The sequence below is a fragment of the Gorilla gorilla genome, chromosome 17, assembly GCF_029281585.2.
Source record: "Gorilla gorilla gorilla isolate KB3781 chromosome 17, NHGRI_mGorGor1-v2.1_pri, whole genome shotgun sequence".
In the NCBI taxonomy this organism is placed as follows: Eukaryota; Metazoa; Chordata; class Mammalia; order Primates; family Hominidae; genus Gorilla; species Gorilla gorilla.
This window is the reverse complement of record NC_073241.2, coordinates 59503874-59648052: the sequence shown is the minus strand read 5'-3', so window position 1 is coordinate 59648052 and position 144179 is coordinate 59503874. Positions and strand designations below refer to the sequence as shown.

Here is a 144179-nt window from a genome sequence, read left to right as displayed (position 1 = left end):
AGAGGTATTGAAATTACTTTGTCTTCCAGCAGAAAAATCACTACTGAAATATTTTCATAAATATATTTCAAAAATGGAGACTTACCTTGCACAATTTTGTAGACTATTTCTATTCATTAACATTATAATCTCAGCATCTCTCTAGGTCATTAAACATTCTTGAAAAAAATTATTTAAATATTTGTACCAGAGCCTCTCCTGCCCTCACTTCCCTGGCAGCTCCCAACTCCACTCATCTTTCCTAGGCAGGATACTCTCAAGGAGCTCCCACTATGGTGTTAAAAATTGCATTACAAACATTTTAATTTACGAATATTTAGTAGCCTGTTATGGGAAGCCTAGATGACATCCTTATTTGAAGTAATACACCTTCGAATGAATATATAAATTTTTGTTTACATGGCTGGTTATTTCTTTAGAATGGTGTTATTCAGATGGAACATATCGTTAAAGCTTTTGATACATATTACTAGAGTTCATAAAGTTTAGATAAATTCACATGCTTTTCAGAGTATACAACAACACCAGTCCCAAAGTATATTTGCCAATGCTGGGCATTATTATTTTTCCAGATATTTGCTAATTGATGGTTTTGAAATGTTACCTCATTGTTTTAATCATTATTTTTTATGTTATTAGTCAGTTTGCGTTATATATATATGTTATATATATAGGTTATATATATGTTATATGTGTGTGTGTGTATATATATATATGGTCCCTTTTAAATGCATGTGTATAAATGGTCTGTTTACTTTGTACGATTGCTTACTGGTTTGTTTCATTCTTGGTTTATAAGGGATTTTAAAAATATATTAAAAATATCACTGTGAATATAATATTTGACATAACCATTTTCTAGTTCTTCTTATTTAAATTTTATTTGTTGTTTACTCCGTTTTGTTTTTATTTATATTTTTATCTCCTATGCTTATTGTAGCCTTATTATATTTTTTACTCTAAAAGTAATAAATGTTCTTTGGAAAGCCTTGAGGAAAAAAACTCAAGAGTATAATAAGTAAAAATAAGTTTATTCAATCTTAATACAAAGAGAATAATATTGCTAACAGTTTAGTGCTTTACTGCCTTGGATATAAGCCACGAGTTCCAAGCTTGCCTGATCATAAGAAGTAATTAATATGTTCATTTAAAATTCATATTTCCAGACCTTTTTCCAGAATTTCTCATTAATAGTTTTGTGTGAAACCTCTCCATCTGTATTTCATATTATTTTATTTATTTTTTCATTTGTATTTTAAATGCCTAGCTATTCAGGGGATTCTTTTGAGGAGACACTAAGGAGAAAAAGATATAAAACTATACACAATCGGTCAATCTGATGGATGAAAAAATGTATTTTACTTTTTTGTAATTTTTAAATTATAATAAGGTTGTAAATCTTTAAAATATGTACTGTCAGAATTATTTCTTTGTAAATTACTTCTTCCTTTGTCTTTTTTAATTTTAGAAAGTTTGTTATTGGGTTATGAGAATTCACTAAGTGATAAGTGCAAATACTTATATTCTGATATATAAATATATTTGTAAGCATAATAAAATATTTACTGTTTAGTATATATATATTTGAAATGTATGTGTGATAATGTTTTTCCATATTATAAACTTTGTGTTTAAAACCATCTATTTTTTCTCTTAAAATTTTAATCTTTAATAATATTATTACAAGTTCTTATTTTCTAACTTCCCTCCTTCCACACTAAGTTAGATGAATATTAACTTTTAATTTTGTTTGTACCTTAAAAGTATTTCTGGGATTTATGTTTCTGCTGTGCTGTAGGTATATAATACAAAAATACTCCTTAGGAATTACATTTTTCCAACATGATTTTATTGTGTAGTCTATACTTTCCCACCTGTATCATATAATACACTTTTACACACATACACACACATAGTATATTAGGGCTTCCTATTATTACCTCATCATTCATCTGGTCTTGTCTCCGTGCCACATTTCTTTAATTTTTCTATCTTGATGCAGTCAAATCTATGACAGCAAGTTTGGCATTCCATTCTTCTTTTCCTTGATTTTAATTGTATTTTTTACTAATAATTTTCTCAAATTGGATTCACGATTTCGTAGGGTTATTTTAGAAGGAATTGTGTCTTTACAATATTGAGTTTCCTTTCAAAGACCACGATCTCTTCCTTTCTCCTGCAAACTTTGGATAAATTGTAAGACCGATGCACTTGAAAATAAATCCCAATTGCTTAATATGCTATGTTTTCTCCACAGAAATTGTCCTTCTGATAATCTATTCATCCACAAGAATTTGGGCAAAACCCAAAAGTGTCCTCAAGAAAGCAAAAATCAAGATTCGTTAGACAAGATTTTTTAAACAAACAAATCCAAGACCAGATACTTTCTAGTGTCTTTGATGACACACCCTTACAAACTAAAGAGCTGAGTCAGTATTGACTTCGTAACTCTGAAGACATTTTTCCAAGTCCCAAATAAACTGTAACTTTGATGACATCAGAACTCATGAAAAAATAATAAATAAATCAAAACCCTTCACCACCATGTTCTAAATGAAAGACGACATCTAACATGAATCTATAGGACCAAGACCAAAAACAAAATTAAAAAATTATGTCACGTCATGAAGTCAACACAGCCAGATTTGCCCCAGGCTATATATTAGATGGGTGCAAAAGTAATTGCAGTTAAAAGACATGTTTAAAAATAAAGGCATGAAAGAAAAAAAACAAGATTAAAGAAAAAGAAGTAACATCTAAAGAATTAAGGTTTAAAAATCGTGAAACTCACTGAAAAGAAATATCGATTGGCTACTCTTATCAAAATAATTCCAAAATTATTCACAGGGACAAGTATGCCTAGCTATGTGAAACTTTGAGGAACGGTGCAGTGGGGAGGAAATGCTAAGACTGCTATAGTTGATGGCCTTTCCAAACTTGGAGTTGACCTCCTCCATTGCAAAGCATGCAAGTGTTTCCAGGTTTTCTCACCTGGGAAACCTATGCCTGTCTTTTCTGAATCTCTGACAAGTTACCTCACAAATAGCATACTCCCTCTCTTATGCTAATCATGTACTTCTATTCCCTGCTCCTTTGAGAAGGCTTGATATATTGCCCTCAAAGAGTCCAGATCTTTGAGAATAGCATGTTTCCTATTCCCTTGAGAGCCTCAAACCTGATGAAATGAGAGAGTTCCCTGACTCCCCTTGCAGGACATGAAACAGGGGTGTGGCTCACCTGTTCAGTTGCTGCCACTGCTCAACCCCTGATGGGAGGGGGGGCACCTGCAGACCGGTAGGTGCACAAGCCAGGGCAGGTGATTTGGGCTCTGGCCCTGCGTTAGTGTCCAGGGGTGGGTACCTGTGGCCCCAGTGCTACAATGCTCTTTTAGCCTTGCTGTCCACAGATGGTTTGAGTGTTAACCAGCTCAATGGACTCTCTACCTTTTCACAAGGGCAGAGTGCCAGTGTGACAACTTTCTGTACCTCAAGCTCTTTCCCAGAGTCCTGGAAGAAGAATCTGGTCACACACGGGCTTGAAGGATGAATGTGGGGTTTTAACTGAGTGGTGATGGTGGCTCTCAGCCAGACGGATGGGGAGCTAGAAGGCAGATGGAGTGGGAAGATGATCTTCCCCTGGAGTTAGGCAATCCAAAGGCTGAACTCCCCTCCGACCACACCCAACTGAACTCTTCTGGCATTCAGATGTTCCCTCTCTTCTTTCTTTCTCTCAAGCTACCCTCTTCCACTGTTCATCTGCTTGTCTCCTTGTCTCCTCCTCTCCTTGTCTGCTCATCTTCTTGTCTGCCTTTGGAGCCTGGAGTTTGGGGTTTATATGGGTACAAGATGGGGCGTGGCGGGCCAAAAGGCAACATTTGGGGTGTGAAAACAGGAATGCCTGTCCCAATTTAGGACCACAGGTCCAGGGTGGGGCCTTTACTGGGAACCACCCTCTTCTATCCAGTATTTCTATCTCTTGTCCATATTGCTGGAACATATAGGATATTTCAACTCTCCAAACATGGGTAGATAAAAAAAGCTATTCATTTGTGATGAACCTATATGTTGAACAAATCATATGTGAGGATTACATAATTTAACAAGTAATGAGTGTATAGATTGGTATTTGAGAGGTAAATAAGTATTAGCTGTTAATATTCATATTGATGATGGAAAGATGTCTAAGAAAACAAGACAAATAAGCAAAAATAAATTTATAAGTGTGAATTGCTTAATTTTTTGGAAGCTTTCAATATTGGTATTTTACATGCTACCCCTTCAATTCTTTCTAATAAAACATAGTGAAGTCAGTTTTAATTAAGCTATATTATCATTTATGTCTCAGTGATAACCAAGAATGAATTGTATGTAATTATTCTATTAATCAACAGTGTGTTCACAGAAATTGATATTATATCTATAGATGTGTTTTGACTTGTTTTTCCTGTTTTTGTTACAAAGAAAATTAATAAATATGCTTCCAAAAGACCTGGAGTTCAAAGGTTATTTTACAAGCAAAACTTATAAATTAGTCTTTAAAACATAGCTTAATATTATAGAAACTCAAGAAAAACAAAATTTCCAAAGTAAACAGCATATAATCACATGTTAAATCTGACTCATAATTCAATTATTTTATTTTTTAGATATATTGTGCTGTTCATTTTCACAAAGTTTAATTACTAAGATGTTTAAAATAATTAATATAAAACCAGAAATTCTAAATTTAGGGTGGAATTTTCTAAATATTCCTCAGCGAGAAGCTGTTTCTCTTATTTCTGCTTTCTTTTTCTGTTAAATGAGAGATATTACAATATTTATATTTTGCTGACATGTAAATATCAATATAATAAGATGGAGACTATTGAGTTCACCAAATGTTAGAGATATTGTTGTATTCTCTCAAAAGCAATAGCTTGATAAGGGGCTTGGAATGAAAGGTAAGATCTCAAGGTAGAAGCCAAAAATGGAACAACTATCATATGATTTCTTTTCCTGTACTGTGCGTTAAAGTTTTGAAATGGTTATAAATATTCAAAATCGCTGTTTTTCTTGTTATTCTGCAGACTATCACAAGGCTTGCTATCTTCCTTCCTCCAGGTTCAAAATCATAAGGCTTTTTTTTTGTTCCACCATCAAAAATAACTCCTTCCATCAGTCATTCATTCTCTAACACATTATCCTACTTTATATTTCTTTCTTGTACTTATCATTATCTAAAACCATACACTGCATTCACTTGTTCATTCAGTATTTCACGTGCTAGTGTATAATCTCTATTATTTTTCTTCTTCATTTCTGAATTCCCTGTGCATCCAATAGTGATTGCGAGCACAGATTTTAGAGTCAAATAGCCTGGGTTTGAAACAAGTGCCACAACTTAAAGCCATGCAAATACATTTGATGCCCCAGTTTCTAATTTTTAAAATGAAGATTATAATGCCCATGTCTCACAGGCTTATGTTGATGACTACGTGACATCCTGAAATAGTACTTGACGCTTTTTAGCACTATATAAATGGTTTGCAATTATTTTATTTCCCTCTCTTCCATCTTTCTTCCTCCTCCTTTTTTCCTCTTTTCCCTTCCTGTGTCTCTTGTCCCTTCATTTCTTCCATAAAACAGATTTACATATGTTCTGCTTTTATTTTCCCATTGGGCCCATGTTTCCTATCGGCAAGGATTTCTAAGCTTCACCTTTCCTTATGAAGTAAAAGTCAGTGATCATTAAACCAACCGCCACATACTCCTAAAATCCATTCTCTGATTTTTAAAATTTTCCACAAGTTGTTTAAATAATATTGTTCATGGAATATTATAAAATCTTGAAATTTTAACACAAAGTTGTTTCAGTACATTTTAGATGTATCCATTGGTATCTAGATATCACAGCATTATGTCATCTATGTTCATCAAGAATATTAGCCTGTAATTTTCTTTTCTTGTAATGTCCTTGTTTCGCTTTGACATCAGTGTAATACCGGCCTTGAAAAATGAATTTGGAAGTATTCCTTGTACTTCAGTTTTTTGAAGAGTTTGAGGATTCTTGATATTCAACATTATTTAAGAATAGAAAAATAACTCATCTTTATCAATTAGAACTTTTAGAAAAGTGTTTCTTTAAACTCAAATTTCCATTTCAATTCTTCCACACAATTTTATTATAATGTAATACATTTTATGCTTGAATTTGTTTATTTTTTACTCTACCAAACTTCTTTATAACAATATGTTTATACATTGAAATCATTTCATGGTCTATGTCCTAAAATTTGTTCTGAATTGAGTTTTCATTATAGTGTTTATTAGCATACAACAGATCAAAACAATAGGATATGTTACAAAATTTTATGAGTAATAACTAAACGTAAAATTTCAGAATTAGACCTCCTAATAAGATGTAAGAGGTGTATTTTTCTCCTAACTGGTTGAATTATTTGAAGATGAACATTTTTCAATGCATGAATGAGAAATGATTCAGCATCAGTTCTATTCTTGTTTTTTCCTTTTGAATGTGTAAGCACTGAGAAAATTTGTTCACATTAACAAATAGATAGGATTGGATGGAATTTTATTATAGAAGTATAACTTAATTATTTGAATTCAAGCCAAGTTATGTGCCAAAAATCATAATAATGTATCATCAAGAATTGCCTTTAATGATTTATCACCTGACAGCCAGATTAGATTTTACTTCTATTTCTTTGTTTCCAGGTAATTTTTAATTGCTTGTTGAAGTATTGTTGCTTTGGCTCCTTTGATATCCTTCTAGGATAATTCCAATATCTTATCTGTATGAGTGTTGGCTTGTCAACCATCTTTTCTCATTTATGTTCTAATGTTCTTGTTTTATGCTATGAACAGTGATTTTTTTCCATTAATCCTGGACATTTTGAATATCATACTATGAGACTGTGTTCTACCATTCTTTTCTTTTGCAAAAAGTTCCTAATTTGAAGTATAGCATGAGAATCAGGTGAGCATATATGTTCACATCACTGACTCACAGTGCCTTGTTGCAAAAGAGTGTCTTGGAATTTCAGCCACTCCCTCTTTCCCAGAAGAGGCTGGAAATAGATTTGCAGCAACTAATTCCTTGCAAGGGTGGGTGTAAGATAAGGTCCCACTTGACAACAAGCAAAGGTTAGCACGAGGGGATCTTGTTGTTTTCTTGTCATTTGTTGCAGCAGGGTCGGGAGGAAGCTCAGCTCCCTGCTGGGTTCTGCTGACACCAGGGAAGGAGAAAGAAGAATCAAAGTGCCAACCAGTTTCACCTCCTACCACCACCTCTGCCTGTTTGATGCCAGGTGGAGGTGGAAGTGGAGCTCCCTATTGGCCCTTATGGACATCATAGGTGGCAGAGCATGGAGCGCAGTGCATGTTAGCCCTGACATACTTCTTTGTTCAGTCTTATTAACGCCAAATGGAGCTGGAGGCTGAAATCCTCACAGCCCCTGGCTGACATAAGGAAAAGGGTAAAGAATATTGGTGACTAGCTCCACCTTGTACCATTTCATCAAATTTTGTTGCCTCTGCTGCTGGACTCCACTGATACTATCCTGGCATGAGAATCTGAGCAGCAGCTTCTTCTGCTTGATGAAGGATGGAAGGTCAGTTCCCTGCTGAGCCCCTCTGCCCTCAGTAGGGTGGGATGCAGTGGGGGTGGAAAATCAACTCTCTGCACTGCCCTGCTGTAATAGTAGTTGTGGTGGTGGTTTTTTTTCCATTTATGGAGTAAGTTGAGTATTACTAAAACGTTTTTCTATTGTTATGCCATCCTTTTCCTTTTCCTTTTCCTTTTCCTTTTTCCTGGCTAGAGAAACAAGCTTTCCTGAGAGGTTTTATTGACTGTGCCGGTTTGTTGCTCCAGGCTGGAAGCTTCTGTGGAGCTCTGTCCAGAGTATATGGGAGGCAATACGGAAACCCACAGACCTCTCCACAGTGTAGATACACAGATCCCAAGCACTTTGGACAGCCCCCTTCTTTCCACCTTCCCGAGTCTTCCTAGGCCTGTTTGTTGTATTATTTCCAGAGATTTTTTAGTTATAATTGTGAGGTCCTGGAAGGACGGGAGCTACTCCATCTTGGTGAATTCAGAAGTCTCCTTCCTTCAATTTTTGGAAAGCAAGAAATTGGAAACCACTTAATTTGCCAGAATTATGTTATCCAGCTATTAGATTCAGTTTCTCAATTCTAGGAAAGTGCATTTAAAATTGTTTAACAAGCCTTCTTAAATGATTTTTAATTTTGTATGTTATTCTTTCACTTAAAGCCAACATCTTTAACTCAATAAAATAATTTTTGATAATACATTTTAATCTTACTATATTTTTAATATAAATCTTCAAAAGCTTGGGAGGATTTTGAAGATTTAAGTTTATGAATTTTTGATTGGCATTCATAATTACAATGATCACTTTGATACTCTGGATAATTTTATGTCACAGGACAATGCTTCATAAGGTAAGTAATAATGTTTTGTTGGTGGGAGGCCTTCTTCTAAGGCAGTACATTTTATGAATTACTATATTATCAATGAGTGCCTGGGGAATTTGGGTCTTCCTTCAAAACTGTGGGTGTATGTCTGTTGAAAATTTTTGGAACATCCTTAGGAATATGCAGACTGGTTCAAAGATCACAAGTACAGGTAAATAAATACTCCTTGACTCTTTTCATATTTAGGAATCAATTTCTTTCCCTCTGACCACCTTTGCCTACTATTTTGGGAGGGAAATATCAGCTTTCTGCATTGGTATCTTAGTTGTTTGACTTGGGCCCCTGTCATAGTCTGTCAAATGCAGTGAGCTCAAGTTCACTTTTTTGGGGGGTGTATCTTATGCTAGCATAGGAGACTCTTGGGTTTAAGAGAATTCCTCCAAGGTAACCTGTGTTCCTGGTAACCTTACTGCTTTCCTACTAACGTTAGTAAAGTTGTTTCATTCCCCTAATTTTATCTGTTTCTCCAAAAATGAAATATCCACTATTTTCATTCCTAAATGGAAAACATAAGGTTACACATTTGTATGCTTACGTTAGGAGAAGTTAGGAGAAGAATTTCAGATGTTACTGAGTAATTTGAACAGCTTCTGTGTGAGTTGCGGCTGGGGTTTATGGCGTAATCCTCTTTTTTCAAAAATTGCCCTTTCAATTATTTAGGTTTAGGCATTAGACTATGCCCCTTTAATGCCTTTAAATGCCTTCCACTACATTTAATCTGCTATTATAGATAGAATAATTTCTGATCCAGTTTCATATATTGTTTTATCTATATGTCATATTTATTGGATTTTTATTATTCATTTTTCTTTCTCATGTCTGAAATGGAATGTCCATTCAGATCAGTTTGTAAAATTACTACTCCTTTAGCCGAAAAAAATACTTTGTAAAAGCAAGTGAGTGAAATAATCAGGTAATAAATATATTTAAGAAAGTGGTACTATGCTTTTACCAATTGAGCCATTCTAGTATCCCGTGACCTAGAGACCTCATCTCGTGCATATATTTATTTCTGAGGGCTGCCACACATAACCTACTTATGTTGGTAGCATTTTTTTGTCCCCTATGCCAGGCTAAGAAAAAAAAAAGCAAAGAATTCACCATACTCAATTTCCACCACTACAGCTTTGTTTTTCATCAAGAGTTTCTATAAACTTAATTATGTGAATAAAAGTTATATGAATGGAAGAGCATAGTGCATTACATTAAATATGTAGCATATGTGTAAAATCTAGATTACTTGTGATCACAGACATCAAAAAGATTTTTTTTTTCTAATTTGTGACTGTTAGATTGAAAAAAATTTAGGTCCTATTTTTTTTTTGAAAATTTTACTCTATTTCCCTGATTGAAAAAAAGATAAAGTAACAAACTGTTTCTCCACGTAGACTGATAGGAGTATGTTATCTCTGAAAACAATTAACAAAAATCTGAAGGCCCACGTGACCTTAAGCACTCTTCCTTCTCCCTTCTTTTGGGTGAATTTCAGGAAAATTTTCTGAAAAAATAAACTTTTTAATTAATGTCTTTGATAACAAAGACATTCTTTTTTCTCGACAAAATTAGTTCTTACCATTAATATTTATTTCAACATAATGAAAAACACCAACTTGTAAAGTTTAAAATCACACCTTCAGAAACAAACATCATGAGTTATAAATCTTTAAGCCTTTAAGTTCAAGGAATGTGTGAACATTTGAAAAGTTGATCAAAATATACACAGAGTCTTCCTTGAAGAAAAATAAATAAATCAGAAAAAAAAATTTAACTAAATCTTTAATGTTGAAATCTATTCTAAGAAACAAATAGAAGTATTTCAAAAGATCCAGGAAATATAAGCAAAATAAGGGATTCACAAACATGATATAGGATTTCAGATGGAAAACAAAAAAATAAATAAATAAATAAGAAAACATCTACGCTTTTCCTAGTTGGATAATCTGAAGCCTTCTATACACGCTGCTTAAAATGTATATATGTTGACTATAATAGTGTCTTTTGGTTTGACTCTGAATGAATGGGAGCTATGGTTGAATTTGAAGAGAGGAGTAATGTGATCTGATGTATGATTTGTCAAGTTAAAACAAACCTCGACTTAGATAGGAGAGACTTTATTGGAAAAGATTAGCATAATAAGGGAAAGGAGAATATTGAATTAGGAGGAGAAAAAGCCAAAGGTCTGGGAGAAGGGAGTTTTCCTTTCTTGCCATGTGAACAGCTACTCTGTTGCTTCCAGCTGCTGCATCATTGCGTGTTATATGTGTATCCACCACATATAACTTATCCATTGTCCCCCAATTGGCCAAGACACATATTTTATCCAGATTGGTCATGATTTACAAACAGTACAGATAATCATTAATGAAGCAAAGAATAAAAATTTAGGGGATCTGTGTCTGTCTTTGTCAAAGAGTAACAAGGACGGCATCTATGAGTCTTATGTGGAGTCCTGTGAAGAAGGGTGGTGCTCTGCAGTATGCTGTTTCCTGGAACACAAAAATGTGGGTGATTAGTTAAGACCTCTCTGTGTTTCTGTGCTGCAGGGCTCAGGTGAAGTTCAGCATTATCATTTTTATAAAGATCACTGGTGGCTGGTGTGGTGACAGTAGACTCTTAGGAGCAAGGTAGAATGAAGAAGGCTAGTTGAAACTGACTCAAGAGTCCCATAGACAATTGTTTTGGGATGAACATAGAAATGAACCCTTCTGCTGTTAAAGTTTGAACCTTACATTTGTTTTAACTAAGTTGCTTCCTCAGGAAATTACCTTCAGGCCGCTCACAAAAAGTATCAGTTGGGCACGATGGCTCATGCCTGTAATCCCAGCATTTTGGGAGGCCAAGGTAGGGAGATCACTTGAGGCTAGGATTTCAAGACCAGCCTGGCCAAAATGGTGAAACCCCATCACTACTAAAAATACAAAAATAAGCCGGGTGTGGTGATGCATGCCTGTAATCCCAGCTACTCAGGAGGCTGAGGCATGAGAATCTCTTGAACCCAGAGTGATTGAGGTTGCTACTTGAATTCAGAGTGACCGGAGGTTGAAGTGAGCCGAGATCAGGCACCTGCACTCCAGCCCGGGTGACAGAGCACGACTCTGCCTCGACAAACAAACGAACAAAAAAGTGTCAAAGAACTGAAACCAGATCACCACATCAGATGCTGGACCCCTCATTCACCGTGATTGCTTCCTTTCCCCCGGCAAGTCCTGTTTTTTAATACATTCTTACATTTCTAACCTGCTATACAAATCCCTGGTTTTAGTCAGTCAGGGAGATGTATTTGAAACTGAGCTCCCATCTCCTTGGCTGCAGCACCGAATTAAAGCCTTCTTCCTTGGCATTACTTGTTGTCTCAGTGACTGGCTTTCTGTGTGGAAAGCCGCAGGACCTTAGACCAAACCCCTGGTGTTTTGGTAACATAGTTAAGAGCTTATCACAGGAATGATGCCTGCTTGAATCTAGTAGGTGGTAAGATTTCATATATATTTTGAAGTATCACTGTCAATATTATCCATGTTCCCAAGTGAACAGCTACTCTGTTGCTTCTAACTGCTGCATTATTGTGTGTTATGTGTGCATCCACTAATATTATGTGTGCAACCACAGGTATGTTATGTGTGTAACCACAGTACCAGGATTGAACCCTCAGATTGGATCCAGTTTGAATCACTGTTTTTACTATTATTGGATCTCTGTTTTAATACTCTACTATGATGATAAATTGAAGGACAGTTAATCTGTCAGTATCCTTCCTACCTTCCTTCTATTACATATAAAAAGATTGACTGCAAATGGTTTAAAGTTGAATTCTCTGTTTAGGGTTCATAATGCAGATATTATATTTTGATTAGGACATCGATATACTTTTGATATCACCTTAGTAGGTAGTAACATTTGCCATTTTGAAGAAATAGAGGAATCTGATTAATACTAGCACATCGTAAAATTAATTTTGTGAGAAGTTATATCTGAGATAATATGCATCACAGCAATTTATAAATTCCCAAAGCATTAGATAAATTACAGTTTACCGAGCTGGAGATCCTTGGCGAGAGAAATGATGAGCCAGGATTGGAACTAGATTTTACAGAGTTGAACTGGCAGGTTGCATCTCTCAGAACTCTGTTTTGTTTTGTTTTCACTTTTGTTTTACTCTTTTCCTCATTCTCCCTGCTTTTCTGTAAGAAAATGCAATGATTCACATCTGACTGGAGCAGCAAATATTTCACTGGTGACTTGAGAAAACCTTGACTATACCAATCTCTAGCAGAAAAAAATGAAAGATGCTTTGACGTTTGTTATCTTTTCAGTTAATTGCATAATTTGCTCTCTTAGCTGCCAAGAAAAAACAGAAAACCAAAAACCAAAAAGACAAACAAACAAAAACCAAAGGGTCCCTTCATCACTCCCAGGCAAAACCATTTTTTAACTTCTGCTAACAATAAAACATCACAATATGAAATTTGTTTTATCTTATTTCATTTCCAAGTGTTAGTTTCTCTCAAACCATTCATTACTTGTTCTTCTGCTTAAAATTGAGAGTTTTCAAATATTTTGGCAAACTGAACCCTGAGATGCTGTGAAATAATGACACTTGGAAAAAGATAAAGGTGGCAGATGGTTTCATGCACACAATAAAACAAAGATTCCATAATACATTCTAAGAGTCACTTTACTATCCTATGGTCCCTCTGACATACAGTCACAATTCTTTTCTTCCTCAGTCCTAACATTGATTAACAAGATTCTCTTTAATTTGGAAAATTAATCTAACAAATTAATGATATTCATGAATAATGTATCAATAGTAATTCTCAAAGAGTTAATTGTGGCATAGACTCTTTAGGTACAACATATGGTATCAAGCGGAGAACTTAAACAAAGTTACCTTAGCCATTGTATAATATAGTCTTCACGCTGATTGATATGGTTTGGCTGTGTCACCAACCAAATCTCATCTTGAATTGTAGTTCCCATAATCCCCATGTGTTGTGGGAAGGACCTGGTGGGAGGTAATTGAATCATGGGGACGGTTACCTCCATGAGGTTCTCGTGATAGTGAGTGAATTCTCATGAGATCTGTTGGTTTTATAAGGGTTTTCCCCTTTTGCTTGGCACTTCTCCTTCCTGCCATCATGTGAAGAAGGACATATTTGCTTCCCCTTCCACCATGATTGTAAGTTTCTTGAGGCCTCCCCAGCCATACACAAATGTGGGTCAATTAAACCTGTTTCTTTTAAAAATTGCTCGGTCTTAGGTAAATCATTATTAGCAGAGTGAGAATGAACTAATACAGTAAATTGGTACTGCAGAGAGTGGTGTGCTGCTATAAGGATACCAAAAGATGTGGAAGAGATTTTAGAACTGGGTAACAGGGAGGGGGTTGGAACAGTTGGAAGGGCTTAGAAGAAGACAGGAAAATGTGGGAATGTTTTCAACTTCCTAGAGACTTGGAGGGCTCAAAAGACAGGAAGATGTGGGAAAGTTTGGAACTTCCTAGAGACTTGTTGAATGGCTTTGACCAACATAGTGATATAGACAGTGAAGTCCGGGCTGAGGTGGTCTCAGATAGAGATGAGGAACTTTTTGGGAATTGGAATAAAAGTGACTCTTGCTATGTTTTGCCAAAGAGACTGGTGGCAATTTGTCCCTGCCCTAGAGATCTGTGGAAGTTTGAACTTGAGAGATGATTTAGAGTATCTGTTGGAAGAAATTTCTAAGCAGCAAAGCACTCAAGATGTGACTTGGGTGCTTTTAAAAGCATCCAGTTTTCTGTTTTCACAAATATATGGTTTGGAATTGGAACTTATGTTTAAAAGGGAAGCAAAGCACAAAAGTTTGGAAAATTTGCAGCCTGATGATGCAATATAAAAGAAAAGAAGGACGTATTTGTTTCCCTTCTGCCATGATTGTAAGTTTCCTGAGTCCTCCCCAGTGCTGTGGAACTATGAGTCAATTAAACCTCTTTCCTCTATAAATTACCTAGTTTCAGGCAGTTATTTATAGCAGCATGAGAATAAACTAATTCACTGATAATAGGAAAAGGATTCCTTACAAAAGGCAGATAGACCTTTGCATAACTAACCTAAGAATAATCCCAATTTACTAACCCCATCTACTCTCCATAAGAAAGAAAAAACTCATGCTATGGTGGTGCCAGCAGGTATTAATGTACCATTGAAGAAAATTTCTCTTTACTTTCAGAAAATTGATGAACTTTGGATATTTGTGAAACACCTGAATTTTATTAAAAAGTAAATTGTTTTATTGGCATATTTACATATTCTGCTTTACTTGTTATGATGATAGTTAAATATGAGCAATTGTAATTATCATGTATTGGCAAATGAAATAATAAAATATTATTTTCTCTTAGAAAACAAATTATATTATTAAAAATTCACAAGATGATTTGCAATGTGCTATGATGGATTGGTTGTATGGAAAATACACCATCTACTTACATAAATGGGGTAAAAGTAGTGGAAAGAAAGAAAGGGGATTTTCAGTCCCTGCTGTTATTTTATTTCATCTTATGTCTTTTTGGGGGGAAGTTGGTGGTACTATACATTTATGGTCTAGAAGTTGACATAATTTTAACTTTGGAAAATAAGTTTGACATCAAATGATAATATAAATATTCTCAGTATAATCTTTTCAAAATTTTTTTGTTACAGAAAGTTTAGGGTATACCTAATAAAAATAAAAAGTTATAAGTTATGTTGAGTTTACTATAAAAAACTACATTTGTGTCTGTTGAAGGAATTAGACATCTAATTCTAAAATATAGCATTTTAGAGTAGATAATTATAATTTTATAATTTTATTATAATTTAACATTTTATTGAATTTTTGAGAAAAATTAAATACTTTTAGCATATAGCTGTTCAACATAAATAGGTAAATGAAAAAAAGATACCCAGTTTACTTATGAAGTGTTACTTATATTTTGTGTTTTTCAAACTTTATTGTTTTTTATGATCTTTATTTTCAACTGAAATGATTATTTTAAAAGCAACTCTGAAAAAAAGCATATATATCTTAGACTCTCTTTGTCCACAGATTTTTACTGATTCTTTTTGGTTATTGCCCTATACCATCCCATTACACAGTCCTATTTTTTCCACAGTTGCTCTTCATTTTTCCACTCTAATACTCTCCATCCATTTATACTCCTTTCCTTTACCCCTCCCCCAAGAAACACATACCTCTCATGCTGTTGGGTCCCTTTTGCATTTTCATACCATAAAAAGACTACCAGCTAGGCTTCTCCCTTTTATTCCAATCTCAGCTTAAACGTCACTTCCTCAAAGTGACTTTCTTTGACTGTCCACTCTACATTAGCTCTCCAGATCTCTACTACATTATCATATTTTATTTTCTCCACTGGACTTATTAGAATTTGAAACTGTTTTGTTTGTATTTATTTAGACTGTAAGATTTATGAGATCATTTTTAACTCATAAAAGAATAGCTTTAATGCATGATAGTAAATTAATAAATATTTTGGTATTAAGAATATGAGCTGTCATGGTTCAGATACCAAGCCCACTGGTGATACAAGTTAAATAGCATTCTTTTCTGTTGAATGATGTGATTAAATATGTAAACTAATAAATTCTCTTTAGGCTACTTCAGCATCTTGGTGCATTTCTCTGTGGGTACTTATTTTTATCTGTTTCCTTTCAAGATAGTATTTGAGTCAATTTTCTTTTAACTATAAGTGTAAGAACTTCTCACTCTCAGGAGAAAATATTTGGAAGTTCTTCAAAACAGTTGCTCCACCATTTGGGAAAAATAACTGAAGTTAAGCAGGATATGAAGTGGAAACTTTGTAAGTTTCTCTTCAGTTCATTCCACTGCAATTCAATTCTAAGCAGCCCCAGAGCTATTATGCGTTTTAGAATTGCAGGCAAAGCATGTCTTCTCTGGACATTCTTTTGAATGTGGTTGCAAAGTTATGTGCAGAATAGTACACTACAAGGAAGAAACACATAATGTACAATGATTTCATTTATGCTTCTGCTCTGAATTTAATGTTAGCCGTGTATTTCTCTAAGTAGTGTATTTATGATATAGACATTTGATGTCTATAGATGACCAAAGCATTGCATGAGGTACTGCAGTAATTATGGAAATGATTGGCATCATGTTTCAACCTTCCTAGGGTTCTCATTCTCACTGGCATGTGTAGAGGCAGCACTTAATTTGGCTAACTATTGGTTACTTTACATGTCCTGCTATACAGATAGTTATACTTGAAAATGGATGGCTTGGGATATACATCCAAACAGGAAAGAAAATCTGTCAAGGAGAATAGATCACCAGAAAGTCATAATGAAAAAAAGATTTATTTATAGTGGCAATTATTACCTTTATTAATATATATCATTTAAAACATTTAATTTTATTAGGAGAAAAATTATATATGTTCTTTATAGAAAATTAGTGATTAAATACATTTTTAAGTAAGTCACAAACAATAGAACAATGGTAATTGTTAATTTTTGTGTATGTTTTCTTGTGAACAAATTATGTCTAATAAGTGATGTTGTGTATGCAGAGATTTTTTTAAAATATATAAAGGTAATTCAAATACATGCACAAAATAAAATGTCAAAAGTAGAGAAAACATCAAAATCTCCCTCTATATTTCTTATTGCCTCCTTGGGGTATAATCACACTTAAGTGTGAATGTATTATCTTCATAACTTTAAAAGATTATAAGTTATTGTTTTTGTGTATGATTGTATATGTGCGTGAATTTAAAACAATGTACCTCATAGAACTCCAAATAACTATAATGCTAAGGATCTCAGTTACTGCCCTCTGAAAACCATCTTTTAATTTTACCTAACATGCTTCCCGTGGCATAATCCCAGTCAATGACTTAGAATGCCCAGGATGCTAAAACAGACTCCTTATCAGGGGACGTGGAACTTCTCTGACAACCAGTTTTGGCTCCAAGACTCTATCTTCACTGAACTTCTTTATCTGGGATTCGTACGCCTAATCCTCCCTACCTCACTTCTTTATTAAGGATTGGATTGCTCTGCGCTCTGATGGAGTGAGGGCTGTATTTCTGGTGTAGTGCACTAATACTGGAGACTCACTGCCATCATCCTGACACATTTGTAGTGCGAAGGTTCTATCCTGGGAGAGGCAAGTCGAGAAGGCTAGAGGCTACAGAACCCGTCTCAGCAGTCACTCCTATGACAAGGGTGTCACTCAGAGAGAAGCATGCTATTATCTCTGCCCCCGCTGCAGACTCTTGATTCAGATTTCTTCGTGTGTGCAAATGGAAAGAGATATAATAAAACAAAGATCTCTGAAGCCCTTCTCAAAGAAATTCACTTCATTATACAGTGTGGAGTAAGTTCAAGATTAAGGCAACTGTCAATAACAATAGAGAATTTGGTGGAAAGAAATGAGAGGAGACTGGTAGTTTTATTGTGATATACCAAACCACGGGCAGCTAGTTTACCTAAGTGAATCAGGAAAGAGACAGCTCAAGAGCGCCCTCCTGGTGTCAAAGCAAACCGGAAACTCAAATCTCAAATGCTATCTATATAAAGGAGCCCACATTTAATTAGAGCAGGCTGTGGAGTAAATTGTGCCTGAGGGCACACTTGAAAAAAAAATTAAATGGGCCAGCAATTAATGGAGCTTAATTGTATGTGTTGTCAAGGAAAGAGGTAGAGTCCTATTCGTCAGAGTCTTCACACTGAGGAGAAATAGACTTAACTAAAATAATCTAGCCTTTCACGAAACGTATAAACATGCACATAACAATAACAAGCTTAGGGTGGAGGAAGAACCTGGAGTTACTACACTATATTATCTAAAATTTCTAGTTTTCAACAAAAATTTGTAAGAAATACAAAGAAACGAAAAATATGACCTATACATAAGGAAAAAAAAATAAAAGGTAAAGGAAGCTGCTTATGAGAGTGACTAAATACTAAATATGCTCAAAATACTAAAATAAAATATTCTAAAAGACAAAACTATGACGACAATGTCACATCAGGAAAGCATTAAACAATAGGAGTTATTGAAAAGAATCAAATTGAATTTCTGAAGTTTAAATGTATAACAAGTGAAATAAAAAATACGCTAGAGGAGCTGAATTGAAAGAGGACATATTAGCAAATTGAACATTTATAGAGATCATGCAATCAAAAGAATAGAAAATAAAAACGATGAAGAAAAATGAACAGTGCCTAAGAGAAATGGGGGACAAGTTTAAGTGCATAAAGAAATGCATAACTGGAGTACAGAAAGATGGGAAAGAGATAAAGAAGCAAAAAGATTTTTGAAAAAACAATGGCTGAAAACTTCTCATATATAATAAAAAACATTAATCTACACATCCAAGAGTCTTATCACACTCCACGCTGGATAACATAAATAGATGTACACAAAGACATATCATAGTGAAAATGTGTAAAACCAAAGACAAATCTTGAGAGCCTTAAGATAAAAGTGACTCATTACTTAAAACACCAATAAGATTAACAGTGACAATTCACAAGAAACAGTATAAAAGTTATAGAAGAACAAATAAAAATGAGACATAAATAATCCCCATGTAATATGGCAGATGCTGACTCCACTATGTTAATAATAATAATAAATATGAATAGATTAAGTAGTCCATTAAAAATGTATGCATTTTTAGACTGGATATAAAAACAAAACCCAGTTATATATTTTTCTACAGGAGACATATTTTAGATTCAAATATATAAATAGATTAAAATTAAAAGGATAGAAAAAAGTTGTCACAAAGAGAAAATATAAGACTGAAGTGGTTATACTCATATCAGACAAAATAGACTTTAGAACAAAGAATGTTACTGGAAGTAAAGAGGGACATTTTATAATAATAAAAGTGTCAGCCCATCAGGAAAATATGACAAGCTTAAACATATGCATCCAACAAGTAAGGACCAAATCCATGAAGCAAAACTTGCAGAAGTAAGAGGAAAAATGTATAATTCAATAATGATAGTTAGAAGACTGAAGACCTCATATATTTGTGGAATGAGTAGACAGAAGAACAAGGAGGGAAAAAAGATTTGGACAGTACTATAGACCAATTTAGATCCAACAGGTCTCTATAGAACAGTCTACCTAACAACAGCAGACTAGACATCTTCTCAAGATTACACGAAACATTCTCCTAGATAGACTATATACTATACTACATTAATTAGTCTCAGAAAGTTTAAAATACGTAAACATCACATAGTCTGTTCTCTAACATGTAATGAAATCAGAAAGCAATAACAGAAATAATTTTGGAACACTTAAAAATATGTAGAAATGTTAAAAAATCCTAAATGAAAAATAGATCAAAAGAAATAATATGCAAGTAGTTAGAAAAAAATGAGATAAAAGGGAATAAATGCACAATATAGTAAAACTTATAAGATAACAATAGAGCAATGCTTAGAGGAAAATTTAGGTCTATAAATAACTATATTAAAAATATACATTTCAAATTAATATCTTTTCACCTTAAGACAGTGAGAAAAAAAGATCAAATAAATTCCAACATAATACAGAAAGAAAAAACTTAAAATATGGCAAAAATTAGTAAAATAGAAAAATATTAGAGATATAAATGAAACCAAAAATAGATTCTTTGTAGAGATCAACAAAATTGACAAAGCTTTAGCTAGACTGAGCAAAAAAATACAAAAAGAAGGATTCAAATTACTAAAATTAGAAATGAAAGATAGGACATCACTACCAGCCCTACAGAAAAGGTTTAAAAAAGATTATAAAGTAATGCTATGACAATTATGTGCCAATACATTAGTCAACTTAGCCAAAATGAACAAACTCCTATAAAGACAAAAACTACTAAAACTGACTAAAGAAGAAATGGAAAATCCAGTAAAGAGACTGAATTAGTAGAAAACAAACAAAAACTCCTCAGGCATTCATGATCTCACTGGTGGATTCTACCAACATTTAACAAAAATTAATAGCAATTCTTCATATGGTCTTCCACAAAATAGAAGATAGTGTTTCTCAACTCATTCTATTAGGCTAGTTTTACTCTAATATCCCCTAAGATTAGGAATAAGAAAAGAATATTTTCACCACATCTATTCTATACTTAGGTTCTAGCCAGAACAATTAGGCAAGCAAATGAAATACAAGCTATCAGGACTGGAAATTAAAAAGTAAAAATATCTGTATTTACAGACTACATGAATTTATGTATGGAAAATCTTAAAGAATCCACTAAAAAAATCAAAGCTATTAAGTTCAGGCTGGGTATGGTGGCTCATGCCTGTAATCCCAACACTTTTGGAGGCCAAGGTGGGTAGATCATATGATCAGGAGTTTGAGACCACCCTGGCCAACATGGTGAAACCCCGTCTCAACTAAAAATACAAAAAAATAGCCGGGTGTGGTGGCACATGCCTGTAATCCCAGCTACTTGGGAGGCTGAGACACAAGAATTGCTTGAACCCAGGAGGCAGAGGTTGCAGTAAGCCGAGATTGTGCCACTGCACTCCAGCCTGGGCGACAGAGCAAGACTCCATCTCAAAAAAAATTTTAAAATAAAAAATAAAATAAACAAGTTCAGAATTAGTGAAGGATATAAGTTTAATTTATAGTAATCAATTATTTTCCTATGCGTTTTCAATGAGGAATCTAAAAATGAAATAAGAAAATCTTTTTCCACTTACAATTGCACCAAAAATAATAAACACTTACGAATAAAATTCACAAGACAGGTACAAAACTTATACTCTGAAAACAACAATATATTGTTGAAAGCAATTAAAAAAGATATAAAGAAATAAAAAACCATTCTCTATGAACTGAAAGACTTACTATTGTAAATATGACAATAGTCTTTGAATTGTTCTATATATTAAACAAATCATTCTGAAAATCCCAGCTGGCTTCTTTGTAGACATGACAAGCTGATTCTAAAATTTAAATGTAAACTTATGGGACACTGAATAATCAAAACAATTTTGTAAAGAACAAAGTCATAGGAATCACACTTCCTGATTTCAAACTTATTATAAAGCCAGTGCAATCAATATGACATGGCACTGGCATAAAGGTAGACACAAATCAAAGGAATAGAATTGTGAGTTCAAAACTATCCCTCACATTTATGGGAAATTGATTTTCAACAAGATTGCCAATATATTTGGATGAAGAAAGAATAGTCTTTTCAACAAAGATGCTGAGACAACTATATACCTGCCAGCAAAAAAAAAGAAGTTGTACCCATATCTTCTACCGTATACAAAAGTTAACACAAAATGACTCAGAGAACTAGATGTAAGAGTGAAAATATACAATTTATTAGAAGAAAACATCTTAGAAAGGCAAAACCTTATGACCTTATATGTGGCCATAGTTTCTTAAGCATGATACCAGAAGAACAAGCAACAAAAGAAACAGAATAAATAAATGGTATGTATTCAAAATTTAAAACATTGTGTTTCAACGGACACTTAAGAACGTGACCAAAGCCCACACAATAAGAGAATATCTTTGCAAATCATACGTTTGAAAAGGGAGTTGTATCTCAAATATATGAAGGATTCTCACAATTCAATAATTCAGAAAGCCAATAAAATGATCTTTTTAAAAATCACCAAAAGATCTAAGTGACATTTCTTCCAAGAAAATATGCAAATATCTAATAAGTACATAAAAACACTCATCATTAGGTACTAGCAAAAGGCAAATGAAAACCACAATCAGATAGCACTTTATACCCACTTTTATGGCTACAAGTAAAAAGACAGATAATAAATAATGTTGGAGCGGATATGGAAGAATCAATATCCCCACATGCTGCTAGTGGGAATGTAAAGTGATGTATAATCACTTTGGAAAACAGTCTGACAGTTACTGAGAAAAGTTAAACATACAAGGACTATTGGACCCAGCAATTCTACTCTTAGAGGCATGTGTTTACCTGTGTGTGTGTATGTGTGTGTCTGTGTGTGTAGTGTGTATATAAATACATACATAGATATATCTAAAGAAATGAAACATATATCTACAAAATAACTTGTACACCATAATAACCAAAAGCTAGAAACACCCCAGATGTCCATCAACTGATGAATGGATAAACTGATGAATAGATATATTTCATACAACGGAATATTATTCAGTAAAAAAAAGAAATGAGTACTGATACTACTACATAGATGAACTTGGAAAACTATTTTAAGCAACAGAAGCCAGTTATATATTGGCAAATCTGTAGAAACAGAAAGAGATTAGTGGTTTCCTCTACTTGAGTGAATGAAGGTAGAAGATAGCTAAATTGTATCAGGTTTCTTTTTGGGATTATAATGATCTAAAACTGATAATGGTGATGATTGCATAACTGTGAATATACTAAGTACCACTGAACTGCACTCTTTAAATGGATGAATTGTATGGTGTATAAATTATATCTCAATAAAATTGTTGCTTTTCCTCCTTGAAGAGGCAGACACTAAGATGGGATTCCATTGTAGGGATTTTATTAGGAGAAGTGTCTGTGTGAGACAGAAATTAGGGGAAGCTGGAAAAATCCGGAAGAGCAGTCAATATCTTATAAAACAAAAAGTAGGCAAGTGGAAAAAAGCCTAGAATACTAAAGGAAGCAGAAGCCTGTGGAGGAGTAAGGCAGTGAGAACCAACCTCATTTCTGCCAGTTATGAGCAGTTTCATGAATTTGAGGTAACATGTACCCCTAAAAGAGGGGAACTGAGTGAATAACTAGTAGCTGGTTAAAAGCTTTACATTAGATAACAAGATATCTTCTCTCAACTTAAATCTGGGTCACTTGTTCTCTTTTATTCTAACAGAAGTTGGGAGGTTTATTCTAAATGTAACAGAGCAGCTTAACTTCAAAATGCATTTTAAACTTTTTTTTTTCGTTTCTCTTGGGTGTCAAGATATAACCTTGAGGCAAACTGCAGAAGCGTTTTCCCTTAGCCTTAAAATAGACTCTACATCTCTCCCTTTCTCACTGTGTATACTCCCTTCACATTTATCTAACTGTACGCCAGTCTGGGTACTCTTAGAAGTTCCAGGGGCTACTCTTTAGACAGACAGACCAAGTCTAGAGACCCAGCTGCAAAGTTCCAGAGATTACTTCAAGGCGGCTAATTAACCTGGCCATTATTGCAATGGCATCATCCTGAAGACAAAGTGGACTGCAACCACTTACTTTGGATAGGAATCGGCTGCTTCCCCTTTACTAGTTTTGGTTAATAAATTCACTTTCTTTCTCCCAGACCTCACTCTTGTTAATTGAACTCTGCAAGTGGTGAGCATCTGGACCAGCATTCAGTTACATAAAGCGATTAAAATACAAAATCTGAGCACCAGGAGACATAATTCTGGAGGTACTTTACTACTAAATGGAGGGGTACTTTACTACTAAAACCAGACAAATTAACTAAGAGTTTACGTATTTTAAAAATAAGGCCCATCACTCTTTGTTCAACCCTTCAACTTTTTTCTCAGAATAACATATAGGCATAGTTATTCTATTGTTCCCTGGGAAGATAATTAAAGCTTTCCCCTACCCCTCTTACTAGGGAGACTGGCCACCATAACTAAATGCCTCCTCCAGCTAAATTCCTGGATTTTCTACCTAGTTATACTACAATTAAGTTCAGCAAAATTGATACTCCCCCCATTACATGCATATAGCCCTTCAAATCAACTTGTCTTACTCTTAAACAAAAGTGACTTTTAATGACCATCAGACATTTGAGGAAGTCTTCTATTAGGAAAAATAGATACTAATAAATATATAGAGGAAAATCAAATATAGAATGCAGGATTCAGAAGAAAAACTGATGACAACCAGCAACACAATATTAACCTACTATGATAGTGTTAATCAAATAGGAGAATCAGATATTGCAGCCTTGAAAGGAAAAGAATATGTTGTATAAAACATTAAAATCAAGGAAAAAGAAGGTGATCTTGGAAACTAACAGAAAAGCCAGGAGGGGTAGCTCACGCCTGTAATCCCGGCACTTTGGGAGGCCGAGGCAGGTGGATCACTTGGTGTCAGGAGTCCGAGACCAGCCTGGCCAACACAGTGACACCCCGTCTCTACTGAAAATGCAAAAGTTAGCCCAGCATGGTGGAGGGCCCCTGTAATCCCAGCTACTCAGGAGGCTGAGACAGAAGAATAGCTTGAATCTGGGAGGCGGAGGTTGCAGTGAGCTGAGATTGTGCTACTGCACTTCAGCCTGGGTGACAGAGCAAAACTGCCTTTCAAAAAAAAAAAAAAAAGAAAGAAAAACAATAGAAACAACACATTCAATAAATTCATTAAAAGATTTGGAAATTTAAATTGAGGGATTTTCCCAAAAAGTAAAACTAAAAGCCAAATCCATGAAAATACTTCAAAAACTACAAAAAAAATAAAAACAATTGAGCTAGAAGACTCGAGAGCTAATAATACAAACTTTAGAAAGAGAGAACAACAGAAAACAGAGGGAAACAGATTCTCAAATAAATGACTTTAAAAATCAAAATTGCTACAATTGGAGGAAATAAAAATTTCTTTTGAAAGGTCCCGGAGATTACACCCGGGCACATTATAATAAATTTCAGAACACCAGGGACAAAATGGATATTAGGAAGCTTTATCAAAGAAATGTTGCACTGGACACCTGTTAAAATCTGCGAGAAAGACTTTATTCAAGATAGTTGTAGTAGGAGTCAAGACTATTGCAACTGGAGGGGAGAGACTGACCTCAACTCCACTGAAACAAAATGTAAAGAGGCTTTTTTTCTTTTCTTTTATTTATTCATTTATTCATTTAGTTTTTTTGAAGCAGAGTCTTGCTCTGTCACCCAGGCTGGGGTGCAGGAGTGCCATCATGGTTCACCGCAGCCTTGACCTCCTGGGTTCAAGTGATCCTCTCACCTCAGCCTTTCAGGTAGCTAGGACTACAGGCGTATGCCAGTGTGCCACCATGCCCAGCTTTTTTTTTTTTTTTTTTTTTTTTTGTAGAGATGGTGTCTCAGCATGTTACCTAGGCTGGTTTGAAACTCCTGGGCTCAAGCAATCCTCCTGCCTCGGCCTCCCAAAGTACTGGGATTACAGGCGTGAGCCACCATGACCAGCCTCTAAGGATTTCTAATTATGGGGTGAGCTAATGGAAATGAACTGAAGGACTTAGTGGGAGTGGGTTTAGGTTGTGATTAGGCTATCTCTGTTTGTAAATTGACACTCATGAGTTAAACTCCTGTCTTCCCACTGTGACTGGGAGATAGAGGTGCTATCTCCTTCAATAATTAAATGTCAAAGGGATGGCTCCTACCTGTGTTCTTGAAAAAGGTATTTCTGAGTTTTAGAAGATTTATATCACAAAGGAACAGAGAAATAATTTAAAATTGCAATTTTTTTTTTTTAAGACAGAGTTTGGCTCTTGTTGCCCAGGCTGGAGTGCAATGTTGCGATTTCCACTCACCACAACCTCTGCCTCCCGGGTTCAAGCGATTCTCCTGCCTCAGCCTCCCAAGTAGCTGGGATTACAGGCATGCACCACTACGCACGGCTAATTTTGTATTTTTAGTAGAGATGGGGTTTCACCGTATTGATCAGGCTGGTCTCAAACTCCTGACCTGAGGTGATCCGCCCACTTCCGCCTCCCAAAGTGCTGGGATTACGGGTGTAAGCCATTGCGCCCAGGCAAATTGCAATTTTTCTGAAGTAAATACTCTAAGAAGAAGAAGATTAGAGGTCTATAATCAGGAATAAACCTGCCTAACATTGAGTCAAGCTGACTGGAACATTAAAGCCTTCTTGGTCAGCTTTCAAAGTGAAAGATAAGTTGGGAACTCATGTCTAGAGATCAAAATGAATGTTGATTTTTAGTGACAGCTAGAAGACAATAAAGCAACACCTTCATTCTCAGAACAAATTTATTTTTAACGTTTGATTACGTATCAAGCCACAGTATCAATAAAGTTTGATAAAGAATACAAAAATCAGACATACAGTGTCTCAAAAAAGCTTACCATCTATAGGAATCAACTAGGTAATATGAGCCACAAATAAAAAAATAAGAAAAGAAAAAAAAAAGAAAACAGAAAAAGAGTAAGACATGGCATTTAGGAATTTGGAGCACACCAAAAAGGCAAATAAATTCCAAAATTTAACTCTGCACGAGGGAATTACCAAGGAACAAAGACTCCAGAAAATATGTTTCTGAGGAGAAACTAAAATGGAAAATATCTGAAGTATTCAAAAGGCTTTCAGGGAAGTTTTCAGTTCTGCTGAAGACTTTGGAAGTAGTGGGCAATCCATCCATGGATAGCTAAAATAATGTAATTAGGTACAACTAAACCCCAAAGAATATTAAAAGATATTTATGATAGAAATACATCTTTATATAGTACATGGATTTACTGTGAACAAAAATTACATTGTAAACACTAATATTGCTTTATTAAAAATGGCAACATAAAAAGTGGTTAAAAGAACAGATTTCTTAGTTTCCAACTAGGAAGTCATTTGATTTCTGGTAAAAAAATGTTTTTAAATGTCTTTAGATTATATTACTGATGGATATGAACATAATTGCCTATGGACAACATCTGAGAATTGGAGGAAAGGATATAAGCTTATTATTTTATAACAATACAAATATATTACTAATATTAATACTATTACTGATTATTACCAGACACAATTATTATGCTAATTATTATTACCATATATCATTAGCAGTAGTAGTGAAAACCTTATAATACCACTTGCTTTTTAAAATAGTACATATTATCTTTTAAATAAAACAATTCTAAAAATCTATCTTAAGGAAATAAGCAAACATACATGTATGCAAAGATATATTTATAAGAATCTTTACTGAAGCATGGATTTAACAGTGAATAGGAAATAATGTAAATCTCAACAGGATTGACCCATGAAAATATAATTATATATAATGGAATATGCTAAAATTATTAAAATAACATTGTAGAATAAAGTTTAATGTCATAAAAATGTTTATTATATATTGTTAAGTGACTATAAAAGAGACTGTAAAACAGCATGATTTCAATAGTAGTAGTTAACATTTGTTGACTACTTCCACTATTTCTTTTTATGTGTGAGGCACTGTATTATATGCTACACATGGATTTTTCTCATTTGTTCTCCATAATAGCCCCATGAAATAAAAAATGCTAATAAAGTTAAGAGGCTTTAAACAAGGGTATAAAGTATGTGTCATAATGCTTCTGTGCTTTTAAAAATCAATGAAATTAAAATATACAAGCATATGTGTGTATGTTTGTGTGTACACACAGACACAGGTATTAGTGGTTATCTCTGATTGAAGAGTGATAGTGATTTTATTCTTCTTGTTGATTTGTATTTTTTAATCTTCTACAAAATATATGATATGTTTGATAAGAAAAAATCAAGTAAAAGATTTTTTTCAAATATAAAATATTTATTAAGCCACTGTTGTGGGCCAGATACTGTGCTTGGTTTGGGGGAAAAATATTACAATACTGTTTCTGCCCCTTTATAAATAAAATTTATAAAATATAATTTTTTAAAAACAATTTATTGATTACCTGCACTATCATGTGGAGTTCTGAGGTTGATGATATCATTATATGACAGTTTATAATTTTCAAATATCATAGTATATTTTCATGACAGCTGGAAGCTAGTAAACTTTTATTTAGTATGAAGAAATAAATAGGATGCAGAGTTTTTTGTAAAGCAACTCATAAACAAATTTGCAGGGTTAACTTAAAATCCTTGCTGAGATATACAATTTCAATTTCATCTTTAATCTCCTTAATTAAGTCACTGCAATATTAAAGATATTTGAACTGTACTTAGGCACCAAAAAAGGAGACAAAACACATAACATACTTTGCTGGTTGAATGGAAAGCCTTTGAAGTTTTAGACCGTTAATGTTTGCTATTTTAAGATTTTAGTTTTCTTACTTGGTTGTCTCCTTCATTCAACAAATACTAATTCAGCAGTTATTATGTCCCTGATACATTTTTAGTGATGGGGATAGAGCTTCGAATAATGGTAAAGTGTCTGCCACCGTGAAACTTCTGTTCTGATGAGAGGGGACAGATTGAGAAGGGCAGGCAGACATACACATACACAGGTGTGGTGTTATGAGATATATATACATATATATGTGTATATATACACATACATATACCCACATATATATATATATGCACGTATCCCATATGTATATATACACATATCTGATACATACATATATGTGTGTGTGCATATATATATATATATACATATATATGAAAGAACAGGTAAGCAAATTAATATAAGTAAAATTTATATATTTATATATACACATATATGTATCTATACATATATTTATGTTTATATATATACACATATATATGTATGTATCTGAGATATACAATTACAATATAGCATATACGTGGGGTTTCTCCTACAGTTCCTGGCTTATGACTCCCATAGCTCTTGTTACAATCTTTTCTTGTAACTTTGGGTATGTTAGGCCTCAGGAGCAGGCCTCAGGAAACAGAGTCTCTCTGCCCTCTTCCCCTCTTTCACCTGTCCCAAGGCACAGGTGATCTTCTTCTATCTTTCTGATTGTGGAAGTTAGGACCCTCCCCAGAGAACATTCTTCCCTGTACCCTGGGGAAAGGAATGCTGACATCATGAAGCTTCCATAAAGACCCAAGAGGACTGAGTTTGAGGAGCTTTCAGAGAGCTGAACACGTGGAGGTCAACAGGACGGTGAACAAGAGCTCATCCATATGCCAGGAGGATGGCACATGCTAACTCCACATGAACAGAAGCTCCTGTGTTCCGGAAAGATAGCCCTATGTATCTTTCCATCTGGCTGCTTATTTTTATCCTTTAACATATCCTTTATAATAAGTGGATAAATGTAAATAAATGTTTCCCAGAGTCCTGTGAGCCACTCTAGAAAATTAATTGAACCCAAAAAGGAAATCATAGGAACCCTAACTTGACTCTTGTCAGTCAGAACTTCCACAGGCCTGGACTTGTGACTTAGGGGAAGAAGGAGTCAGTCCTGGGGACAGAGTCCTCAATTTGTGAGATCTGACACTGTCTTTGGATAGATAGTGTCAGAATTGGAGGACACCCAGTTAGTGTGTGCTGCTCGTTGTGGGGAAACAACCCCAAACTTTTGGTCATGGGAATCTTCTGTGTTGGTGATTATTGTTACATTTGTGTGAGAATAGAGAAAAAACATGGTTTCAGAGTTTTCTTGAAAGAATAGATAGGCAAACTAATTTTATTTCTTTTCATTAGCAATAATCACTAGTGTCTTAGTCAAAAATATCCGCTAAATGTATTTTCTCTTGTATTCCATGAATTCCTTTATTGCATTAAAGCTCATCACAATCTAATTCATACCTTTGTTATTTCATAACCAGTCCTCCTACCTATTGACACCCTTGTAAATTAATCTTTTGCATGTACCACTGGTAACTGATATTTCTACAGCAGTATTTTTCACACTACAGACATACATCATGAAATAAATGTAGTGAAGGCAAACCAACATTTTTGTAATGAAATGGGAGAGAAAGGGAAAAGAACAGAAGAGAAAACACCAGAGTGCTAGTGACAATATTTCCCAAAATAGTTTTTCATAGGAATAAATAAGTGAATAGAGTTTAATGTAAAATATATTTGTTACTGAAGATCATGGTCACAATGTATGAAAGCCACACTACACTCCTAAATTATAATGCTTACCATGTTAACAATATTATCAATATCCTCAAAAGCACACTGTAACATATTTTCTGCTTAATTAAATATCAATTCCTGTCACCGACTTGAAGTAAACTCCCTATTGACCTGTAACCTTAGATATATTTTTCTCCTCACGTTCTCTCTCTCTCGCTCATATCTATCTAATCAAACCACATGTTGCTTCATGCTTAATCTTTATGAAGAATACTATTTTCCATATGTCCTCTGTCAAAAGGTTCTTCATTTTGCAGGATATAGTTCAAAGCCATTTCTTTAAGAAATACAGTTTTTATCCAAAGTAAGAGCTCCCATTTTTCTTAATTACATAATTACTTTAGTAACATTCTTCAAAATGTGTTTTTATAGGGAAGAGGTAAATTGTTTTGTATTTCTTGCAGTGCCAGCATAATTACTTTCTTACAGTTTTTGCTCAATACATTAAATTCATTGAAGTCGAGTTGAATAGAGATGCCAGATTTTTTTGAATTGAGGATCAATCACAGAAATAAACACTTGCCCAAGTACAAGAATGAGAATCTGTAGGAATTTTCCTTTTATATAGCAATGAAACTTAAGAGTTTCATGTCATTTTATTGTTGGTCTGTGCCTAGCCCATAGTAAATATTCAATAAATGCCGTATCTCGATAGAATTTGCAGTGCTCAAAAAGTCTACTACCGTGAACTACTTGAATATTTCTAACTTTCTAAATGAACAATGTGTGTGGAAATAAAAAACATGGCAGAGGGCTTTTGATTCTTAGGTTGTTGTGATTATAATGTGTTTTCTGTGTCCCATTGTGTCATCAGGTGGAAAACTAACTGATTATCCTGGCTTTCCTGCAACATTCCATATTAAATTTTCTTATTATTTTTACTTTATTATTTATTTGTTTATTCATTTATTTATTTGAGACGGAGTCTTGCTCTGTCGCCCAGGCTGGAGTACAGTGGCGTGATCTCGGCTCACCACAACCTCCGCTTCCCGGGTTCAAGTGATTCTCCTGCCTCAGCCTCCTGAGTAGCTGGGATTACAGGCATGCGCCATGACGCCCAGCTAAGTTTTGTACTTTTTTATTAGAGACAGGGTTTCGCCATGTTGACCAGGCTGTTCTCTAACTCCTGACCTCAGGTGATCCACCTTCCTCAGCCTCCCAAAGTGTTGGGATTGCAGGCATGAGCCACCGCGCCCGGCCTATTTTTTTTTCTTTTTTCTTTTTCTTTCTTTTTTTTTTTTTTTTTTGAGACAGAGTCTCGTTCTGTAGCCCAGGCTGGAGTGCAGTGGCATGATCTCTGTTCACTGCAACCTCCACCTCCCAGGTTCAAGCGATTCTCCTGCCTCAGCCTCCTGAGTAGCTGGGAGTACAGGCAAGCGCCACCACTTCCATCTAATTTTTGTATTTTTAGTAGAGACGGGGTTTCATCATGTTGGCCAGGCTGGTCTCAAACTCCTGACCTCAAGTGATTCACTCACCTCAGCTCCCAAAGTACTGGGATTACAGGCATAAGCCACTGTGCCCGGCCTAAATTATTGTTTTTAAAATTTTTGGTTTACTAACTACAAAATGAATTTCTGTAAATAGAGAAAAATAGGTAAACTTGAATGATTCTAAACAATATTTGTTTACTTTATTCATTTTTGAATTAATCATAGTGGAAAATGTGAATGAACGATAACCAGAAATTTTAATATTTATTTTCCACATCTTTCTGCAGCTTTTTTTACAAGTGGGATTTCTAACTGTGTTGTACTAGAAACCACATTCCATAAAGTGATGTTACACTTTAACGATGGTAACACATGCCCAAGCAGAAGCATGTAAAAACAATGGCACTAAGTATATTAAGCACAATTGATAGTTTGGCATATATGACCACACCACAGCAGATGTGTAGCATAAAACAACACAGAATTAGCTCTCAACAATTCATTTTAATGCCAAGAGATTGACACAGGATTTTTCTCAGTCACTTTGCCACCTGAGGACCTCTGCGGCTGGTGACGTTCCTGCCTAGGCCGTTGCTTGGTCCTGGGCCTGCTGCAGGAGGCGTCCCGTCCACTCAGCTCACTAAGCCATATCTGGCTTGCACACTGGCCCAGATGCTGTGGCTGCAGCAACTGTGCACTCAGCCCCTGGTGGATGGGGGTGTGTGAGTGAGCAGGTGCAGGGTCCAGCCAGCCATTCAAGCACTGGCACAGAATCAGGCTCTATACGGGGCTTGCAGCTGGACAAAGCATATCACAAGCCACTCCCGTGGTGGACTCCAGCCTCTAGACAAGGCAACATGGTGGCACCCAGACAGGGGTCCCCATGATCCCGAAGCCCCAGAGGGGATATTACAGTGTGCTAATTAGCTCTTTTAGTCCTGCCTTCGGTGACGGGTTAACAGCTCTGCCAGCCTCTGCCTCATTCTGGCCCATGGCTCCAGGACTGGCTTGACCCCACCGCTGCTTCTCATTGCATGGGGTGGCTGCCCTCCACTGGTGGCTGCCCTCCACTGGTGGCAGGCAGAGGGCCACAGTTGTTACAGCTTTTGGTGTACCCACATTCAGTGGGTCCCAAGTTCTCATTCCACATCCAAGAAGAATGAGATCGCACTGACAATTGAAGAGTGAGGAGGGTGGAGAATAATTTTATTGGGCAACAAAACAGCTCTCAGCAGAGAGGAGACGTGAAGGTGGTCCCGCAGGGTGGATTCTCTCCCAGTGTGGCTGGGTCCAGGGATTGTAAGGGCTCAGAATGGGGGAGTGCTTGCTGATTGGTTTGTGAGTATAGGGAAAACATCAGAACAAAGGCACCACTCAAAGGTGGGCACAACAGTGTAAAAAACCAACTAGGGAAGAATAGGCATATGTAAAATAGGTGAAGGGTGGGGATTAATCAGAGGAAAGTGTGCCAAACGGGAAGACAGGTTCTCAGTCTGCTCTGTGGATTTGACTTGCAGTTGGCTTTCAGGCTTTCAACTGTCTTTGGCTTCAAGGTAGGGTTTCACTGGGGACCCGGCCCCTGTCTGCCTAGGATCTGCCTGCCTTCTGCCACTATCAAGATTAGCTGCTTGTTCTGTCTTACAATTCTCACAGAGAAATATTAAGGCCTGCTAAAACAGAGCAGTTATATTTTTGGTATCCTGGATCAGAAATAATGGTAAACTAGAAATCTCCTCTCCCTGTCAAATACGCTCAAATGCCCTCACATAGTTACATTACCAGTCATGATGTGAGAAAGAACTACAGGAAAGTTTTCAGTTTAACAGTGGGGAATTTTGATATTATAAGTGATTAAGTTAATTAAAAATGAAAAGCAATGCTCTAAAGTTATGTGATTCTAATGCAGCATAATGTGTGAAATATGGTTAAGTAGAAAAGGATACACATTATTAATTGATGCAAAGGTAGATTATGCGTGAACATATAATGAAGCATGAACAAGCATGAGAAGGGACTCTGAATACCTAAACAAATGTCATAATTATCGATAACTCTTTCCATGCTAAAATACCGCTGATTCAACTGACTCCTTATGTTTTTATAAGTCTTGGGAAACTGAGGAGTCCAGTTTTGTCTATTTCATTAGGTTGAGCAGTAGGACAGAGAATATTTTACTGCTATTTTAGGGAAAAAAACATTTTGAGTCAAAGGTGATGGCATAGAGAATACTGCTGACTAACCCTCTAATTCAAAAATAAGTGGCCAAGTGTAGAATTGAATAGGATGTGGTTAATGGATTGAAGGAGTAGGATAGGTGGTAGACAAGATGAAAAACAAAATGAAAATGTTGAACCACACGGAATTTTGCACCTTAATGCTTTCTCAATTTTCTTGTTTAGGAAAGTATGGATGAAAATAAAGTATTTAAATTAGGGCAATTATTTTATTGGGAGCTAATGTCCTCACATTAATAGTAGATTAATGTCCTCACATATAATAGTAGATGTATTCTGCTGAAATTATGAAAGTAGATAAGTTCTGCTGCACAAAAAGACAGGATTAAAATATTAATTGATCTTTTTAATAATTACAATTATTTTAGATAATAAAAATAATAAAATTAAAATAAAATGTGTTCATAAAATTAATAACACTACATATTCAATAAGATCCTAAATATTTATTATAAATACTATAAAGTAATACACAAATATATTTAAGGTGGCAATGGGAAATTTTTATTTCACTTGTACTGCTTGCTTTATTTTTTAAATTTTTAAATAATAATTATGCATCCCTTTTACAATATGAAGAAAGCAAACAATATGTAAGAGGAATCTGTAAAAGTGATTCAGTCATCAATGTTGTGGAAATTTTCTGGCTTTGCTTATTCTGCTTTTGTTTCCTTTTTCTGAAATGTCAAGACAATATGTAGATATTTCTGGTAACTTTTTTATTATTTCATAGGCCAGTCAACTAGGAAACACATGTATAGTAATCGTTCTCTACTTTGTGCAGAACAGTGATGTGTTTTCTATTTTGTGGGGAACCATTTAATTTTAGGCTTAAAGCGAGAGTGAGAATTCAAATGCAAGTGATATTCAGATGTGATTAGTACTATAATAGCTTTAAGCTGTGGCATAATTTTCGGGTCATGCTTGTGAGCCCCTACCTTTTGTGCAGTGGGAAAATATAACTTTATTCTCTTCTGTTCACTTTAAAATGCTTCAATCACTATGTTCTCTTTAAGTTACTCTGTTTTTGCCAGGGTGAATCAGATAAGAGAATCGGTAACCCCCCACCCCCCGGCTCTTTCACATCCACTCCCCACATGTCATTCTGCTGAACCAGGGTGAGGTGGGGCTATGAGATCATGTGGCTCCTTGGTCTCTTCTACCCTTTTCACCCATATATCTGTTCTTTGGTCACTGATTTCCTCTTTGGCCTTTATGTCCAAGTTACCTCATGGTAGAATTTAAGATCTAATCTTGTTTCCTCTGACCGGCTAGTGGGAGAATCTCAAGTTTACGGCTTCCTTTTTTGCAACCATGCTGCTCCACCAGGTTCTGTGGGAAATGGCTGCTTGCTTGAATCCTCGGCTGATGGAAGGATGGCTTAAAATTAGATCTTCTTTTAGCGCTGTCTGCCCCTGGAATGCTTAAACATATATGAATGTTTTTAAAGATCATCTTCATTGATGTGTTATTCAGAACACGTTAATATTTTCCAATATATCACCCCATTTCACAAGTAGTGTTGACATTACTATTAAGCATAAACATGAAATGCCTATGAGACTAAAATGAATAATACTGTTGGCATTTGGAAGATACAAAACCTCTAGTGCTGTGCTTGATCTTGGAGGAAAATATTTGGTTGATGCAAATGTAATGGTTTTTGCCATGGTGCAGTTAACGTTTGCACCAGCCTAATACATCTGGATTCTGCTTTCACTTGGCTGTATAAATACTTTCTGCATCAGCCTCCCTACAAGAAGCATTTCTGTTTAACTCACTAAAAATATTATTTGAAACATGTGAACACAAAGAAGAAGATAGCAACGTCTTTTGAAGATATAATTTCAAAGGTACCCAGTGAAATTTTATTTCTTCTAGCTGTGATTATTGCTTTGAAATTTAAAATAACAGATCATGAATTTCCCACTTTATATTCCTGAATTCACATTTACATCAGATTAGGTCAGTTTGTGTCTTCCTGAATAGCCACATGGCAACATTTTACTAGGTACACAAACCTTATTCTCTCATTGTCATTCTTTGGCTAGACTCTTGATGTTCATTGCAACACACACGATTGCCACAGCTCTCTGGGTTTTTTTCTGACTCTAATTTTGCTGTTCTTCATGACTCATTATCTAGCAGTCACCACAACAATAAGAGTTATTGAACTTTCACTCTATGCAAAACCATGTCCTATACAATGAACAGGAGAGGAGTACAATGGAATAAAATACTTGCTCCCTGCTGTCAGTGACATTGCAATCTAATGGGGTTTAAAAATCTCTAGTGTCTAGTGTTTAGCCTGGTGCCATATCAGTTTCTGTTTTAGTATCAAACATATCAGAAAATCACTAAAACACATTTTACTACAGAGTAAAATTTGCTTTAAAGAAGGTCAATTTTTGGCATCATTCTTGGTTATTGAGTCCGAAAGATGTTCTTAAAACTTTCATGGATATTGAGGTTAATGCTATGTAATAATAATTTTAATGTATTTAAATAGCATTTTACATTTAAAAACACATGTTTATAAGTATATGCTTTATATAATGCTCTATATGTTAAAAGTATATAATATATACAAACATAGACACTTTATTCTCACAGCAAAATAGTTGATGCTATAGTAGTTTTATGTTGAGAAAATCTAACCTCATGGTAGAACTATGTTACTGTGTAATGGAAATAATGTTGGATATATAATTAGAATTTATACCTAGTACCTTTTGTTCCCGTTGTTGGCTTTTTCAGATTACTCCTTTATTAGTGATGCTTTCATTTAAGAGGATTGAAGTAAAAAACTAAAGAATTGGTGACCTACTAAGTAGCTATGTATGTCTCTTACTTGGGAGTTTTTTATTTAGGATATTGTAACTATCACACTTCTATGTACTGTGATCTGAACCAGACTTAATGTGAAAATATTTATTGAGTGTCTACTCTGTGCCAAGCACTATTCTCACTTTGAGATGTCAGATTATTGAAGTTTTCTCATTAAGTGGAAAAGGAAGACAAACACACAATTATATATATATAGTGTACATAAGGTTATATACACATACATAACCTTATATATAATATATAATTATATATAATCATATTATATATAATCATATGTGTGTGTATGTGTATGTACATATATACACACACATACCCACACATACATATATATGCAATTTTACATATATGTAAAATACGTATACTAAATTACATATAATTTCAATAATTACGTATAAATTTATATAATTACATATAAATTCAATAAATTACATATATACGTGTAAAATCCCAAGTGTTTTGAGAGTCACAAACCTCACATGCCAGGTTTTATGGGAGTGTAGAAGGATATTCAAAATAGCCAAATTGTTCAGAAAAGACTTTCCTTTAAAAAGGTCCTAGATTGACAGCTATACATTGAATAGAATTTAACAAGCCCAATGAGGAACAAGAGCATATCAGGCAGAGGTAACAGCATGTAGGGGATGGAGAGACATGATGAGTGGTGAAGCTGGGAAGTATGCAGAAGTCTGCCTATATGGCATTGTAGGATTTTGGCCAATATCCGTAAATCCTTTATCCTGCAAGGTCTTGAAGATAGAAACCTTTATCCTAGGGATATTTATAATCAAGATCTTAAAATTAATATGTCAATCAGCATATTGGAATTGCAAATAGACAACTAGGAAAGGCTTACTGAAATTTATTATTGGAAATATTATATACGTTTTTAGCCAGCACTAGAGATTAGCAATTGGCACCTTCAATTTCAGCTGGGACTAGAAGAAAGGGTTTTATGCAAAAAGTGGGGCTTGAGATAGATTTCTTTGTGAATAATTAATTGTTGAACAGAGGAGGGTAAGACAGGGCCTTCCACTCAGGACGGACAACAACCTTTACTCAAAGATTATTTTTGCTGAGACATTTATGGAAAGTCAGGTTGCTTCAATCAAAGAATGAGCTGGCATAGACTAGTGAAAAAACTCTTAAATTTAGGGGGAGGAATACAAACCTAGCTTCATTACTATTGCAGAATTATGTTAAGTTTTATAAGTGAACAGTCATCAAGAAAATGCGTTAAGAAAATCAGTCTGTGAAAATTTACAGAATGAAATGTAGTAGAAAGAATAACACAGATTTGTACTATGTTGACAGCAATAGGAAAGGAAAGTGAAGGGTAATTTCAAAACTTACTACAAAGTATGACTTTATAATATTTCACAAATTTGCATACATTCTTAATCTTTACCAATTGCCTCTACAGATACATTTATTTGTAAAACTTTTAAGTCTTGTTGAAAAGTCACAAAGCCTAAAAGGCTATGCTTATCAACCCATAAATAAAAAAATATACTACATTTACTATGCAGAGTTTCATTATTATCAAAATAAAATGTAACGATTAGGCTAGAGAGTTCATAAACACAGTCATGTGCCACATAATGATGTTTTGATCAATAGTGACTACTATATATGATGGTGGTCCCATAAGATTATAATATTGTGTTGTTACTGTACCTTATCTACGTTTAGACATGTTTAGATACACAAATACTTACAACTGTGTGACAATTGCCTAGAGTATTTAGTCCAGTAACATGCTATACAGGTTTATAGCCTAGGGGTAATAGGCTATACCATACAGCCTACAGGTGGGTAGAAGCCTATACCATCTAGGTTGGTGTAAGTACACCCTATGATGTTTGCACAATGATGAAATTGCCTAACAACACATTTCTCAGAACATATCCCTGTTGTTAAACAACACATGACGGTATCTAAGTAATACAAAGTTAAAATATGAATTTTAAAATAGAACTTATTGTGGTGTAATTTTAACTTCTATTCTTATGTGACGATGCTCCAATCACTTGTGGGGAAAGTTAGAAATAAACCATAATCCTAAATCTAACTAGCTGTACTAAAAATGTAGGAAGCCAATTTAGATAATTCCTATTCGAAACAATAATTCCTCCTAAAAATGTAACATCCCAAAGATTATAATGATGAGTAAATATTAAATCCTTGAACAGAAAACTAAAAAATACTGTAGCTATTAGAATGTCTTTAGTATCTTGGTACATGAAGAGAATTAATACAAAACATAGACTTGCAAAATTTGTGGGGTTTTTTTTTTCTTTTTTTGAGAAGGAGTGTCACTCTATTACCCCGGCTGGAGTGCAGTGGCATGGTCTCGGCTTACTGCAATCTCCGCCTCCCGAGTTCAAGCGATTCTCCCGCCTCAGCCTGTACCTGAGACTACAGGCACCTGCCATCACACCCAACTAATTTTTGTATTTTTAGTAGAGACGGGGTTTCACTATGTTGGCCAGGCTGGACTCGAATTCCTGATCTCCTGATCTGCCTAGCTCAGCCTCCCAAAGTGCTGGGATTACAGGTGTGAGCCACCGTACCTGGCCATATATGGTATATTTTATACTACGGAAAACAAAAACAAAGGATGATTAAATCTAATTTTCTTAACCATTCAGTGTATTGTACATTATTCGTAACTGTTTTATTAAATCTTTGGCATTTCCTGTGTAGAGTATTTTAAAAAGTTAAATTGTACAAAATACATTGTATCTGTTACTTACACAGAAATAATTGTAAAAATTCAACAAAAGTATACATTTACATCAAGATCCGGAATTATTTTATTTAGGAAACAAACCATGCTGTCTTTTTTAAAGAATTATAGTTTTTATTTAATATGGAATTATAGACTTTATTCAATTGATAAAAATGTGATCTTAGCTAATTAGAACATAACATGTAGAGCTGTATGTAGACATGGGTTATTTCCTAAGCCTTGAAGGACTTAAAATTAGCTTAACAACATGCTGACAAGAATCTCCAATTATTTAATATCAAATCTTTATAATTAAAAAAACCATCATTGCTCTAGTAGCCTGAAGCTCTTACTCACTGGCATTCAATCTTGAAAAGATAAAGGGTGTCCAGTTGAGTTATTCCTTGGTTTAACAATTTCTGTAGCATTTTAGAATGCCCTCTGATCGTTATAGTTCATATCCTTGCAGAGATCAAAATCTATCCAGAGAACACCTTTGCAGTTCTCTTCTTCCCATGGGGTAATTTCAAACGGCTTGTCTTTAGGCTTGAAGTGTTTTTTCCCCCTAACATTAAGAAATAATTTTTTTTAGAAGCAAGAAAAATGAGTTCACTTTTTAGCAGCAATCTTTTATTCTCTAACACACTGACAAGTTATGACCATTATTCGTTTTTTCAGGAGGAGATACTCTTGAAGATTGTATTTATTATTCATATATATTTTTTCAAATGCTGGAGTGACATTTTAATTTATTGACTCTGAAATCCTGGGTATCAAGCTACAAAGTATTTTTTTTTCTGATGTTATTAGGAACTTAACCCTTTCTTTGTACTGTATAACTACTTTCCTGACATGTTAGAAAAAATATCCTTTAAAAATAAAACACCTTACATTATTTTATTATGACACAAAGATATAGATTACTTTATAAAGGAAAAAACGAGTATGTGTAAAAGGGGCATATGTATTAGATAATTCTTAAAGAAAATTCAATCAGTTGAACTCTCATTAAACTGCAGTCAGGACACTGGGTTTTTCTAGATTAATCTAGTCTCCTTTTTATCATGTAATATAGCTATCTCATTACCTATGTGTTCTACTTTTAGATAGGAGTAAATTAGCATTATGTTGTTATTACCTAGGATCAAACTATTTTAAATATTATTTCATTAGCTATTAGATTAAACCGAAATCTGTCTATTAGGAAGTTGTTGGTAGACTTATAATTATTTCATCAATACATTTTACTTCAAATTTGCATGCCTTAACTAGGCTTCTAAATATAATCTGTAAGAATTATTTAGATGTGTATTTTCCGATCATTAATCATAATTACATCTTCTATTTTGATAAGCATGAACCATATTTACATGGTTTATGTGAGACATGATCAGCTTATACATAAGTCGTCTCAGTGGCATTATCACAGGATGCTTAGGGTGTTGCTTCACCAGCCAGAAACCTCTGTGTCTGGTGGCACCTTCTGCCTGAGTATTGCTCGTGTCCACTGGACTCATTCCACACACTTGGCCAGGAAGCCTGCGCTCAGCTCACACTACTGGCCTGGATCCCACACCTGTCAAAGGTGAGCCAGGTGCGAAGTGGTGAAGGATGTGTGGGCGAGCAAGAGTGGGGTCCAGCCACTGCTTACAGCCAGACACGCTGGCTGTGACAGGGTGGGCAGCTTCAGGCACAGGCACAGGTGCTGACTCCCTGTGAGGCTGTGGCTAAATCAGATATAGCGCACATGGCTTCCACTGTGGGCATCCGCCTGTGGATGAGGGAACACAGTGGTGCCTGGAAGCTTGGAGATGCCAGGAACTGCAGAGCCCCAAAGAGGGTGTCACAGCCCTGGCTCAAGGAGTCCCTAGGTCTGGGATCCCGGAAGGGCCACAACAATTCTCTTCTTCTCTGGGCTCCCAGAGCGGCCACAGCTCTTCTCTTCTGGTTGACTGCTAGGTGGCGAGCGGGGTCGAAGGCAGGGCATGTGTTTCAGCCCTGTTCGTGTTACAGCTCTTTCAGTCCCACCATTTGACAGGTCCCGAGATCTTGTCCTACATCCAGGAAGAATCTCCTATGTGGACAACTGGAGGGTAAACAAGGAGGAGAGGAGCTTCGTCGAGTGACAACAGCTTTCAGGACCCCTACAGTGGGTAGCTCCTTCCTGCAGCTGGTAGTCCTGATGTCAGTCCTGACATCAGTTCTGGGTTATTATGGGATCAGAAAGAAAGAAGTGTGTGCTGATCGGTTTGTGGGCAACTGTGGGCAGGCCCAGAAGAAGCATCATACCTTCTCACTGTGGGCCGCAGACTCCACCAAGAACTGGCAGCTTGGACCCCAGGCTTCAGGCCATCCCTGGCTTGAAGATGGGGTTTCATTGAGAACCCGCCCATTTCCACCCAGGAGCCTGTCTGCCTCCTGCCGCCATCAACATGCCATCCATCGCGGATCCAGGTTGTTTGTGTCAAGGGGCGCCTGCACTGAGCTGCCCTAAACCTCGCCTTGGCCTCCCTCCCATGCTCGTCATTACCCAAAGTCTGGAGGGGGCCATGGTGACAGGGGGCTGGCATGTCAGTGTCACCCTGAGGTCGCGCACACCCGACTGGGTTGCAAGAGCACCCGGCCGTGGACACAACTTTGCTCTGCCCTAGAGCAGGCAGAGGCCAGGGAACTAGAGCAGGCATTTCCAAGCCTGCGGGGGAAGAGGGGCTTCCCGGGCTCCCAAGAGCACAGGAATGCCTGGGTCTGGAGCCTCAGCTGGTCAGCTACAGCTGCGCCCAGGAGTGTGGGGCTCCTGCCTCACCAACTCGATAAGAGGCGGGGTTCCCACCTGTTCCCGGCGCCCACAGTCTCCAAGGAACCTGTCCTGGCTACACCTTCCCTACTGCAGCATCTTCGCAGTGGCCACTGCAGACAGGCTGCTGCGGCCATTAACATTACGTCAGAAACAAATCATTGATATGAACGCTTTCCAAGAGTCCACAATGCGTTGGTTTTGGTTTCTCCTAGGAGACTATGTGCCCTCACACGTTCTTAGTTAAGAGCTAATCTGAAATAGAAAGCAAGATAGGCCAAATTTGGGGGTTCATAAAAAGTATTTACATAAAATTTGGCAATAATTATTAATAGCATGTTTCAATATATTGAGTACACTAGAGTAATATTTGGGTAAAGTTGTATTAGTGTCTATGCCTGATTCAAAAGTGGGGATCTACCTACCATCACTGGATTGATAATTTTTAATGAAAAACTTGCAGATAAAGAAAATGCCAAAAAAAAATGGGTGACAGAAAAATAGCCAATGGATTTTTACTTATTCTCATTGCTTCTGTTCGTTTGTTTGTTTTTGTATAATGAGCTAAAGAAAGTAATTGAGAACAGAGCTGGGAGATTGAGAGAATAAAAAAACTTAGAGATTTTACCAAGTCATAAATAAGATTATCAGTGATATTTCCTCATATCTTATTGTCAATAAGATTCTAAATGGCACACTAATAGAAAATAAATTTGCATCTGTTTAAAAAATGACTTAAACATTACATTGTTTAAAAGAAATAAATCCATTTCAGTTATAAAAAGACCCATTTAGTGCTATTGAGAATCCTCTAATAGACCCTTCATTTAAGAGTAGAGAATCCCTCCTCAAATATAAATTTTTCTCAGACAGAAGTTGGGAGGAGTATTTTTAAAAAGTAGAAATAGAGTCCACCATTCAGAAGACAGAAACTCTGGATAACTTAATTTTTCTGATGAAGTAACTGACATAGAATAGAAAATGATTTAAGCCTCTTAGAGTGTATTCTATTCCTAAAAAGACAAAGTAAATTTTAAAGATCTTATTGAAACATTAATGGAATGGAGATGTCCTAGTAATTTTATAGCAAGAAGTTTTACCTATTTAAAAGACATGCTTGAAACCTTTCAACAATCCCCATTTTGCTCAGAGCAAATGCCGAAGTACATCCAAAGGCCTACGGAGCCTTATACAATTTGGGCCCTATCACTTCTAAGACTACATCTCCTAGTATTTGTCCCTTCAAGTCATGTGACTTCAAGCCCACATGGTCTTCTTGTTATTGAATATACCCAACCTGCTGCTGTGTAGGCCTTTTATTTTGTTCATTTGGACTGCCTTGAATATGCAACTATTCCCTTGGCTCATTCGCTATATCCTTTAAACTTTGCACAAATCACTGAGGCCTGCCCTGACACAATCCATCCCCTCACCTTGATAGGAGTCTGTATTTCTTTACTACATGTCCTGTCTTATATAATGTGCACTTCGTATTCATTATGTTTTTGTTTTATACTCTGCTGTGTTAAAACATTGTTTACTATTTGACTTATCTGATTATGGTGTCAGCTCTATGAAGGCAGGGCTTTGTGCCTTTTTGTTAATAATAATAATATTATTATTTATTATTATTATTTAGAGATAGGGTCTTGCTCTTTCACCCTGGCACTCTGGCACGGTGGCATAATCATAGCTCACTGCAGCCTCAAACTCCTGGGCTCAAGTAACCTTCTCACCTAGGCCCCCAAAGTAGGACTACAAATGTGTGCCACCACATCCAACTATTTTTAATTTTTTAAATTTTTAATATTTATTTTTTTAAAAACCTTTTGTAGAGACGAGGCCTCACTCTGTTGCCCAGGCTGTTCTTGAACTCCTGGGATCAAGTGATCCTCCCAAAGTGTTGAGATTATAGCCATGTGCCACTGTGCCTGGCCTCCCTTTTATCATTTTTAACTGCTATATCCCAAGCACTTAAGACAGTGCCCAGCACATATTAGGTACTTCATAGATATTTGCTGAGTAAATTATAACACAAATTATGTATTTAAAAGAGAGTCTCACAATGATTTCAAATGAAGGTTTAGCAGTCTTCTGATTCCAATGGAGTTGTTTTGTCCTTCCTTAGGAGAACTGATAATTCTGTCCTCCTTCACACTTTGGCACACCACAAAAAAGGCAGTGAATAGAGTGATCTTCCTACAGACTTTCATGATGACCTATACTTCTGCCTCTCCTAGTTACTCAACACACCAAGAATGCTCACTGAAAGGCAAAGCTTAATCCACCCAGTTAAGATACCCTTGAACTTGTCATTCTGACCTTATTTCAAGTCAGGCCCAGACTCCTTGATTTAACACTTCAGCCCAAGATGGAGTTTTCAGTATTTTCTTTCCCCAGAATTATGACCTATTCTCTCTGTCCTGGATGAAGTAGAATCTCTATTGCCTTCTCTGTGTTTTATAAAATGCCTAAAAACAAATAAATTAGTGGACACACAAAGAAAATCTGATCCCAGAGTACACTTTCATGTCCTACTGACTTTCTCCTCTCTTTTCTCTTGGAAAAGCCAAGAAATCCATACATTTCTGAGACACAGCTTTTCCACTAAGCAATAAACAGCATTTGCAGGAGAGACTGAAATAAAAAACCTAATATTTTTTATCAAAGCACACTTTTATTCATGCCAAGTTAATGTACGGTGACTATTTTGTGGACATATACTTAATAATTGAATGTATAAATGTTCCACATACAAACATTCAATGGAAGAACAAGTTGAAAAGAGCTTACAAGCAATATTAGAAACCTACCAGCTGTTTCACTGGTAAAGAGCCCCTTTATACCTTACATTTTTATTTTACAGTTCAACATTTACACATGTGTTTTCGTATAAGTTTATTATTTCAGACAAAACAAACAAGTGGGAACTTTTCTTTTTCCAAAAGTAGAGAAATAGAGTGATAATCATCCTTGAAACAAGATCTGTTTTTAAAGTCTGTGATATGTTCTCTTTACCTTGTTGTACCCACACAGGCACTATAAACTTCATTTATGGATACAATTCTGACTGTTTGTATTACAAGAAAGTATGAATAGAAAATAAGGCAGCAAATGGTGGATTTTTTTCTCCTTGTGGAGCTTCAGAGTGTAGTTAGTAGTAAGAATAATCTGAGTTGATAGGAATGATATGGCAGAGTATTCCTAACGTGTCCAGTTTTTCAAGCATAAATGGTCTTTTAGACATTCTATCACTTTTAAAACATTTGCTTTGACCCTGCAGCTCCAGGTGTACGAATCTATTCTAAATCCATTTATGGAACACATAGACATACACACAAAAACAGACACACACACACACACATATTCATTAGGTGTTAGCTTTTCTATTAGTTTTTCTATTTAGTTCTCTGTTCCTCATGTAAAAGTCAATATAGGAGAGAGGAGTTTCTGATGCATTCTCTGAACCAAATGTAAACATACTCACTGTGCTGCTCTGGTAGGTAGGGATATTTAATATGCCTCTAGCCCTCTGAGAATAAGAAATCTCCTAAGGTGCTGATATGGCTTGGCTGTGTTCCCACCCAAATCTCATCTTGAATAGTAACTCCCACAATTCTCATGTGTAGTGGAAGGAACCCGATGGGAGGGGATTGGATCATGGGGGTGGGCCTTTCCTGCACTGTTCTTGTGATAGTGAATGATTCTCATGAGAACTGATGGTTTTAAAAATGGGAGTTTCCCTGCGCAAGCTCTCTCTTACCTACCGCCATCCGTGTAACATGTGACTTGCTCCTCCTTGCCTTCTGCCATGATTGTGAGGCTTCCTCAGCCACGTGGAATTTTAAGTCCATTAAACCTCAAGTTCTTCCCAGTCTGAAGTACATCTTTATTAGCAGCATGAAAACAGACTAATACAGTAAATTGGTACCAGCAGAGTGAGGCTTTGCAGAAAAGATACCCGGAAATGTGGAAGCGACTTTGGAACTGGGTAACAGGCAGAAGTTTGAATAGTTTGGAGGGCTCAGAAGAAGACAGGAAAATGTGGGAGAGTTTGGAACTCCCTAGAGACTTTTTGAATGGCTTTGACCAAAATGCTGATAATGATATGGACAATGACATCCAGGTTAAGGTGGTCTCAGATGGAGATGAGAAAGTTGTTGGGAACTGGAGCAAAGGTGACTCTTGCTATGCTTTAACAAAGAGATTAGCGACATTTTGCCCCTGCCCTAGAGATCTGTGGATTCTTGAACTTGAGAGAGATAATTTAGGATATCTGGTAGAAGAAATTTCTAAGCAGCAAAGCATTCAAGATGTGACTTGGATACTGTTAAAAACATTCAGTTTTATAAGGGAAGCAGAGCATAAAAGTTAAGAAAATTTGCAGCCTGACAACGTGATAGAAAAGAAAATCCCATTTTCTGAAGAAATTCAAAATGGCTGCAGAAATTTGCATAAGTAATGATGATCTGGATGTTAACCCCCAAGACAATTGAAAAAACGTCTTCAGGGCAGTTCAGAGGTCTTCATGGCAGCCCCTCCAATCACAGACCCTGAGGCCTAGGAGGAAAAAATGGTTTTGTGGGCCAGGCCCAGGGTCCCCATGCTGTGTGCAGTCTAGGAACTTGCTGCCCTGCATCCCAGCTGCTCCAGCCACGACTAAAAGGGGCCAAGGTACAGGTCAGGCAGTGGCTTCAGAAGGCACAAGCCCCAGACCTTAGTAGCTTCCACATGGTGTTGAGCCTGCAGGTGTACAGAAGTCAAGAATCAAGGTTTGGGAACCTCAGCCTAGATTTCAGAGGATGTATGGAATGCCTAGATGTTCAGGCAGAAGTTTGCTGAAGGGGTGGGGCCCTCATAGAGAGCCTCCACTAGGGCAGTGCAGAAGGAAAATGTGGGGTCAGTGCCCCCATATAAAATTACCACTGGGGCACCGCCTAGTGGAGCTTTGAGAAGAGGGCCACCATCCCCCAGACCCCAGAAAGGTAGATCCACCCACAGCTTGCACTCTGGGCCTGGAAAAGCAGCAGGCACTCAATGCCAGCTCATGAAAAGAGCCTGGAGGAAGGTTATATTCTGCAAAGCCACAGGGATGGAGCTTCCCAAGACCATGGGAACCCACCTCTTGCATCAGCATGACCTGGATGTGAGACATGGAGTCAAAGGAGATCACTTTTGAGCTTTAAGATTTGACTGCTCTGCTGGATTTTGGACTTGCATGGGACCTGTAGCCCCTTTGTCTGAGCCAATTTCTCCCATTTAGAATGGTTGTACTTACCTAATGCCTGTACCCAAGTTGTATCATGGAAGTAACTAACTTGCTTTTGATTTTACAGGCTCATAGCTGAAAGGGACTTGCCTTATTTCAGATGATACATTGGACTGTGGACCTTTGAGTTAATGCTGAAATGAGTTAAGACCCTGGGGGACTGTTGGGAAGACATGATTAGTTTTGATATGTGAGGACATGAAATTTGGGATGGGTCAAAGTGTGGTTGATATGGTTTGGATGTGTCGCCACCCAAATCTCATCTTAAATTGTAACTCCCACAATTCCCACATGTCATGGGAGGAAACTCGTAGGAGGTGATTGAATTATGGGGTGGGTCTTTCCTTGAGCTGTTTTCATGATAGTGACTGAGTTTCATGAGAGCTGATGGTTTTAAAATGGGAATTTCCTTGCACAAACTCTCTCTTGCCTGCTGCCAACCATGTAAGATGTGACTTGCTCCTCCTTGCCTTCCACCATGGTTGTGAGGCCTCCCCCACAATGTGGAACTGTAAGTCTATTAAACCTCTTTTCTTCCCAGTCTTGAGTATGTCTTTATCAGCAGCATGAACAAAGACTAATACAGATGCATGTCATAGTTTGTGTTCTACAGTATGTATCTTTTAGTGAGGAGCAATAAGATATAAGTGTTAAAACATGTATAATTTACTAAAATGATAGAAATAGAAAATAGGAAGTTACTGGGTAGAAGAAAATGAAGAAAAAGAAAAATTGCTCATTCAAAAAGAAGTCAGGAAAAAAGAAAAAAGAAGTAGAGTGTAGTAAATATAAATTCCAAAATAAAATGTCAATAATAACTCCTAACATAACTCCTAAAATTAATATTACAGACCAGTCTGGACAACAAAGTGAGATCTTGACTCTAGAAAATTTTTAAAAATTAGCTAGCTGTGGAGGCATCTGCCTGTAGTCCTAGCTACTCAGGAGGCTTAGGTGAGAGGATAGTGGATAGCTTGAGCCTGGAAGGTCGAGCCTGCAGTGAGCCATGATCACACCACTGCACTCCAGCCTGGGTGAAAGAGCAAAACCCAGTCTAGAAAAAAAAAAAAACATGTATATATAAAAAATATACATAAATATATATATATGTGTGTGTGTGTGTGTGTGTGTGTGTGTGTGTGTGTGTGTGTGTTCGTGTGTGTGATATACCTCTCTAATTAGGAAAAAAGACTCTAAATTCAGCTATTATGCTGAATACAAGTAATAAAACTAGTTAAGTAACACAAAGTTTAAAGAATAAATTTTAAAAGATACGTTTATTAAATGTGAAGAAATTAGAGGGTAGCCAGATGTTGGAATTTGATAGCATTCAAATTAAATCTATTAAAATATAAAATTGATTGAAATATGGTATGTAAAACAAAATTATTTCCTGTATATGTATGTGGTTTTAACATACACACACCTACCTTGTGAATGTGTGATATCTATAAAACATGAATGGGAAAGATAGGCATCAAATTATGATAGTGCTTGTCTCTGAGGAAGGAGAGTTGGGGATTGAATTGCAAAGGAGAAATACCAGGAATTTTAATTCTGATAAATTACATTGACAAATTACTTATATTTATTAGTTTTGGCAGATTGGTAAATGGTTATATGGAAGCTATTCTGAGTAAATTTCTGTTTCCAACTTATCAAAATAAACAAAAATTCATACCCTCCTTCATGATGAGGCTGATCCTCTTATGTCCCCTCACTCTCTGCAGTGCCTTAATATAATCTCAGGAACCAGTGGAAGTCAGAGTGATCTATTTACTCAATTCACTCCTGTATGTCCTTCAAAATGGTTCTCTGGAATCGTTTGTTTTAGGATGAATTTCTGAGGCCCTGTATTACTTTTCACTTTTTTATGAAACGACCAAAAACCCAATTCAAATGCCTTAAACAAAGAAATCAGAAGGTGGGAGAAGAATATATTGGTTCATAAAACTGAGTAACTGGAGCATCCAGGTTGAATCTAGCCTTAGGCAAATCTGCATTCAGAGTTAGAATAAGGTCATAGGACTGTTTCTTTTGATTTCTTTGCTTTACTTTTCACTCTATTGACTTAATTTTTAAATGTCTCCACTTAACATCATAAATGTTTGAATTAACCTGATATCTTCTAAGCTTCAATCACAAAAGAAAGAGCAAGGGAGCTGTCAGATGCCCAGCAAAATTCTTACAGGAATGAACTATAACTAGGGTTGGGGACAGGAAAGCCCAGCTAGCCTGCGTCAGTAAGGCCTAACTACAGGGAAAGGCTGAAGCTACTATTTTCAAGACTTTGCCTAAGCTAGTTCTTGAAGTACTGCTTTCTTCACTCTGGTAACAGTCTCCCATGACAATTCATGCACCATCATAAATAACTTACACATAAAACCTTGGCTCAAGGTTGGCTTTTTCATAACCATACTTGAGACAGGTTGTATTAATTTACACACAATTATAAAGCCTTGTATCTGGAGCAAGAGTGAGGTCAGTAGACCTAAACCCCATGGTGGAGTATGCATAGGGTTTTCTCTCAAGCAAAACTTGAAGTTTTGTTTTAACAGATTTTTTGTAGCTTGTAAGAATTAAAGAAAGAGGAAAGAGACACAAAAAGTGGCTTGACAGTTAAAGACAGGTTTATTTTAGAGAATAAACATGAGAGGGGCTTCTGGCCAAGTTAGGTCAGGGGCACTGTCTCTTACAGACTAAGTTTTTAAGGATTTAGGGTGGGAGAATTTATCAGAGGCTTGGACTGCTTCTGTTTCTTTGTTGTGCTTATCTGGGAGTGAGAGTTGTATGTCTGTTCCCATACATCTTTCTACAGCTGCAGACATACCCACCGAGTCTGCTTTTAGTTTCCCTATCTTGGTGCACCTGAATATAAGCGCACCTTCCTAATAAAGGAATGTGCTTATTAAGGCCCACTTTTACTGGGGCCCATGTATGAGGGTGAAGTGTGGAAGTTACCCAAGAGACTCCCCCTCGGCTCCCCATGTCCAAGCTGTCTGATCTGTGTTCTACTGTCTGCTCTTTCTGGCTCCTTGTTGTTAAAAGAGAAGTAATTTTCTTGAAATGCATGAGGCTAGAATAGAAGCTGGAACTTGTCTGAAAGCTGGTGTTTGTCTGAAATACTGGTGCTCCTGCTCTGTCATAGCTTTATAGTAAGCTTTGAAATTGAGTCTTGTGAATTCTCCACCTTTGCTCTGATTCATAATTGTTTTGGCTCTTTGGTTCCTTAACCTAAATACAAATTTTGTATACAGGAATATTGAAAACTTTTGCAAACTGCTATTGAATCTTCCTACTCAGCTAAACTTATGTATTAATTCTATACTTTAAATCTAAAATCCTTACCATAGTTTAAAAGGTTTACCCAAGCTCTACAAATAATTTTTTATTCTCTCTCTTAAGCAAATAATTCTTTCAGCCCACAAATGTTCCAAGCTTTTTCTCCTCCAAGTGGTTTTATCTGTTGTTACTTCTCCCTGAAACTTTTCTGTCATCCCTCTAACACCGTCACCTAGTTAACTACTACTAAACCTTGGGCTTCACTTCTTCAAGATGGCATCCCCTGACTTTCTCACTCCTAGATAAACCTTCTCATTATTGCCATCCAACTGTTAGAAGGAAATGCAGAGTCCTTGGTTCTTAGTCATACTTGCAGAAAGAATTCAGCCAAGAGAATAATTAGTACTGTAAGCAAAAGGTTTAATAAGAAGATAATGGTACACTCCAAGAGAGGGCTGACCCTGCTGGGAGCAGTAGCAGTAGCAGTAGCCATATTTATTTAAAGAGACAGTACACTCTGGAAGGTAAGGGACAGTGGGCTGCTGAAAGAATGAGCCGGAAGCAGCCCCAAGAGTTCTGCACTGGGTTTTTATGATGTTGGATTTTTTTTCATGAAGCTGCTGCCTGTGTCATAAGTCTCCACCTTTTTTATTTGTCTAGTTTTACCACGTCTGCCTCAAGTCCCTGCCTTTTTCCCCACCTAGTTCCCCCCGGGCTTATTACACTCTCCCTTACATTAATAATAGGTGCTGTACAAACACTTAACAATTTTCCACTATAACAACCTGATATTTAGCTATTTTACTTCCTCTTGCTCTCAAATATATAATGATGCTGAATTGGTTGGTGTGCATGCGTGGGCCCAATGTTGGACACAAATTCTACCTAATGGCTGCATTACTCATTACCACCATGCCAGGAAGGTCGTATAGTGGTCAAATCTATATTTATTGCACCTGCGTGGCTCTTAGGAGTTTCTCCTTTGCCCTCTTTCCCTCCTTATAAGCATGTAGCTCACTACATTCTGACAGATTAACTGCAGAGTGAACAATGACTGAGCATGTTAGGAATCATTTCTCTCTGCATAGGTATTTCCTTTCCTCTCTGCTCATAACTTGCATCCATGTTTTGGGTGGTCTCTGGGATGTGAGATTTTCCAGACCTGTCTTTTCTTAGGGGCTCCTCCTCCTGCTCATGTCTAGCTCTCTGCCTACTCTAAGACAACTACCATGTTTATAACACTTATTGTAATTGTAATTATGTATATTCAATATCCATTTACTCACTAGGCTAATTTCATTGAGGCAGAGAGTAAATCTATATTGTTTATTCCTGACTCCCAGTACCTAATAGAGTGAGAAGCTAAGTTTTGCACATCTATTTTAGATGGTCTTTATGTATTTCTTGAATAGTTAAATGAATAATATGAAAACAAATAATCTATATACAAATTACTGCATATGTTAAATTCTGGATCATCAAAAATATATTTCTTATTCTAAATGTAAAAGTCTGGGGTGTCAGGCTAATAGCAACCTAAATAATCACTACCATTATGGATACCAGTACAACTTTGCCAAATACTATTTATTGAGTACGTTACATATAATAGGCATTTATAATGGATACATTATAAATACAAATACTTTATGATTTTCCATTACAACAACCTGATATTTAGCTATTTTAGCTCCTCTAGCTCTCAAATATGGAATGATGCCCACATTTTAAAAATTTCGAGGTAATTTTCTGAATTTCACAAATGAGAGAAATCCACCTCACAAGTAAAGTAAATCATTTATGTAGCATATACAGACTAAAACATCCACAGACATGAGTTTAAGGCAGTTCCACTGTATTCAACAATTATTTATTGTTTACCTGATAGGCACTAATCGTTACATATTGTACAAATAAATAAAACATAATACTTCTTTTCCCAATTGAGGATGTGTACCAATGAATATGTCAATGATTCTAAGGTAAATCAAACAATGAAATGAAGAACAATACAGGCATAAAATGTTTTGAGGCTTTGGAGAGAGAAAGATCAGTTCCGAAGTCTTTTAGGAGGAAATGAGATTCAAAGAGATCCTTAATTGGCGAAGAAAGAAAAATATCTGCAAACCATCATGTAAAACAAAGAACCAACATAATAATATAAATAAGTTTGAAGCCTTCATTATGTTACACTTTAAAAATTAAATAATATGAACTAAAGCTTCTACTGTTTTGTGCTTCAAAAAGGTAAAAACTCAAACTTCATGAGTCTTTCTTTCTTTAGATTAGTACTTACTGTATTTATAACTCTAAACATTGCCTTTGTATTTCCCAGAAAATGCAATCAAAATAAATATTTCTACTTATTTTGAAATATTGTCATATATCTCCATCTTTATATTTAATATGCCTTAAATGTTACAGTTTCACCATTGGATGGCAATATTGCTTGTTATTTTCTCTTCAGTATTCTAATAAACTTTTAGCTAGTGAAGAAATATATATGTGGTTGAAAAATTAAGATTTGCTATTCAACTTCATTTATTTATTTGTGTTATTTTATTTAATATTAGTATATCACAGTAAAAACATGCACAAAATGATGCCAACTCCACATTGTTGAAATGGTCTCAGTCAAGAACTCAGTAGGTTTAACATTCTTCTTTCTACATGAAAGGAGAGGTTACCTTATATTGAGCCTGAAACTATTCTTAATTTGCTATTTTGACTAAATAAATTGTGCACCAGCCTTCTCAAAGGCAAAAATCCCCATTATTAAGGACCATATGAAAAGAGGTCCATGGTCATTGGTTGTGACTCATTAGAATCTCAATTCCCTGAAAATCACTTTTGCTCAGTAAATATTGTTAAAATATTTGAATTGCTAGGGATAAATTTCAAAGAAGAAACGTTTTAATGGGTGACTTCAGTAACTGCAACTTATGTTCTGATTGGTTGATCACCTCCTTTCTGTTTACTTGTCTTAGAAGTGGTCCAGCCCTAGATAACAATGCAAATGCTAAGGTATTTAACAAAGGAAAGGGTAATTTTCATAGCAAATGATGGTAACCTTCAGTTCTTACAGAAAGGAAGACTAAGAATTGTTACAAAATTATACAATATATCAGATGTTAATAAGACCATTTTTAATCAATTCATTAAGAGTTATTGGATTATTGTAGAAAATTTTTATCTTGCCCACAGTCCATGGCAAAAACATATTCCTAGTATGCATTTCCATTAATGAATTATAAATAACTGAATTTCATTGTGACTCCCAGAGATGGATTAATTACAAACTGCATAAAGATGTTTATCTATATAAAGATTACTTTACTCAAACTAATATCAATTACTTTCTCCATTTACTAATGTACCATGAATATTCAATATGTCTAATCTTTTTAAATAAATTGGGCAGATTTGTACAAACTATACCTTTGAAAATTAAATATTGAAACTAAGGTCATTTTCTAAGTAGATAAATCATCTAACTTCCTGACATGTTTATAATTTAGTTTTATTTATAGAAGTGTACCATAAAGTCGTGCATTTTAATAAATATAAGACTAACCTATTGTTATTTTCTATTATGCTTTCTATTATGCTTACTAAAATTAGTTTCATTATGTTAGGAATACACATCATTTTTCATGTGGGAATACTATTTCAAAACCGATCAGACGTGCATTTGGTAAATTTGGATTTGAGCATCTTTTATGACTGCATTTGATGAGTCTACCTGCAATGACTGCCATAGTAATATTAAGGGTGTGTTATATACAACTTCACCATTTTCTCTAATATCTAATAAAAGGACTTACTATTTACTATTCACAAATGATTTTTAACCATTTTCTCTTTTTCCCGGAGAATACTCACCGGCGGCACTTGCGGCTGCAGCATTTACCCTGAGATGACTTTGCCACACAATATCTCATTTTATTATTATTTTCACATTGCTCGAGTATATCAACTTTGGAAACAAAAGACATCATTCAATTTATAGCATTCTGTTTTTAGTAGTGGTGTTACCGTTTATGAAATATAGTGATTCTTGATGGCTGAAAATGTCAAATCCTAGAAAACAGCGTTCTTATGCATGATGTTAACATCATTCTACAACAGTTGTTGGTCGAAACTTCATTTGATGGATCTGAATTTTCCAAAATAGGTAATTCTTATGATTCAGACGATTTTGATGTTAGTTCTGTCTAGAAATAACTCCAAGAACAATTTTAGTATTTTATTTTCATATTGAATATCAGTCAGATTTGCTTCATCCTCAAAGAGCATGTTTATACAAATTAAATAATCACTTGCAGCAAGCTGCACTTTTTTTTTTCTACATGGGAAATGGATTAAAGGATCTTAATTTGTGATAACGTTAGATATATTTCTGAAAAATGTCCATATGGAAATAAGTTGCTTAGTTATATTTACATACTTTGGAGCATCAATATCTATAGTAATTGGTGAATACTCCAAATACATATTCAAGACAAATGAGGAATCCATATTGCTTCAATGGTCCCAGAGTCAGACATTCTAGAGTATTCATGGGTTTGTCCTCAAAGAGTAAAACATCTTATTACAAGTTGAGCCCATTTTCTAGGAGACAGTTTTCATAAAATTAGAGATAATCATTTTACATAAAAATGTCATATTTGTTGTATTTTAGAAACACAGCCTTTGCCTTTTACATAAACACATAGAATTTTAAAGATTTGCATTTTTTAATACTGACAATTTAAGAGGAAACCATCCTAATTTTACCATTGGCCCCATGTTGTCACCCATTTCTCCCTACTGAAACATATTATTTTAATTCTCTTTTATTTCCAATTATGAAATCAAATAATCAGTGTTTCTAAAATTGACTGATAATGTACTACCTCCGTATATCATCTATTTTGATAAGTAATATACTCATTTTTAGTAAAATGATTAAAATCCTAAATATAAAAATCCAGTCATTTTCAAGTACATAGCTTTTTCAGTCTGCCAAAACTATAGGCAGACTTCTATGAAAACTGAGTCATGCAATAAAGGCTAAAGTTAAAATATTACATATTTTATAAATCTCAGATTATTCAGTACATGGCAAATAACTTTCATGGGTAAATACAATGAGAACAGTGAACTTCATAAATAGAGTATTCATTTATTTAAGAAATAGTCGTACTTTCGGATACCATTTGACAAATGGCACTGGAGTTCCTTCAACCCTTATTTTCATATCTATGACCTGAAAGTAACAATTGAAACAGTAAGCGTAGCCTGCTTTTATAAGTAGGAAGAATACTTAGAATTGTATGCAGAGATCCATGCTGTCTTTTGAATTGAATCTAATTCAAGGAAATAATTATTAGATACATAGCCATGGTAAGGCAGTAAGCAGAGTTTCTATTTGCCCTCTGTGAATTGTATTGACCTGAAATGTTCTCTTGTTCTTTTTGAGTTGTTATGACCTTCCTTGCACCATGCTGCCTGTGCCTCATTTCAATGAAAATGTACAAGTTGACTACCTAATGTCAATTATAATGAAAGAGGATTTTGAGTGTTAGCTATTTATGGCTCAGGAAACTATCTGCAAACACAATTAAACACTTCATTTAAAACTTTATATCAATTATTAAAACCAACAGAATCGCTATGGTAACAACATACCACACAGAATCAAACATTCCCAAATGACTTTGTTAGGATTCTTTGAATCATGAATAAATGAATAAAAAGAGATGACAGGGCTATTTGAAATGTTTAAACTTTGCAAAACTGAAATCTTTTTACCTGCTTGGTGATTAGATATAAATAAATCAACTTACAGCCCTGATCAAATGTCTTCATCTAGAAGGCATTCACATTTAGTTGCTAAACCTTACCATACAAATTTCAGGGGAAAGTAATTATAGAAGCAATTTCAATTTAAAGCCACACAGGGAAATAATTAGGGGTAATAATAAGCATGGCCTCTGAACAAAGACATAGAAAATAGATTCTGTATATTATTTAAATGAAAAAGTTTAAAAAGAAAAATAGCAGTGGATATGGCTTTTAGGTTAGAATCAGGAAAACCACAGTATTAATAGAGCATCTATTTCTAAGTACATATCACTCACACAACTATGTATCCAAGATTGTGCTTTGGTGGTGTCTAGAGATAGGTTTCAAATATGATATAGATACACATAAATAGGTTACAAATACCTTTTCATATATTGTGCTAAATATTAGCTTTGGTCTGATAGCTTCCATCCTCTGATAATCACATTTCAAGGACTGTCTTTTGGCTCTCAGTTTAAGTTTTCAGGACTTAGGTGTTCAAAGGGGAAAGAGGAGTGGGAGTAGAAAGAGGATAAAAGAAAAGGAATAGTAGTAAAGACAGTGCAAGATAATATTACGGTTATTTGGACCAAGAGAAGCAGTATATCAGAATGCTTAAGACATCACCTTAGTAACTAGAATTTAAGATTCAGATCCTAAATTCACAGTTTACAGGAAGTATAACTTTAGTACATTATATAAGTATTTTAATTTTTAATTTGGAAGATAACATCCAATTAAAACCAAATTTTATGTTTAATTTGCTAGAGTAATAATAGAGAGATTATACTTACAGTACTTTAAAGAGTGTTTAGTATGTACTTGATAAATTTTTAAGGATGATGATGGTTATTACTATTTAAAATTCTTTAAAATCATCTATTCTAAACCAATCTTCCTTTCCATTCCCATTTTCCATTTCTCCCTGCCACTGCTTATTATGATCCAATAATTCTGTACAACCGAGAGATTCCTGAGTCTATTTGCAATATTCTCTCTCTCTCTCATGTTCCTATCTATCTTTCTTAGTTTTGAAGAAATACTAGAGGAATCAAATACTAAAGGAAACTCCAAGAGAGTTAGAAATTTATAGGTCAATGTTCCCTGTTAATATCCTTAGTTAAAAGAAAATAATGTATAGCAAAAGTAGCCCAAGTACATGGGTAGAATGGGTATAGACTAACTGCCCTGCCCACACTATCTGGAAATGCTCAAGACAGCGTGTGCATAAGTTCAGTAAGCACACTGGCGTGCAGCCCCTCCCGAGCGCTAGCCGGCCCCTGCACACTCAGACAGCCCATCCCAAGATAGGGATCAAAGGAAGAGAAAGGTAAACCCCGAAACCAGCCAATGTATAAAAATCCCAAGTTAAAGGCTGGATGGAGCACTTGACCTCTCTAGTCTCCTGCTTGGCCCTCTTCCAAGTGTACTCTGCTGTTTTTGTTTGTTTGTTTTTCCAATAAACCTTTACCTTTGCCTTAAATCTACTTCTGCCTGGGCTGAATTCTTTCCTCTGACGAGGCAAGAAGCAAAGTTGCTATGGATCACTGCGACTGACTGCCAGTTCCGACCCATCACTGGTAACACTGGTGCCTCCTTACCATTAACAATTTGATCTTGGGCAGTATCTAAGAAATAAAGAAAGCCAACTACTTTACAGAGGTATCTCATTTTCCTGAAAACTTACCCAAGCAGAAAACCTATGTCTGAATTCATCTATCTGTGTTGCCTTTCTTGCTCATAACAAAACAGAAACGGTGTGGATAAGGTGATTGAAAATTCATGGTCCAGAATCTTAATTAATTCATCTATATATTTTTAGGAAATGTGTATTCTCCAAATTTTCCTGTGAATACAATGTTACGGAAAAGTGCTAATTCCAGTGTCATGACTTTTGACCTCACCTTCAAGCAAAAGATTTTGCCATCTCCTATAGTGTTCATTCCCCAAATATCTATTGATCTTTCAGCCTGTCCTATTATTAAATCTAGTCCTACTGTGCACTACTCAGTGAGTATCCATTGGATACCTGTTACAACTGAGAATTAGGAGGGTTGAAGTGCAGAAGCTTCTTATAGGCAGTGGATGAAGTAATTTTCTTTTCTTTGTATGTGTTATATGTTCATTGGGAGATATCAGTTCTGTGATTTTGGTGTCCAAATATCTTTCAAATATTTTAAATGAAACTATTTTTTCAGTTTTTACTTATATGTTATTTGTTTCATGCAGGTTTTAACTGTATGTTCCACAGAAACTGAGCAAGAAAACAAACAAAAACAGTAAGATTATGTATGAACCAAGCTTTACCCAGCATTACTACTCTTTTCTCCTGGAATGTATTGAATTATTTTTATTGAGGTGAGATAATCATGATTAACCCTTTTTCCCCCTTGGAATAACTTTTGTCTCAGAAGGTGATTTCCCCTATTAAAAATAGTCTTATAGCAGACTTCTCCCACCTGTTTCCCAGATATTCTCTGGCATATCAGAAATTGATTTATCTGTAAATTGGTAGCCTGTTACAATTCTGTCTCCCCCAGTAAAGATTATCATTACCAAGAAAGCCAGTTCAGACATTTTCAACATTCTTTTAACCTCTCCTACCTCTTTCCATGCAATAATCCAGCCTCCCTTATAGCTCACAGAGACCACAAGCCTTCAAATGAACACTCGCACGTGACCTGCCACTCTGCCTTTACATTTTCACACAGTGTCACATATAATCTTGCCTCACAATAAAAGAGATGTCTTGCATTCTGTCAAAGATGAACACTTTAAATTTTTCTCAGGACTCCATTGATTTCTAATGCTTTGAGAGCCACAGACAAATTGCACCATTATCTTGTATCTTCGACTATCCCCTTTCTACTGGTTCATTTCAAACAGCATTTAATCGTCAAGTCCTTTCTTAAAGATAGTACATCTCCAAACAAAAACACTTATTTTCCTATTGTCTTATTCTCTTTTTTATGTTGAATCCTCTTGAAAGAATCATCTCTACATGATGTGTCCAAATTCACATTGCTCCTTCACTTTCAAGCTATAACAATTTAGGTTTCCTCATGACATTTTCCATAGCAATTACTCTAAAGAACATCACAAACAGGTCACCTTTTTGTCAAATCCAATGGACAATTTTTAAAAATTCCTCGCCGTACAAGTCTCTATAACATTTACCCATAATGCCTTTCTCTCCAAAATTACCCTTATTTGGTTTCCATGGCATCATCCACTTTGGATTTTCTTCTTTGTGCTCCATCACCAATTGTATTATTTTTTTCTTCCATACAACAGGTAAATGTTTAAGTTCCTCTGATGTTTGATATACGGTCTCTTGTTTGTTATGCATTCTGCTTTAATAATGTCAGTTATTCTCCTCACAGCAATTACTTATTAAAATAGTGATGGCTCACAGATATCTCTGATTCTTTTCTTTGAAGTTCAGATTTGTTACTTTCAACTTCTTAACAAGAATTTCAATTAAAACGAAACATATCTTAAACTGGGCTTAATCCAGATACTTACTGAATACATACAATAAATGCCATAGTCGTACTTCAAATTTGAGGCCAAATGTGGTGGCTCATGCCTGTAATTCCAACACTTTTAAGGCCAAAGTGGGAGGATGGCCAGAGGCCAGGAGTTCAAGACTAGCCTGGACAACATAGTGAGACATGGTTTCTACAAAAAATTAAATTAGCCAGGCATGGTGGCACATGCCTGTTGTCCCAGCTACTCAGGAGGCTGAGGTGGTTAGGATCACTTGAGCCTAGGAGTTCAAGGTTGCAGAGAGATATAATTGTGCCACTGCACTGCAGCCTGGGAAAGAGCTAGACCCTGTCTCTACAAATAATAATAATAATAGTCTATAAATAATAAATAAATGAATTTGTGATAAGTACCTTAACTATGTTCCTCCACAGCACTCTTAATATCAGAGGCATACAACTGTGTGCAAGCCAATACTTGGAAATTCCCCTTGATTTCTTTCTCTGCCTTACATTTATCCAATTTAATTTTTAGTCTTATCACCTCTGAAGTATAAATATATTGATATCTACTTTTTTTATTTTTATATATGCTGTGGTTACCTTATTCAAGGTCACCTTCATCTTCTGACTATAATATATCTCATAACTTGACTATGTGTCATCAATCCAGTCCCAATCTAAGCTATTCTCCACAGTGAAGCTCAAATTATCTTTCTATAAGGTATGTTTTTCTGAAATTATCTAAATGTATGAACTTGTCAAGTTTGATTATGTGTTCCCTTACCTTTAAAATTCACATACTTGTTCTATCAATTTTATTGAGTTCTTGTGAGGGTTAATTGAGATAGTTCACACAAAGCACTTAGTACCAGGCCAAGCACAGTGGCTCATGCCTGTACTCCCAGCTACTTGGGAGGCTGTGGCAGGAGGATCACTTGAGCCCTGGAGTTCCTGGCTGCAGTGAGCTGTGATCACACCACTATACTACAGCCTGGGCAACAGAACAAGACCCTGTTCTCAAATAAATAAATAAATAAATAAATAAATAAAAGGCACTTAATACCCAATTTCTGGTACATAAAAATGACTTTTAAAAGTTAGAAATTATCAATATCATCATTATCAACATGATGATCCAATTTTCCTGAAAACCTTTTAAAGACTGTTGATGCCAGAAAAAAAATTAAAAAAATTAAAATAGTTTATAATACCCTTCATAATTTGTCACTGCTATACTTTCATTCAATTCTCAGTCATGCTATTTATGCCTCCACATATTCCTGCTCATTCTTTCCTGCCTTTGGACTTTCCTTATCAGTAGAATATTTCTCCATGCACTTTTGTCTTTAGAGCAATCAGGTAGGGGCTATACTGAACATAGGGAAGGAGGTTCACATGCTATATAACCAAAATTAACAAGGATTCATTGCAGTATTTTTTGTGGAAATGTATCCACTTTACCTAGGTTTTCACAATTTTAGCATTTATACATTCTTAATATTTTTGTATTATTTTGGTAATACTGTCTTTATAAATATTTCTCCTTTTTTATTGATTCTGTATTTTTCTACTTTCTCGCCTTTTAGCCTTTGGTCAGTCTTGCTGGAGTCTTTTTCAAACTAATCAGTCTTCTCATAGAACCAGCTATTTGGTCTATTATACTCTTTATCAATGTTTTTAAATCCATTTTGCTAATTTCTATTTTAGAGTTTTAATTACCTTATTCCTCTTTATATGCATTTTGCAATAAAAATGAACAGTGTAAAACAGTTGTTCACTGTTTTATCTCCAGTTCTTAGACTCATCCCTGGCGAATATTAGGCTCCCAACCAATATTTGTTTAACTAATGGATGAAGGTAAAAATTTACACATTAGCTTCTTTATGAAGTTATTATTATTATTATTATTATTGCCCATCCAAAACTGATTTCTGTGCCCTTGTTACCTTTTCTGAATGTGGTCCATGCTACTAAAAGCACATTACAACTTGTCTAACTCCCCAACAGACATTAAGAAACTGAGAGAAGGTACTGCATCTTCTTCAACACTTTTGTCTAAGCACCTAGCCAGGTACTTAGCATTTAGTAGGAAATCTAACAAATGGTTATGGGGTAAAAGAAATGTATTCTTACAAACTTTGCAATGTAAAGTGAATCTCTTTATTCTATACCTACTAAGGTCATCAAATTTCCTGATTATCATAATAGTGTTTGCCAATCCTTCACATGCACGTGACATTCTATCTCTGAATGATAATAAAACCTGTCTTCAAATATATGTTTTTATTTGTGTCACTTTCAAAAAAATGGGAGGCTTGTCCTGTAAATAACTGTTATCCACAATTTTGTCTAATAATATCTCTAATGTAGTTATGTATCACATTGGGAGTTAATAGATCATCCTGACTTTCCAGAATATTTTTTAAAAACATGATTTTACAATAAATTTATCTCTATCAGTAGTCAATGGCTTTTAATGATTTTATGTTTATAATTATCCTCAACTTTCATGATTTATAACATCATTCATGTTACCAATCCTCCTTCAATACTTTAAGAGGCCCCCTTTTGTTTGATATGGCCCATTATAATAGGCTGACTGCATAACAAAGTAAGTTTTCAGTAAATTATTTCACTTTTCTTTCTTTCTTTCTCTTTCTTTCTTTTTTTTTTTTTTTCTTTATCTCACTCTATCACCGAGGCTGGACTGTGGTGGTATAAACACGGCTCACTGTAGCCTCGACCTCCTGGGCTTAAGTGATCCCTCTTACCTCAGCCCCCAGAGTAGCTGGGATTACAGGTGCCTGCCACCATGCCTGGCTAATTTTTGTAATATGTATGTATTTATTTATTTATTGTTTTCATAGCGATGAGATTTCACCTTGTTGCCCAGGCTGGCCTCAAACTCCTGAGCCCAAGCGATCCATCCACCTCGGCTTACCAGAGTGCTGGGATTACAGGCGTGAGCCACTACGTCTGACTTACTTCACTTTTCTCAGTCTCAGGTTTTTTACCTTTAAATTATTAAGAAGTTAAGTAAATAAATAAATAAAATGAATACTTGCCTGATAGAATTGACATGAGGATTAATGTATAATTATTTACATTAATGTAAGCAATGAGATTACCTATACTAACTCATAATGCTAAGTGATGATAATGTAAGGAAAGTTTCCGCTGAATATCAGAAATTCCTGTTTCTCTAGTGAGGAGGAGTATTCAAAATTGTACCCAGTATAAAGTGCAAAGATATCAATATTCTAGAAGGCTAAAATAATGGGTCCTGTTTCTCCTACCTGATAGTTTTTCATTGTTCATCACTTAAGTGATCTTTTTTGTTGAAGTATCATGTTAGGCCACTATCTTGAGAAACCAATCTGGCCTGATTTCCTTGCTGTCAACTAAGAGTTCAGAGCCCCAGTTCAAAGATGTGTCATCTCATTTACACTGGACCACTTACATTCTCCTCAAGAGACCTGTAGTGATAATTTCATGAATCTTTAAAACCCCTGATCCCATTATAGAATGTAATTTCTCTCATAAAATTCAGTAAAACATGAAGCTCCTGAGTGACCCCTTTGGATTCTTAATGATTTTATGAATGCATTACTAAAATAATTTAGAAGGCTAAATGACTCATTCCACACATCAGTGTGAGTAATTCAAATAGGTGCTTTAGCAAAATTCCAAACTGCAAAGTCATAGACCTTACAACTCTATTCCACTTACTGCTAAATACATCTCCTGAACTATATCACTACCTTCACCTCATAAATTTTGTAAACCTGATGATTCCACACCAACTTTCTCAGATCTTTCATTACATTGACTGCTTCCTGAATACATGCCACTGTTTACAGTTCTTTACCGGAAAAATTCATTTATCAATCTTTATAGGATTTGTGTGTGTGTGTGTGTGCGCCTCTAAGCATTTTGATTAAATAATATTTTTTGTTTTGTTATCAATAATAGTCTTTAATTCATGGATATTTTGCTTATTTTTCTGATGAATGGAAAGTTTTTGTCACTTTTCTAAACAATATTCAATTTTGCTTTCATAGACATCATGGTAAAAACTAACATTTAAAGTTAAGGAGTACCTTGACTTTTATGCATCTCCGCACACCCCCCCCCTTTTATTAAGAATTGAGATGAGAGAAGCTATACAGCCTAACTTTGCTTATCTAAAAAATATGGATATCTTATGTGATGGCCAGGAGGATTAAAAAGAGTAAAATATATTAACACTTGTTACAGAAAATGTACTCAATAAATATTAATTTTCATCACATTTTCTTCTAATCCCATAGCTTTACTTCATGCTCTCTTATGTGATGAATGGGACGTTAGATAAGATGAGCAATGCGTTTTTACATATTTTCTATTATCTTTTTCTACATAAAATAATAAATATTTTCCTACATTCACTTCTTATGTTGAACATTTAAGATGGTATTTTCTTCCCAATTTGTTTTTATTGCTGGCAAATCTTATTTTTTAAAAAGCTATATTATTCCATACTGTCATTGCTATTTCTTTGATCATTACCATTTAATAACAGGCATGATTTCTATTTGTGGAAAATCCACTATTTGACTTTGGATACAGCTTTGTTTCTTCATAATTTTTAATGTCTTTTAGAATTATTGGGCTAATTCATTAAAGAAGGTATTTTATTTCCAGTTTCTTTGACATATGTGGAGATAAGGACATAAGAGATGTCATATAGCTACAATAACAGGGAAGATGTAGGCTCCCATAAAGAGTCCCTTTATAGTCATTCACTAGCCACAAGTAATGCTAAATATGCTATTTCAAAAAACAATACGTTGAAACAAAACAATTCATAATTGATTTACAGTTAGCCACAACTTAAATTTTTATAAATTTACAAGGTCCCTGTCAATATTCAAATCTTGGAGTAAGCAAATCTTACACATGTTCCTGATGAAGATACAGAGTTAGCATCTTTTAAATAATCTCTTCCTACTACTCTGTCCTTTGACTTATATATGTACTCATTCCACAGTGCATATAGAAAAGGTAGAGAGGTCTTTATGTTCCCTTCATTTCTTGTTCCTTAATTGTTTTTATTTGCATTATTATTTTTAGTTCTCTCAATACAGACATTAAATCTTTTGTTCTTTAAATAATACTCTGCTTTTCAATTTTCCATTTACTTTTCAGATTTTTCTAATATCATGATCAGCACTCTTCCTTAAATATTTCAGTTGTTTTATTAAGCCTTCTTTTGCTTTCCTCATTATGGAAAGATAAGCATGATTTATAAGCACAGGAAGAGGTAGTCATACCATCTGTACTAGTCAGAATTCTTCAGAGAATTAAAAGCAGTGGGATATATCTCTATCATCTATCTATCTATCTATCTAAATTTACTTTAAAGCATTGGCTTGCTGGATTACAGAGGCTGAGAAATCCCAAGATCTGCAGATGGTAAGCTGGAGACCCAAGAGAGCCAATGGTGTAGTTCTAGACCAAGAACAAAGGCCTGAGAACCAGGAGAGACAGTGGTGTAAGTTCCAGTCTGAAAGTTTGGAGGCTCAAGACCCAAGAAGAGCCAATATTTCAGCTTGAATCCAAAGGCAGGAAAATACCAGTGTGCCAACTCAAAGCAGTTAGGCAGGAGGGGTTCCTTCTTGCTCAAAGGAAGGCTAGCCTTTTTATTCTATTCAGGCCATGAACTGATTGGAGGAAGGCCTCCCACTTCAGGGAAGGCAATCTTCTTTACTCAGTCTACCCACTCAAATGTTAATCTCATCCAAAGCATTCTCACAGATATACCCAGAATAGAGTTTTACCAAATCCCTGGGCACCCACATCCCAGAATACTTGACATATAAAATTAACTATCATACCATCTCTTTTTTTTCATATTGTTGGAGAGACATTTTAAATGTTTTTCAGTTATGTGGAAAGCAAAACAAGTTATTAAGGCAATATATTGTTTTTAGGCTCTGCATAGCCAATAAGTAAAATAATGGCAGCCTTCCTGGAGATGCACTTGTTTTTTTAGAGCTTTAATAATATCTAAGCATTTTCTCAATGTGGCTATAGAAAGAATCAATCAAAAATCATTACAGAAGAAAATTTAATTACTTTCTAGGATTAAAATTTTAATCATGAGTATTCAATTAACTGTTAATATTAAGATTTACTCTTCAGATTTTTATGCAAATGTGTCCTAATACACAGACTGAGACTGAAGATAAAGAGGTTCATAAAAAATATTTTTTAATCCTTCACTGAATCAGTGATAATTTACTTTGAGGAACATTTTGTGCTTATGACATGGAAAGTGAAAATAGTTCCACTCTTGCCTGATCTATTGGAATAAATTTTGTTAATACAGAATGTGACTATATAGGATAACTTGGGGACTACCTTTAGGCAAAACTGGAATTGATTCAATATTTTAGATAAAAAAAATAAAAGCAAACACAGTAGAGTTTGATATTTTTTTTGCCACTCTTTAAAAAGTTGAAAGGATAATGTATTTTATCTAATTTAACTTTCTTAACTTTATAGATGAAAAATCTGAGGCCAAAAGAATTATATATGTGAGAGACCAGAATATGCCACCTCAAAATATGAAGGACTGTTGAGTTGAAGACAATTAAAAAGCAGCAGATACAGGAATGCTCTCTGACCTCCTCTATTTGTCTAAAAGCGAAATGTAGATTTTCAAAGACAAAAGGGATCCTGGCGTTCCCTCCTCCCTGCTACTTACAGGGAAAACAGAGATTAACCACTAAAGACAACTTTAGACACATATCTTCTGGAGGTGGTACCAGAGGCACCTGACTTAACAAGTTTCACCTAATAGTCTTTACCTGCCATTTATTTGCCTTCCCACAAGTTGCAGCCTCTAGAGACTAAAAGTTCTTTTACTGTGTCTTCTCAATTCTCTAAAAATTTACTGTTCTTTCTTGAATATGCTTTATAAACTGGAACTCAAAGCCACAACTTTGAGAAACACTCATTTCCTGCACGTCATTCATGTATATGTAAAATACACATGCTAATTTTTTTCTCTTGTTAATCTGTCTTTTGTTACCGGGGTTCTTTCCAACTAAGAACCAATGACTGGGGAGGCAGGGTTTTGAAGAAAAATTATTCTTCTTCTACACATGACTGTCAGTAAAAGGTCAAGAAAAAGATGTTTCTGCTCGAAAACTGTACCACTACACTATTCAACATCACCTATGGAAGAAATGAGCACCAGATCACAGATCAGGTGACTGAGTTTTACTTCCAAATTCAGTCACCTGGTCTGTGATGTTGACCAAGTTAGACTTCATGCTTTTGATTCTTCTTCTTTAAAATGAGGTTGTTAAAATACATGATCTCTGTGGTACCTTTCAACTTTAACAGACGGGAATGGAGGTAAGAAAATACATATAAAAGAAAATACAAAGAGCTTTACGTTGGCAAATGACAGTGTTGTATGAACAACTTACTTTAAATCTCTTCCCCAGATATTTCTTAACATAAAAAGATAACGTATTAAGCATTTTATTTACCTATATGATACATGTTAATAGCAATATTTCAAGTATTCTCAATTAAAACTTCAAATCAGCAATATATTTTTGCAAATCAAATTATAAAATAAAGTTTTAAATTAAATTTAATTTCCTAAAATCTGGTATTTTTATTAGTTATATTTAGTTTTCCTCTGAAATTTGAAATGTCTGAATTTTTTGGCTAATAATTTAATGTCATATTCTGTTGGGGTTTATTAAAAAGAAAAAAAATCCTCTTAAGAACTCTAGAAAAATGTTTTCCAAAATTTAGTTATTTTACTTATACAAATATTAAGTCTGCAATTCTACCAAAAAGGCAATGAATTGAAAACAAAGATTGGAATATATACTGGGAAATTAGTTCATGGCATGGTATAGTGTCAAATTATGAATGAAAACATGGATGAACAGTAAATTTTTGTGACTAAACTAGAAGCTAGTAGACTTTTTTTTCAGTTAGGCACATATTTAAAATAGCGTGGAACTGCATTCTGGTTGTACGACGTGTGTAATACAGGGAATTCTTAAAATTAAAATCTACTTTTAACCACTATTTTCTTTGCTGCTTATAAAATATTTTTATATTCTTTCATTGATATTATGTTACATAGTTATAGTGAGAAATATTGGGTCATGCAGGCTGATCCCTCATGAATAGGTTGGTGCTCTCCCCACAGGAATGAGTGGTAATGAGTTCACGTGAAACCTGGTTTTTTAAAAGTATGTAGCACCTCTCTACTCTCTCTTGCTCTCTCATGCCATGTGACATGCTGCCGCCCTGCCCCCTGACCCCCCACCTCCGTCTACCCTCCACCATGAGAATAAGCTACTAGAGGCCTCACCAGAAGCCAAGCAGATGCTGGTACCATACTTACACGGCCTGCAAAACCATGAGCCAAATAAACCTCATTTGTTTGTAAATTGCCCAGTCTCAGGTATTCCTTTGTAGTAACACAAAACAAATTAATACACATAGTATACTTGCATACACATGCATGCACACACACAAGATTTCACCTTTTTAAAATGTGTTTGCCGTAATTAATTTAGATAATTTCATTATGTTAAACTGGTAAGTCTACTTGGAAATCGAAACAAAATATGAATTTATGGTAACATTTCTAAAGAAAATCTCATCTTAATACATTACTTACTATGGTCAATTTCATAGTGTCTTTTTCAATAGAAATAGCCTGGATAATTTCCAAGATAATCCACGTTTTTATTCCATGCTATCCTAAAATAAAGTCTTAGGCAAGGGTTAAGAGCTAATATCTTATTTTGAGATAAAATCCCAGCCAGCAAAAGTGAGGGAAAAGGAAAGGAAGAACAGAGGATGGAAAGTAATGCAAGGTGACATGTTACTGGCCACTCCTTCACACGCAGCTGTATAACAGGTGCCATCACTTAATAGGAAGCCACAGGACATATCTGGACAAGCAGTTGAGAGAAAATGTCCCAGAGTATTGCACATAAGGGAAAAAAGATAAAGTTTTATTGTTCTGTCTACTCTTTCTTACTGGTCAGAGTAAGACCAGTAAGACATTCTCAAAGAATTAATGGCTTTTTGATTCAGAGTTGCTTTCTTGGGCCTTTTCTCCTTTGTCAGCTTCTTTAAAAATCCCATGCTGCTCCAAGTTGTTGGGATGTTTGAATATCTGGAAGTGATAAGAGATGACAGAAAGTCAAGGTATATGACTAGAGCAGCAGCCACCAAGGTTGAGTTCCTAGTCTCCCTAGGAAGTGACTGGTCACTCAAGGTGGTAGAATTAAGAGCATCACTTTGGGGAGAAGTAGCTACAGATGCAGCTAGGGCAGATCAAGTTGTTAATGGTCTGGAATTTGTGGAGGCACACATTTGTCCAAGCAATCTATAATAGCTCCTTAAACGTTTTACATGCTTTAGTTGTATCATATGTACTGTTGCATACTGATTGGTATCTAACCTTTTTAGATGGTATTTTAATACATATAAGCAGTGGAGCCGTACTAACCTAAACACATCATGGATTTGGATATTTTTTTCCTTTTAAAGACCACATTATAAACTGAAAAGTGGCAAATATAAATATTCTGAATAATTGGTGGCACATTTAAAAACATCCATTGCCTTTTGCTGTGATCAGTTCTGTTACTGGTATTATTTTCCCTCTGTAACAGCAAAACCTGTAGTATGCAAAGATTTTTAAATGTTCCCAGCTCATCAGACTAACAACACCATTTAATTTATCGAATTGCCTTGGAAAATGTTGAGCTGCAGTAACTGATTGTATAATATGCAAAAATCTTACTATATCACCAACTTCCACAACTGAGTGTTATTTATGTTTCTAAAAATATAATTTCAGTGAATTATTACATTTTTTCATAGTTTACTCCTTTTGATTTTTTCCTCCTAAGTGTAAAATGTGTTAGTCCTTTGGTATAATTGTATTGAGGGAAGCTAATTATTTTCTATTATCGTTGAATGGGTAGAGAAGATAACTCCAAAATAGACATAGAGAAACTTATTCCAAAGATTTATAGAGACAGAAATATGAAGTGTTCACAGTTTGCAAGTGGAAGCACTCTCATAAATTGCCTCAGGAAAACCAAGATCAAACTGACACCAACAAGCCTGGATCACGAAGACCTCTGTATTGCTACAGAAAGAATCAATGTCATGAAACAGTTTTTACATACCTTATTGCATTAAATTAATTTTATCTGTAAATTTCCTTCATGTATGCTAGTTTCTAAGATTTTTTTCCAATTATTATCCTCAAAATGTAATATTGTAATACATACTTTTTTCAAAATTATAATATGTGAAGATATCCTAAAACTTTGACCTATACTTCTGTTTTGGTAAAAAACTCAAATTACATTGCAGAAAGAATAGTGTCATATGAAAATAAGAATTAGATTCCTAGGTATTGTGATGCTTATTGAGTTAAGCAAATAAATGCATCTCATATAGAAGTTTCAATAAAACTTGGTATCCCTGAGACTTTATTAAAATTTTATATTGCAACATGCCTTTCAATGGTTTTTTTAGGTTTACATTTTAAATATTTGCTGATAAAATATGCACTGCATATAAAATTTTAGGTTCTTAATTTAAATTATTGAATACTATTGAATACTTTTGCAATTTATGGCCTAAAAACAAATTTTATTTAAAATGTTTAGGCTTTAGAAATAGTATAATTTACTAATTTTTAAAAAATGTATATTTTACACTATTGATAATGTTGGCTTTGCAATTCATTATTGAAATTACCAAGCTGGGTGTTGAAAAATTGGTTAAATATGGACATGGATATTTGAACTCCTTCATGAGAAAAGGTTTCTTGACCAAAATCAGCAAGCTTTGATTTTTTTGTTTGTAGTCATATAAACATGTGTTAAATGCATGAATGGTTAGGAACATTTTACTTCTTCACCTCTCTTTAACAAGTATTTGCCTGTTCTAGACATTGCGTGCACGTGGAGAAGTAAATACATGAATGAGATTATAGTCCTTGCCCTCAAGGGGTTTTCAGTCTTGCCCTATTATCTTTATGGCTATGTCACGGATTAGTGAGTAACTTTGACTAATCTTAAGAATTCAATGTATGGACACAGAATAAAGTAAACTAATTGTATGTGTCATCGAAATTATCATTTCAACCAATTGGTACCTTTAAGAAACTGAGCACCTAAAAGTTAAACAGTATAGATTTATGAGACATTTCTAAAATGTCAACATTCTATTGACTATTCAAATCAAAGCTGATTGCCAAGTTTTATATGGACTCTGAGAGATATCCAAGTCAACACATTGTTATAGTTAACACTGCTTTGTAAATAGCTATTGTTTTGTTATAGTAGCCATATATAATTAGAATCAAATGAATACTTTATCTAGTTTTGTGTCTTTGTGTAAAATCTATTAACATTACATATGTATACCAAGTAAATACACACAAATATAATTTGAAGAACAATGTCTAAGATATCTACAGTGTTTTACACCTTAATTTTTCTTAAGTTTCAATTTTAGGATACTCTGTAATTTAATAATAAAAAAATTCATTTATTCTTGGTGTTTTTATAGAATGAAATGCTACATCATTATTGTCCCCTATATTTCATGTTGAAAGGTGATTTCCAGTGTTGGAAGTGGGGCCTGATGGGGAATGTTTGGGTCATCAGGGAAGATCCTTCATAAATGGCTTGGTGCCCTCCCCATGGTAATGAGTTATGAGGAGATCTGTTTATAAAAAGAGTCTGGGACCTCCCCCTTCTCTTTCTCTCTCTCTCTCCCCATGTGACATGCATGCTCCCCCTTTGCCTTCCACCATGATGAAGCTTCCTGAAGTCTCATCAGAAGGGGATTCTGGTGCCATGTTTCCTGTATAGCCTGCAAAATCATGAACCTAACCCTTTTCTTAATAAATTACCCAGTTTTCGGTATTTCTTTATAGCAATGCAAAATGGACTAACACACCGTGTCAACCTAATTCAGTTTCAATAACCTGTTAAGACAACTCTGGCGTTTTAAAAATTGTTTTCTCTTATAAGCACCAGTTCTACCTAGAAATACTATGCATGGATTAACATAATGGCAAGGAAACTTTAAATAAGCTAATGTCTAAGAGAATTATTTGTCAAAGTGATTAGATGAATTTCTACCACAAAAGCCACATATGGATAATGATCAGGGCAAGAGATTAGGCTGGATTTCTGGATAATCTGATTAAGATTCCTGGGAGCAAACATTACAAACATTTAAATGTAAGATGGACCAGAGTTCAGGAGATAAACTGTATTAGGATTGAGGACAAAAGATCCTAAGGTAGAGTGAGAACTAAATCAAACGAGTTTCTGTGAATTTTACAACAAGTGAAGATGGCTTTTAAAAAGAGAGCATTTTTTGGGGATCTGGAATAAAAATATTTCCAACCCATTTTTAAACCTAAAGATCTTTGTCTCTAACAGGCATGTGACTGAGTATGCTGATGTTGATTCTCATTCCATTCTGCAATCGGGTTAGTTTAATTAACAAAGTAAGTGTGTTTTTGCTTAATCCATAAATAAACGGAGTTTCTCAAATTCCTAGTTTCTGTGTGTGTGTGTTTTAATAGGTTGATACACATTTTGTTATCAGACCTAGTAGAAGGTCAGTATTTTTGATCTAGGAATTGATGAGGATCCTGATAAGATGATTCACTGCTCTGCGTGGCTGGCTTTCTCTATTGATCATCTTCGTCCTCTCCTTCACAATCTCTTTTTGCTTCGGAGCTCTGTCTGTGCCACATCATTCTCTTATATCTTGTTATTTGCAACATTAATTTCTGACATGGTGATTTATATACATTTTATATATTAATATATACAGCAGAGGATCTCAGAGATTTTTTAAAAAATTTAACAGTTTATAGGATAATATTTTTTGTTTACTTCTTCCCAGTTCAACATTTAAAAACAGCAGGCATTATAGCATTTCTAGGTCATGACTATGAGAAAGGTTTCCATTAAGTACAATGTGTTATTTAATTTCTAATTTTTTTCCTTGCAAGATTTTCAACATGATAGTTTTTAAGTTTGCCTTTTCCTCCACATGTCTATGAGAAACATCTTAGATAAATTGTAGTTGTAACTATTTTACCTTTCTATTTTTACTTCTGAAGGATGTGAAAGTTGAGGACACATCAGGAGTAAAATAAGTGAAGAAAGGAAAAAGTATAGGTTTTAAGACAGCATCTGGTTCAGAAGAGGAACTAGATTAGAAAGGAAAGTAAGGAAATTTCCTGTTTTCTCCTTTGCAAATTAATTATAACCTTGGTTACATATAGGAAATTATGCCTTCAACACCCTAATATTTTAGCTCATTTTATTAACTGAATTGTATATTGTTATTTAAAATATTAAAGTTTCATATATAAAAATGTATAACTTCAATGTGATGAAACCCGTCTCTATTAAAAATACAAAAAATAGACAGGTGTGGTGGTGCACGCCTGTAATCCCATTAGAAATCTCTATTCTTTATTAAAAATACAAAAATTAGCCAGGCATGGTGGTGCACACCATAATCAGGAGGCTGAGGCAGGAGAATTGCTTGAACCCGGGAGGTGGAGGTTGCAGTGAGTAGAGACTGCACCACTGCACTCCAGCTTGGGCAACAGAGTGAGACTCCATCTCAATAAAAAACAAACAAACAAAAAAAGTAACTTCAATAAAGCCCCATATCTATGTATATCTAACTCATCAAAATAACACCAAAATACCAGTTCAGCATCAAAAATGATATAAAGCAATGTATATTTTACTGAAATATCAAGGAGAGTAAATTTGTAATAGTTCTTAGAATTTAAGGAAAAATGTCTTCTGCTCCCTTCTATTTCTTTTAATTTTTATTTTTTATTATTTTTAAAATTTTAGTGACAGATTCTAGCTCTGTTACTCAAGCTGGAGTGCAGTGCTGTATCACAGCTCAATGCATCCTCAAACCCCTGGGCTCAAGCAGCCCTCCCACTTAGCATCTTGTGTAGGTAGGACTACAGGAGTGAGCCTCCCCGGCAGGCCAAATTTTTTAAAAAGACTTTTTGTAGAGACAGGGTCTTGCTAAGCTGCTCAGGCTGGTCTAGAACTCCTGGGCTCAAATAATCCTCTTGCCTCAGCCTCCCACAGTGCTGGGATTACAGGTGTGAGTCACTGTGTCTGGCCCCTCATCTCCATTTCAATCCTTATCAAATCATTCACAGATCTGACCAAGAAAATTATCTTACCTCTCTCCCCAAATATTTGTGGCTTAACTCTTTGTCCCACAGATCAACTTAAATCACGCTGCTTTATACAGTTGTCCTCTTCCTCTTCCGTTTTGATTTGTGATTGCAAGCTGCACCCAACACGTGCTGGAGGAGGAATGGTTATAGGAGTTACTAAATCTGAGTATTTCTACCCTTCATAAGAGTCTTAGTCATACTGATATACTTAATAATAGTTTGCCCTTCTGTATATCCTCTCTGTGTGTATATCCTCTCTGAATTTAGAATTTCTGGCGGTTTGGGGTTCATAAAAAATATCAATGGCACAGCCTATTGAGCCTCACATAGCTGGTGACCTTTCTCTACCTTCAAAGTGTGTTTTTTTTTTATCATTTTATTTTCATAACAATTTCTAAACATGATTCTCCATCCATTTCTTCAGGCAATGGAAAAATAAGTATCCAAATTTTTCCAGGATTTTTTTTCTTTTTAACCACAGCATATTCTAAAGATTTTAAATTTCAAATAGCACAGTAAGGGCCCAGCCTACAAGATTTTAATGTCCAACATCATTTTTCACATTGTCCAGAAAGACTAGTTTCTTAAGAAACAAGGTATACATGTTAAAATTTATTTTAAATCTTCATATCACTATGGACTTTCTAGGCTTTTTTCAACAACTGAAACCAAGAGGTATATTTGGTTCTCAGAGAAATGCATCCAATCACATTTTTCACACTAGTTCAACAATTATAGTGTTGATCTCAGAGTGATTTCCATCAATGTCTTTTAATTGTGTATTATTCTGAAACCAACATAATTGATGTTCTCTCAGTCAGCTAAAAACTAATACATTATAACAAACAACTCCAAAACTCAGTAGCACACAGCATACACATTTATATCCCACCTGCATGTCTGTGGCTGAGGAATGGCTGATCTAAGTTGGCTTCTAGTTAACTTGGTCCATAGCTGCTCCACATGTCTTTCATTCTTCTGGAATCACAGGCTACCGTGGAATCTTCTTCCTATGGTGATTGCAAAAGCCCTAGAAAGCACAGAGCATGTTCACTGTCTTGGGCGTGGTGGCTCACACCTGTAATCCCAGCAATTTGGGAGGTCAAGGTGGGCAGATCGCCTGAGGTCACGAGTTTGAGACCGGCCTGGCCAACATGGTGAAACCCCGTCTCTACTAAAAATACAAAAATTAGCAGGGCATGGTGGCAGGGGCCTGTAATCCCAGCTACTCGGAAGGCTGAGGCAGGAGAATTGCCTGAACCTGGGAAGTGGAGGTTGCAGTGAGCCAGGATCCCACCATTGCACTCCAGCCTGGGACACAAGAGCGAGACTTTGTCTCAAAAAACATAAATAAATAAAAATTAAAATAAAAAAAAAGTTCACTGTCTCCTGGGGCCTTGACTTTAACAAGCACTTATGTGGCAGAACAAGTCAATGAGCTTAAACACACACACACACAACAACAACAACAACAACAACAACAAACAAACAAGCCCTTCTATGGTGAGAGGTGGGAAAAATGAATTATTGCTGAATAATAGTCCAAATTTTACCATGTCCAGTAAAATTACATTCCTTTAGATTTTAATTCTAACAGTGGCAATTTAGCTTCAAGATATCAAATTATAGCCTCCAAAATGTAAACTATATTCAAGTAGGAAGCTTCTGGCTACAAGTAATAGAATCTTTCATTCATATTGATTTAACAATAAAGAAATATTTAGGAAATGCAGAGGTACCACTGATGTTAAAGCTGGTTATTGAGCACCCAGGAGAATGCTCCACATCCCTGATTCTTTTCAATTACTTGTCTGTTATTTACTGTGCTCTCTTCATCCCCAGATTTGTAGCCATATGAGTACCTTTATTTCAGAATTCACAAGACTTGACAATAAAGAGGAAGAGGAAAGAACCACAACTTTTTACATTGGTCTCTATTAGCAGCTATAAAACTTTCTCCGTGAAAATCCAGTACATTTTCATTGATATCTTTTAGGCTGAGAATGGGTTACGTATCCATTTCTGAGTCATTCACCTGGGAATGAGCTTATCTTTAAATCAATTGGTTCCATCTGTGGAGCTGGCAGAGCTGGCAGTAAAGTTAATTTCCTCAGATTCACCCAATTTTGCTGGGGGTGGTTGGGTGGGGAGCAGATGAGTGGGACACTAACTAGATCCATAGCAGAATTTTGTAAGAAAGAAAGGAAAACAGGTATGGAGCATCAGCCAACGGTATGCCCCAGACTTCTAAAATGTTCAGTGTTCATTTTTCTTCTAGTCTTATCTAAAGCCAGGATTGTATTTTTAAAACATGATTTAAATAGCCAACTAATTATTAACCTTCCTTAGAGCTCCCATCAAATCCCAAAGAAGAGTAGTATTCACGTACATTCTGAAAGCCTTTTTTAGAGCATTCTTCATCAATCTCTCTTACTGAAAATATTAACAACATGGTTGACCCAAGAAATCTCACTCCATGCCAAACTCACTAAAATGCTCTCCTAGATCACCCTTCCCCATCATCTTTTTCCTCCTTACATGTCCTCTCATCATATATACATATATAAAATATGTATATAAAACATATAGATAATTATCGGACTGACATCAATTTTTCTGTCTCTAATAATCCAGATTTTACTCAATAAACAAAACTTAAAAACTGATCCAGGATCTTTTTATGTAATCCTGACTGGAGTGTAGCAGCATGATCGTAGCTCATTGCAGCCTCAAAGTCCTGGGATCAATGGATCCTCTCTTCTTGGCCTACCAAGTAGCTGGTACCACAGGCAGGCACCACCATACCGGGCTAATATTTCTTTATTATTTTTTAAAAAACAGAGTCTCACTATACTGCCCAAGCTGCTTTCAAATGCTTGGCCTCAACCTATCCTCCCACCTTGGCCTTGCAAAGTGCTGGGATTACAGATGTGAGCCACTGTGCGTGGCCAGTAGGTGTTAAATTTCTATGTAATTCTGGCAGAGTGGCTGTGGCCAAGAAATAACAAATGTTAAAGGATTTTAAAGTATGGTTTTTGTCTAAAGTATTTATTATATTTTCATGATTACCGAAAGAATGGGTTTTCTGAAAAAATACAAAAATAAGTTTTTTATACCCATAATCTAACTGCCCAAAGAAAATCATAATAGAAAAATGTGTATATATACATCATAGACATACACATATGCATTTGTGTATATATATAAAACTATATATATCTGCAGTTTTTACAATTATAAATAAAGATATAGCTACAAGTGTAATTTATACACACATTTTCAAAATACGCATTATAAATTAACATAATAGTATATGCAATATATTGTCAACTGCTTTTGTCATTAAGCAATTATAAATATTTTTCAATGCTATTAAATTTTTCTAAAACTTTATTTAGGCTGGTAATTTATTATTACAATGACAATTTAGACATCCATTATACTTTATAAAACCTACAGCTTGGCCGGGCGCGGAGGCTCACGCCTGTAATCCCAGCACTTTGGTAGGCCGAGGCTGGCGGATCACGAGGTCAGGAAATCGAGACCACCCTGGCTAAAATGGTGAAACCCCGTCTCCACTAAAAATACAAAAAAATTAGCCAGGAGTGGTGGCGGGTGCCTTTGGTCCCAGCTACTCTACTCGGGAGGCTGAGGCAGGAGAATGGCGTGAACGCGGGAGGCGGAGCTTGTAGTGAGCCGAGACCACGCCACTGCACTCCAGCACTCCAGCCTGGGTGACAGAGACTCCGTCTCAAAAACAAACAAACAAAAAAAAACCAACCAAACAAAAAAAACCTAAAGCTTAACCTATCACCTACAGCCTACCCTATAAAACCTATAACCAAATCCTACTATTGGATGCACGCACAAATGTACTAGAGTGAAATAATTACTTGAATATGAATAAAGCATTATTTGTTTAAGAGAATTTCTTAAATGTTAATTGCTGGAAGGACATTTTAAAAATTCACACAATATGTCACAAATGACCCTCAAAGACTATCAAGTCTTTTACCATACTTTTGGGGTAGCAGTGTGCAACTGTCACTACCCTTTGACAAGGATATATGTGGTCATCTTTTAAAAAACCATGTATTCTGGCCAAAGAGAAATAAATTATATTGATGAAGTTTTCATTTTTTCTACTATTTTTTCTAAAGTGTTTTTATTCCATAAATTGCCTGTTTGTGTTACTTGTGTACATAAATTTTTGTTTGCCTGTAACAGGTTATATATATATGTGTATATATATATATATATATATAACTGACATACTGTCATCCATTTATAATATTTCTACTTCAGTTTTGTCATTGGTGTTTCTAAAATGTTTAAGTTGTCATACTTATTAATCTTTTTCCATATAGTTAGTTCCTTTGAAATATCTCTCATTAAAAGAGATCTCTCAAAGCCAACACAGGCGGTGAATACTGGTATCATCTTCTAATTCTTTTATTATTTATTCTTAAAATATTATTTAACTCATCTAGAAGTTAGTAGTGTACGTGTACATGTGTATTTAAATAGCTGTAAGGACTTGATTTTGATTCAAATGTTTGACTCATTTTCCTAGCACCATCTTTCTCATTGATTAGAGGGTCTGAATATCTGGCTTTCTTTTGATAGGTCTGCCTATTCTTTTGTAAGTATCAATTCATTTCTTTGAAACTTTACATTTTATAGTAACACCTGATAACGCAGTAACTCCTAATTTTCTTATTGTTCAAAATGTACTTACATTTCAACTGTTTTTTGGCCAAGATTTAAATTATATTTGATGTGAATTAAATGTATCGAATATTTGGGGGAAGTTAATCACAATATGCATTCATAAAACTATTCTTTTAAATGTCTTACTGACTCACTTCTGAATTAAGCAAAAAACAATTTTTTTGAAAAAAGAAAGAACAAAAAGCAAAACAATACCCATGAAGGGAAAAATAACCTTTACTTCCCATACTATGCATTTTCCCTAGATCATTTTATCCAGCTTCATGGTTATGATTGCAATTTATATGCTAAGCTTCTGAAATGAATATTTCAAATTCAGACTCCTCATGTTAGCTTATTAAATAAACACTATGTTCGATCTCCAAATATCGTACAAAGTGCTTTATGTACTTTATGTGGGTTATCTCATTGAGGTTAGAGACCAACTCCTTAAGGGTTTTACAGCCACTATTCATATTTTACAGGTGAGGAAACTACAGACAAAAGTGATTAAAGAATCTGTCTTAGGTCACACACTGCAAAGGGAGTTAAGAATTAAACTCGGCCGGATGGGTGAGTTAAGAATTAAACTCGGCCGGATGCGGTGGCTCAGCCTGTAATCCCAGCACCTTGGGAGGCTGACGTGGGTGGATCACATAAGGTCAGGAGTTTGAGTCTAGCCTGACCAATACGGTGAAACCCTGTCTCTACTAAAAATATGAAAATCAGCCGGGTGTGGTGGTGGGCGCCTGTAGTCCCAGATACTCGAGAGGCTGTGGCAGGAGAATGGCGTGAACCTCTCAGTGAGCCGAGATCGCGCCACTGCGCTCCAGCTTGGGCAATACAGCGAGACTCCGTCTCAAATAAATAAATAAATAAATAAAAATAAAAAAGAGAATTGCTTGAACCCAGGAGGTGGAGGTTGCAGTGAGCTGAGATTGATCCACTGCACTCCAGCCTGGGTGACAGAGTGAGATTCCATCTCCTAAAAAAAAAAAAAAAAAAAAAAAAAAAAAGAATTAAGCTCTACTCATATCTTTTTTGTTTGTTTGCTTCTACTATTATATCTATGTTCCTAATAATTAAACTACTACATTTCCAAATGTTTGTAGCTATATCATAGTCTTCTATTGGCACATCAAACACAGCATGCAAAAAGTGTATTGGTAATCTTTGCCCTTAATAAATTTTTCCCTATAATTTTTCTTATTTTTGATTTGGTGTTACTGTGACATCCCAAGTCACCTAAGATAAAGGTACGCAAGTAATTCTTGCCACTTGCTATTCCTTCCCTCCTTATATTGATTCAGTGACAAATCTTGTCAATAGTAAAAATTGTTTCTTTTTTTCTCAAACTAAACCTCATTTATTTTATGTACTATTATTATTATTATTATTATTCATTCAGGTGTTCAAGTGTTCCTCATCATAGGGGTCCTTCCGAAATAAGCAAATTATCCTACTGGAATTTCTTATATTTATTTTGGAAGCTTTAAAATTGGTTGAATTAGTTGCTTTCATTTTTTTTGATCCTCTTGTAACTAGATTCAGAACTGTGCCTATGGAAAAATCCAATGTGTTTTTACTTAGATGGAAATGAGATATTATTAAAATAATGTTCCTCAATATAGGAGTCTTTCTGGAATAAGCAATTATCCTACTGCAATTTCTTATATTTGTTTCGGAAGCTTTAAAATTGGTGAATTACTTGCTTCCATTTTTTTTACCCTTTTATAACTAGATTCAGAACTGTGCCTATGGAAAAATCCAATGTGTTTTTACTTAGATGGAAATGAGATATTATTAAAACAAAATACTATTTTTAAAATGTATTTTTTATTGACAACCATATATATTAAACATGATACTTTTTTGCCTCAGTGTTTCTGTAAATACTAATTAGCAGTACTTTCTTATATCAAATTCAGAACATTTCAGCTTAGAAGTGATAAAATATAGGGACAATGAGTAAGATAACTGTATTGCTTGGGGAGCTGAACTATAAAATTTTAGTTTTGGCTTCAGTACTCTAAAAAAGCTTTCTGAAAAGTAGAGTAATAAGCATTTTCAATCACTAATTCAGGTGGGTTTCACCTAAATCTACAGGTATATCATTGCTCCTATTGAGAAAATGCAGAAGCTTATAATTTTAAATAATTATAAAATTATATCTAGAAGCTACCCAGGCAGCTTAACACTACAATACTTAGGATGATTATATTTATCTTTAGGAATAATAAAAGTTTGAAACCGAACTGCCAAGTGGCATTTTTGGTAAATATTAGTATTTCAAGATAAAACATATAATTTTGTAGGTAGCACAATTTTATTTAGCATATAAGGGAAAATAAAAGAAAAAGAAAAGAAGAAAACAAACGTATAATATTGGAGAGAACCAATTGCTGAGATATATTCAAGGCTGATTTTTTTCCATATATAAGAGTTGGTAGAATTAAAACTTAGCATACTAGTTTTGAATAGGATACCTCCTAAGAAAATGACAAGAAGTGACAAGAAGTAATGACAGGATTTTAACATGTTACCTTCTTTGTCTTGTACCAGAATAACTTAATGGTTTAGCATAATTTCAAGTAGGCAGTGTGCTGTTTTAGGAGCAACTTGTTTTAAAATTTAAGAAGTACAAATCCCAATCCTGAAGCTATATTACCCCTGAACTTCTGGAATATATTCTAGAAGAGTAAATTTTAATCAAGGTATCTTGAGGCCTTTAGAAAATGCTGGACAACTTAAATTCACTTAAATTTAAACTACTAATGGGTATATGTTCTTTTTTATATAAATTGTTTTGTTAATCATTATTTTAGTTTGTTAGTTTGTTTGTTTGTTTTTACTGGCCCCTTCTGTTTTCTCTTCTTGTGTGGTTACTCTCTGGAGAAATCTATAATATCCTTTCGCATGCACATACGGAAGAATTTTTCACAGGAATGAAATAACTTCTGGAGTGTTCACGTTACTTTTATTTTCCCCTATGTGTACTGGTTAAAAGGATCTTAGTAACATATTTTTTAAAACCAACTTTGAATATCTGAAGACTATATTATATAGTTAAAATAATTGCTTTTCTTGAGAATAATAAATACATGCATTGATTATATATACAGTTAAATAAACAAATACATTATATTTTATGATGTTGAAACATATTTTTCTCATAGAAAATACAGAAGATAAAAAAATATAGCCTTGAGGAATTCTAAACCTGGCATGTGTAGGTGTCTGCGAAAATTCCACAGGATACATTTCTATAATATTGATATGTACAGAATTAATCTAGTGGGTACATGGTTTTTTATGTAAGGGGTTGAGAGAAATCTGTTGAATGAGAAAAAAAAATGCCAATATGTTCAAGCTTTCCACTTTAGTAAATGTGATTCATAGTATAAGTTGATCCAAGAAGTTGTGGTAAATCCTCATTTTCTTTGGTTAAATGTCATTACGTAGGTTTGGAAAACTCCTAAAACTTTAAGTCTTTGAGACATGAGAATATTATATAGAAATGTATAAACATGTTAATATTCATTCTGTGGTTCACAATTATGTCTTTTTTGAAATAACATTAGATATTTCCTGCTGATTTCAAATGGAGATACAAATCATTAGATATATAACAGAAAACGGTGCTCAATAGCATTTTAAAGACAAATTGCCTGGGTTCAATTATTGGCTCTGCTTCTTATTTTATTAAAACTTATGTGACCTACCTCTCTGTGTTTTCGTTTTCTGAGAAGTGAGGAAATAGTGGGATAAATATACTTAAGCACTTACCTGGCACATGATATGGGCAAAAGAAATATTATTTTATAGACAAGAGCTTAGTTAGTGGTTGGTGAATTTAACAGATTTTAGTAGGCTTTGATAGAGAACTGGTTGATTTTAAAAATACTTCTAGTGATTTAGAATTTACAAACATATCTTTATTTTTATTTACTTACCTAATTGTAAGGAAAAGTCTCATCGAGTTAGCAACTTGTTAATGAAAGAAAATGATCTGGAATTAAGGGAAATCAGGCCAGGACTGTATGTGGAATTTATATACTTCATGTGGTCACATATAGGATACTTCCTCCTCTAATAATTCTGGGTTTCTCACACAAGAAGAGGGCAAAATCAGTAATAAATGGCGAAGAAAAAGTTAAGGGTCATAAACAAAAACTTGTAATCAGTTTTCACTTTTAGGAGGAAAAATGGCCTCTTGAGAGGGTTGATTGATGTTTTACCAAAGAATCTTAATCGACGTAAAGACGGATACATTTTCATATACACTTTTAATATCTCAGCCACGACAACTCTCAAAAGTAGGTACTAAATTTAACAGCATTCCATTTTGCAGAGGAGGACAATAGGCCTCAAGAGATCTCAAGCAATATTCAAGGTCACTATTATCACTTAGTAAATTAGATTGAGCCAGAGGAAATTTATGAATTACTATTGGAGAAAATAATAAAAAGTACCAGCAACCTCAGTTTCAGGAACTTGGAATTATATACATGCATGATGTAATAGTCTACAAGACCTTGTCTTTCATTTTCTTGAATGGATATAATGTGCCTATCTTGTCACATTAAGATGTTAAATCTTCTCTAACAATAATCTCGGAATTGCTAATTTAAAAATTTCAAGTTTTACAAATCATTCAATGTTTAACATATTCAAAGTTTCAAATAAACACACTAGTTATTCTAACTGAATGGGAATCATTTATTAAAACTGCCATATTTCTACCTTTGAAAGTAATACTTTTTCAAATATAATTTTTCAGATATAATTTAGAATGACAGAACAAAGAACTATTTTGAATTCATGTTTTTAAAAAGAAAAGTTCAATTTAGAACTAGTAGGCTCTTGTTCCAAATTTAGAACCCCACAATTTTCTACTGTGTTCGAAAATTATTTAACTGCTGTTAATAATGTATTATTCACTCTAACATCAGGTCTAAAAAATTGCAACCATTTGGAATGTTATCTCCATTCTATCTTAAAACAGCTTTTTGAAGCCATGCCATCTACACTATTTTTCTGTAGTTGTTAACATCAATTTAGCCTGCAAAATGCTAAAACATGATTTGTTATGCTGTGCCATCTCTCAGCTCTTGTCAAAGTTTACGTGTGTAGATCCATCTACATGACAATCACTAAACTTTTATACCTTTCAGCAGGACAGGACAGGTCTAACAATTAAATCTACATTTTGAATGTCTGAACAAGCCAGAGTTTCTCTAAACATCAGAGGGGAGGAGAGAAAAAAAGTGACCTCTGCTTTTGCCTCTAAGAGATTTACACAATTATTTTATGAAGATATGTAATGGTTTGTTTACCAAAGTGCATTGACAGGCAACATGGGTATAAAATGTGTGCAACTGGGATATAGTTTATATGTAAACAAGCAGGTACCTATATTTTCATAGATAAGAAAGTAACTGAATATTGGGAGTAAGGGACCTATGAGCGTGGAGAAGGGACCTTGCTGGCAGTTTCAGAAAATACCTACACTCCGTAGTACAATGGATTGCTTTAAGAAGCTGATTCAGAACTGACTTCTTAGATTTAAACCTGGCTCTATCATTTCCTCACTCTATCTTAGACATTTAACAAACAGGGATATAGACAGATAGATAGATGATAAATAGATAGATAGTTAGATGATACATAGATAGATCTTTACAAAGGGCAAAATTTACAGATTCCTTACTTTATTCCAAAATATAACTATTTCCTGATATTTCTGAGACTTTTAATGCTTGGTCATTTCGAGAATATTTAGGTCTTTCTATTAAATTATCTTTTGTTATATTCACTATTTTAACATAGCAAGTCCTATCAACATTTATTACATGTACATCAAATTTTTACACATTTATTATTCTTGCTTTGATATTACTGCAAACATAAAAATAATATAGAACCATTACAATCTACATAACTTGTACTCAGATTTTCCATTCAGTCATTATTTTGCTAGTTGGATATATTTGTCTTACACACTCTACCCACCTCTTCCTTTTTCTCCAGGGTTTTTGCTTTTGTTGTTCATGTTCTTGCTAGTTCTCTTTTTAATAAAGAGAGTCACACTGTTGATAGAATAAAAATAATAAGGACCTGGCCTGAAGCGGTGGCTCACGCCTGTAATCCTAGTACTGTGGGAGGCCAAAGTGGGCGGATCACTTGAGGTCAAGAGTTTGAAACCAGCCTGGTCAACCCGGTGAAACCCCGTCTCTAATACAAATAAAAAAAAAAAATAGCGGGGCATGGTAGCGAGTGCCTCTAATCCCGGCTACTCGGGATTCTGAAGCAGGAGAATTGCTTTAACCCGGGAGGTGGAGGTTACCGTTAGCAGAGATCACACCACTGCACTCCAGCCTGGGCCACAAAGTGAGACTGTCTCCAAAAAAAAAAAAAAAAAAAAAAAAAAAAAAAAGAGAGAGAGAGAGAGAGAGGAAATAAGCAGTGCCAACAAGTTTAGAAAAGAAGAAATAAATTTTTTAAAAAAAGGAAAAAAATAAGGACCTGCAATCATAGATATCTGGATGCAAGCCAATTCCCTCTTTTAGAGAAGTCAATTATTTAAAGGCTTAGTTTCATATTCTTATATGTTACAATGAATAATAATAATAGCTAACTTGCAAAACTGAGGGAAAGATTTAGAAGTCTCTATGCAATCATATGAAAAGAGCACATAGATTCTTCATACATTGCATCTTCTAAACAAAATTTTAAAAAGATATCATGTGTACATACAGGTCAAAAGTATTTGAGCTAAGAATGCCAAAGTCCTTACTTCCCTTGTTTACTGAAGCTATAGCTTAGACACTTGGTATTTATGGATATTTTAAAGTAATCGACCAGGATTTTACATATCATATTCCTTAAAATAAAGATGGATGGTTTGTTTTAAGCTCTTACAGATTCGTAAATGTTCTATTTCCAAAGTGGAGATTTATATACAAAGATATCTTTACTTTGTTAAATTAAGATTTTACTTATATCTTCTGCTCGACTATTTGTTTTCATCTTTTCAATAAAAAAGGAGGGTCTGAATTGGGAAGGAAAAATCATTGATTGTCTACAAAATGTCAATGACATTCCTAGTTGAGTCTTAAAACAACTTACTGTTTTAGCATCGCATTTTGGTTTATGACATTTTCAACTATTTGGACTTGTGTTCTTATATTTCATAATCCTAGAAATGAATTAATGCAAACGTTCTCACTTGTAATGCCTAGCTTAAATGGAGTCTATTCATGTTGAAAGTCTTTTTCAGTATTCAACAGCTAGCTATATTTATTACTTTACTTTCAAGTTAGTCTGTAATTCATGGTAGGCAAGCTTACAGTGCATACTAAACACTTACATTCATTCTATGCAAATATTTTATTCTGATTTTGCACCAGATTTCCAAAAATGCATCTACACATACATACAAATAATTTAGTAGTAAATTTTTCACAAAGTATATACATAAAATCATGTTAATCTATAAAACTCTCAATAATAATAGAATATGTCCTTCTAATGTGAATTTTATCAAAAAATGCTATCTTCAACATATTTGTAAGAAAGTATTAGCATTTTTGTGTTTTTCCAGTGCTTTTGTTTTTGAGATATTAGAGAGAAAATTGCAGAAAAGGCCCTCAAACAAAATTGTTTTTCATTCACACTTTCTGGTTTCAGAGGAAGATTATATTAATATGCCAAGGGAAAAGATTAAGTGTGCAGTCTTGATTGAGAAATATGCTTACCGGTCATCTAACATTGCAGAAAACATCCAACAGATTAAATAACATACATCTTCTTTACATTCACATAAGTGGGATATTTTAAAACCTGGTAGAACGACTAATTTTAGGGGTAAAAGTTTGGGGACTAGCTACATGCTACAGCTTTCAAATATTCGAGGAATGTGAGAAACACCTGATGAGATCGTATTGTTATTCCACTCCTGAAATACGCTGGGAAATATACTTTACACACATCCTGTCAGAGAGGATGGCAGAGATGAAAATCCAGATATAATAAACTTTCTCCCAAATTAATATGTATCTAAATTAGGATGGGCATGTTCAAACTTGACTTTAATCAAGTATACAAAGAAATGCAAAATTTGGTAAGACAACAATACCTAGTTCATCAAAATGTCTAGCAGGTACCCCACCATAATGCATTTAGGCCTTTCCACTCTTCTGTCTTTTCTTTTACTTCTCCTCTCCTTGTTCTATCCATTTTTTGTTGTTGTTGTTGTTCTGTTTCCTAGGCTTGAAGATGTTGACATATTTTTCTATCCATGAAGGGTGAACAAAACAGAGTAAGATGGGAGAGATGGGGTGGGTGAGAGAGAGAGAGAGAGAATCTTAATTTTCTTTGTTTCCTAGAAAAAGAGGCAAAAGAGAAGAGCAGCAGCTAGTTCTATAGTCTGGAAGACTGCTTGTCCACTGTCACCTAAGAAATGTAAATGCTGTCCATGCAGGTGTCCATATTTATGGCTTCTTCTCTCGTATTTACTGCCATGAGGTCACTGTCAATACAAGAAGAGTCATCCGTCAATCAGAGTCCTCACGTCTGTGAAGCTGTTGACCATCACTGTGGAAAAGTAAAAACCGTCTTCACTCCTAGGAACTAGCTTTCCAGAGCATATTGTGAAATTGTGAAGAGAATCCCTATTGACGACTTGGACATGTGAAAAAACCCATCCACTAAAAATGTTTTCATTCACTCAATTGTATTGCGAGATTCAGGGAGAATGAAGAAACTACTCAAACTGGAATAGAAATAAGAATTTCAAAAATTCTATACTGAAATATGTTGTGGAAGGGGACACTGACCTTTTCTGGTTTCAGTGGAACTCTGGTGGGATTTAACCCACTCCACATATTCAGCTCTCTGTTTTATGTGACTTGATTACTTTTTTACTGTATTTTAATTATCTGAGTTAATAGGTTTGCTTTTTTGAATCAGGAGGGGGAAAATTCCATATGGCTCTGGGTTTAGGAAAGAAAAACTTAACATATAAGAACTAGACACAAGAAGTCAAGAATCTTGTCAACTTGATGACTAAAGAAAAAATATCGAAGCTCTTATTTTGGAAAAATAACACTACCAAATTAAAATATATATAAATAGGTATGCATTGTCTTCTCAATTATATTCTAGTTTCTTAAAGGAAAAGAGCTCCATCAGTTCCAGAAACTAACATACATAGGGCCATTTCATTGTGTGTTTTTCAACAGATAAACAAGTAATGATTAATTTATACTCTATAAAATTCAATAAAGCCAAAAGCATCTTAACAGTTAATGAGATTCAATGTAATTTTTGAATCATAAACAGAAAATTAACACCAACTTTCATCTGGGCTATAATGGACACTTCTCATGAACCCATTTAGGTAATTTCTGATTATTTCAACTGTCTTTGTTTCAGCTACTGGGTCACCATTTATGTATGGGCTCTGCAAGATATAATGGGTTCATGCAGGTATAATAGAACAGCACTTCATCTTATGCTCAGACCATGAGCTCTTGCCTTCCAGGGCAAATGGCTCTGGATGCAAATGCTCTTCCAGGTCCTCAGTCACCCTAGTATGCAGAGAGGGGTGAGTAGAGGACTGCCCAATCCATACTGTCAATGAGTCAGCCTAGGAAATTAGGTGGTTTACTATAAGGAAACACATTCTGCCTGTATTCCTTAGCCATGTCCTCCAACCATGCCTTTCTCAGTAATGGAGTGATATTTTGGACATTATCTTTGCTTTAGGGAGGTGTGACAAAAATCTGTTTAGTGATATGGGTATTAATTATCTATGACTAATAATAAAAATTGTGATTACATGAATGATAGACATGTAGTAAATAAATTCTATTTATGATATAAAATACTTTAATTATTATAATATCAATTTTACAGGAAAAAGAGCTTAAAAAGAATAAATTGATTTCCTAAACTTCCAATGCCTGCAAAAAATATCAAGATTCAAAATTGCTATTGTTCTACATAGAATTGTACATAACATTACCTTTTGTTGATAAAGGCATTACTCTAGAGAACCAAGTGCTTGTGGTCCAGATACATTGCTTTTGCTAATATTATCATATGTAAGTATAGATAATGTAGATTCATCAGTAGTTGACACACCCATTAAATTGTCTCACTCAAACTTAAGATGTCCCAAATGACACTTTGAAAATTGCTAAATTTTAGACACTTGATGGTCTTCCAGGTTGGTAACCATATGACATACATCTCAGTTTTTAAATAAATTTATCCAATGGACCTATTTTAAATTGTTATTTAAAATTTTAGAGAATAGTTACAAACCTCAATTATCTTTATAAAATATAATTGATGCAAAGTTGCTCTTTTTTCCAGCAATAATTAGCCAGTATAATTGTTTCCAGATAGAACAAGAGCCAAACATTATTGTTTGTATTATTGAGGTCATGCATCCAAATCCCTAATGAGTTCTACCATTAAATATCAATTCAGATACATAGATGTGAAAATGCAATATAAGGCAATCTCCAAAGTGTATTATTTTATAATGGTATTAACAAGAAATACAACTCTGTTAGTTATAGTTTAGAAAACATTTTCCCAAATTTACAGTCCTTCAATTATTTTTATGGATCGTTCCAGAGCTATCTGACTTTTAGCTAAAGTTTTATAATACAAAATTTAAAAGTCTTTAATGGTCTTAATTCCATGCTACAAGTCTGTATTTTGTGTTTTGTTTAAGGGCTTATCACAATCCATTAAGTTAAAGACCAATGTAAACTTTTATATTATACTTCCCATTTTTGTGATAATTTAAAATAGTATATGTTAGCAATTATTTTGCAGCAATAAATATTTTGGGGTATCCTACATGTGTCAACTACTTTGCTAAGTGTTAAAATAATGTGACTGACAAAGGGCTTGCCTTTCAAAACTTATAGTCTAGTAGTAGATGCAAATAAATAATGAAGAAATTTCAGGCCAGAAGGAGTCACTCACACCTGTGTTTCCGGACTTTGGAAAGCCAAGGTAGGAAGGCTGCTTGAGGCCAGGAGTTTGAGAAAAAAAAAAAAAAATTATCCAGGTGTGGTGGTGCATGCCTGTAGTCACAGCTATTTGGGGAGGTTGCGGTGGGTAAATTGCTTGAGCTGAGGAGTTTGAGGCAACAGTAAGCTATGATTGTTCCACTGCTTTCCAGCTTGAATAACAGAGTGGGATCTTGTCTCTAAAACAATTTTTCAAAACTACAAAACTACAATGCATACAATGCATTTCCATAAATTACATGATGAAGAACTTTTAATATGGAAGTACTCAGACAGGCACCTATCTAGGACCTGCTGGGGGGTTATGTTGGCAACATTTTGATGAAATGCTATTGAAGTTGAAACTATATGCATGTCCTTAGGGCTGCTCATAAGTTTTCTGTGTTTTCTTTTTGGATACTTTTCAAAAATAATCTAATTATCTTCCTTCTTTGTATTTGGTAGTATTGTACTTCCTCACTCCAATCCTTACTCTCCCTTGAGTTTAGAAATAGCTGTATGTCTTGTTTGAGTCATTGAAAGTGAGTGACAATGATGTCTTAAATAGTTTGTATATAAATCACCTAAATAAATTGTTGCTGCTATAGGCCTTTAAGATTTATTGCAACATATTTTAGTTCTGACTGACACAGATAAGAATGATGACCAACAGTTAGAAAGGGAAGGGTTAAAGTAGAGAATAGTCTTGATATGAGAGAACAGATTATGCAAAATCCTACAGGTAAATAGAATAATGACACCAGTTAAACAAGGATTAAGTGGAAATTGGAATTCAGTAATATTTGAAGGAAATCTATGGTGTGTGTGTGTGTGTGTGTGCACACATTGTGTTTGTGTGTGCAAAAAAGCTTGTGAGAAATGAAGTTGGAGAGGTAAGACAAAGCATGATCATGCATGTTAAGGAATTTATTCTATGAGCGAGTAAAATTTTTTGAAAGGATTTAAGTTTGCTACTCAGGCAAGTAGATTAGTGTTTTTGAAGTATCAGGCTTATTAGAGTGTGGTAGATGGCTTGGAAGAAAGCAAGACTGACGGCAAAAGTTATGAGTTAGCAGATCGTTGGTATAGGGAAGAAAAAAATGTATACTTGAACCATACTAGTAGCTACAGAGGTGGAGACAAGTGAATGGAGCCATGCCATGTTAGAATTAGAATCTACAAGATTTCCTGACTCGTTGTGCTGGAGTCAAGAATAATTTTCAGGATTAAGTAGGCAGCATAGATAGAAAAATAGGTTTTATGTGAGAGACAGGGAATCCAATTGTAAAGAGGCTGAGTTTGAAGAGCCTCCGAGACATCCAGCTCCTGTTGTAGACTTCAGCTCCTGGCCATTCTCATGGAAGAGTATGAGTCACTAGGAGATCTGGCATGTTAGCTGATATTGGTTAGTCTTAGCATATCACCGAGGGACAAAGAGTATTGAGGAAAAAAATTAGTGGAAGGTGTGTTCTTGGAAAATATGTTAAATAAGAAGATATCCATACAGAATATCTGAGAAGTAGTGACTATAGGGACAGAAAAAAAATGTCAGGAGTTTGCAGAGTAAGAGAGGACAAGCAGACGGATTCAAGAAAAAAAAAAGTGCCAAAAAGTATGGAGAAGTCAAGTAAGCTAAGAATAAATGACGGGACTCCTCAATAGGAAAGTTACTGGATAACTTACGGATGTTTCAGTGGAATAGTACAGGCAGAAGTCAGATTGTTTCAAGTTGAAGCATTAGTAGGAAATTAGTGAAGTAAAGATATGGAGACAGTGGTGCTTGTTTTAACAGAGAAATGGGGAACATGGTAACAGAAACATTACAATAAAGCAATATTTTTTCAATTAAAAAATAACTTGAAGGTATTTGAAGGTCATGGGAACACACCAATAGAAAGGAAGAAAGGATAATAATCAATAGCATACACAATAATCAATACTGTATACAATAGTGGAAGTGAAGGAAATCTGAATGCAAACAGAGCCAACATTTTCCACTGGTTAAGAAAAGAGAGAAGGGAGAAGGACTTTGTTTGTGTTAAGTTCCTACGTTTCACATCAAAACATAAAAGTTATTTCTATTTGGTACTGTCTAAGGATGGAAGTAAGGTATCTTATGAGCACAAGAGGAGAGAAAATGAAATCTAAGGTTTGAGGAAAGTAGAAAAATAATGAAATATTTTCTTTCTGATAGAAGAATGTGCAGGAAAATGAAGATGGGTTGCTGAGCGGAATTTAGGGCCCAGTAAGAATGGAGACCTGGATATTCAGTGGCACCAATCCATAAATATCCAGAAAGCCTGAGCCACATTGGAACATAAGATAGTAAAAGTGACATCTGAGATTTAGCAAACTCTTCATCTCAACTCCCAACCCAGAGAATATACAACTTGCATTTCTGAATCCTTCAAGGTTGCATTGCTCTAGGCAAGAAACACCTACCATTTATGACCTCTTGTTCAGAACTGAAAGATGCCAGAGCTGCTGTTTTTGTTGCTGTTGTTACAGAGAACACAATGCAAAGGAATGATTTTGAAGGTTCAAGAGCATTGAAGGTTAAGGCTGTGGAAGGGGAAGCGAAGAGAAGTTAAGATGAAGATATTGTGGGAAAAGAGGGATTAATACACTGTCTTATATCTTGGGCAGAAATTTGAAACTTAAAGGTTTAATTGCTTCAAAATTTCTATTCCTCCTGGTGGATGAGTGTTTAGTGGCAGTCTATCAGTGCTTAGGGAGTCTTAGACAGGAACCCTTAACAGAAGGAAGACATTTATATATTAATTTTCACTCTTTTCTCAATAAAATAACAAAAAGTGAAATTATGTATGCTCAAGAATCATCAATATATAAATACAAGAAAATATTCCAAAATAACACCAGGGTATATCTCTGGTTAATGAAATTATAGGAATATTTAATTTTCTTCCAAATGCTTTTTCTAATTTTTAAATGTTTAAAATCACAATTATTAAACACCTTTTCTATTTTAAATATGCCTATAATTCTTCCATTGTAGTTATTATTTAAGGCAAATCATTATCTTGGCCTTGGCATCAACATTTAAAATGCAACTCCCCTTAGAACAATCATCATTATATGCTTTAAATATAACAAAAGTTAGTTTATTAAATTACATTTTCTTTGGTAGGAACCAAGTAAGGCAGTGATTTTGAAAATTTTTAAGGCTATTAAATAAAATACAGTGGAGCTACTAGGAATAAACAATGTATTTTCACATCAACAAAAATTACTTATCGTTTGACTGTACAGAAAAGTAATATAAAATAAAAAGAAACAAATACGACCTGCAGGCAACACTCTTAACTGATTTATACCATTTTGGCAATCCCTAATGTCCCTGCTTCAGATCAGCTTTTAGCATTAATTCTGTGACACCTTATAGCTGAGCATCTAGATGCAGTCCTATCAACGCAAAAAGTGAAACTTTAACCAGGTGTTTCTGATACGTGGCAAAGTCACTGATTTAATTAGAATCATTCCTTTAAATTTCAGAAGTTCACTGTTACAGTATTTTCACAAATGCCTCTAAAATTAAGTGAATGTTTTTGAGTTAAATTTTATCTCATTGATGATTGGTGGCCATGTTACATCATACCATTCCATCTTTCAGTATAAATAAGATAAATCTGGAGAAAATAGAAATGACCTTTGCATCTGATTAAAGTATATTTTGTATTTTGGTATTTTAAAATAGGATCATTTAAAGTTTTCTATGGCAAGTTGATTTGAGAAACATTCATTTTAAGAGCCAAAGGGAAGTTTACTAATGCATTTATCTAAAACTAACAATCATAATTAGCTTAAGTTATGCAATGCCCTCAATAAATAAGTGACAGTTTTAAGCCAAGTCATATTTTTGCTACTATTTTGCTAAATATTTGTGGAATAAAATGATTTGAATCATTTGCAAGTTATATAAGCCATTACTGATTATGGCCCAAGGTATCAACGGAAAGTTATTTAAGTAATTTCCAAGGCCTGTTCCACAGTAGACCAGACGTTAATCATCTTTTAAGTCTTTTATAAACATGGAAGCAATTAAGTGAAAATTGCCAGGTTTACATAGAAGACATTATCATTGACAATTATAGTATTAGAGAATAACTAGTGATTTAAGTTTTATTGAAGAATACAAACTTCATACCATATTACAATGGCCCTTTTGTAAACTATAAAACAAAGCAAATTAAGTAAATAAACGCAGGAGATTTCCAGAAATATTCATGGGAAGGGAAAGAAAACATTTGCAGTACAGCAGTGAATAAAACAGTCTCCTTTAGAAATAGTCAAAAAAATACATGTGAATGTGATTAATCTTAAAAATAGTGAGTTAAGGGAGAGTGTGATTTTTATGATGGTCCAGTCTTTTGATTCTGAGAGAGGTACCATACTAAAACTGAGGCTAATCTATTGCTTAAAAGAACCAAATGTGTCTCTGCCAGGTTTTGATATCAGGATAATGCTGGCCTCATAAAATGATTTAGGGAGGATCCCCTCTTTTTCTATTGTTTGAAATAGATTCAGAAGGAATGGTACCAGCTCCTCTTTGTACCTCTGGTAGAATTTGGCTGTGAATCCTTCTGGTGCTGGGCTTTTTTGATTGGTAGGCTATTAATTACTGCCTCAATTACAGAACTTGTTATTAGTCTATTCAGGGATTTGACTTCTTCCTGGTTTAGTCTTGGAAGGGTTTATGTGTTCAGGAATGTGTCCATTTCTTATAGATTTTCTAGTTTATTTGCATAGAGGTGTTTACAGTATTTTCTGATGGTAGCGTGTATTTCTGTGGGATCAGTGGTGATATGCCCTTTATCATTTTTTATTGTGTCTATTTGATTATTCTCTCTTTTCTTCTTCATTGGTCTGGCTAGTGGTCTATCTAGTTTGTTAATCTTTAAAAAAAAACAGCTCCTGGATTCATTGTTTTTTTAAGGGTTTTTCATGTCTCCACCTCCTTCAGTTCAGCTCCAATCTTAGTTATTTGTTGTCTTCTGCTAGCTTTTGAATTTGTTTGCTCTTGCTTCTCTAGTTCTTTTAATTGTGATGTTAGAGTGTCGATTTTAGATCTTTCCCACTTTCTCCTGTGGGAATTTAGAAGCCAGCATTATCTTGATATGAAAACCTGGCAGACAAAAAAATGAAAAATTCATGCCAATGTCCCTGATGAACATTGATGCAAAAATCCTCAATAAAATACTGGCAAACCAAATCCACCAGCATATCAAAAAGCTTATCCACCACAATCAAGTAGGCTTTATCCCTGGGATGCAAGGCTGGTTCAACATATGCAAATCAATAAATGTAATCCATCACATAAACAGAACCAATGACAAAAAACCAAATGGTTATCTCAATAGATGCAGAAAAGGCCTTCGATAAAATTCAACACCCTATCATGCTAAAACCTCTCAAAAAACTAGGCATTGATGGAACATATCCCAAAATAATAACAGCTATTTATGACAAACCCACAGCCAATATCATACTGAATGGGCAAAATGGGCTTTCAAAACTGGCACAAGACAAGGATGCCCTCTCTCACCACTCGTATTCAAGATAGTATTGGAAGTTCTGGCCAGGACAATCAGTAAAGAGAAAGAAAGAAAGGGTATTCAAATAGGAAAAGAGGAAGTCACATTGTCTCTGTTTGCAGATGACATTATTATGTATTTAGAATACTCCATTATCTCAGCCCAAAATCTCCATAAGCAACTTCAGCAAAGTCTCAGGATTCAAAATCAATGTGCAAAAATCACAAGCATTCTTATACACCAATTATAGACAAACAGAGAGCCAAACCATGAGGGGACTCATTCACAATTGCTACAAAGAGAATAAAATATCTAGGAATACAACTTACAAGGGACGTGAAGGAACTATTCAAGGACAACTACAGACCACTGCTCAAGGAAATAAGAGAGGACACAAACAAAGGGATAAACATTCCACGCTCATGGATAGGGAAAATCAATATCATGAAAATGGCCATACTACACAAAGTAATTTATAGATTCAATGCTATCCCCATCAAGTTACCACTGACTTTCTTCACAGAATTAGAAAAAACTACTTTAAATTTCATATGGAACCAGAAAAGAGCCCATAGAGCCAAGGTAATCCTAAGCAAAAAGAACAAAGCTGGAGTCATCACGCTACCTGACTTCAAACTCTACTACAAGGCTACAGTAACCGAAACAGCATGGTACTGGCACCAAAATAGATACATAGACCAATGGAACAGAACAGATGCCTCAGAAATAATGCCACACATCTGCAACCATGTGGTCTTTGACACACCTGACAAAAACAAGCAATAGGGAAAGGACTCCTTATTTACTAAAATGGTGTTGGGAAAACTGGCTAGTCATATGCAGAAAACTAAAACTGGATCCCTTCCTTACACCTTATACAAAAATTAACTCAAGATGGATTAAAGTCTTAAATGTAAGACCTAAAACAATTAAAACTCTAGAAGTAAACCTACGTAATACCATTCAGGACATAGGCATGGGCAACGACTTCATGACTAAAACACCAAAAGCATGACAACAAAAGCCAAAATTGACAAATGGGATCTTATTAAACTAAAGAGCCTCTGCACAGCAAAACAACAACAACAACAAAAAAAAACAAAAACAACAACAACAAAAAACTATCAAATCAGAGTGAACAGGCAACCTACAGAACGGGAGAAAAATTGTGCAAGCTATCCATCTGACAAAGGGCTAATATCCAGAATCTACAAAGAACTTAAACAAATTTACAAAACAAAACAAACAACCCCATCATAAAGTGGGCGAAGGATATGAACAGACACTTCTCAGAAGAAGATATTTATGTGGCCAACAAACATAAGAAAAAAGGCTCATCATCGCTCGCCATTAGAAAAATGCAAATCAAAACCACAATGAGATACCATCTCATGGCAGTTAGAATGGTGATCATTAAAAAGTCAGGAAACAACAAATGCTGGAGAGGATGTGGAAAAATGGGAATACTTTTACACTGTTGGTGAAAGTGTAAGTTAGTTTAACCATTGTGGAAAACAGTGTGGCAATTCTTCAAGGATCTAGAACCAGAAATACCATTTGACCCAGCAATGCCATTACTGGGTATATACCCAAAGGATTATAAATCATTCTACTCTAAAGACACATGAACACATATGTTTATTGCAGCACTGTTTACAATAGCAAAGACTTGAAACTAACCCAAATGCCCATCAATGATAGACTGGATAAGGAAAATGTGGCACATATATACCATGGAATACTATGCAGCCATAAAAAGGATGAGTTAATGTCCATTATAGGGACATGGACGAAGTGGAAAGCTATCATTCTCAGCAAACTAATACAAGAACAGGAAACCAAACACTTCATGTTCTCACTCATAAGTGGGAGTTGAACAAAGAGAACACATGGACACTGGGAGAGGAACATCACACACTGGGGTCTGCCTGGGAGTGGGGACTAGGGAGGGATAGCATTAGGAGAAATACCGAACGTAGATGACGGGTTGATGTGTGCAGCAAACCACTATGGCACGTGTATACATATGTAACAAACCTGCATGTTCTGCACATGCATCTCAGAACTTAAAGTATAATAATAATAAAGAAATTACCAAATATTGGGGATGCAAAATGTGCATATCATGTAGTTAAAGGATTTGAAAATATTTAAAATTAAATCCACTTATAAAGCTTATATACCACTTTTAAAAGATTTTAGTATTTTTAATGATAGATCATAGAAAAAATATCTAAACCTAGTTAGTGTAGCTATAATTTAAAAGCAAAAGTTATAGCTATGTTCAGCTAAAATTTAAGTGTAAGATCTGTGAATATATCCATTCAGTTAGAAAAAATAAAAACGAAATTGGAAATTAAGTTATATGTCAGTAGGGGACAGGTTGATCCCAAAAATGTTTCTGCAATCAACGTGGAGGGAAACTATCTGAATTGCACTAACAATGAGCCTTAAATTCTCACATTATTTCTGAGCTGCTGATTCACTGCTGTAACCAGTAACTGAGCCAAGTGTTTCACACGTATCTCTTTGTGTCTTTTAACTTCAGATATCATTGGAAAGAATGAGAAAATCCATCTCTTTTATTGTTCTACACTTGACTGAAATATATATTTTTATGGTTTAAAGGCTCAGGGAAAATATCTTAGTAGAGAAAAGAGAAACTCTACCAAATTAGAAGAAAACTCTCTTCATTAAATGGCTACTTCATGCAAACAAAACAACTTTCATAAAATGTCTTTTCCCTGTGAAATGCAAGTGATTCTTCTTTATTAATATGATTGCAGACTCTAAATTCTTAAAGCCTTTTTTGCTCTGTGTTTGCCAAATCTTATGGAAACACTTGAGTAAAGTAAAAAAGGCAGCATACTAAAATGATAGTAGTTAAATGTATGCCAGGATTTGGCAAAATTCTTTTTCTTTGTACCATAACAATGGAGCTTGTCTAGAAATACAACTTGTTCTACATTTTGAAATGGATAGGCATGCCTAGCCAGAATGTAAGTAAGTAGTACTCTATTCACACACTATTACGTCCTAAGGGGGTAATTTAGAGACTGAAACCTCCAGAAAAATGATTGACACTTACTGTCATCAGGGAAGTACTCCTTTAACTTTTTTATTGATTCACTTTTCCCCCCAATTATTTAATTGTTCTTATATTCAGCAAGTACTGGTTGAGTACATACTATATTTAAGGCTTTGTGAAAGACACTGGAAATACAGTGGTAAATCATAAAGTGTTCCTATTTATCTTTATGGAGCTGAGCATCTGTTTGAGAAAACATTAAAAGAATAAATACAAATGTGATGAGTATTATAAATTATAAAAATTCAGGATGATATGAAAATATGAGATCCAGGCCACAAATTTCCTTCCTTGATGATCCACTCAGAAAATATTCATATATTTCATAGGACATAACACAAGCAATAAACAATTAGCACTAAGAGATATAATCCCCAGTGTATATTGGTGTGGGTGGGAGAGAAGATAGGAAAATGCACAGAATAAAGGACATCAGTTGCTGACTGGTATTCAAAAAAGCACTGCAAGAAATTTAAAAGGAAATAGCAAAATTAAAATCTGCCCATAAGTGCCTTGTGTTTAGTGTGAAAATTCCTTAAATTATATATTTGATGTAATTATATTTTCTGTATTTAGGCTTTTTTAAAGTTGTTTTTCTTAGCAACAAAAAACAAAATTCTAGTAGGGAAGAATTGGCATCACAGCGCATAAACCTAGTGATATAGATGACAAACGAGAATAAGCAAAATTCTATAAAGTACGGAATATGATGAAAAGACCAAAAAATGTATGGAGGAAAGATTACAGAGATTCAACATATGGAAGTTATTTATTCCTGCAACCAGAAAAAAACAGTGGCACAGATACAAAATAAAATGTATATAAGAAATGTTCTGAGCTGAACAAATATCTCTGCCTTCAAGTCATATTTCAGATATATTAATGACAATTGTCTAGATAAAAATAAGTAAACTTAGCAGAGAAAAAAGGAAGAGAAAATATGAAATCAATCATTAAAACAACAGCAAAAACAACACAAAGAGAAAAAAAGGCAGACAATCCTAGAATAATATCAAGTTATCATTTAAGAATGTAGACAGTTTTAGCATACTTTTTAAGATAACCAAAGTAATTCTCAAATTTTCAAATTTTGAGAAAATATATTATCGAGATATTTTTAAACTCACTCAAATGCAACAAAATGTTTGACAAATTAACGTAAATTTTTAAGATTTGAAAAGTCACATCAAAAGGGGATAGTGAACAGCTAAGCCAACAAAATAAGGTAAAAACAGGTAAATAAATATACTTTATTTTTAGGATAATTTCTGATACTAAATAATTGCTAGAGATTTAATTATTATTTTAAATTGGAAAATAAAATGAAAATATAGTAATTTTAAAATAAAATAAAAATACATTTTTATGTCTTCAACAAAGAAAAGTCAAATTTTATTCTTTTCCTATTTATAATTAGATAAATATATTTCTACAAATAACTTGTAGAATACATTTTTAGCTAAAGTCTTGTTGGTTTAAAAACTGAATACTTATATTCCAAATCACCTCAGAACTAATGTTACAACAGAAAAGTTCACAAAATGGACACCAAATGTAGATAGCAGTAACATTTTTGTTATGATATGAATTCTGTTTATAGAAAGCTAATTTTTGAGACTGTATCAAAATAAAAATTGTGTCACTATCTGCTCCTACAGAATTAGACAAAAATAAAATGAGACTGACTAATTTAAGTCTAGATACATATTGTGGAAACCTGCAACCAGTTAAGAAAAAATAGCAATATTATCATTAGGCAAAGATAATAGCAAGAAAAAAATACTCAATTGTGAATACAAGATGATTTTGAACTTTATGTACCAAATTAACATATATATGCAATTAAAACAATTGTTAGCTATTTCAGAACAAACAGATTTGTAATCTTATTGGCACATTTTAGCAAATTATCATTAGTTCACCCTATACAAGAATACATAAATTATAAAACACAGAGGATTTGATCAATCTTATCAACATAATAGAAACAACTCATGTAGAAATCTTTATACTTCGCTCACATTTTTACATCTCCACTTATAATTTCAATGGGTTATTTATATAATTTCCCTTTATATTTAAAGCCAGAATGATATTCTCAATAATTTAAAACATATAAAATATTTTAAGTTAGTAACTATAACTATCTTTCATAATAAACTTCCCATTCAGCATTGCAAACTATTGGCATTAATCAAAGCAGAATATTCTTAATACTATAGTAAAACAGTAAATAATACATTTTAGGGGGAAGGAAACTAAATAATGTAGATTAAAACATATGGGCAATGGCAAAATCATCATTTCAACAGTTTTATTATTAGTGTTGACAAAGAAGGTTAAACTAAATATTCAAGATAGGATGCAGAAAGGGCAAAGTTTTAAACAATGGGATAGAAAAGAATGACATTAATATACCAATGATTTTATTTATTAAGTCACAAATTGATAAAATAGATTTCTAGAAAATAAAATCAAGAATAAAATAGCAAAATGTTCCTCATTCACATCTATCAGCAGCATTTTGGGTGACACACAAACATAAGATGTAAAGGGAAGATTGTTGAGGAAAACATAATCTTAGTTATATTTTATTAAAAAGAATTAAATTAGATACTTAATGTGAACACAGATAATGCACCTTAGGTGCATTAGGATTAGTCCTGAATTGACAAGCAGGCATATTGCTGAAAGGTAAGAGTGGAAAACTTTGTCTTCTTTTTGATAGACGTGAGTTTTATAGTTGCATGCAGTATTTGGATGACCTCCATTTCCATACATTTGAACTGACTGAAGATTTCAGAAAGCTTTGCAAATTTGGTTTACCTAATTCTTCTGGAAGGTCACTTATTCATTTATACGATGGTTTTAAAATAAAAGAAAAAAAGCAGAATAGTCTTTCTTGAAATGTGGCTTTCCTGCAACTAAAATCACTATGATACCAATAATTTCTATTCCCTATTGTGGTCTTCAAAATTCTGTTTTTAACCTTCCTGTTGCACATGGTTTTCCTAAACTATTGTTTCCACGTGCATCATTTTAACTTATACACTGATAACTCCAGAATTATTATGACCAGCTTAGTCTTATAAAACCTGCAGAACTCAACATTTTCACGTGAAAGTTCTCCTAAAATCTCATTCTTGCTATAGCTCAAATAGAACCTAACACTAACCCACAGGAAAAACCTGTATTTCCATCAATAAGTGTAACCACCACTCATCCAAGATAAAAACCTGACAATCATCCTGTATGTTATTCTTTATGCTGCCAACCTAACAAATCAAAGTTACAATTATATTCTAAAAATATTCTAAAAATTTATATTCTAAAAATATTACTCGTTTAAGGTATTCTCTATTCTCTATCCCTACTACAAATAGCAAGCGTCTCTCAGGTGGTTAACTATATCCCAGATTGCAAATCCTACTTTTAATTTATCCTTCACACTATTTCCACTATTATTTCCCTCACTTGAAGTCTACATCTAAGCTCGATAGCATTGTAGACATGTTCCTTCAATATTTCCCTAGTTTGACTTTGCAAACATTTCCCATCAGTTGCTTTCTTGACTTTATGCTGTACTTACCGAACTGCTTCTTGTCCTGATACCATTTTCTCTCTCATCTCCATGATTTTGCACTTGCTGTTATTTCCTGAAATATCTTCTCATCCTTGTTATCTGTTATTACTAATGCATTCTTCAAGGCTGTGTGATCATCCTCTATAAAGCTCTCTCATTTCTTATAAGTGCAGTAAGCTCTTTTGCACAATATATTTTATAAACCTATGTTCCTCTCTTCCATGTTCCTCTGCTGCTATGTTAATTATATTTAAAGTTTCTTCTGTATGTTTCACAGCCAGAAAGATTGCAGTTTTGGTGCATATAAATAAGCAATCTAATAGGAATAATTTTAAATAGAATATCATACATTAGAATTAGAAAAAGTTAAAGCAGGCAAAGAGTGAAATATTTTCTATTAAAACCTTGAAAGAAAGAAAGGCAGTTACTGTTAAGATAGCCTTGTGTTTAGACCTATGCAGTGAAGAGAACATTTGCAGACAAGAGCTAAAGATAAATGCTTTAACATGAACTCATCGTGCACAAAACTACAATTCTATTCAAATATATTCTCTTTCTCCAGAGCCATACTTTCTGCACAGCATCTCTTAACATACAACAGCTGTAAAAAGCATACTGCTCTTCTTCTTTTTACCACACACATTTTTCTCTTTGTTGGGATGTCATATTAAGAGTAAATTCCACAGCAAGGCTGGGCTCCAAGTGATTTAAGATTTTAATGCAAGTCAATTTCGAAACAATCAAAATTAACTTTTATTGCACTAAACTGAAAATCACTGCAAGCATTTGTACTTTTTTCCATTGAAATGCTTTTAGAAACAAATCTGCACTTCCTTTTTCAGTGTGTTTTAGAAACATTTGCTATCCAAAAACTTTGTACATTTTGGGTTAAATTTGTTTGCTTATTTGCTTTATAATTTAAAATGTATAACTTAAAGTTTAATACCTCACTATAAACTCTTCACCTTAATATAAATATAATTGCACTCCTCAGTCTCTAAGCATTCAAATTGAGGGGAAGTTATAAGGGTTAAAAGAGAGGAAATGCACCAGTGCCGGAGAAATTTTATCAGTGTCTAGCAGCATCTAAGAAACTTGAAGCAATTCCCCTTCTTTTCACCCAAATGATGTTGGTCCAAGCACATGCAAAGTCTATATTAGAGGTTCTTAAACGTTTGCATGGACGATGCTCACCAGGATAATCACAGAGTGCCAGGCCCCACTTCAAGTGTTTCTAATTCAGTAGGTCAGTAGGGGGTTCTCAACAATTTGCATTTTTAACAAATTCCCAGGTAATGTTCATCCTGCTGATCCACTTTGAAAAGCCCTGTCTTTGGGAACTACTAAACTGTCTGTCCTATGACCTATTTTTGTTTCTGATTTTTTATAAATACTGCTTGTTCTATATGAAAGCTCTTCTCCCAATTCTTCACCTCTTACTCATTTTCTCACAATTCACTATTTCGTAGCATTTGTATTTGTTTGTTTCTCCTGTATTATATAAGCATCAATGGAACATTCAGGGGTTTTTGGTTTTTTTCTTGGTTTGTTTTGGTACTCTCACTCTAATATCTAGTATGACGTCATGGTAAATTGGAATTTTTTAGTATTTGTTGCATAATATGGGCCATGGATATTTTAGTACACTTTTTAAAAGGACATTTTGAAATATTGGCCAGTTACGTTATTTAGACAAAAAAGTTTATCTTTATACCTAACTAATCTGTTTGATGATTTGATGTTGCATAGATTTAACCCAAGCTACAAAGATATTATGATATTATTTATTTTCATATGCAATTCCTAAACATTGCTTTGAAGTAACATTAATCTACAGTATTTGAGGAAGGAGGAAATATTACTATTCATATTTCTCAGAATATGGAAGGAATACTAATAATCATCATTATTATTACAACAAGGAAGACTAAGAAACATGTTATGTAACAAGACAGCAAAAGAGATGAAAACAGCACCCAGGTAAACTGGCAATGTATACTGTTTTCTCAAACGCTTCTTCATTTATTTCATAGTGTATGTGTCTTCCAGGTTATTTTATCCAGCATATTCCAGCCTGAAAAAGAGCTGAAGTTAACTTGGGTGTATACATATTGGCGCAGTCACGTCTGGATCCCAGTTCTGCCACCCACTAATAAGCTGTTCCCTGTTGTGAAGTAAAAATGTAAAGTGTAAAACACACCAGAAACGTGTTCTGCTATAACAGCAAATCTGAAATAAACAGAATCTTTTTTAAAAAGCAAGATTGTAGGAGTACAGAGAGCATTTTGTATATGATTTTAATACAAAAAATATTTTCCTGGTAAAACCTTATGTGGTTTACCAAATACATAAGAGGCAATAGAGGAAAACTGTGAAGAAAGCTGTGTACACATCTTGGGGATCTGATTTAATCAGAAATTTCTTGAGCTTTGGCTCCCAAGATTTTTAATCAAAATGTTACTTTTTCTAATGAATATGAATGTATTCATGTTTATGAATACATGGATATACATGATTCATGAATACATTGATATACATAAATGAGAAAATATGATTTAGGATATGCTGTATCTTTTTAATACACCATGAACATGGAGTAAAACTTTCAGTTTAATCAATTTATCATTGGGCTGTAAAACGAAAATTGCACTGGACACTTATGAAAACAGCAAGGAAAATTTTATTCAAGACTATTAAAATAGGGGTCAAGACTATTGCAATAGTGAGGAGAAATTGAACTCAACTTTACTGAAACAAAAGGCAGAAGGATTTTAAAACTATGGGGTGAGCTAATGGAAAAGTATTGGAGGACAGTAGGGGAGGCCAGGTCAATGCAGGCAGGCTATCAGTATTTGGTATTTGGTGCTTATCAAAAATTAAACTCCTGCTTTCCCACAGAAACTGGGAGATATGGATCCTATCTTTTTCAATCATTACATTTCAAAGGGATCACTCCCAGGTCCTTGAGAAAGATTTCTGGGTGTAGAATATTTATATCTCAAAGAGGCAGAGAAAGAATTTAAATAGGAAGTTTTCTTTTATTGTTTTCTCAAGGCCTAGGAAAATGTTTTATTTAGAAAACATTTGCCTGGCCTCACACAGCCAGTGTTTAACCTACAGCTAGCTGTCTTTTCTAAATTATTATTATACTTTAAGTTCTGGGATACATGTGCAGAATGTGCAGGTTTGTTACATAGGTATACACGTTCCATAGTGGTTTGCTGCACCCATCAACTCGTCATCCACATTAGGTATTTCTCCTAATGCTATCCCTCCTCTAGCCCCTCACTCCCTGACAGGCCCCGGTGTGTGATGTTCCCCTCCCTGTAACCATGTGTTCTCATTGTTCAACTCACACATATGAAATGAGAACATACGGTGTTTGGTTTTCTGTTCCTGTGTCAGTTTTCTGAGAATGATGGTTTCCAGGTTCATCCATGTCCCTGCAAAGGACATGAACTCATCCTTTTTTATGGCTGCACAGTATTCCATGGTGTATATGTGCCACATTTTCTTTATCCAGTCTATCATTGATGGGCATTTGGGTTAGCTTCAAGACTTTGCTGTTGTAAATAGTGCTGCAATAAACATACGTGTGCGTTTGTCTTTATAGTAAAATGGTTTATAGTCCTTTGGGTATACACCTAGCAATGGTATTGCTGGGTCAGATGGTATTTCTGGTTCTAGATCCTTGAGGAATTGCCACACTGTCTTCCACAATGGTCGAACTAATTTACACTCAAACCAACAGTGTAAGAGTGTTCCCTTTTTTCCACATCCTCTCCAGCATCTGTTGTTTCCTGACATTTCAATGACTGCCATTCTAACTGGTGTGAGATGGTATCTCATTGTGGTTTTGTTTTGCATTTCTCTAATGGCCAGTGATGATGAGCTTTTTTTCTTATGTTTGTTGGTCACACAAATGTCTTCTTTTGAGAAGTGTCTGTTCCTATCCTTCGCCCACTTTTTGTTGGGGCTGTTTGTTTTTTTTTCTTGTAAATTTGTTTAAGTTCCTTATAGATTCTGGATATTATCCCTTTGTCAGATGCATAGATTGCAACAACTTTCTCCCATTCTGTAGGTTGCCTGTTCACTCTGATGATAGTTTCTTCTGCTGTGTAGAAGCTCTTCAGTTTAATTAGATCCCATTTGTCAATTTTGACTTTCGTTGCCTAAATTGAAAGTTTTCTAAAGAAAATAAGATTCAGGAACTCATAGTCAGAATTAAGCCTGTCTAAAGTTTAGTCAGCCTGAGGGTAATGTTAAGGTCTTATTCGCTAGTATATATAATGCACAGTTTGAAGTACATAAATTATCATTATAATATTTAAAAAATTGCAGTCTGATGGGGAGGCAAAAAATGGAATTAAGTTAAAATTAAGTGGCACACACCTGTAGTCCCAGCTACTCTGGAGGATGAGGCAGGAAAATCGCTTGAACCTGGGAGAAAGAGGATGCAGTGAGAGACCATGCCATTGGACTCCAGCCTGCGTGACAAAGCAAGACTCTGTTAAAATTAATTAATTAATTAATTAATTAATTAATTAATTAAAACACTGAGGTTGTCTTGAACGCATTTTAATGTTTTCTTTAGGATTCAAAATTTAGAATACAAAATACTTTAGGGCTTTCCTTTTTTAAAATCATACAAGCATAAAATGCCAATGAGTAAATAATTCTGTTATGAAAATGTTGAGTGTAATTGGAGAAAAATAATGCAGAAGAATGTTCTTTTATTTTTTAATATAATAATTTCTTATTTTAATTAATATCATCTGTATTGAATTCTAAACAGTTTGAAAATCTAATTTATATTATATAAGGTAGCACAACTATGAAAACTGGGTAATTGAAACAATGATTTACATTTTCAATTTTTTAAAAAAGAGGCATTAACACAATATTTAGTACCATCAAAAATATAGTTTTATAAAAGTGATTTTTTCTGTATTCCCTTGAGATCAGCAACACGTTGATATGAGTAGTTAAAAGAACTCAACTTTCTATTGAAGTTTACTATTGTAATTTCTGCCAGTGAAATCACTCTACTGTATTCTTCAAATTATATTGAAGGTATTTAAATTATTTGGCTTGTCTTTAATAATTTATTGTAAAATTATTAAAACTTAAAAAGACTAAGAATAGAAATAAATAACGTTGTATAGAAACTTACACTAAAAGTACACAGCTGAGTAATTTGGAGTAAACCTTCAGGACACTCTTGACCTTTAATCTCCATTAGGTTCAATGCAAAAACAAAAGCAAAACCAAAAGAAACAAAAACACTGATCAAATAAACAAACAAATATAAAATTTAAACAAATTCTTCTATCTCTAAGGAGAAAACAAGAGGAAGAGATAAAAAAAAAAACTTTCCTGGTTGATTGCTATTTTTCCTGGAGGGCCCTGAGATTTACTGTCTATCGGAATAAAATTAGTCTGTGCTTTGAAAATGGTCCAAGTCATCTGGCTTTAGCACTTCCAGGCTTCTTCAGAATAAGATTGAATTGAAGGCATCAAAAGTCATTGGAGTAAATTACAATAATAGCTCTATGGTAATATTGATAATGAGGCATATAATGAACTGGACTTCATTTTGGAGATTCTTGGTGACCAAAAAGAGAATTGCAAATGAAATGGAAATTTAGAGAAGATTAATAAGGGATAAAGAGAAAAGTCTATTTTAAAAGGTAAAAATTCAGGTTAGTTGCAATTAAGTGTAATGAGATTCTACTGCTAAGTGAAAAAATCCATTAAATGACAGAAATAATTTAAATACCGAGAAATTCTGAGATGAAACAGCAAAGCCCATATATCCAGAAGAGTTAGCCTATCCTGATTTCAGTTCCTGAAAACCACAATGAATCTATTTCAACCACAGTCCATTTTGATCAATTTCACCAATGATCCAATAACCCAACGATATGTCAAATAACCCAAGAACATTTTATTTAACTTCACTGAATTTATTGTTAATGTTTTGTTGAATTATTATTGTCACAGGTGTATATTTTATCATTTTAATGTATGTCAGTGATGAATTTCCTGAACTTACACAGTGTGTTTGTTCAAGCTTATCTTGTACATTTTTATTTTTGTATATAATGCTATAAGTTGATCTGTCTATCTATCTATCTATCTATCTATCTATCTATCTACCTATCTGATAGTTAATATTATGTGTCAATGACTGGACTAAGGGATGCCCAGATAGGTGGTAAACATTATCTCTGGTATGTCTGTGAGGGTGTTTCTGGAAGAAATTAGCATTAAAATTGGTAAACTGGATAAAGAATATTGACCTCATCAATGTGGGTGAACATCATCCAATCCACTGAGGGATCAATATAACAATTAGGTAGAGGAAAGGCAAATTTGCTCTATTTTCTTAAACTGGGACTTCCATTTTCTCCTGTCCTCAGTTATTGGAGTTCCTAGTTTTAGGGCATTCCAGCTCTGGGACTTACACAAGCACTGCCAACCCCTAACCACCCTGGTCTTCTACTCTGGTTGTCAGACCCTCAGAATCAGATACAAACACAATTATATTACCACCTCCTTTCCTGGTTCTTCAGATTACAGACAGCAGATGGAAGAACTTCTCAGCCTCCATAATTGAATTAGCTAATTATATATATATATATTCTATTGGTTCTGTTTCCCTGGAGAGGCCTGGCTAATCATCTATCTATTATCTATCTATCTATCTATCTATCATCTATATATCTATCTATCATCTATCTATCTATCTATCATCTATCTATCTATCTATCTATCTATCTATCTATCTATCTATCTACCTATCTATGGAATTTACATAGAAAATAACCACTAAACAATATTAAAATGGTAATAGTAATGATTCACCCGTGCATTTTTGTGTTCTTAAAAACCCACTTTCCCACTGACTGTCTTGTTTTTCATTGTTATGAATAGTTCCACCATTTACCATCTGTTTGAATTTCAACAAGCCTATTATCCTTTCTGAACTTCAGTTTTCTCACTGGTGAAATGAGGATAGCAATGCCATTCTCAGAGAATTATTCTGAGGAGTAAATGAGTTTATTCAGATTATGCCAAATTAGGGGAATGGAGGACGTTGGGAAGTGGACCATGTAGGGAAGTTTGTTGATGTTCATCAATGAAATATATCACTAGAAGTGACTTGCAAAATAATCTAGTCCTTTTCAACATTTACAGATAAGGAAACTAAAGATCATAAGGTATGATGATTCACCAAGCTGTTATATACACAGCTTGTTAGGAACCATGGCCATATTAGAATCTGGTATTCCTAATTTTTAAGTCAGTGCTTAGAATGCATTTCTTTAGATATTCTAGGTAATTAAACTTAGGAAAATAGCATTAACTGTGATGAAAATAAATTACCCTACTATGTGTTTTAGCAAGACACTTTAGTTTCCACTCCTGAATTCTCATCACTTTTATTGAGAGATACATGGAAACTTCCAGGTCTATGAGTATTTTATGTTCCATTTTTATACTATGAAAACTCAGTAAAAGGTAAAAACTAATTCCAAGAAAGTATACAATTACTTGCAGTATATAGTTTTAACACGAGTGTTTTCTTCAGGAAGAAAAGGTCAGTTGAGTAAACATACATGTTTTTTCTGCATTCAAGGAAATACTACAATAATTTGTAACACTTAAAATCTAGAAAGAAAATGCATAGACTAGTCCATTTAATTATCCTGGAAACGTTCAGTACATACACACACGTGTGCACAAAATGCAATCATTTAATCAATATTTGGGGAGAATAAACTTAATAGATGGCACTAGAGAAAAAGCTCATTGTAAAGTGAATGCTGGAGTAAGTGCTGTAGCTTTGTAGATTTTTTCTTTCTACAGTCTTCCCTGTTCTTTTCTGATTGGATAATACAAGAATAATTTATAAATTTGGGCAGAATTCTTGAGTCATGAGTATGAAATATTTTGTGTCATAACTCCTTTTAATTTCATGAGTAAAAATGGAATTATTTTTTCCATCATAAAGGGTACTTTATCATCTGGAAGTTTTCAAATACATGCCTCTGATAGGCAGTTATCTTCTGGTAGACTGATATCTTCTGTTTATTGACATAATTGTCTTACTCAAACAAAAATAAACTAGTACTTGTATATAATAATAATATGTTTAAAAATAAGAATTTATCGAATTCTTTGTTATATATTTACCTAAAATCCCTGATAATCCTTTACTTGTATATATAATAATTAAATACCAATTACCTCTCTTAAAAAATTAAGTTTATGTACTGTATTTTGCAGCATTTACTTATTAATTAATATTTAATTACTTCTCAGTAATCAACATTTATAATTTATAATGTATGTATTCTTTTAAAACAACTGATTAATACAAGAAATTAAAAGTAATTACTTCATTTGCAAGCTAATAACAATTGATACATTATTTTCCTTTTTCTAGCTGAGATTTCGTTTTCTTTTAATGTTTTTAACAACATATTCTCATAAGTTTTCCAGCTGAAATAGCTTAGAGACATTACAAGTATAGATAATCTCAAAGATTGTCATCAATTAATGAGACACAGTTTTTGCGGTTAGCAATTCAGAATAAAGAGAGAACAAGCGATTATGTTCTTGACTGAAAACTGGTGATTGACTCCCTGGAAGTCTTACTAAAATATCATTTTCTGTATGGCTTTCTCCTGGGCTCTAGTTATTGAAAGTGTCAGCAGTAATTTGTTGAAACACATTCCATCCTGTAATATAGTCTTGTGGCCTGAATTTGGATAATATATTCTTTTTAATAGCAACTCTGCAGTGTGTTTGAAGTAAGTTCCATTTCACAGATTATCAGTGTTGAGGAAACAAAATATCCATCGATCCTCATATAAATTACAAAACCCAGCTTAAATTTTTCTCAATCTTGTTCCACAAGGGACTGTCAAAAGCGAAACACCATAAAACACTCACTTGCAGTGAAAACACATTTCTGATTTACTGAATAAATCTTTCTCAATTGCCCTAAAACATTAAGCTCTTCACACTTCACATGGTCTTCTCTAATTGTGTTTTCACTAGCTTTGGATTTATAACATAAGCTGGCCCGTGGGTGAAAGGGAGGATATTAGAAAATCAGTTGAGAACACACAAAATGCAAGTTGAATAGGGACATTTCAGAACTTAGATATGGAAATAATATTTTCTATACATAGTAATGGGAGGAGTAAGATGTATGCAATTTCAAACCTTAACAAATATATCTTCCATTACGCTTAATGACTCAAAGGCCTTTGTTTAAATTTCCAGAGGAATGTAATGGTTTATTCCGTAATGAGTCAGCAGGGGGCAGTAGGTATCATTGAGAAAAATGATTGAAGTAGCTGGAGCAAACTGTTTTTTCCCAACGGGTTTCCTCGCAAACTCTTTTTAAGAACAAAACTGATACTAACAAATAGCTGCCTCTCTCTTTGTGAGTGTTTTCATACACCTGATTTGGAAATAAGCTCATATAAAAAGCAAACTATTATTCTCAGTCTCCCCAGAGAATACTTGTTGAATGTATTTATTTTCAACGGGAGAAATTTAATCCACGTAATTAAAAATCCTTTATTGGGACATCAATAATAACATATTTGGATTTAAGTGAGCCTTTTATCTTGATTTAAACATCTTATATGTTGATATGAGTGACATTCTCACCCAGTTCCATATCAAGGACAGATATTTAGCCATGAATTTTAATTTTGCTATGAATTTGAGTTTAAATCATTTAGAACATAGACTACTTAGAAAGCCAATGTTTTCTAAAGCAAGTTAATAAAATATTAAAATTAGTGTGATGTCTTTACTTTAAAAAAAATGCTTCAATGAGGGTGTTTGCTTTTGTTCTGTTTTTGGTTCTGAAGTCCATTAAAAATACAGCCCTATGAAAATCTCCTTACTACAGTGGTTACTATGTAATAATGGTAGCTCATTATATCACAGAGCCACACAATAATAATTTGCAATCTGTCATGTGAGGCAGATAAACTTATTTGCACTGAGGCAGATAAACTCTGGCTGCTGAAGTGTGCTCTGTATCATTGCATTGGATATAATAGCACAGATTGTCTAACAATATATGATGAAAACACTGTTTTTTTCTATGAGTAGAAATTTGATTACTCTAAATTATCATGCTGCCAAATGTTTTAAATATCTTTAAAAATAAGTTTAACTGGAACTTTAGACATTAATTAAAATGATTCACCACAATTGCAGAAAATCCATTAGGAAGGGAAAAAAAAAAAAAAAAAAAACCCGAGCTGCTGTTGTGATTTTTTTACAAGCTCAGAATGATTTGAATAAATACCATGTTCAACGCTATCCATGATCCTATCCTATTGCCTTTTATTCTGTAATGAATATGAAAGGGATGATGAGGAGGAGTTTACAAATGAGACAAGCCATGACACTCACATGCTGAATAACATTATCATGGATCTTACCTGCCAATGAAACTAGAAAATCGAAATTGTTCTGCAGACTGACCCTCAGGTAAAAATGAAGTCTCTTTCTCTCTCTGTCTCCTTCTTTTTTTTTTTCCAGTTGTGATTTTTAAAAAGCTTCCAGCTGTATTCATGCTATGTATACATATCACAACTTATATACATACGATTCAGTACACTGTAATCAAAATTTAACTGCTGATGTTGGTAAAAATTTCCCTAGATGTGTTCAGTAATCATAAAATTATCTTTATGTCTATAATGTTTTAAAAAAGAATGTTTGTGTATAAATTTTATCCCTCTGAAGTATGTTTGAAACAACTGCAGCTTACTAGGAAATACAAAATATAGGAAACCAGTTTGGTGAGAATTTTAAATGAGTTGCAAGCCTTGCTATCAGTATGTAGAATGCTTATAGAATGGCAAAGAGGTCTTGGAATGAGTTCAATTAGTTTAGGATGAAGTACATGAACAGGGTCTGCCTCATTGTCTCTTTAAAAAGGATGAGATAACTAGCTAGATGCCATGATAAAAGAGATACCCTAGTTAAGATGAGGTATGCATTGAGAGTCGTAGGCAGCAGCATATTTTCTAAAATTGGGTACTTTCAATAAAAAAAGGGGCAAGTTATGAAAGAATAAAATATTAACAGCTCAGTTTTCTGAGTGAAATATCTCTACTAATATAGAATTTCTGTGACAGTGTCATATTTCTTAGTTGAAAGGCCAATTACAAGAGCAAATACAGATATATAATCCATACTATTAATAATAATAACTAAAATTTCTTGAGCTAAAATCCTGCCAGAACATTCCAGAATACTTTCATATATTATCTTATTATAATGTCATGACAAATCTAAGGACTGATAATAATTTTATGACCATTTTCTAGATGTGAATATTGAGGCAAAGAGTGATTCAAATGCCCCATGTTCTGACAGACAATAAGTTGTGGACCTGAAATTTGTATCTAAGAAATCTGACTTTTTAAGATTCTGAGTTTAGTAATTTAGAGTCCCTAGTAATATTTATAATGCTGTTTATTGAGAACTTTGAAATAGTTGGCAAACTTACATTCTGATTTCCTGTTGTTAATTAATATTTGGGCCATTGACATGTCATTAAAAAGCTTTTGGTTTTATGTTACTAATGGTCAAAAATTGAAGTCAACTAACATTGAAATTGTCTACTCTCTTTCAGTTAATTAACATGCACAATCTATAGGGCCTTTTGAATCATGCTTGGAAGTTTTCAATATGTCTATTCTGATAAAGTTGAGTAAACCGATTGATAAGATTATATTTCATTAAACAACAAAGCGTAGATGACCACATAAGATCAGAAAAGTTTTGAGTTATGTTTAGCTGTGCCTTTGAGGAAGAAGGTAAATATAGTTCAGGTGAAAAAATTTATACATTAGAAGTCAAAAATATTATATACCACAAGTATTCTATTGTTTCTACATTGTAAAGTTAGAACACGCTTCTATATTTCTCTTATGCCCTTCTTTACCACTTTCTATATTGCATGACCATTATTTATGCATTTTCATTTTATACCATAATAGTCTTATCAGCTTGTTATCAAGGTCCCAATTCACATCATATATTGATCAACAACATGCATGAAATATTAATAAAATTGAACAACATACAATAAACATTTGCTACTATCAGAGATTGTGCTAATTATTTTATATTCATTACTTGATGTAATCTTAACAACAGCATGAAGTCCTGATACCACAAATAACTAGTTTAAGTTTATATAATACTAAGTGGTGAGGTTGGAACCACTTCTGCTAACTCCAGATCTTGAAGTGGAAGAATGTGGTGTGGGGAGTGTAGTGAATAAACAAATGAATAAATGTATGTCTCTATGAATGAATTGCATGGTTCTCAATGACATTTTATGTTACATGTGGACTAGATTTTCTGTATGTGCTTTGAAAAAATACATATACAACAAAAATTGCTAACTTTCATAACGTGTTTCCTTATATTTTGGAACTCTTTCTCACTGGCTGTTTTTTTTTGTTTGTTTTCATTCCAGGATATAAACAATTAAATGTTCTATTCCTGTGTGGCTCTTTGGAAGTTTCTATGTCATTGCTTACAGTCCAAGAATTTACTGAGTTTTTGATAAATTGCCAAAAGATTTTACTGTCATAAGCAGTAGAATATGAGAAAAGTCTACCCCCACATATATAAGAAGATTTTGTATCTTCTTCTAATCTGGGCTGTGTGTGTGTGTGTGTGTGTTTCCTTATATGAATCATGGTTAAAAAGCCAATGTAGTGAGTTGGGGAGAAATTATTTATTATTGCTTTAATTTTTAGGGCAGTACTACTTGAGGAAGTTTATTGTCATTTCTATTGTGAACACTTATTCTTTTATGTGCTTTGAATCACAGAGGTGGAATGGAAAGTATAACCACAAAATGAACAAAATGTCTGTGTTTTAAAACGTGCAATTTAAGCATGATCTTAAATAGGACATCTGACATGGTGAGATTTCCAGTGTTATAATCATCATGCTTCCAAGCAAAGAAAAGTGAGCACAACTTACGTTAAAAAAAAAGATTGATTACATTAATTAAAAAATATGTTTTCAATGCTTGTCTGTCAAATAAACTAAAATCAGATTTAAAAACATTATCAAGATTTTAGCATAATGGTGATGCTATGTCAGAAGATTTATTAAAAAATTAAAATTATTTAAATTATTTCTGCAAATTGTATGGTCTAGATATATTAGTGATAGGCAATTAAAAAGTTATGTTTGTAACTTCATGTGTATAAAATGAGATAGAATGTGGGTATTTCAGTCTGGATTAATCATAAGTATTCTGTTGTTATTTTGTTTGTGTGTTTTTATTTTCTGTTTTTAGGTTTTTTTGTTATGCAAGAGCTACTATAAGCATTTAAACAAAATAAAATTTAGAAGTATCGTTTTGATTCAGGAGGCATGTAGATTACTAAAACAGATCAATGCAAGTTTCTTTTAAATTTATTAAATTATTAGTTTGGGAAGTCACTTTAAAATGGCCCCACTGAACAATTTACTACTAAAAATTAAGAAAATATATTTCAAGATAGCTGAAATAAAAGCCACTGGTAAAATACTGTATCATATAATCAAATAAAAACTTTAAAAATACAAATAACTGATGGCAAATGCTAATGCTGTCCTTACTATAGGTCAGAGGCAAATATAAACAATATTTTTGTGTAGTCCAATTCATAAAATTATCATAATTATCCTCATTTTACAGGTGTAAAAATGAAGGTAAAGAGAGGTATAGGAAGGTTACCGAAGGTCATGTCCTTATCAACGGAACAACTGGGATTTGAATTGCGTACTCTCGTTCAGTGTTTGAGCATTTCTTCACTGTTTTTAACTGCCTCCTCCATTTTGCTGTCATCTTCAGGAACCTAGAAACATTACATCATTTTAGTACTCATCAATCCTTTTTATCTACAAGCTCAAGTTAATGTGTATTATCATCTGAGACAGAGTACTTGTAGCTAACCTTTGACCTCAGGAAGAAGACTTGAGTTTCTCTTTTTGTCTTTAAGTTCTTTCCTTTCTTCCTCCCTCCTTGCTGTCTCCTTCCCTCCCTCCCTTTCACCCTCCCTCCCTCTCTTTCTCCCTCCTTCCCTCCCTGCCTTTCTCCCTCCCTCCCTCTCTTTCTCCCTCCTTCCCTCCCTGCCTTTCTCCCTCCCTCCCTCTCTTTCTCCCTCCCTTCCTTCTTTTTTTCTTCCTTCTTTTCATCTTAGACAATTAAAAATAAAAATAATATCTAGTAAAATAAAATCACTTCAATTTGACCAGGCAAATCAGTAACCCAGTACAACATAGAATCCGTAGTTTATTCAGGATCACACTCTGGTAAGTAACTTACCATGGGGCATCACAAAAACTGTTTATTGAAGTAACAATTGACAGGCTTTGGATCAAAAACAGTCACTGAAAATGATGCTTAGATGAAATTTCCGGAGTCCTTAAAATAGAAATGCTGGATATTTTTATTGCGCAAATAGGAAATATTACAATATCTTACATCCCAATGATAGAAAATCACATCTTTTCAGGACAATATTATGTCGTGATTCAGTCAACTGATCTTCATTGTCCTCAGTATTTACTATTAAATTTGAATGATTCTTAAAATGTAGAAGAATTAATTAACATATTGAAATAAGAAGATTGATCAGTAAGAAACTGTATAGTAAAACAATATAAATATAAATGTATGAACATAGCAATGCTAACTCATTTGCCTTTTTTTGTATTTTTTCTATATGAGATATTATTGTAGTGGTTAACAGAATGGACTTCAGGAAGGTAGTCTTGGTTCGAATCTTAATTTCCCACACTTCATCTGTGCAAACTTAGGAAATTTACTAATCTCTGTGTTTCAACATCTTCATCTGTAGATTAGGGTTACACTAAGATCGATCCCAAAGAATTGCTGTGAATTTATATGTGAACATATACACATACATATATACTCATAACAGAGCCTGGCAACTTGTGAGACTGTAAATGTTAACATTGACAATGTATAGGAGACAATATAAGACAGTAGTTACAAACAATTTGTAGCATCATGCTGTTTGGTATAAAGACCTCGGTCTGTCATTTACTAGCCATGTAACCTTGACCAAGTTACTAAAACTTTCTGGACCTCAGATTTTTCATCTGTAAAACCAATATAATTGTAAAACCTAATTAATGCAGTTGTAAGAATGTGGCAAATACAAATGATCTGGACCTACGTAGAAAGGTGCATTAAAATGTATAGTAGTTTGTTCCACCTTAGATAATATATTCTTGTATATTAATATTTGTAACACTCATATTTGCTTTGGATTCTCTTTAAAACATGTATATTTAAATCTTTAAAACTTTTGCTATTAATACCTAAACAAATTGAAATTCAGTTCTGGAGTTTGCTTTTAAAACATTTCCTTTCCTATCATTTACCAATAGTTGCCTGTTTTAATGAAAAATAAATTACAATGTCATGTAACATTGCATAAAATTAAACCTGATCATAGCATTCTGAAGAGTATGCTATGTATGCAAATTTGTGTGTGATGGGAGAAGGATCAGGATTGGGTTTGGTGATCAAAGGTGACTTTAAATCTCTATAAGGAGAATAATAAATAATTTAGCACATAAAATTTAAGTAATAGTTTATAGATAATTTAGTATGTTATATCTTCTTTGAAATAGGTATTTTATAGCCCATTTGATTGCCCTCCATTGCTCTAGCCTTGTTTAACTATTGAAAATTCAATATTCTTATCAGACAGCATTTTACTCCTATATAAACCAGCCAGAAAGAGCTCATTTCTTTATGAGGTAGCTGATACTGTAGGCATTAAAACATAATTTTCAGTAACTTTGCATCTATACTGTGTCAAATATGTATCTATAAAGTACTTCATTTATTTAAGTAACTTTAAGTAGCTTTAAGTAACTGTTATGCATATATGTAGAATTATAAGTTAGGCAATCAACAACCACCTAGTATTTTTGAAAACTAAACTTTATATCCAAAAATATATTAAGGCACCATACAAGTGATCAAAATAAAAGATTGTCTCTTCATCCACAAAGACCTGAAGAAAATAAGTGAAGACCAATTAAGATACAAAGAGTGAGACGCTATTTTTAAGGGTAATAGAATACAGAGAATGAAGAACTCAGTGTGGCCTAAAACTCAATGGAAGGGGTCAGGAGTGAATACTCAGGGAGAAGAAAGAAACTGACAAGCATAAGACGCCCTTTGATTGAAAGGAATCCAGACAAAAGGAATCGCACAAATTTGTAGTTCTTGAGGTGACATAAGATTAAACATTGGGAGATGACCTGAGCAAGCCCCGAAGAAATTGCCATGGATCAGAAAAGGAAAAGAGAGACAAATTCGGAAGGAAAAAAAATGCCAAAGAAGTCAAGATGAATTCTCTGTGTAGATACAGAAGGTGAGAGGTAAGAAAAAGAAGCCATGGGTTTCTAGAAAAGTTTTAAAGTTTACTGTGCAGAAATAGAAATTAATTTGACATGTATTTCTATGTCAAAATTACATTAAAAATTGATTTTTGTAACAATTTGAATTTGGAACACAATGAAAATACAAGTACATTTTTATAATATGGTAAAAAATACAGAGTGGAAAACACACATACTTATTTTTCAAGAAGAGTTGCAATCATAATTAGTGGTTAAATAAATGCTATTTATGTGCTACTTGTTTACTACTGCACTTAAAATGATACTATTATCTTTCATTTTATAGGGTTATATACATTTTTATTGAAAACTTTATGATGTGTTTTCACATTCACCATAATTTTGTAACAACTTAGAGAAATTAGGATAATACTAGTTATTTTTTCTCTTACTACATTTTTGAGAGACAAGAAATATTAACATTGAGATATTAAAAGTTATGACCACCATAAGAAGATTTGTGTCAGATAAAACTCAGAAAATGTGAATTCTAATGATATGATTTTTTATCTGTATAATATGTTTGTTCTTTATTTAGGATGAATGTGTTTGTATATGTTAAATATATTATAAATAACATACATGCATATATAGTATTCTGCATGTATTATTGTTTCTTAAAGATACAGTAGCTTTAAATCATCTTCAGGATTGTGACAATTATTTTTTCTTAACCTAAATTTATCACCCAGGCTCACCAAAAGATATTCTGATTGGTAGAGGTCAGCAGGGTTTAGAGCATCTGAGGCCGTGATAAGTCTAAACTCTTCAATAACAATGTATTTTAAGTCCTGATTCTTTAACAATGACCCAAGGATCTAAGGCTACAGAACAGCCAATATCTTCTCCATGTGCAGGCTGCATTCTTAAGGGGCATTGAAGTAGTACCTCTGGCTCAAAAAGAGCAAGAGGAGAAAAAAAAGGGAGGGGGAAGATAACATAAGAGAAGGACAACATGATTTGGATGTATTGACAACATGAAGTAGTTTTACGTTTTCACAATTTTCATCGGTGTTCATTAAAGAATGCTTTGGTGAAGCAATGTTTGAGTTCAACTTGAAATTTTAGGCTTCTTCATTCCAATTAAAGAATGCAGATAATTGAACAGTCTGACTTTTTTTTCTCATTTTGGTCTAGAGCACCTCTCAAATAAAACAATCTTGCTTATATTCAAAATTATCCAAAGCGACTACTGCAAATCCAAACTGTACCTGGTGAAATTACACCAGTCAGGAAGAATCACATGATTTAAGAATAAGGAGAAAACATGAAGAACGCAGGTGTTTGTCCAAGGACAGGTGCAGTTTTAGAATTAAAACCCAGTGAGAACTTGCACAGTAGAATGACAGTGATTATACAGAATTGGATCTCTAGAACTTGGTAAAAAGATCAGTATTTCCCAATAAGAGGCCAGACCAAACCTTCCAGCTCTATGCAACAATATTTACAGTGAGCCTCATGGGTTGGCAGTGGCCATCATAAGATTTTTTTAACAGTTTTATTGTAGCATAACTATGCATGAACAAATAAAGTCTGTCATGGAAATGATGAATATATCCACTATCACAAAATCTTCCTCATGCTCCTCTATAATTCTTGCCTTCCACACTTCAAACAACCATCTTCCCCATTTCCAGGCAGCAACTAATCTACTTATTTTATCATAAATTAGTTGCACTTTCCAGACTTTTATATAAATGTAATAATATAATACATATGTTTTGCCTGACTTCTTTCAGCAGTATAATTATTTTGAGAGTCATCCATGTTATAGCCTGTATTAACAGCTTTTTTTGAGTTCCAAAGAATATTTTGCAGTATGACTATGCCACAGTCCTTTTTCCATTTATCTTTCAATGCATGTTATGGACTAAATACTTGTGTCCCTCCGCAAATTTATAGGTTGAAACCTTAACCTTCAGCATTGCTGTATTTAGAGATAGGAACTCTAAGGAAGTAATTAAGGCCATAAGGAAGAGGCCCTGATACAATAGGATTAGTGTCCCTAAAAGAGGACACCAAAGAGCACTCTCTTCCCTTGAGAGTGCAAAGGAAAGACCATTTGCATATTCATGGAGAAAGTGGATGTCTGCAAGCAAAGAAGAGAGCCCTTACCAGGAAACAAATTGTCTGGCACCTTGATCTTACACCTCCCAGCCTTCAGAAGTGTGAGAAAAAATTTCTGTTGTTTAAGCCACCCAGTCCTTGATATGTTGTTAAGGCAGCCTGAATGGACTAAACAGATGGACTTCTGCAATATTGACAGGTTCTACTATTAAAAATAAAGCTGTCACAAACATCCATATACCAATAAGGTTGCTATCTTTAGAAAATAAAAATAAACAGTAAGGTCCTTAAGCAAGTACTTTATTAAATTTGAACAATAATACCATGCTTATTCTAAAAATTATTCCTTGTTTATAACAAATTATATTTGTCTAAATTACATACTGATTTATTTAATCTTTCTTTCCCTAAAGATTTTGCTCCCCTTAAATGTTCTTTTTTTGGCTTAATTTGTATATAAAATGTTTTGCAGTTGTGGTGTATGTTCCATTTACATTGCCATTGGTTGCATCCATCTTTTTTGTTCTTTTGTTCATTGAACATTCACTAATGACTAAACACAAACGTTAGCATTATAAGTTAGTATACTAACCTTCCTAGCATAAAATTAATAAATCTGACAATTGTTCTTCAAATTTGATTTGTTGACTCACAAAATATCACTATTCATGGAATAACTTGTGTTTCTTTTCTCAGGATTATATTGCATCTGTTGATCAGTGACTTTTTTAAATGTCAAAAAAGGAACATGCCATTAATTTTTATTCCCTTCATCAACACTATGTGTGATAATTTCCTTTGTTTCCCTTCTGTAATATCCAGGTAAAATAATCAACTTTTCAAGGGCTAAAATTTGTTTTTAAAATAGTTATGGCAAATGCTGTAATAATTTTTAAACTAAAGTTGAAATTTCTTTTCCTATATATAAATAACATTTTCCCTTTTAAAGTTGAAATTTCTTTTCCTATATATAAATAACATTTTCCCTTTTAAAGAAAGTCCTAACATTTAAAGAGTTTTTTTTAAATAAATTATTTATTTAGCACATTCAACAAGTTATTTTAAGTAATGCAGCACTTGAATTATCTAATTTGCTTTTCTATCAATTTGTATAATCTTATTTCTAAAGAGGTATTGAAAATTGTGCATAAGAAATAATAGGCTTTAATTACTAGATTATTTTAAATGTCAACCCACTGGGTTCAGTGGCTCATAACTGTCATCCTAGCACTTCAAGAGGCTGAGGCTAAAGGATGGCTTGAGGCCAAGAGTTCAAGATCAGCCTGGGCAACACAGAGAGACCCTGTCTCAACAAAAAATATAAATAAAAAATTAGTGTGTGCCTGTAGTCCCAGCTACTTCGAGCAAGACCTCATCTCCAAAAAACAAAAACAAAAACAAAACAGTTAATAAATATTTGGAAGACATTGTAATTAAAGCATGATTTAATACTTCAAATAAACAGCTCTCTGAATTTGATAAAGAGGTCCAACTTTTTTTTAAAATACAAAAGAATGCAAGACTACAAAATGCTAAAAAATGTACAAATACTCATAAATTGCTCAAACAGCATAAATTAAGTAAAAATATTTCTTGACAATTATTTCAATGTCAATAGAAAGGACATCAGATGCTGTGTGAGTGGCGTTATGCAGAACATGGGCAGAATGTACAACACCTTCAAGAGAATTATTCATGCCTTGCTTCAATTTTGAATAAACATTGTACTTTCACACTAATACCCGTCAATATTTTTATTTATCTCAACCATTAACAGTGTAGTTTTTCTCACTAACCCTAAAGTTATTAGGAGAGTCTCTGCAAAAATTTGCTACCATTACTGGCCTTATCTACAAGTGATTTATAACGTTTTTCTGCATTGAAATTATTTGTACCTATGATTATGCCATGAATACAGAGAATGATAGTTATTCATTATTAAAGTTCATTTCGTCCTGGTACATGAAAATATGCTTGTCTTTCTGGATTCAGAATATACTTCTGATAAAAATACACTTAAATAATTATTTGAGCTAAAAGACTGAGGGTGGTACACAGTTTGGAAAGCCATGACATCTTTTGCCACAATTGGTTTATCTTCTTCATCTAGATTTCTCTTAATCAAAAATGTCGTTTAAATCACTTTTCTGGTCCTGGTTGAGAAAATTGTACTTCTCTTATGCTTATCTGTTAGTATATGCTGGTCTATGTATGACTTTCCATGGTTTCTGAGATTAGGTGAATATCTAATGAATGAATTAGATTAGATTAGGTGAATGAATATGTTGCACTAAGAGCTTCAAAAGAGCTTTTGTTTTTCCTTTTTTTTTTTTTAATAAATATCCACTGTTCAGAAAACTCACCACAGAATTTATACTTGTGCTTTGGCACTTTGACATTGAAATGTACAGAAATAAAAATATAGATAGCAGCAAGCATTGCAAGAATTTTAAAAAATTGAGTGTGATGATCACGAGTACATATGTTACTGATAATTCCTGACCATAATCCAGGTTGACCCACTGAAAAGTTTACAAAATTACAAAAAAAAAAAAAAAAGTAGTTTTGGAATTTAAGTGATTTAAGCACTGACTACCGTGGTGAAAAAAAAAAACTTTGCTGAGTTTATGTAACTTGTCAAAAAAACATAACCCTGAGATTTAGGATATCCTGGATATCTAGGGTATACTGAAAATGTCAATGCCTAAGACAAGCCAAAATCATTCAATACAAGACATGCTTGTATAAACAGGATCCCTGAAAATCTTATGTACAAGTCTTTTTATGAATATATGCATTCGATTCTATTGGGTAAAGCCTTACAGTGCAGAGGATAGATCATATTTAAGTATGATAGTATGTAAGTATTTGTATCTAATGTTTTTGAAACTGTCAGATTGGTTTCCAAATTGGTTTTAACCATTTTGCATTCCTGCCAGCACTGTATGAGATTTCCTGTTTCTCTATATCTTCCCAAAACTCAATATAGTCAGTTTTTAAATTTTTAGCCATTCTAAATGTATTAGTCTTTCATTGTCATATTAATTTAAAATCTCCTAATAATTGTTGGCATATGTTTATGTACTTAGCTTGTTTGCCATTCCTTATCTATCTACCTACCTACCTACTTACCTATCTACCTAGATCTATCCATCTATAATCTCTGTCTGGTTAAGTGTCTGTGTCTGTACAAATAATTTCCCATTTTTTATTGTAATATTTGTTTTCTTAAAATTAGTATTTTATATTTTTTACATATTCTGGATAGAAGTTCTTTATCCAATATATGATTTGCAAATGTATTTTCCCGGTCGCTGTCTTGTTTTTTCATTCTCTTAACAATGTATTTTAAAGACCGGATTTTAATTTTTCTACTCTGTTTCATGCCTGGTAATCTTTTATTGATGGCAGATATTGTAAAATTTTTATTATTGTACATTGAATATTTTTGCATGCCTGTAATATTCTTAAGCCTTACTGCAGAATGCAAATTACTTAAAACAGTTTAAATCGTTCCAATTTTTCAAGATTTGTTAGCTGAGATTGAAATGATAAATGTAAGAACAGTGTTTCTTAAAATTTTTTAAATAGCTTTTTAAAAGTCTTTTTAGATTTTTCCCCCAATCACTTTTCTCCCATGAAATTTTAATGCCACAAATTTGGGTATATTCATTTATAACTGTCGTTCTTTAAAGGTATATAAAATATTGTGATTACTGAGATTTTCTTGATTCCCAAAAACCAATTTTCACTCCCTGTTGAGAATACATAATATAAACCTGATTATTTTGCACTCCTGACATATACTCTCTATTATTCTACTCAAGGCATTATGAATTCTAAGGTTTTCTGTCTACCTGATGGGAACAGGCATTCTTCTTAGCCCTGAGTCAGTGCCAGCTGCTGCTACCTCTAGTCCTTTTCAGCTGTTCCATCTTTGGCTTTGGGTAATTACCTCTTACCCATGCACTGAACTGAGTATTTATGGTGAAGGTGTTCTCTCTCTATTTTACACTCCCCATCCGTATACTCTGCCCTGTGAACTCGAGCTGCTTTGTTTTCCTCTGACTTTTAGATTTATCTCCATAGGTAACCTGTTGCATTTAGTCTAAATTTTCCCTCCCTATTCCTCTTCCTGGAACTTCTATCAAGGCCATAAGCTGGCAGTCATCAGATTCACTTCATTTGTGTCTTCTTTCTCAGGGAACGGTGTCCTTCATTGCTCGATACCAGTGTCTTAAAACCATTGCTTCATATATTTTATATGTTTTTTGTTTGCTCTGGATGAGATCATGAATCTTGTCTCTTATACTAATGAAGTTGAAGCAGAAATTTCCCCCTATGTGGTTTTAAATGTTAATCCAAGACAAAGATTGTCAAAAAGATGAAGACCTGTGTAACTTAATAATTTGAATTAGAAGATGGGAGGGAAAGAGCATGGCTAAAGCTGTCATTAGTAAAGAAGAAGCAGTCACTCATTGGTAATTTTTGTTGGTTTCACAGTTTTCTTATGTTTCTCTATACTCTGATATGGTTTTATAATGAACTTGTTTCTATCCACTACATTTATAGAGTACCTCTGGCTCTATAATGATGTTCTGTGAAATAATTTATGTTCAAGAGAAGAACATCAAAGCTTAGGTATTTGTTACATGTTAATGAGGTCATCTTCTATGACCTTTTCCAGACTACTTTTTAATCTTTCTAATTATCAAAGGTATCTACAATGTTTTAAATTATTTTTATTAAAAAATCTATATGCACATAATTTGAGGAGTCAAAACGTCTATAAGATTTAATGAAAATCAAAATCCTCTATCCCAATCCCTTCACTTCCTGAATTTCACACTACAAAAGACATAGTATCAAGGATATTAGCTATTTAATTTGGCATTAATGACTATATTTATTTGATTTATATTCCCTTGACCTTGCTTCTCTACAGACATCCTCCTTTTTTTCCCCAAATGGAGATAGGTTATAACTTCACGTCATATCAACAGTGAGTGTTATAGTGTTGGATTCTATGATTCGTCCTTTGTCCATCTTGTTGCTTTATAGGTTTGATCTTCATTTATCATCCAGGGCTCTTTTAAACTATCATTTGTATTCTAAATAATCATTTTTATTTATCACATATTTCTGTATAATCTTGAATAAATTCATGACAATTATGTTTGAGGTCCTGTACATAAAAAATTTCATGCTCATATTTGATATAAAATTCTGTTTGAAATAATTTTCCAGTGAATTTGGAAATTACATTTTAATTATATTCTATTGCTATTTTTGATTTTAGATCCTTTACATCAGCTTATAATAATATTTCTGTATACCTTTTATTATGAACTTTTGTAATAATGTGCTTGATGTGAGTCATTTTAGCAGAAGAAAGGGTGGCATGGCACATGGAAAGTTCTTTCAATCTGAAAATGAATGTATTTCAGCACTGTGACAGTTAGTTGCATTATTTCTTTGATAGATTTAGTGTATCTTTGCATATCATCTGTTATTTCAATGTCTACTTTTAGATTTTTGCATTCATAGATTGCTCTTTTATTATCTCTACTCTTATAGTTTTCATCTCTTATTATCATGTTTATATTTTTAAGCTGTTTAAGGATTTTTTAAAAATCTTCCATGATATTTATATTTTCAGAAACGTTTTTCGGTCTCTACCAGTTAATTATTTTTAAAAATCATTTTTTTATTTCATATATTTGTTGATCACTTTTATGTCTTCTTTTGAGAAATGTCTCTTCAAGTCATTTGCTCATTTTAAAATCAGGTATGTGTTTTGTTTTGTTTTTGCTGTTGAGATGTTTGTGTTTCTTGTATAGTCTGGATAGTAAAACACTGTCAGCTGGGTAGTTTGCAAATATTTTCTTAGAAAAAAACCCACACCCACACAAATTTTAACTTCATATGTGAATAAATATAACTAATATGGACCCTTAAAAATTTTAGCTATTTTTTAGATTGAAAATTGTTTATCATACATAACATCTTTGCTTGATTAGTGATTCTGCTTAAGAAGTATTTCAACTCTATTAATTTATGAAAAATAAGTCTGTTCACCTTTATTTCTCAGAATTTATTATCAGATTCAAAAATATCTTCAAGTTTTTACCATTCTTCAGATTGTAAAATATAAACAACAGACATGTGAAGTTTTGCCTCTGTAAAGTTAGTTTCATTTTTTACAAGAAGTGTGATTTCTAGAGATATCTGTCCATATTTTAAAGTTGTTGTTATTGTTACTAAAAATAAATACAACAACATACCTCAATTATTAATTCAATGTATTGTAGGTCCATGGAAAACTAGTATAAGTTTTCTGAGAGGAGGAAACAAAGGAAACCATCCATTTGCATTTGTTTTTACGGCATATTTGATAACCACTATGACAGTTTTATTTGAATGTGTTTCTGTTTGTTTACTTAGCTGGGATACTTTGGTTTGGTTTGGTTTCGTTTGGTTGTTTATACAAAATAATTAAGTGTGTTTTGGTTATCGTCATGAATCCTGGCAAAGGATAATATCTAGCTGATGAATATTTCATGAGAAAATTACCTGTAAAATTGCTTAGTTTTTGCACGAATATTGATGTGATGAAATCAGATAGAATATATTTGCTGAAACATATTATCAGATTTTTTGCTTAAATTTTATTTTCATTTCATTGTGTCTTGAATTAAGTCATGAGATCATATTAATAATCAATAAAATCATCATCCTGTCTATGATTTGATCACACGCTAAACTGAAATTTTATTGTAGTCTCACATAAATCTTATACGTCTTACCAAAATAGCTCCTGTAACACATGACCAATATTTAGATAGTCTAGGTTACAAAATAATATTTATTACCCATTTTCCTAAATTTCTATAGGAGTATAGATTGGGGTTACTTTTATATCACATATGAAGTCATGGGATAAGACTAGATGATTTCTGTAGGATATATGAAACGTCAGAATTTACAACATACTTTAAGGAATTTTTCTGAGTATAGCCTAGCTAAGTTTTTGAATGAAGCAGTGTTTACAAAACTCCATCTAACTTATCTATGTAAGTTTTTTTTACTTTGTTACTATCAATGGATTCTGTAGTATAATCAGATAGTAAAGTAAGCAACACTTAATTTGCACTGTTCCCTAGTATACTAGATCATTTTTTTCAATTTCACAAATGGCCTATATTTTAAGACCATTATGATCTTAATACATCTAGAAATATAATGTTCTAATTCACTAGATTTTAATTCCTCTTTTTCAAGCTATTAAACCAAGTGCTTCCACAGATTTTTAATTATTCCTCACATCATTTGAAAGCCGTATTTATCTCTCTGACTTACATATATGTGCATATATACACATATGTCGGCATATGCTCATGATTTGACATATTTAAAACCACTTTTATGTTAATGTTCTATTTTCCAACAGGATTATGGTATCTTTAGTGTTTATTCCTGTTTTAAAAATGCCTAATAGAGGTTTTTTGTTATTTTCCCCCTCCCAATGGAAGCTTATGATGTTTGCCACATCTTTATACAGTATAGATTTAAACAGAGTTATGGTTCTAGAAATTTCTACTCATTAACTTGCTTTGAGAGATGCTGCTTGTAGTTGTCATTTGGGCTTCCAAACCAGACAATCTGAGTCTAGACATCACTTTTACAAAAAAATACTTTTTGCAAATTAAACTGCAGGCTCTCAATTTTAGTTTTTTAAGTTACTAGCACTGTGGCCTTGAGCAAGTTAACTAACCTCCCTCAACTTCAATTTCTTCATTTGTAAAACTGGCATAATAAAATCTACTGCATGGGTATGATGTAAAAATAAAATTAAAATATGATTATACGGTGACTAGCAGATATTAAACATAAGTAGACAAATTGTTTTATCATTTTATTAAATTATTTATTGTTACAGATGAACAAAATTTCATCTTCAAAACCATATTTGGAGATTTTTAATATTTAATTAATACTTATTTCAAGCAAAACATAAGATTAAAGGTAATTAAATATATTCTGGATTGGGGAGACCTTCCACTTAGTAATATGAAGTTTAAATATTATCATTTAGTTAATGGTGAAAATAAGGTTGAATAATGCAAGGGGTAAATAATGCATCCTCAGATCATTCAAATAAGTATTATAATTAGGTATTGAATAAAAACATATTTTTAAATAATTGAGGTAATTTGTGGAAGGTCAAGTGTAAATAGGTAGTACATTTGTTTGGGTAAATATAATCAGCATAGACTCAAAGGAATTACTCTTCAAATTTAAAAGCTATCGTATAAAATATAATATTAAATTAGAAATTTAGCATTCTTGTGATTGCTCTCCTAGTTCAAACCTCAACTTGCTCTTAATAGGATATGCGAGGGTACTTTTTAAAAATGAATTTTACTTCTTAGGCAAATCAATCAGTCAGTCTCTGATGATAATTTTCTAAATGCTTGGTGTCTTCATCTTCCTGAGCATTTCCAGTTTGAAGTGCAATTGTGCCTTATAACATTGAAGAAATAAATGAAAGGCTTTATAGTCTTTAGAAATCAGAATGTGAATTTGCCTCAAGCTTATCTATTTACTTATGTTCTGAGAAATTCAACATATTAACAGATGGATATTATCTAGCCAGCAATTTGTGGTGCTCTAACATGCAATATATATAACAAATTCCCAGCTAGGCTTTTATATGTTTATGAGTTTTAATTGCTGTGTACTTCAAACATTTCTTACATTGCGCCATCTGGCACATAGAAACTTCAATGAATTTTTAAACTTAATAGGATATGCTCTGCATTGGGCACGCCTCAAAATTTGTTGCTAACCACTGGTAAATGACAGATTTATCATCACAAACCTCACAAAATTACAATGTATTACTTTGTGTTATTAAGGCACTAATACATGGTTAAGTGGCAGTAAAAGTTGCCCAAACAACTGTCTGAATGGAAATAATTGATCAATACAGTACTTATCCATGCTGTTTAAAGTAATAGCATCTGTAATATCATGACTTTTTTTCTTTCAATGTGGTTTTATAGAATTATTTTTGATATTATGTAAAGCATTTTACATGAATTTTAAACAAATTTTGTAGGTGTTGGAAAAAAAGTCTGATAATGTTTTCAAATGTTATTTTATTAAAAGGTTTCTGTCTCTATCATCAAAGAAAATTTCTTTTTATTAGACTTCCATTTCTATTGTAACTGTTTTTTTTAAGTACATTACATCTGATATTAACACAAAATGACCAGCTAATAGAACATGTATTTCAAAGGAGTATAATCCACAATGCTCTTCTCCCTTAATAATCTCAGTCTATGTTTTGAGGATTTTTCCTTCTATGAATGCACTAAAGAATAGATTTCTTCAGTTATGTCAAAAGTTAAAATGCAAAGAATCAATAAAGAATGGAAGCAGTAAAGAAAAATCCATTCAATTGTATAAAAACCAGGAGAAAATAGTTGAACAATCTGTTGGGCAAACTGCGGAAACTTTCTTTTAAAAAGAACATATACATAAAAGTGACAGAACATATTATCATAGATAGGTTTTAAAATCATAAATGAGTGTTTATCAAGTATAAAAACACCATGATAAAATTAACTCTAAACACCTAGTTCAGAATTTGTTAAATCATCATAGGGATTATCATAATGATCATCTTTCTATTGCCTACGAAAATAGCTCATGTGAAAAATTACTAAAATGTCTATGATTATACAAACATAATGTACAACATTTTGTTGGTTAGGCATGTTTATGAGATATAATATTTTAGCTTTCAGCTGTGTCATGTAAATCTATATACTAGAAGCATAGATATTTACTGCTTAAACTATTGCTTTGCTTTGTTAATTTTAAAACTTGGAGGATCTCAAATAGCTTAAGTAATTAATATTTTATGAGAATCAAACAGATTAAAAAATAACTTACAAATCACTTTTCTATGAATTATTACCTCTCCCCCCAACAACATCCCACCTGGTATTAGAAATGGTTTTGGAAGCCAAGGGGATCACCCCTTACAGAAGATGGTGGGAGAGAAACAGCCATGGCAGATGCTAACATTCATGCCATGTTTGTTGTTCTTAGAACTACCTGCAAATGCAACACATCTCCCAGCCAGGATAAAGAGTTTTGTGAGAGGGGAAAACTGTCTCATCAGAGAGAATTTAAGAAAGATCAGGATGCACAGAAAAAAAATTAAAATACCTTTGGAGTTAAGGGGGGTCACAGCACATGGAAGTGTGGAAAAATGGAGGCAAAGAAACAGAAGCACTTATTCTGCCACTCCTAGAGCCACATTTTATTTGAAATAATGGTGCTGTACTGGTGTCTTGCTAACGCATTTATTGCCTCCTCTCAGCTCCTTATGGGCTATCTACAACTGTGTGCTTTCCGCTTTTTTTAACCTCAGCTGCTTCAAGTTACTTCTAAGATTGCCGGCAGCAGAGAAATTATACAGGTTATTTTCTCTCCCTCTTCTCCCAATGTGCTTATTATTTACTCAGTACAAAATACGTACATACTTAATTGTTTTCTAATTGTTTCATGTGATGTTAGACTGATTTTTCTCAATAAGATCTTAGGACCCATGAGGAAAAGAATCCTGTTACTTTTTATTGTTTACTACATTTGGCTCAAAGTACACTCTCAGCAAATATTGGGATATTGATAACACTTCCATTGACAACCCATGTTTCTTCTAATTTTTTGCATTTTTTTCTAAACATTTTGTATTTTCTAGTTAGCTATTTTAAGATGAGAAAAGATGATATACCTTACCTTAAACTGAAAAGTGTACCAATCTATTAACATATACAGAAATTGTAGCTAAAGATTAAATTGAAAACAACAACAACAAATTAATTTTCTTACTAATGTAACCACCATGTGTGAAAGATAGAATTTTAAAGATAGAATTAGGGAAAATAATTCTTTTTGTTTTGCGACAGAGTCTCACTTTGTTACCCAGGTTTAATTGCAGTGGCACGATCTTGGCTCACTGCAACCTCTGCCTCCCGGGTTCAAGCAGTTCTCCTGCCTCAGCCTCCCGAGTAGCTGGGATTACAGGCTAATTTTTGTATTTTTAGTAGAGATGGGGTTTCGCCATGTTGGCCAGGCTAGTTTCGGACTCATGACCTCAGCTGATCCATCTACCTTGGCCTCCCAAAGTGCTAGGATTGCAGGCGTGAGCCACCGCCCAGGCCCGGGAAAAGAATTCTTAACAAAACAGCAAATCTCAGTTTAGCCCTTGCCATTTTCACCTGTAGGGTTGTGGCCAAGTGGAAAGGGATGAGGGAAAGCCCTCCCCAGGAAGTCTCTCTACTACCAGGTATGTGTGGCTGGGTGTGATCTTGCTGTGGTGTCTCCCACTGGTGTTTAGGAAATTCATCTCCATCCTTTTTGTATTGTATTGCATTTGTCTGCCACACATCTGTATGACTGAACTTTCAAGATGCCTGCAGTGATTTGTGACATAGAATCTTCCCTGCTCTTATCTCGTAGTCCGTTATCTCTAGAAAGTTGGCACAGGGGAGACAGGGTCAAAGGATAATCTGAGTGGTTACCTATCCGTCCTTTTGCTCTAATCATTATTTCAGTGATAATTTTAAATTTCTTGAGTCCGTCTCCTGTTTTTCTTTAGATGACTTTATTCTCTAGGTATTTCACAAACTGAGAGTTGAAAGGGCTCATGGATCATAGTCCATTTAGGGTGAAGCCAAAGACCCAAATACTTTTTATCCTTTCTCATTGTCCCCTTAAATCACCTTGCAAAGTTACCATTGGTGGATTGCTTTGCTAATCCTCCAAATATGATCAGACAAGTTTGAAAATGCGATACTGGCTTTGAAACCCATATATAATAATAATAAAGATACATGCCTTCCTAAACTGCCTTTTGTATGACTGAATTCTCTCTTCCCTAAGTGCCTATTTAGATTCATTTGAGTTATTGTGTGATGAAACTGCTTGCTGGTGGGGAGTAAATTCTGTTAAGAGTTGTTGCTAAGGATGTGGAGATATCACTGTAGTAAGTGTGGGTATCTCAGTTTCTTTACAGTTCCGTAATGCATATTTTAAAATTCCCCATTGCCCAAAGTTACTACAACTGTCATTCAAATATATATGTGTGTGCTTGTATGTCTGTATATATGTTGTTTTAATGAAACTTCTAACTGATTCAATCAGATGAACAAGACTGTTAAAACAGCACAAAGGCTATTTTCTTAGCTTTACCATCTTGACTACTGCCACATTTATCTCAGCAGAAGACTGCTGGTTCAGGTCGAAGGACTGAATACAGCTTACCAAAATACTTGTATTTTCTTCCTTTTTTTTAGATTAAAGGCTTATTACTGAAGAAATATAGAGGCATTTTAGAAATCAATCCACATGGGCATTTTGGATTTTGTAAGGGTCAACTTATCAGAATTTGTGTCAATGGAGCTTAAAAGAAGCCTTACAAGAGATAAATGTAGGTGGTAATTCTAGAACTTTGCAGCCAAGCATACCCTGTCTCTAACCTCCTCCCCAGTCCGCTTCCACCACTGGGAGAATGCTTTTGTCTGTAGGGCTCAGACACAGAAAGTGCTTTCATTAAAAATAATTAGAAATTGTAACACATATTGAGCACTCTGTAATGTATAACATAGTGTATTAGTTCTCGCATTGCTATAAAGAATTACCTGACACTGGGTAATTTATAAAGAAAAAAGGTTTAATTGGCTAACTGTTATGTGGGCTGTACAGGAAGCATGGCTGTGGAGGCCTCAGGAAACTTACAATCATAGTGGAAGGCGAAGGGGAAGCCAGCACATCCTACATGGCTGGAGCAGGAGGAAGAGAGAGCAAAGGGGAAGTGCTACACACTTTTAAACAACCACATCTTGTGAGAACGCTATCATGAGACAGGACTAGGTGGATGGTGCTAAACCATTAGAAACCATTCCCATGATCAAATCACCTTCCACCAGGCCTCTCCTCCAACACTGGGGATCACAATTTGACATGAGATTTGGGTAAAGACACAGAGCCAAACCATATTAGAGAGCTCGTTTTTTATTTTGACTTTGGCACATCTCAGAAGAACACATTTTATATAAAATGTGATGTTCCCTGGAAAATTCTTTTTTTAAGGAAAGAATGCAATAATAAAGTATACAATAACCCTATAGATTTCTTTGGCATTAGCTTAAATTTCCATTGTATTTTATGTGGTAATAACTAATATGCATTTTATTTTATAATTCTGAAGACAATAGTCAATAAGCTCACAGTACATATGGTACATGAGTAAAATGGAATATTATTCAGTGTTAAAAAGAAATGAGCCATCCAGAAATGAAGTGACATGGAGACACATTTCATGTATATTACTAAGTGAAAGAAGCCAACTAAAGAGGCTCATATGATTCCAATTATATGACATTCTGGAAAAGGCAAACTATGGTGGTAGTGAAAAGATTAGTGATTGCCAGGAGTTAGGAGAGAGGGGGATGAATCAGTGGAGTACAGAGGATTTTTAGGGAAACGAAACTATTCTCTAGGATACTGTAAGGGTGAATACACACCGTTATATATTTGTCAAAACCCATAGAGAATATACAACACCAAGAGTGAACTCCAGTGTAAATTATGGACTTTGGGTGAGAAAGATGTGTCAGTGCTGGTTCATCATTTGTAATAAATGTACCACTCTGATGTGCAACGCTGGTAGTGGCTAAGGCTGTGCATGTGTGAGCTCAGGGATTATATGGGAACTTCCTGTAGTTTCCTCTTGATTCTGCTGAGAATCTAAAACTGCTCTAAAAAATAACATCTCTTTAAATATAGTAAAATATTTTCTGATTATATGTGGCATACTAATAGTCTAAAATAACTGATAAGCATAGTATTTATTCCATTTTCCATACATATTTTTAAATCATTGATATCATGATGTGTATATACAGAATTTATACAATTTTATATATAATTTGGAAGTCTGTTTTTGCTCTCTTGCCTAAGCAAGCACACATTATTAAGAATTGTAATTATTCTAATTATGTAATCTCTATAAGTAAACTTTCTAATACATAAAGATTCAGAAATATCAATATACTAGTAATTTATATAATTCTATCATTGGATATGAGATAATTCTATTATTGGTTGTTATAATAATGCTGAATTAGTATTTTCTATAAGTCCAATTGTTTCACTAGGATACATTACTATAAGTGAGATGAAAAATTGAAAGGCTTTTAACATTGCAAGGATTTCGTTGAATACTGTGAAATACTTTCCAAAACGTTTAAATAAAATGTTACTATTAGTAGGAACATATGTGAACACTTTTCACATTTTATCTTCTTTACTGAACCTTATTACTTTCAATTACTGATGGGTAATCTTCAACCATTCTCGTATTTTTTAAAGATATACCTCTATCTCCTCTTTTTAATCCAGAAAAATAAGGATTTAATTAAATAAAGAGGGTTAAAAGTTTCTTCACGGGCTTTTTTCACCATGCATCTTTAGTGTGATTTCATTAGCAGGTTTTCACATAATTCCTAGTAACATAATTAACCCAATGTGTATCACTGTTTTCAGAGCACAATGTGTAAATAGTCAGTCTTCCTTTGTTTTTTAAATTTTATGAGAATTTTCACAATAGATTGTTTGAATAATTATTGATCCCCTTTTTAAGTTTCAGTCTCTCAGATCATATCCTCAGTAAGCTGGGGATAACGTTGTCTCATGGGATCTTTAGTGACAAATTACTATTCATGACAAAAAAAAAAAATGCTCCTGAAGACTTTCAAAAACTTCTAGTGATGAGAAGCTTCTCCCTCTAAGAAAATCACACTGCATATTTATAACAAGCTATTGGAAACATCAATCATCTGAGCTTTGAAATCTTGACAAACTCTTAATTCTCCTGGAAAGTTTGTCAAAGTGCATCATGAAATGCTGTAGGCTCATGAATATTTATTCATACTCTCGTAAATTTGACACCATCCTCAGGCATCTTGCCCTTAACCTTCTGGATGTGATGTACTATGTGAACTAAATTATGATATGAATGACCAGGACAACTGATATCAGGCGATGTGATTGTTGTGACATTTCCGTGAGTTCAATATACTATATTTCATATGCATTACTCTTTCAAGACAATTCTTGCTTTGGCAACATATGCACTTTACATGCTACTTTAGTTTAACTTTCTAAAGCCATGTTTGGGCTAGTTTTCCTGTAATCTTCTTCAGTCGTTTTGAAGAATGTGTATTGGAGTAGATAAGTTATATGTGCTTATGTACAATGGGCATTTGTATTAGGAGTTGCTACTTTAATATGTGGTTCATTTAATATAATCCGTATTCGTGAAACACTGACTTTATACCAGCCTCTGTTCTAGGTGTCAGAATTAGCAGTGTGCAAGCTTGACTCTGGCTGCGCTCTTACGAAGCTTCTTGTTCTGGGAACAGAATTTGATGAAGTATGATGTCTATTAACAGAAGGAAGTACAGAGTGGGATGAAGTTTGGTGGGTAGAACATTTTTTTTTGAAAAATTAGTATTAGCCTAACTTTGGAAGGAAGCATAGGAGTTAGCCAAAAGATTTGTAGAGGAAAGAGGAAACAATATAATGCAAATAATTAAGTAAGAAAACATTATATTTTAAAGGAACAGGAAAAAACAAGACTATAGTTGAAGCATGGACAGTGAATGGTAAATCTGAAAATGTAGATTGAACCTCTGTTGTAGAGGACATATAAGCTTCTGAAACATTCTGAACTTTACCTCAAAAACCATGATTGAGGAGTTTTAAGCAGCAAAGTTGAGTAACAACATGTGTGTTTTTAAATATACAGGCATGCATTGCTTAACAATGGTAATACATTCTGAGAAATGTGTCATTAGGCCATTTCTTTCTCTCTTTATTTTCTCTTTTTAAAAAATTTTACTTTAAGTTCTGGGATACATGTGCAGAATGTGTAGGTTTGTTACGTAGGTATGGGCCATGGCAGTTTGCTTCACCTATCAACTCATCATCTAGGTTTTAAGCCCCAGATGCATTAGGTATTTGTCCTAGTGCTCTCCCTCCCCTTGCCCCCCAAACTTTGGCAGGCCCCAGTGTGGGATGTTCCTCTCCCTGTGTCCATGCTTTCTCATTGTTCAACTCCCACTTATGAGTGAGAACATGCAGTATTTTATTTTCTGTTCCTGTGTTACTTAGCTGAGAATGATGGCTTCCAGCTTCATCCATGTCCCTGCAAAAGACATGAACTCTTTCTTTTTTATGGCTGCATAGTATTCCATGGTGTATATGTGCCACATTTTATTTATCCAGTCTATCATTGATGGGAATTTGGGTTGGTTCCAAGTCTTTGCTATTGTAAATGATGATGCAGTAAACATACATGTGCATGTGTCTTTACAATAGAATGATTTATAATCTTTGGGTATATACCCAGCAATAGCATTGCTGGGTCAAATGGTATTTCTGGTTCTAGATCCTTGAGGAATTGCCACACTTTATTCTGCAATGGTTGAACTAATTTACACTCCCACCAACAGTGTAAAAACATTCCTATTTCTCCAACACCTCACCAGCATCTGTTGTTTCCTAACTTTTTAATGATCACCATTCTAACTGGAGTGAGGTGATATCTCATTGTGGTTTTGATTTGCATTTCTCTAATGACCAGTGATGATGAGCTTTTTTCATGCGTCTTTTCGCCACATAAATGTCTTCTTTTGAGAAGTTTCTGATCATATCCTTTGCCCACATTTTGATGGGGTTGTTTGTTTTTTTCTTGTAAATTTGTTTAAGTTCCTTGTAGATTCTGGATACTAGTTCTTTGTCAGATGGGTATATTGTAAAAATTTTCTCTTATCGTGTAGGTTGCCTGTTCACTCTGATGATAGTTTCTTTTGCTGTGAAGAAGCTATTTAGTTCAGTTATTTCATCACGTGAACATCATAGAGTAAACTTACACAAATCTAGATGGTATAGCCTGCTATACACCAAGGCTACATGGTATAGCCTGCTATACACCAAGGCTACATGGTATAGCCTATTGCTCCTAGGCTAAAAATCTCTATAGCATGTGACTATACTGATTACTGTAGGCAATTGGAACACAGTGGCAAGTATTTGCACATCTAAGTCTGTCTACACATAGAAAAAGTACAGGAAAAATAAGGTATAAAAGATAAAATATGGTAAACCCGTTTAGTGCACTTACCACAAATGGAGCTTGCAGGATTAGCAGCTGCTCTGGGTGAGTCAGTGAGTTCATGGTGAGTGAATGAGAAGCTCTAGGACATCACAGAGCATGACTGTAGACTTTGTAAACACTGTACACATAGGCTACACTAAATTTGTTTTTAAAATTTTCTTTCTTCAATAAAAAATTAACCATAGCTTACTATAACATTTTAATTTTAAATTTTTTTTGACTTTTTGACTTTTTTGCAATAATTAGCTTAAAACAGAAACACATAGTATGGCTGTACAAAAATAGTTTATATCTTTATTCTATAAGCTTTTTCTATTTTGAAAATTTATTCTTATTATTTTACTTTTTAAACTTCCTTGTTAAAAACTAAGACACACACACATTAGCTTAGGCCTATATGGGGTCAGGATTACTAATATTACTGTCTTCCATCTCTGCATTTTATCTCACTAGAAGGTCTTTAGGGGCAAGAACACACATGAAAGATCTTCTATCATAACAATGTCTTCTTCTGAAATACCTCCCTGAGGCTGTTTTACAGTTAACTTTTTCTAAATAAAACATACATAAGTAGAAGAAGTTCCCTCTGAAATAGTCATAAAAAGTATAGTGTAGCAAATACTTAAATCATTAACATAGTAATTTATGAACATTATCAAGTATTATGTAGTATACATAATTGTATGTGCTATACTTCTATACAACTGGTAGTACAGTAGGTTTGTTTACACAAGCATCAACATAAACACCTGAGGAAGGTATTGCCCTATGACATTATCATGGCTACAACATCACTAGGCCATAGATATTTTTCAGCTTCATTATAATCTTGTGGGACCACTCTCAACTATGAATTCTATCATTGATCAAAGCATTGGTATATGTCACATGACTGTATATCATTGTGTGCAGCAAAGTAGGGGAAGTGGAGGGAAGAGGAAGGGGTGAGTATACGCAGACCTGGTAGAGGTAAGGATGGCAAGCCAGAGTCACTGTCATAGTGGATTTATTGGCCTAGTAAGTAAACAATGGCAAAATGAATAGCAAACTATTTTTGTTGGAAATACAAACTTTTTTTTGAGAGATATTAGGATAGAAAATCAACAGTACTTAGTAATGAATTATACCTGGAGCTGAAGAAAATGTATTTTAATTTGAGTTAGCAGATATGAGGTCAAATGCTAAGATTAGGATTGAATTTTGGCATGTTGAAGTGCCTGTGAAATGCTGAAGTGAAGACAGGATATAGGCAATTGAACAGACATGTCTGAAGTGCAGAAGATGGTGCTAGGTTGGAAATTAAGATTTGGGAGTCATTACAGTATGTATGATAAAACCATAGGAATAGATGAGAATGCCTGTAGAAAAGGTTTCCAAGGGGAAACCAAGAAAAAAATATTGTAAAACAAAAGTCTAAATTCAAATGTCTGGAAAGGACTGCTGACCTCAATGTTTCCCTCAGCCTGACTAAATTTGAGACAGGTGTCTTCCTGTCTTTAGTCCCTGAACCATCCTTTTCCAAGAGCATTTACTTTACAAAACTTTGTAAATTGTTTCACTAGGACTTTGAGATGTAAATCTTTTTAAATTCATCTTGCAAGTTTTACAGTCCAGGATTGTCTTTAGCAAGGACCTTGGAGCCATGCTTTTGAAATGTAACCAACGAAGACAGTGTCTCCATCTGTAAGTTTCTGTGTGAGGGTAGAAACCTAACTTTGGAGGGCACTTTGCTCCAAATTATAAAATACCTCCCATTATGGAGATATATGAAAGTTTACTTTTCCTTTGGGTTAAGCCACTTAGCAAACACAGATGGCCTGTGAGTTCCTCTTCACTGCAGCTCTTCAAAACCCTGGTGCTATTTCTTTCACAGGAGCTGTGTTAAAACTGAGTTCTGGCCTGTCTCCCACTTTGCAATAGCCTTGAATAAGTCTTCCTTGCTTCTTTAACTTTGTCCAGTACAATCTTTTCTTTGAGAAAACAAAGCCACAAAAACAGTCTGAGAATGATCAATATTATACACAGGAAGAAAACCAGGGTATCTTGGAAGCCAGGGAAAGACAATGATTCAAGAAGGAAAGAATGTCCATCAGTGTCAAAAACTGCTTAAATGTCGGACAGGATAAGAACTTTAAAAACTGTATTAAATTAAGTATCATCTAAGCCATACATGAACTGATTGAAATTAAAGTATGCAGGGTATGTAAACAGAAACCAGTTTGGAGTGGGTTGAAGAATAAGTGGGAATTAAAAAGATAGAGACTCTTTCATTAGTCTCTTAATCTAACATCTTTATTGAGTCATTATTAATTTTTACAGTCAAGAGAACCCATTGAAGAGGTATCATACCATTTCTAGAGCTTACCACCTTTCAAATCCTTATAACAGATTCCACAACTATATTGTTGACTTCATTTGTGAAATTGAAGAATGTATAATGTTGTTACTGAGAAATGTTATTTTAATAGCTTTACAGGTTCATAAAATATATTAGATCTATATGAACCTGAAGGGTATGAGAAATTCTATTAGCACAAATATCTGAGTTAAAGCCAATCACAAGCATATCATGATTCTGTTCAGGTCACTTATGTTGTTTCCTTAAAGAGGAATTGAAAACTTCTCAGTACAACATATTTGGAAACTGGTTTACTGACATAACTTGCATCCATATGTCCTCACTCAGCCATTTCATGCCATGGTTATGTTCAAACCTCAGATACAAATTGCATTTCACTGCCTATTAGTGGTATTTCAGTATGGATTTCTATTACTTAATTTTGACCAGAATTATTTTAAGCAGGGATTATCCATTCTTTTTAGGACAGAATGCTCTAAGGAAGTTGTAAATACTCAATGGGTGATTAGGAATTAACACGGTCATTTCTGGAACTGTGAAAAATCTCTGCTGATATAGCATAAATCAGTACATTGTACAATTATGGGAATCCACCAGGAAAAGAGCTCACTTCTATGCACGTGGTCATCATAATCCTGGTGCATTCTCTTCTAGTAGAAGCACAGTGAGGTTTTATTCTCTTGGACATGTTATTTCATCTCAAGGATAATCATTCTATGTGTTTGCAAAGATTAAGTTTTTGATAGTGAGAAGGTATAAACGAGACTGAAAAAGAAACTGTAGGGCATTCCAATGTAGTAAGAAAAATGTCTATTTTAACGTTGAGCTCAGCATCTATGCAGGTAGACCAATGCACAGTAGTCTCCCTGGGACAATTTATAAATGCATTATGCAATGATTGCTCTGATTCCAGGACAAATGAAAGTGAACTTTTCTTTTTCCAATGCAAAGCCCAAGGGAAGTACTGGCAATGCAACTTGGTTATCAAACTGTATGATTTGCTGCACACACTGACCTGACCATGATCAGCTAGTGAAGTAATGACTAGAAGTCTCCAGAAGAAGTTCATTCAACTGCTCTTTTATATACAACTCCAAATTCTTCCCTCATTGGATCCATTCTTTGCCTATAGCACAACACAAAGCAAATTTCTCCCTAGTTCTTCCTGCAAGGTTGAGCTAAATAGCTCCTAATTGCTGTTTATTCATTTGCATGAGATCTTCCTCATGATAATGCTAAGAGCATGAAGGTCCTATTACCAGGACCACAGTGAATGGAGTTCCCAATTTCAGTCTTCTTAGAGACCTTGAATCTGTCTAATCAGATATCTGCTGCTTTTTCTCTTCTTTTTGCAGTGACCAACAAGAGTCCAAAAAAGCATTTCACAATTTGGCTTATTTTTATTCTTGTTTCCCTATATCATTAGCATTTGGTTGACCTGTACAATTTTTCTTGTATTTACTACCTCAACAAAAAGAATAGTTGCTTCCTTCTATCCACATGGTCATCGTAACATCAGAACCCCAATCTCTTCAGGGCTCAGGCTGCTCTAAAACATTCACAGTGAAGTTTGCTTTTGTTAAACTTACTGCATAATTGCATTCATTTTAAAAAGTAAATGTTTCATTTCTCTTATGCTATTGAATAGAATTCTTTTCCAATCAAGACTGCCCACCAAATATTTGGCATGCCTCTTTCTTAATGTTTATATCTCCTTAAAGTAACTATATTTATTATTTTGTTGATTAGTGCTTTCTTTTTTCTTCTTTTATTATATTTATCTTTTATGACGATTAACACTAACAAGGGATAATGATTCCTCATATATTGGAACTCACCTCAGCACCCACCTCAGACCTTCACAGTCACTCCTGAGCCTTGGGCATTTTTCTTGCTTCTGAACTTTAATGGACCTGTGTTTCTCATAGTCATAAAGTCATAAGAACCATCTCTTTTGCCTCAACAATTAGCACATGGACTGTCTTATTCTTCCCAGTTATTCAGCAAGTACTCAATCATGTGTCCAAGGCAAGGTCTCAGCAATTTCAGCAGTATCTAATGGGACTGGAGTTCTGGAAGTTCTGGCTTCCCAGGCAATTGGACGGGAGTCATGGGGAATGGGTGACACAATCCAAACATACTTGCAGTTGATACGTTGCAGGATTCAATTTGGCCACCCTGACCTTCCCTCCCATGATAACCTGAGGTATCATGATTCCACATAGCTTCTACAGAAACCTCTATAGGGCAGATTACTTGTCAACCATCTAAATTTTCTTGAGAAGCTATTATCAGCAAAGTATTGGAACACATTGTGTTCCTTAATTCACTCCTGTGGGACTGTACCTCTCAGTATTAGCCAGAAAGCTTGACATGGGCACAGTTTTCTAGGTTCCACCACCACTTTTATTATAATTCTCCTTATTAAGCAACTGTTACACAAACTTTTCACAGTCTCAATTTTTCTTCTAAAGGATGGCAACCTCTTCACTAGGCCTTACTGCTGCATCCAGGAGCACAGTAGTCTCCCTTTATCTTTGAGAGACAAGTTCCAAGACCCAGCGAATGCCTGAAATTGTCGATTGTGCCAAAACTTATACAAATTATGCATTTTTTCCCATTTTCACAATTTTATGGATCGAAGATTTATTTTACCATAGATCTTAGCACCTTTGGGTAAAACTTTTATTCTTTCTCGTTAGGTCAAGAATGTTCACCTTTTCACTTAAAGGAAGTACCTTAAGGCTTCTCTTTGGCATATCTGAGTTGCCAGCACTCTTGCATTTTGGGGTTATTATTAAGTAAAATAAGGCTGACTTGAGCACAAGCACTGTGTTACTGGGACAATGGATTTGATAACTGAGATGGCTCCTAAGTGAGTATAGGCGATAAGTGTTGATGGCATAAGAATGCTGGACAAAGGGATGATTCACATCCAGAGAGAAGGAGTGATACAACTAAAGAATTCATCACACTACTCAAAAAGGAACACAATTTGAAACTTAAGAATTGTTTATTTCTGGGATTTCCCATTTAATATTTTCAGAGCATGGTGGAACTCAGTGGGTCCAGGCATTCACTGGGGTCTTGGCACTTGTCCCCCATAGACAAAGAGAGACTACTGTGCTCCTAGATCCAGCAGTAGGGCCTAGTGAAGGGGATGCCATCCCATAGAAGAGAAATTGAGACTGTGAAAGGTTTGTGTAACAGTAGCTTAATAAGCAGAAACCAAGAAAGCAAAACCATGGATAAGGAGTACTACCGTAATAGCTTCTCAATAGCTCCAATAATTTTGATAAATGATTTCTTTGTCTTTTTATTCTAGTGATACATTTCCCAAACCCTTTCATGTTTACCAAACCCTATAATTTCCAAAATTACTACCCATAATTTTTCACTGCTCTTGCAATAAACACCAAAATATCACATGATTTCCCCTTATGCCACAATCACAGTGTTTCTTCCACAGTGTGCCACTCTACTTTGCCTTGTAGACCAAAGTCCTTCCACGGTGCGTTTTACATGGTCCACAATTTCAAGTGAAACCAAAACAGATTCTTGGGGGATC

General features: G+C 34.2%; 1 long non-coding RNA gene across 1 annotated transcript; it reads right to left on the bottom strand.

Annotated features, from left to right (window-relative positions):
* Window positions 1–40020: 40020 nt before the first annotated feature.
* LOC129528274 (uncharacterized) lies at window positions 40021–116306 on the bottom strand. Its single transcript, XR_008673511.1, has 3 exons — window positions 116270–116306; window positions 106821–106868; window positions 40021–40072 (listed from the first exon to the last, which is right to left on the bottom strand). It is a non-coding gene; the product is annotated as an uncharacterized lncRNA (long non-coding RNA).
* Window positions 116307–144179: the final 27873 nt, after the last annotated feature.